We start from the raw sequence: 116,972 nt of genomic DNA on the forward strand, positions 1-116,972 counted from the left end.
TTGATACAGCTTATAAATGTAAATATTATTACAGCAAAACTCTTAATACTGATGGATCAGTTATGAAACTTCTTTTGATCAGGATACAGTACAAATGATTTAGACTGAACAATGTCATTCGCGCACACACACTTCACACATCAAGTTAATTTTTGCACAGTGCTCAGTCTTTTGCACAACCCACTGTCTTGTGTCTTTATCGTTCTGTTCTGACTGGTGTTTCACTGTTTTGTTTTGGGGGGTTTTTTGCAATGTTTGTGCACTTGCACTTTATGTAGTCCTGTGTTGATTGTCTGTTATATATAGCACCATAGTCTTTTACTGTGTACTATACCACTGCACATGGTTGAAATGACAATACAGGCACTTTACTTGACCTAAAAGAAAAAGGTTTTTTTCCTTGCTATTCCCAGACTTACCTGGTCAGGAAATTATGAACCAAAGGAATCTTATTACAATATTATTGTAGTATAACTATCGGGTTGCTGTGGCTTTAACTTTGATATAAAACGTACAAGAACAGCATCTTCAGGAATACTATAGCAAGTGGCAGTACAATTATTTAATAATTACATGATAATAAGGTCAATAGAATTATGCGATAAAAACTAGAACATTACTTTAGATCATTTACGTATCATGCTAGTGAAAATGATGAAAAAATGGAACCAGCCAATCCAAACACCTGCTTTAAAAAAAATAAATAATTTACTGGTAATTAGCTGGGGCAAAAACACCGTGTCCCTTTAACAGGAAGGAAATTAAACGGGGGAAGTGAAGCAATAGGGAACTACTTCCTCGTTACCCCCACAATCACAACATTATTTGTGCGCAATGGGTGAATCTGCATCGTCGGGAGGAGATTTTTAGATCTAACAGTCGGTGCACATCGTTGGGAAGCTCCGGGAAACGCGTACGTTTCATTATGCTTCAGCTCAACGACGCAATGGAGCCGGAGAGTCCGGGCGCTGCGGTTCTCCACCCTGCAGAAACCGAGGAGGGGGTCGAGGTTGCCTTCACGCCGCCCGAGGCCGGACGAAGCTTTGGACACGCTGCTTCCGTGGCCTGCTGTCCCCCGTTACAAACGCTGACGCCTTTTCATGTGCATAACCCCACCATCCAAGCGAAAGTGAAGGACTACTTCGTGTTCAGAGTAAGTTGCTCCATCCATTCCAGCTTGCGGTGATAAGCCCGTTTGTTTTTATATGATCCACTCGCACTTATCGTACGCTGCTTAGGTACCTTTAAGTAAACACGACCACCCCCAGCCGTAGGCGTCAGTGCAGGGCAGCATGTTGTGACAATCACAGTAACAGATCACAGGGAGGATGAGGCTCATTTGATTTACGGTTGTGTGATGCTGATCTCAGCCAGGTACCATTGAGCAGGCGGTGAGCGACATCAGGACTGTGGCACTGCCGTCCGAGGATGGAGAGGTGCTTAGTGTCTGGCTGCTGGCTGAGTAAGTATCCCGTCATCATGTTTATTATCAGGCAGGAGGCATAAAAATAAACACTTGTGTCAACTACTGTTTTCTACAGAATTGATCACTGGAATAACGAAAAGGAGAGACTTGTGCTGATAACTGATAGGTGAGTCAGAATCATACCTCATCTTTAAGTGACTAATATTTAATGAGACATATCAGGTAGCCAGTAACATTGTCTTGACATTCTGTGCAGGTCCCTGTTGGTGTGCAAGTATGACTTCATTAACCTGCTGTGTCAACAAGTAACCAGGATCTCTCTCAATGCTGTGGACACGATCTCAGTGGGCGAGTTTGAGTTTCCACCCAAATCCCTCAACAAGTATGTCAGAATTTCAGCTTGTCAACAGCCAATTAGTATTTACCCAGTTACATTAGTAAATAAATGTGTAAACATTACAACATCAACCTTTAATATTAGCAAAACAGAAAGATGTGTCTTTTAATTGTTTAAATAGTAATAAATACATACAAAAAAAATGTTTCCAAACTCCACACGGAAGTAAAATGTAAAAACTTACAAAATGTCTTTTGTTGTGGTCCATCTCTGTGGTTGTGCTGCATGAATGTCGTCGGCTGTCTGATATTCTAATTTTATTAAAACTGTTGTATTGTCAAACAGAAGAGAAGGCTATGGGATTCGTGTCCAATGGGACAAACGTCCCCGGGCTTCATTCTTTAACCGCTGGAACCCCTGGTCCACAGAGATGCCCTACGCCACGTTCACAGAGCACCCCATGGCCCATGCTGATGAGAAGGTGGCCTCTCTCTGCCAGGTACACTTACTTTAACTAAATGAGGTCAAACATGCATTTTTATTATTTCCGGTAATAGGCTACTTGATGTTACGAAAACTAAGCGAATAAAGCTGAAAACTGTAAGGTCCTTTCTGTGTTGTGAAACAATGGTGACGGCTGGTGAATGGTTGTTTCAAACAACAAACAGTCACAGTTCAACTGGAGACAATAGACTGATTGCTTGCCTTAAAGATATAATTCAGCCCTCGAGATAAAGACAGTTATTCATACTTTTCAACTTGGTATATCAATAGATATTTTTAAAGCCGTTTGTTTATATCTTACTGGCAAGACAACAGCTGTGCCTTGGGCAATTTCTCATCCAGGCATTGCTACATGCAGTGAATGAAGCTCATTCTACTGCAAAATCTCGAATGTATTCTTTATTCCAGAGCAACCTCAGATACTTAACTCCAGACAGCAACTCCTATTTTAATAAATATATAAATTGTGCACTTTTGAAGTGGCTGTTTAATAGGTTCATATTTTTTCCTTCTACTTCCCAAGTTGGACAACTTCAAAACCCAGCTCGTGCAGGCAGTGAAGAGAGCCCATAAGGAGCACCCCATCCCAGGTCGAGCTAACGGTGTGCTGATCCTGGAAAGACCCCTGCTTATTGAAACATATCTAGGCATAATGTCCTTCATCAACAATGAGGCTAAGCTGGGCTACTCCATGACACGTGGCAAGATTGGCTTCTAAATTCAGTCGTTTCTCCAAACTACAACAGTTCAACTCATGTGTCTGTGTTAAACTACACTGTCTGAGGGAAGCTGCAGTGTAATGTGTAACATGTCTGTGCGTGTATGCAGAATCCAAGAGATGCCCACACACCTTCCTGAGTCGGTGTAATGGTCAGCCAACTGTACGTAAATGATGCACAGCACTGTACCAACTGTCTACTCATTCATTTTTTTGTGCCCCTAGTCCCCCCTTTCTGTCAGAGTTCCACACAAGTGTGCCACACACACACACACACACACACGACCTTCAGGAGTGTGTGGCCAGGCTATAAGAGTTGGGAGATAAAAGGCACAGCATGTACTTTATATTGAGCTTCTTGAAGTCTCACGTTTCTGGTTTAGCCACTAAATGACAGACTGTCAAAATGAATGTGATATTTAGAACAGTGAAACCGTATCAGCGGCCAAGATGAGTTCCACGTTTGCTACATGATATGGTTTGTGTTTGCATTATTCGGACCACAGAGCCATAGAGTAGCTTCTTGGAATGGAAAAGCAGCTGATGAACTGAGTTGGCTCGTCGTGTCACATAATTACTCAAATTTATGTAGAGATATGGAAGGAAACTAGATAGGAGAGCATAGCATCTGCAAGGCTGTGCACTGGGCTCAGCTTTGGTACTGATTTGCAGAATGCATGGGCTTGTTCAGTAGTAATGATGAATTACATATCAAAACCCTCTCTCTTGTATTTAACCCGTGTTTTATTTTCAGTGCTTATATTTACCTACATGATGTCTTTGCTTAGAGCAGGGAGCTACCGTTTGCAGAGCTGTATTAGCTACAATAACAAAAATGTTCTTTTTATGTCAGAAATAATATGTGCAATGTGAACATGTAAATCTTTGTTTGTTTTGTGAGTTGCCTTTATGGTGCTGCAATTTGCATTTGTTTTAGACATACATTTGCACTCAGCTGCATTAAACTGTGCAGAGGGCGGGTTGGGTTACAAAGTGGCACACATGCAGATAAAGCTTTGCATAAGTACATTAACTTCCTAGAATGTGTGCGTTGTGGATATTATTGTCCAGCCAAAGGTTACAGACCATACTTCCATGCATCGCCAATACCAACAGAAAACATCCCAAAATGCCTTTTTTTCTGGTCTTATTTGTGCATGTTCCCTGCATGTTCAGTCTGCATGACAGGTGTTTTTTGTTTTTTAAAGAAATATCCCAAGTGAATCTGTAAATACTGATTGTTTTGTTTATATACATTTTTTTCCAATGCATTTGACTTAAATGATCTAAGAATATGGATATACTATTAACAGTTCTCAACTATTTTATTTAGGGATATTAACCCATTACTACAAATACGTGAAGGTTTTGTTTTTGTTTTAGATATCTGTAGCACAGTAGCCACTATGGAAAATTAAATATGCCTCCATTTTTAATGTCAGGGCTGAGGCTTGGGGTGGATATAGAACTGCATTACAATTACGTTTGTACTGTCGAGGACTGAAACTACATGATTGAAGTTACAGTTCAAGTGGCTTTACAGCAAGATGACGCCTTGAAGACAAGAAATACTGTCCTGATATATTTAGTACTGCCTGTTGCTGTTTGAATTTCTTACTGACATTTCAGTCTGGTCATAGCGGGTAAAGCCTTTTACATGCTACAAGTAATGATGCAGTATTTGCAGGTTAAAGATAATGCAACTTGTGTCATGAAGAACTGCTTTAAAATTACCAACTAAAGAAAACTGTCTCATGTCTTTGCTCATGTCAACTGTGCGACTACATTTCATCAAGATACCTAACTGTAACTCAGCTACTGATTTCAGTAACATGACATACACCAAAAACAAATCATCTTGATTAAAGGCTGAACACACTTTTAGAAAACTCCCATAAGCAACTATATTTATGACAAAGTTTATTTAGAACAAATATAAAATTTCAAGGTGAAACAGGAAATTATAACACTAAGTGAAATCTATAGAAAATTGGAAACTTTCACATTCTCACAGTGTTTGCAACTAGTGCTGAGTACATATTTATCAGTAGGAATCACTTTCAATGTTCCAGTAGCCCACACTTTTAAGAGCAGCTACAGTCCAGCATATGCAAGCTAACATGTTCAGGAGTGTTCTCACTGGTCATTGACTCAGCTTGTGTGTACAGCTAAATAAGACTGAACTATGACCCAGTTATTCTTCTTTTGTGTGCTTTACTTGTCTTCTTCATCAGTTTCCATGTAGCACAAACACAGCTGCTCCTTTCCAAGCAGTATCAAGGAGTTGTCACTGCAATGCCAGTTCAGAGAATGAACTTGAAAACCACCTGGCAGGAATAAAAGTGAGATAACTGTGATGTCAATGCCTTTACACATAAACATGCTCATAGTAAGAAATCAGTATCTAAAAATACACTTCAACTTTGTGTAATGAGATTTTCAATTTCAGGGACATTTAAAGCAATAAATGTAAAGAAACAGAGACATTCTACACGTAAATACAGAGACAGTAAATTGATTCTATTTTCAATTAAAAACAACACAATCTTAAACTAAAGGCAATATGTGACTATGTTGCTGTGAAACTACTTGTTCGTTTACTAACAACTTGTCAATCCAAAGTTGTTGAACCTACTATGGATAAGCCTCCTTTTTGAAAGTATGACCAAAATAATGTCCATGTCTGTAACAGATGGTATGCCCTCACAGACTCTGATCTATGCATCACTGAATCAGTAAGGGTAGGCAAATAAACTTTGATGAAAAACTATCGAAGGTTATCCATGATGCCCAGAAAAACCTGAGCACATAGAAAAACTGTCCAAATATATTTCAGAAAAACTGGTGTAGTTACAATACTTTAAGGTTTCTTGTTTTCCTGTAGTTTAGCAAACAAAATGTTTTTTAAAATGGTTTGGTCCACTAAGAGCAGACTGCATTCATTGGTCCTTGTTTTTTTCTTAAACTTCTAGCCAAGATCCACACTGAGTGCTCTTAAGCTCAGTGCAATGAAGTGTAGATAAACTAGAATTCCAGCCAGCTCAAATTTTGTTGTTAAAAATTTTGGCAACAACCTTTGACTAAAACTAAACTTTGATGCTTAAATTATGATTAAAACTAATAATGTTTAAATCAAAAGACTACGATTTAAACTAAATCAATATTTGTTGATTTCCACTCTTTTCAGCCATGCTGTTTTAAACAATTTGAGAATAAAAAAGCAAAAGCATGTTTGGTGTCAATCGTAAGTTCTATTTCATGATATCAGTGTTTAATATTCTATTAGTGTAAAATATAAAATGAATGAATTTAACAGCGACCTTGTGGTTACCATGGAGATTAAATAAAACGACAGGATGGTTACTGGAGTTCTGCTCCTTTCCTATATCTGAGAACAATGTAATTAAGCTTTGGACTCCAACTACTTGAAAGTTCAATTGTTTTAGTACCCAAGGAAATTACCTTCAGTAGGGACCTGAACAGCAACACAGCCTCCTGGAGACCAGAGATAGAGCTTGGTGTTGCCAGTACATAGTGCCAACCGGGGGTGGCGTGGGTCCCACTGAAAACATCGTACAGCTGATGTCTGCTCCAACACAGCCTCCAGGCTCATCTTCTGCATGTTCCACACCCAAACAGCACTCGCCATATTGTCTGCAGTGACAAAAATAGTCATACACATTCAAAACCACGCTCAGCCGAAAGAGCCAATACTAGTATCATAACAAATGTACACAAAAAGGTCAGTTTTGTACTTGTACAAAATTATGCACACAAGGTCAAAAACATACATAAAGCAGCACATATTTAGTTAAATGTCCCTTAGCACACTGCACCTTGCACCATCAGCATAATTCTGGTTGAAACTGAGGTAATTCAAATCAACTTCCTCTCAGCTGAGGGTGAAAGCAGTTTCTTTTTAAAACCTCTGCAAGTGGAGTTACAAAATACAGTTACAGACACAGCTAAGGTTGTTTGAACTGATGATGCAGGAATCTGCAGTTGTTTAGAAATGGCTCCAGGACACATTACAGACTTGTGTAATTCAGTTTCTCAGTTTTGCACTATACTTTTGCCTTTGACAAGTTAAGAGGCTTTTTGGGACTTTCACCACCACATATTTAAGAATCTAAGTGGGTGCAGATTATGTTGTGCAATCATTTAGGCCAAGAAAAAGAGCTGTTCACAGAAATGATTCAAAGGTCAGTATTCATAAAACATTCCTGTCAACAATTAGTGCAACAAGAAAGTTCAATAAAAAAGGTAAAAGAAAAAAAAATCTCACCATTTTTGGTGGCTAGATAGTGATTGTCTGAGCTGAATGCCAAAACAGAGACACCAATCTTGGGGTTGGCTCGGTCTGGGTCTGGTTTGACCACAGGAATTTGGACTGGCAGTGAGCAAATCTCATCTAGATGAGGCAACAACAAAGAGTTTATTAATGAGACAAAATTGGTTACTTGACCTTGGTAATTTTAGACAAATATCACTTTAAAAATGAATACTGCTTACGTACATTTACTCTGGGTGTTGAAGAGTGTGCTGCCAGTAGTGATGTTGTGCAGAGACATTTCGTCAGTGCCAACAGCTGGCCTTCTCTCCACTTCTTTATACACAGTCTAAAACCACAAGAAGGAGTAATTAAATGACAATCAAACAATGTCTTCCAGGCCCATCAAAAACGCTCAATACTCACAGCTTTTGTGCTTTCCACTGTTGCAGGGTGCTCAAACTGTGCGATTTTTTTCCATGTGATATGATTGATGATGCGCACCTGACATAAAGATAAAAGTGTCTTAATTTCACTGATACTAAAAATTGCACACAACACATTCTGCTCAAAATAAAAATGAACCTGAAACTATACTAAAACTTTTATTTAAGAGAGAACTCTAGAAATTTTACACATCAAAGTCTCCTTATAGGTCTTAAAAATCAATGAAAAAAGTTGTGAAGCTTTTTATGACTTCAGGAGGAACTGCATGAAATTTGTGGCACGGAAGACCTCATCTTAAAAAAACAAAACAAAAACAAGCAATCATCAGGAAAGAAGCAAGATTTTTTTGACATCATCCATACTTTTTCATCATAGCTGCCAATTGCAAGGAACTGGCTACTGGGGCTCCAGGACACAGACTTGACACCCAGCGACCATTCATAGGCACTGTAGGTTGACAGCAACCGGCCATCCAAAGAGTAGAGCAACACCTTATACTGTGTAGAGGATACATAGATACATACACATGAAACAGCATTAATAATAATGCTTTTATTCTGTTGCTAGCACTTAAGTACAGTGGTTAAGACAACCTTTAGTAGACAGATGTTGCAGATAGAGGTCAGTGTGCTTCATTATTAAATTTAGAAAGCAGTATTTTTATTTTTTTTTTATATGTGGATTCCCTTCAACTTATGCATAACACATCTCTGTAAATCTGTTATGTTAGGTGTGGGAACTACAGGATGTCTTGTGTTATGACTTTTTTTATGACTTTTTATACAGCGTAATTACATTTTGCAGTATTCCTGTTTCCAATATTATGAGACTCTTGTGAGGTGATCAATACAAATTTGTCCTGTCCTGCATAAGTGTTTACATAAAGAACACTTGTACCTATTTATAGTACACCAACCATGCCTCAAAATTTAAACTGCAGATAATGTTGTTTTATAATTTAAAGCTGACTCTTTGATTACTGTCTTCCTAAACTGGAGTTTTTAAACTATCCACTTGCCATTCTTGCCAGGGTACACTGTGTTAACACTGGGTTAACTGAGATAGGTAATTTGACATTAGGTAATTAACTAACCTCTAGACAACTGTCCCATACTGCCAGCACACAGCCATTTGGAGACCACTCCAATCCTGCCAGGTCCTGTGTCTCAGTCTCAAAATGCTGTAACAAAAAAGTGACATTAAATGAAGTTAATTAAGACATTCATTAAAAAAAATGTTAATATTTTAAACTTAATTTTTCCTCATATCTAGGACAATATAAAAAGATAAAAGGAAACAAAATAAAAAATATTTCAGCTGTTCCCAGAAACACTGTGTTGGGTGCCCAAGGTTCATAAGTGCACACAAATACCAGTCTGTCTGATCTGGTTGAAACAGAGATAAAAGAGAAATCTTGGTAACTGACTCTTAGTGCTCCTGGCTCCTTTCATCAGGGCCCATTATAGGCCCTGTTAAAAATTATGACCCAGTGACTTGGACAGCTCTGCCTTGCTGTAGTCTTGTCGTTTAAGTTGTATTAAACTGGATGATCTCAGACATCTACTTAAAAACAATGCAGCTATTCAAGTAAGAGACATGAATGCTAATGACTTTATTAAAACTAGAATCTATTCGTCTTTTATGGGATGAGCATTTGCTGCATTACAAACATGTGCCACCTGCTGCTAGAAAAAGCATAAAAGCAAGTGTCTCTCAGCAATTTGTCCCTTACAGCACATACTGTTTTTAGAACTTTCGGACTAAAATTAAAGTACATCAGATATAAAGTAGTTCCTCAGCAGAGCCTGCGGAGAATGATTTCAAATCCCATGTTTTGGAGGGAAAAGGGGAAAAATGCAAAAGTGGTATGAACAAATTACACAAATACCATAGAGTCAATTCTACATGTTTTAAATATAATGTAATGGAAAGTGGCTGTGCCGCTTTAGCAGCAAATTTCATGTAACAATAAAGGTAGTCATAATGTATGGTTAATAAGTCTATATCTTTTTGGGAATCTAAATTAAGGTCCCTTTCACTGTAGTTTACATGTCTTACTCAATTGATGAGTACATTTAAATGGCCTTACAAAAAAAATCTTATGCAGCTGTAGTTCCACTTACCCTGAGTAAATGCCAGTCGTCACACACAAATATACTAACAAAGTCTTTGCAGTCACGACGTTCAGCCAAGGCCATATAGGACCCGTCTCTGCTGAAATCTATACCTGTGGGTATACAAATGGTTTCTATGGAAGATCAAGAGGGAATTTGAACAAATTCCAAAGAACAAAAAGTGAGGAAAACAACTCTAAAATGCTACTTTATTTTCAAAAAAAACCCTCACTGGTGAAAGGGACCGTATTAACAATTTGAGCATCAATGACACATACAATAATCACTTTTCCTTCACAATTTTTATAGAGAGTATTTAGTCATAGTAACAGAATAACAGAAAGAATTTCAAAATAATATCATCTTTCTTTAAAACATGTCTATGTAACAGTTAGGAAAAAAGACAACTGTCCATTCTGATCACATAATACATGGCTTAATCTGTTTTTCATTATCTAATTCTTTGGCACCATAAAGTCTGGTATGCAACCATCATGGCGATATTATTTATATGACAGCTCTGAAGATACACAGGTTGCAGAAGGGCATGGTATTACATGTGGAAAATGGGGAGAGTCAGACACAATCATTTTTCCACTAGTTGTTGACAGGCCTGTTATGAAGAGCATGCCCCATTTACTGAAGAGAGCCACAGCTGTCAGCATAGAGGACCATAGTTTGGACCCATATCCTTGGGTAGTCCCACAAGGTAAAGAACGGCATGTGATTCATGGGGAATGCCAAGGCATTTAGACTGCTGGCCATGTCCTCAGGTACACTCGTAGTACACATACATTCATATCATATCAGTTTCATACTCACCTTTCTGACATGCTTTGGGATACTTGATGTAAGATACAGCTTTAGTGCACAGTGACCAGACGGTGATTCTCAGCTGTAACCAAAACAGAGAAAACAAAGAAAACCAAGTTAAATGATGGAAAAGATCATTCTACCAGACAATAAAAAGAGTGTAAACACATCCATCCCTTTAACCGCAATGACAAATTCAAACTATCTGACCACTGGTCTTCAATAAGAAAATTAAATTATAAGTTATTTGGTAAGTGTTACATCCATATGGCAAGTGGTTGTCAATAGACGTAATATGACGTCAGTCAACCAGAACACTTTTCTATACATAAAGATCAGTTATGCAAATCCAGACTGCATTTCCCACCATGCACTTTAACAGCTGTGGAAAGACTGTCTTTTGTCTTTGAAGGGACAAAATCTCTGTGAGAGTCAATCAATCTATCATTAGACGATGGCCTGGAAAGGCCAAGTGTGTGGAGTGTTGTCAATCAGTGTGCTTCCCCAGGGAATGAATACACATGTTTAAGAGCTGTAGCCACTGAAAGGGACCAAAAGAGGTTACCCTGTTTAAATTAAGACTTGAGCACATAAAATTAACAGATACAAAACAACATCTCAACACATAGCAGGAATAGGACCAGTCAATTTAGTAGCCAAGATGTAATGTCAGACATGTTTGCCACAAGTGTGACAAATTGACAGCAAGTTGTGTGCATTGCCACAAATGAGAAGCAGCTATCTGACCACAAGTCGGCATAACAAAGAGAACACATGTGTTAATTCTAAGTTTTGACAGCAGTCACTTAAATACCCAGCGGCCTCACTTCAGCCAGACTCATGCCAACAAAAGCAAGTGGCCAAACATGACAGATAAGCTGATCTAAGGCGTATGACAAGCGGTATCTTGACCTTCAAATAAGGAGCACCAGAAGACTCTTGGGACACTGTTACAGAATACGTGGTTTGTACTGCCTATGTGTTAAGGTGTTCAGAGATTGACTGATGAAGTTAGATTCAGCAGCAAAACTCAACCTTGTTGCCAATTTTCCCCAGTGTTCACTATAATACAATTGCAACATTACCATTCCAACAACAAATTTCTAAAACTTCCAGATGCTAGAAAAACAAGTTTTGTGATATCTCATCAACGCAAATTTTCTGGGCTGAGCAGATGAATCACTTTTTATGTTTTGTCTCCAGTTTTGTGCAAAGGAATATTATTTTTGAATCCTCAATTAAGACTGAAAAAGAATTTTTTCAGTCTTAATTTTTAAGACTGGTCAATGTGAATTTTTTTCAATACTACAACTTTTTTGTAATTGTAGTATTACATCTGTTTAAATAGTAATGGCAAAAAGTATGCTGAACAAAAATGTGAATTACAATTTGAACACAGAACAGCATTTTACTACAGTTAAAAAGGCAAGGGCTTTTTTGTATAATTTAAGGTTATTGAAGAAAAGCATTTTTATCCTTGGAAATAAATGGTTTCATTTGAGTCTGATAATATGAGTAGAAGTAACAGCAATAATAAATTATTCTTCAAATAACACTTTATTTTTGGCAGTAAAAAAAATAATGTAATTTCCATTTAAGAATGGGCAGAGCTAAAACTACTGAAGTGACAAGGCTTCAGTATCATCAGAGCGTCCAGACAGATATTTGAAACGGTCCAAGTTTGTCACCTGACTGGACTGAAGTGTTGACCCGCGTGTTTGGTCCAGACATCCAGCTGTGTAGGCTCTGTAATAACACCACACCGCACGCTTCCTGGACATCCCCTCAGACATGGTGCCATGACAACTAATACCAACAGCGCTCAAACACAAACAGACTTACACTTCTTAAATACCCTGAATCCACCACATAAGGGGCGCTGGGAGATCAAGACCCAAAGGCAGTGTAACTTTAAACCTGGTGGAGGAAGGTTAGCATGAGGAAAATAGGTGAGAAATGCTTTTCCGTGTAGAGTGAGACTCTTATGTGGTAAAACTACCCTTTAGATAAAGTATCCTCACCAAAGGTAAGCAGAAACGTAGGACTACGGTCTGGGGGCAGGAGTGGTGTTAAAGACAAAACTCTCCTAAAAAGGCTGCTGTTTATTTATCAGAGAAAATGGTTACGAAAAGCCCTTGGAGACTATACTAGAAGATGGAGCAAATAATAATCATGACATATTATGACAAGTCAATATGCTTAAAATGATGTCAAATATAATTATTGGGGTTCATTTATACCACTAAATACATGTAATATGTAATAAAAGGTATTCTTAAAAAAAAAAAAAAATTCAAAATTTGGGGACCTTCCCATCAGGAAAACCTGTAGGCAATATGATAACTACAAGAATGTAAATACTACAGTTACTGACAGCAATCTGGAATAAAACGTACCCATCAGCCATTCTTGTTGCATTCTTATTGCGCGCCTAAGCGAGTGTGAGAGAACGGTCGAGTGTATTTGATGCCATATAGGCCTATCTGTCAGCAGAGGATTAGTTTGTAGGCATTCCACGTAGGAAGCCATCTCAAACCAATATAGCCTATTTCTCCTGTTACAGCCTTATGATGCTACCAAGGAACAGGAGCCTTTCACAGCCCACATAGGGTATGGGTGAGCTATTGTCCCCTGCTGCAGTGCTTAGGCTCCCTAAATTTACAGTTCGGTCCGGTAGCATTGTTGGCAACACTGCCACATTGCTGCCAACAATGCTACACGTTAGCAAGGCTCCAGCTGTACTAGTAAAGAATTCTAAGGCTAATCTGATCCCAACAATGTAAAAACCATTAGACAAGTCAAGCTCAGCACTGTCCTTGGCTGGACTTTTTCCACCCTCAGTTAGTAAAGCAGGATTAATGTGGATGTGCGAGTGGCATTTTGTGAGGTCCTAAGATAAATGAATGGAATTCAAACAGGAGACCAGTTGCGTGAAGTCTCACAATACATAGGCTAAGTTTCAGTGACTTTTTATTACATCTATGACAAATGTTTTAAAAATCTGGGCAAAAACAAAGTAGTTGGCTTTAAGGTGCTTCATTTCACAACATTTCAAGTTGTGGTTAGTGGTTCTGACTTCTCCTACAGCTTTTGTTAACACTAGATAGAATATATATAATCATTTTGGTACAGCTACAATGACAGTTGTGACCTAGAAATTTGAAAGATCTTTTGCTTAAAAAAAAAAAACAAAACAAAAGAAAAAACAACTGAGACAGCCAGACAAACACAGACAACAGATTTATTGATACATAGACAGACAAACACATACACAGAGGCATGATCCACACCACAGGCAGCTGTCCCTAAACAAGTTAATATAGCAGGCTGTTTATGAGTGGGTTGAAATTTAAGCCTGACACGAACACCCGCCTGGCACAGCCTTAATGAAATCTTGGGCTGGGGTGAAGGTAAGTTCAGTGGGCTCTCTGGCAATGCCACAACAAGTTCCTAATTTTTCTCTGTTAATTAAATTGGTTTTGAAACCTGCACCACAAAAGGCTGCTCAGTAAGCAGCAAGTAAACCTACTTACATCCAGCCAGTTATGAGAGAGATGAGGAACTACAGGTTTTTGACTGCATAACGGCAAAGATTAAATGCTTATACTAATATAAATATATTTTGACAAAAACCTAGAGTTTTTGACAATGATTAAAGCTCAGTGTTACTTCAGCAGAAGGTTTGCACAATAACCATATTGAGCAGCAGCTTCACCTGTCACAGACAGACACAGCAGCTGCAATTGTTCACACAACAGTGGCACTCCATGCTGTCTGACATTGGCCTTTTAAATTGAGTAATGACCATTAAACGTAGCACATAAAGTATCATATCACCTCTCCTTTCCACAGTACATGCAGAATATTTTCCTCAAGTGCCAGTGTATTATAATCGGTCTGACATCTGTTTGTCTTGGAGCTTGTCTGTTTTTTTGAGGCTCATTTCTCAGATTTGTTTACCAGAACTACTTGGTTTGATTTGGTTTGAACAAAATAGAACATTAATTTATAGATACAACATTCTCAGACTGAACTTACATTTTCACTTGTCTTGATAGAAAGATAAAATAATCTGCACTGGGTAGACCTTTCAGCCTTAGCGGTTCTACAATGAACACTAAAACACCAATGGCACAAAGCTGCCATATGACAAAAAAGGTATGATATTAGGAGCAACTTGGGGTTCCTTGCCCAAGGACGTTTCAACATAAAGAGGGATAGGGACTGACATGGGAAACCTCATCTACTACCTGATCCCAGTGACAATATCAGTACAGCACAACATACTCCAACAAACTCACAAAAAACAGCCTTCAAAATAAAGGAAAATGAGCTCTACAAAAAAATTCCATATAAGACTGATTTCAGGCTAAAACTACAACAATTCTTTCTATTCTAGCATAATTTTTCTTTTATAGTTTTACCTTCTGACTGTGATTTGAACCAAAACTGCACTTTGCTATACCACAAAAGGTGCAAAGCTTAACAACTTAATATTAACTATGTAGTACATGTAATTAATGAAAACAATCATTTTTTTTTGTCCTAATGATGGATACAACTTTTTTCCTCTTTTCTCCTTTAGTTGCTTTTAAGGTTTTTTAGAACCTTTTTGCAGCACTTGGATATTGGACGAAAAGGTGATTAAAATGTAAATAAAAGTAACGACATCAGTTTCATTTTCTAATAGCCACATATAAGTTAATTAAAAAGGCAAATGTGCAGTTGAGAAATGAAAGAAAGAACGCTGACATTTTGTTAGAGAAACTAAAATTAAGTATCAAGAATCAATAATCATCACAGCAAGGCACTGGCAGCAAGCAATTTAAATGAGGTTATGTGGAATGTGTTCACAATTCAACGTAGAAACATTAGAAAAATGAGTACAGTTTATATTAACCATTCAAAACTGCCCACACACATGCTCAAATGCAAGATTACTGCACTAAGATTGTCTATTCACTAAGCTGTAGACAAATGCCATAGCTCTTTAGGGAAGGAAAATGCATTCCTTTCAAATTCTGTTCCTTTTTAAACTTTATTTATCAATAAGATTCTGACTGAAACAAAGCAGACATACCACAGACACTTGCACTCCTTGCACTCTACTCCAGACAAGACACAGTTGTGTATTAGACCACAACACCTGTTAAATGATTCCTGGAATCAGGTTCAGTGTTACAGACATGGCCCACCAGTGCCTCCGTCGTATTCCACAAGCCCCAAGGGTAGCTGCTAACAGCACCCCTTACGACATGTGCTTACTATGGAGAGAATATCAGAGGAATTTGGAGGCACAGACAATTTATTTGGTTTGTACTTAGTTTTATATACTTGCGCAATCTCAAAATCTCCTCAGCTGGAATTTGGTGGGTGCATGTACATACTGCATGTTACTTCAAATTTCAAATATTTTTAGTAATGACATAAAACATAAAAGATGCAGTCTTAAAGACTTTTATCTGTACTTCCCCCTTAGAAAAATAAGCTATTTCTGGTATCAAATATGTACTCCTGTTTTGCAAGGTCATTATTGTGGAGTGAAGGAATGTCCATCAGTCATGACTACTGATGATTTCCACATACTATGTATTCTTGGATCTGATGTTTAGAGCGTACTACTATCAGCTACAAGTGAACCACAACTAATAGTCAAATAGTCATCAAGGATGGAAATTATTATAAAGTGCCTTGAGGCAACTGTTGATGTGATTTGAACTGCTCATGTGATTTGGCACTATACAAATAAAATTGAATTGAATTGAATTTAAATAAAATGAAATGAGCATTTTGGCTCTTGTCTTATAAAACATATTTCTGCTTGGCTTTTTATTTGGGCAGTAAAAGTAACAGCCATATAAAGTATTAATGTTATTCATTTAACCTGCTCCTGGTTAGTGTATGGCATTTCTGATCTGGTTGGTTTTATTCCATCAGTGTTGGTAAGCCTACAGTTACTGTATTTTTATGACCAATAAAACATCATTAAATAGACTTGATGCCAAACAAAATACCAGACCTCCATCGGAAGGGCATATATACATTGCACTCGTGTTCCAGAGGTACTTGAAGCCCATGTATGACAGGACGCTAACAGGAGGGCGGCTATGAAATCAGGCTGAATACATGTAGCAGGTGGGGGGTGTAGGGGGCAGTCAAGAAAGGCTCTGGTGTCTGGCTATTTTCAGGTCCCCCGTTCCTTGCAGGCCAGCAACAGTTGAAACCAGACAAGCATAAAACACATTTCCATGTGCATCAATGCACACACACACATGCACAAACCAACTTCACACTTACATGGAACTCGGTGGTGTTGAGAATGTGACGTCCATCTGGACTCCAGCGTGAGGAGACTAGTCCTATTGAACCCTCATCAATCTTGCAGTGCCAGTCCGGCTGTTCAAGAGACCACACCTGAGAAAAAAAAAGTCAGAAGGAAGACAGAGCGCGACACCAGGACAGCAAACGGCAATTACTCATGACATCCTTTACACACATCCTCTAACTTTCTCAGTTTGATTTCAAACAGTAAGAACGCATCAGACACAATGAAAGACTGGCACTGGATACCCTTTCAAAGGTAAGCAACTTGAGCTACGATGTGCATGAAACTGACATCACTTCAGTAACAATAATTACTGCAATTCTGTCACTTTGAACACTATCTGATCATCCTAAAATAAAGAAGTTAAAGCACAATAAAAATAAACAGCATGGTTCTAGATCATCCAATGACAGAAATAATGAATATTAAAAGTTATTGCACCTTTTTGAATGCTAAATAGTGAGTTTCACTGAAAGCAGTCTCAGACTACTTCATCTAATGTGGACTCTACTGTGTCCTTAAAGTAACAGCAATAAGAATGTATGTATAAAAAAGTTAATTAGTATACATTTTTAAGACTAAAAGAAGGATGTACATGTGATTGAGACTTTAAACGGGACATGTCTGAAGCCTCCAAAAATTTAAAGTACAATATACAATCTCAAAAAACTACAACTGAAGATACGGAACATTTGTTCTGAAGAAGTATTTCTGTATGTCATTAAATCATTTCTAAATTTAGGGAATGTGGCATTACTGGTCTATTAGTAGTTTGATTAAATAGAGCCTGTGCAACTAAAATCCACATACATCACTTTAATAATCAGTTTCTATCGATCCAAAAAAAAAAAACCCAACATTATTTATAAGAATTTGTAATTATTTGTATAATCGTGAACAGTGTTCAACTTGCAGACTGATCACCTTTATTCACAGCACATAAATGGTCAGATATCCACATTACTTTTCTCTCAACCTACCTGTACTAGTCCTCTCTTGTACATAGCACACAGAATAAAGAGAGAATCAGAGGACCACTCCATATGGGATATTTGGTCAAGGCAGGTATACAGGTGCATAATCTGCAAGGTGCTCACATCTCGCACCACTAACCTGTACTGCACACATGTAGCCTGAGGAGTAAAGCCAAAGACAACAATCAGCAAGGAAATTACCTATTTCCAGCTTATCCATAGAAATAGGTAATTTAATGGTAACATAACAATGGTAATGGTAACATAACAATGGGAATGAAAAAGAGTTCTTTCTACCGAAAACAATTAAAATACTACAAAAAATACATATTGCACTACTCAAACACTTACCAAATACTTTCCATCTGGGGAAACTTTACAAAGCTGATTGGACTGCTTGAAGACCTCAGAGAAATTCATCTTACAGTGACAATTGTTTTGTCACCTATGAAGCACACTTCCAACTGAAATGAAATTGATTAAGATATTAAATCTTTTACGGTAAAGGTCAAAGGTTGGTTAAAGGTAAATCAGCTGTAGTAATTTCAGCTAATATTATTTTATTATTATTCACACTTTTGGAAATATGTTTCCAAAAAAACTTTTCTCTATTTTTCTTACACTATATTTTCCATAACTTTATTTATTGTAGTTATAATTTATTATGTTTTTATAATAACCTGTGCATTGTGAACATAAAAGCCCAACAGGGGACACGGGTTAGAAATTAGCAATAAACTATGTGCAGCACATCAGTTTCCTGCTCCGCACTGGGACCATGTTAAACGTCATTGTCCTTTTCAAATACATAAAATTTAACTAAAACAACTGCAAAAGATTTGCAATTTGTACCACTCATGCCAGCTCACGTAGTTTGCAGGTATTAACACGTGATGGCGCTAAAGGTCCAAGAAAATAACTAAGCCTCAAAAAATAGGCATGCAGAAAATACACAAAAACCTGTTTCCTACAGGAAAAGAACTCGACTTATATGGCAACTACTTAGCTGCGTAAAACGGACTTAATCCTTTCCCACATCGAGCATCATCACAAACAAAGAAATTTTCGTAGCTATCTTGGTTTAGCTGACTCTTAAGAAACACCTGGAGGAAACGAATTCGTCGAGCGAAGCATGTCTGAACGATGTGTTTTACTGCGATTTTTGTCGTTGGTATAAAATTATTTAACCAGTGGATAAGAACTGACCACTACATGCTTAAGGTAAAGTTAGATGTTTAACTAGCTGTCACCAATGACTGAGCTCGCTCAAGGCTAGCATATAATGCTACTAGCAACGAAGGACTCTATGGTAGCTTTCGACCAAATATCACCGTTTAATGCAAACACTTACTTCCAGCGTTAATTGAGTTGTTTTTGTCACTTAAAAGATTAACGCAAAAAGTTCAAGAAAGACTTCAGAAAAGTTTTTTCTCCACATGACTGCCTTCGGGTGCATACACTGTTGATTCAATTGTTGATGGTTTGTTTGGACGAATACATGACGACATACTGGTGTTGTCCAATCAGCGTCTGCTGTTAGAGTTTTCTTGCCTTCTGGGAAATGTAGTTTATAATTGTATTTTCACTCGTTTCCTACTGCTTGTGAGCGTGTGTTTCTGTACCAAATCAATACAAACCTATAAGCATCATATTATCGTCACAGGGGTATGGGCTTTTAATCGTGTAGTGTAATTTAGAATATTATACATTTTTTTCATTTCTCTCATTGCCTTAAGTTCTTCCCCATCATGTTTATTTCGTTCTTAATTGTATCCTACAGTTGTATATATACATATGTGTATGTATGTATGTATGTATATATATATATATATATATATACTTGAATGTATAAAGGGCAGTCTAACACATTTTTATTATCCCCCAGCATCATATCCCGGTTGAGCCAAAGCTTTCCCGCTTATATGCGGCTAAACCGCGCTACCGCCTCCCTGCTCTCCCAGCGCAAAAAACGCTTCACCTCCTCCTCGGTCACCCTCAGCAAAGATCACACTTCTCTGGAGAGCATGCAAATCAGTTTTCCTCTTGAATCCGGTTAATATTGCTTCTCAGAAAAGTCAATCAACTCTAGTCATTGTTATCAACCTGAGTCAATCGATTTTTTTCCATTTTTTTCCCCTTGTTGCTATTTTTTATGGAGGGTCACTCTCTCGGCACGTTCGATAATAAACAGACAGCTGCTGGACGCAACATATTTCCTGGGTGTTTGGCTTGGAATAAGAATAACCTTCAGGTAGGCTCACGTCTATTAATGTTTAATGAGCTATATGTTACAAATGGTGCAGGTCTGGATTTTACTTGTGAGCATTTTTTCCTCCCAAAATGTGACACATAGGCTGACTTTTAAAAGAAGCTTATTCACAAGACGTATTGAGAAATGTCAAAGGATGGGTAAGAGTGAAATGTAAAAAATAAAGTAAAATATTACTGTCTACATTAAAATCCTTTTGGTTATTTTGTTGATCAAGGTCGTGGTTTGGATAGCCTAATGGTCTGTTTCACATGGCTGATTCTTAGGGCAATAGCCAATACAAATAATAGGCCCGCTACCAATAATGATAATAATAATGATTTAAATTTAATACTGGGCCTTTTGAAAAAGCATTAGCGTACAGCAAACAGAGCCTATGCAGACTATAAGGCCTTTGTTGCAATTTATTATTTGATTTGAGTAACCCACTTATACTTTTTATCTTTGTATTTCTTTATGAATTTTTTGGGATACATTTCAAGGTAAAACTTTCAATATGGTCAAGGAGTGAAACCCAAATGCTACTTCAACCACGACAACGCTATGAATCCTCAATATTTCACGTGGCCCTAAGGAGGACCGAATCTAAGACCGTATTTTTAAAAATTGATTTATTCTCAATTGAGACTCTTTTCTCCGAATAAAATGGCCCTTGGGACGGCACCGTGTGTGTATGTGTGTTGTCATGGGTGCTGTAACCCTGGAGTGGAGATACAAAATAGAGACAGGTGAATATCACAGAGGCGCAATGTCATATTCAAAAGGAGGGCGAGAGTCAGGAGATACTATTACTAGCAATGTTTTATTGAAATAAAACGGTAATGTTTCTTATATTGGAAAAGTCGACAATTACGATAAAAATGTATATAAAATCATGTTCAAATCAATAATAAGTACATGCCAAATCGTGCCAACGGTACTTTCATTCAATAGGCCTATTTCATTTTGAACCTTTGTTTTTGTTTTTTGTTTTTTTTCAGGTTTGAATGATCGACTTTTAGTATCTATCTATCTATCTATCTTGATCAGTTAAATAACGGGCTAAGTGTAAAAAAGTTTTTCCCTGTGGTGCGGGCTAAGTGAAAAGGAGGTAGGCTATGCGTCCAGGTGGAATGCCAATTAAGCTTCTCAAAGTGGGGAGCGGAGCTGCTGTCTTTTCTGCTGCTCGTCCCGCATTGGTTCTTTGTCAGATCCCCTGTGCGAACATACTGGTTGATTTGGGATTTTCAAGGCGGCACTGAAGGACGAGCTAGTGGGAGCTGGTTTCTGCGGCGGCATACTCCGCGGGAACAGCGGGAACCTGAAGCCACACAGCTGAGCTGCAGCTCCACAGTTCCAAATTACAAGTGTCCACTTACGTGTGCGCGCAGCGGGTCTCTTAAAGATGCGCAGTGCGCCTCAGTATTGTTTTAATGCCAAATGCGCTGGTTTTTGTGCCATGCATAATCCGCAAGCTTAATGGCCACAAGAACAGTTAAAACAAAAAGTAAGGAAACTAAGGAAAGCAGCCTTTGTTCAGGACACATGACATCACTTTAGATGTTTACTGGGTTGGATATCGTCAATCGATTCCGTACAGACCAAAGTGAAAAGACCTCTGTTACTTGGAGATAAGGCTATAGGGTGCAGTAGACTTACAGATTTAACTTAAACTCCTAAATTCGTAGAATTTGAAATCTGTATCTCCAGCCACACTGGCTAAAAACACCGAAGATTTGCGTTTATTTATGTACTGCAATTTACATCTCTCCAGCCTTGCACCTTTGCCACAGTTTTTGCCACAATCCTGCAGAGGGGTTACTAAGGAGATGTGACGCGCCATGGTGGGCAGCAGTGGGTAGGCCCACAAAAAAAACGTTTGTAGGACCAAATATGCCCGACAGGCTTTTCAGTTGGATGTGTTCGTCAGCAAATCGAGCTGGAGACTCAATGGAAAATCAAGACATCCCCTTATCGCCTTTCCTGGTAGGCCTGTAGTCCGGTTATGCTTCTATTCTAGGTTTTTGCAAACGAGGCTAACTTTGACAGCTCGATACTTATTTAACACTGCAAACATGCCGGGATGTGACGAGCACCTTCCTAAATTTCCACAATCATGCCATCATTTTAACTTAACAAGAGACGATACTATGTTTTCTGATTAAAGTTGCGTTAATATTGTGAACCGTGAAGACCTCTTCGTTCAGGAAACCAGATGCGCATCTACTCAGAGCTATCCTGACTTGCGTTTTTGCTTAGGTGACTCCAGTCTGAATACATTTTCGAGTTGTAGTGCAAGCGTTATTTCCAGACAGAGGCGGAGGATGTGAGGTTCAGCCTTTGAGGGACAGCCTCCCCTCGGAGTGAGACGGTGATGAGTGAGGCAGGCCCGGGCAAGCCCAGGCCCCAAGATACCTTGTGCCACCTCAGTGGGACTACATTAGTGCGATCACACCTGGATGAATGTGCGTTTGTGGTTTGAACTTTTGTCTAATATATTTTTTAACATGGAAAAAAAACGACCATATATTTGGACTTGCACTTTTTAATTTTTCAAGTTAAAACTCAGTTTTTCGGTAATTGTCTCAGTCACTGCCGCCCTACATTTTTAATTAAGAAAAGAGATCTTTGTGTGACTGTCCGTGCCTGTGTGTGTTCTTTGTAGAGTGGTCTGCCCCTCGCCAGACTACCCATCCTCTAAGATGTCCCAGTCCACTGTTACTGAAGAGGGAGGCACCTTTGAACACCTGTGGAGCTCCCTGTGAGTGTCAACATTACCTTCTGAAAACTGATATACTTCCCATCATGTTTTCCAAATTATATAATGATCTGATTAAAAATGTAAGTGTATCAAGTTAAATATATCATATATCTCTCCATTATCTAAAATATTATTTTGTTACACGGACAAATCCTAATATGTGAGTAATTTTAATGGCACAATTTTATACATAATATGAAGGAAAGTGACGTCTTTTTCCTGTATAACACAGTGAAATTATTAAACATGTTTACTACAGCTAAAGATAAATACTTGCCTTTTCTAACAGTTGATTTCATTTTTTCCCTCTGTGTGTGCATTATTCAGCAAACGCTAAAAAGTACTGCTGTATTTTAATACGTATTGGTTAAAAAATGACGATTTTTCTTACTGCATAATGCGCACAAAAAGAACAAAATTGTCACTATGGGAATTCAGACTTGATTTCTCGTGTTATGATATTTTATTATTTTGTATGACAGGTTATTTATGCAAGTAGGATGATATCTTTAAATTTCACAAATTTGCTAAGAAAAAAGTATATTAGCATAAAATTATTTTTTATTATCAGATATTTCGTTTTTACTGTGCTGAAAGAATTAAAGATAAGCAAATAGTCCAAAATCTTTAAACTAAGCAGCAATAGAAAAGGGGGAAAAACCCACATTTGCCTGCTGTCTTCCTTCTTAAGACACACAGCAGGAAATCTACAGCTGAAAGGCTCAAAAAGAAAAGAATCAGGTTGTATAATAATAATTGTAAGGAATATAAAGGATCATATTAGGTTAAAATTTAAGGAAGAAAGGATAAAAAAATGATAGTACTTTGTAGAGATAAAGGGTATACTTGTATTCTATGACTTACATGGATAAAAAGTCCTTTTTTTTCAAACTCTTCTTTTTATATCATTCTCTCTATTATATGACACAAAAACACACTTATGCTATAATTACTTTTTGAAATCCCACATTTCATTAATCATCTTATATGCATTGTGTGTTCACAGAGAGCCAGACAGTACCTATTTTGAGCTCCCCCCAGGCAGCCAGCCAGGTGAACAACCAGTGCCGTCTACCAGCAACCCGGGGAACCACCACAGCACTGCAGAGGTCTCCATGGATGTCTATCATATGAGAGACATGAACGAGAATGTTATGGTAGGAAAATGACTTCATCTCACACATTGTGGTCAGGCTTTGCTTTTATGTAGAATCTGTTAAGTTTTTCTTCTCATTATAGGATGTGGTAGTTTATCTTGTGAGAACACACGCACACATCTAGGAATGTTTTTTTTTTTGTCTCCTTGTATTTTCCCTCCAATGCTGAGGAGATTCCCTTCTGTGTTGTTTCCCTCTCCTCTGCAGCTTTTTCCCTCTCTATTTCCCTTCTGAGTGGCCTTTAGGGACTGTGAGATGTGTGTGTGTGTTTGTGTGTGTGCGTGGAGAATGGTCATTAAATACCAAGCAACAGCCCCTTGCTGCTCCACTGCTGAACCATCTGTAGGCTGGGGTGTGTCTGTGTGTACATTACAAGCATGCACACACCGTGCAGGTGTATCCACCTGCTGGGGTTACCATCCACAGAAAAAAATGCATTTTTTTTTTTTTACATTCCCATTTACAAAAAAACAATTGGGAAACCTAAAAAAGTGACCAAAACATAGTATAGTGTACTGCAAATTCTTTAAAACTTATATTTATGACAAGATGAAAGAGAGACATTTTTGTTGTTTCTTGAAGAATGCAGTCATTTTTAACAAGACTCTGTAAAGTCCTGTGAATCTTTTTCTTTTACTATCAGTCTCTCACATCACTGTGGAGGAATTGTGGCCCTCTTTTCTTTACAGCCTTGCTTCAGCTCATTAAGGTTTGTAGGCATTTGTTTATGCACCAAAGCATTTACTTGGTTGAAGTCTGGACTTGTACTGGACCATTACAACAACCTGATTCTTTTCTTTTTGAGCCTATCAGTTGTAGATTTCCTGCTGTGCTTGGGGTCATTGTTAGATGACCAAATTTCAAACAAGGCCTTAGCTATCAGACAGATGGCCTCACATTTGACTCTAGAATACTTTGGTATGGGTGATTCAGTGACTGCAAAATAATCAGGTTCTGTGCCTGAGAAAAAAAAATGCAAATGATCACTTTGCCACCACTGTGCTTGACAGCTGCTATGTTCTTCTTAGATGGGAGAGGCTTTCTCTGGGCAACCATTCCTCACTTGCCATACCTGTTCGGTCCTTTTCTAATTCTACTGTTACCTGAGGTCTGCAGAATTTCAGATGTAGCTCTTTTTGGGGAAGTTTTTTTAGTCTTTTATATTCTAATGTTGAGGTGAATTTACACAAATGTCCACTCTTAGGAAGATTGTGGAATTGTGCTAAATGATTTAGCGCAGAACACAGGCAAAATGTAAGCTTTTATAGAGGTGTCACACCTGCTGGTGATCCATTCATTCTTATTTAAGGATTTCATAGAGTCCTGTGAAAACATTTTCAGTTTGATGTCTGCAGAATTAAAAGGTCAGGACAGGGTCACGTTTCTCACTGTGCGACATACATTTTTATTCCAACAATAATTTACTTCTGGGAGACTTAAACAGCATCAATATTATGGATTATTCATAAGATGATGAAGATTGCAGAGCTTTTCCATTATTTAATTGCTCCCTTTTTTGACAATGTTTTGCTATCACCAAATTCAAAATGAGCTTAAAAATGTACAAATAGATTCAAAATATTGATAAATTAAAATGTATGTTTCACTTATGGTGTCTTTTGAGTAAAATATTAGAAATGAGCTTTAAATTAATTGAATACATTTCCCATTGTAGGCTGTGTGATTGAAGAAAAAAGAAGGTTTTGACTTGATTAGAGATTCAATAGCAGTTTTATCATTTCTCAGTTTTCTTACAGTTTCTTTTACAGTTTTTACAGAATTTATTATAATATACACTTCTCATTTTGCCTAATGGTTCACTCCAACCACTTGATCTTTCAATATGAAATCAAAAGGAACTCCTAGCTACACTCAGGGTTCCTCCCCCCTTCTGATCTGGAGTATTGGTCAGATCTAATCTTTATCTGGGCAAGCCTGGGCCTGCCAGGCTGGTTAATGAATAGTCATGAGAGAAAGAAAAGAGGTGGAGCAAGGATTTGTTGTTAGATGCAAAACAAGGAGAAGGCCCAGTAAAGTAAGGGAAACAAGTGGAGAACAGAGGCAGGACATCTTTTTTCCCTCCATCATGCCCTGCTCTAGAGCAGGTTCACCTAGCAATGGAGAACTCAGCTATTACAGTCACCCTTGAACTGAGTCTTATGAGAGACATCATAGAAACACAGCTTATTTTTTTAGAAGCTCTAAGATGCTGTTGGATGTGGTAAGTGAACGAGTGTAATTTGCTGATGTTGGGTCATATTCCATCCTTTTTGCATTTGGAAACTGCACACTTAGAGGAGAATATCTCATATTACTTTGTTTGAAGCTTGGTTTTCGTTGTAGAGCAACTGTTTTTCAAGTCGATGGCAGTGCTCATTACTCATCATGCTGTTAAGACGCACGGATGTGTAAGATGTGCTTGAATTGGAGCTGTTCTTGAATTAAAACAATTTGATTAGTTTGGTGGAGACATGGAGTTTTATCACTCCTTTGACAAACTGGATTTTTATGGAAATTATATGATAAAGCACAAGCAGACCTCTCAAACACATCCATATCATATCACTATATTCCAATATTAATCACTGGGTTTTAGAAATTGATCAAAACAATAATGTTATTTACTTTTTGCTTGAAAATTCTCTACAGAGAATTACAGCGTCTACAGATCACTGTGAAAATAAAATTTATATCCTATTCCTGCTCTTTGGAGATATTCCCAATAGAGGGCAACCTTCTTACACCACACACCACTCTTTACCTCCACTTCTACTCACCTCTGTTTAACATAGCTGGTGTCGTTTAGACATGCTTCACTTTTGATATAATGCCAGACCATTCATTTATGCAGCACAGTTATTCTTTTTGGTCATGCTGTTTCCTTATATCAATTGGAAAATATAAATAATTGGGATATTGTGTTGTTAAGTGCTGAAAGCTGTTTCATTCAGTAAGTGGCTCTGAAAACAGGTCATTAGGATTGAAACCGTCTCTTTATCCTCAGCCTATTATGTTTCACTCATCTTGACAGGGGAAGGTTGCTGCTGCTGCCTGAACTAAATGTTTTAAGCCTTTAAAACTTTTCTTTGAGTGGCAGCTACCAGGATGACTGCCCATAGGGGACATCAGACGCTGCTGGGCTGGGAAGTGTAAACACTTAGACACATCGTATCGCACAAACACATTTACTCACATAGTTGCAGTGGAGGTTTTAGCTCTGTTTCAACTTGTTATGGATTGAGTTTTGGTATTAAGACCAAGCACCTGTGAGTGTGAGTCTCTCTTGCTCTCTCAGTGTGTGTGTGTGTGTCTATGTGGGGGCATAGGCGTGGGTGTGTGTGGCGTTTTCTGTTGTTGACACATACACCTGGGCTTCTCTTGTGCCTCTAAAGCCCCTTTGATAATACCTATTAGATGGAAAATTTCAAAGGTGGTAAGCGCTAAGATACTAGAGGGATGTCAGAGTGATTTGTATGCACCTTTCATGAGAAGACAAATAAAAGCATTAATGCTGATATTTGTCATGCTTTTTTTTTTTAAAAAGGGCATACACGTTCATCTAAGTTGATGCTATGAATGTGCTTCTTTCTGTTGTAAGATTAGACATTTAAGACATTTGATTGGGAGTTACTGCCTGCATGGCTATTAAGCATCAATTAATTTTCCCTCTTTATCTGTTTATCCCAGTTGTATCCTGTGTGAGGTGCCATCTCACATAAACTCAAGTTAGTGTCAATGTATGGATCCAAGGTCCCATGCATGCATGCATCCTCATTTGCATTAAGTCTTGGACATTGACCTGTGCTTTTGCTTTCAGCTGCTGAACCATGGCATAGAAACACATGAGGTTTACATATCCTTGTGTAACTGTTAAATGTTGTGTCCTTGTAAGTTTCAGCGCTCAAACTTAAAGTAATAAGTAGAAGAGCCCTGGGGAACGATCATGTGGTGAAGTGACCCAATATAGTTTCAGTTTATGGTGAAAGTGAATAGAACAAGACACAATAATGGAAAAAGGAGAAGTGCAGTGGTGGGCCAGGTAAATGATCACTCAGCTTTCCCGTGTGACACATGATTTCAAATAAAAAAAAGAGGCTGCCTTCTTCAGATAAATGTCCCTGTGCATTCAGATTCATCTCAGATTCATCTTACTTCCAGTCATAGTTTATAGATTTTTTAACTAGTCCCAGTCTGAGAATTTATAAGCGGTATAACTGCTTTTGTACTAATTAAATATTACTACCCTAATCCACCTTCCCACACAACCTTAGATGAAACAGTTTGTTTAATAATATTCACTGTAATTACATGCTCATGGATGGATTTTGACTTAAGCGAGTTTCATCCTTCTTTATTAAGGCTACCAAAGTTTTGAAAAGTCTGTGCTAATTTAATGTTGTATTGATTGTGGGGGTACGACTGAGTGGTGGGGGTATCTGACCCTTGAACGCTTGTCCTTTCATATGCTGTTCTTCTTGCCTCTCTCTCTCTCTCTCTCTCTGTCTTTCTCTCCCTCTCTCTTTCTCTCTCTCTCTGTCAAACCAGACAGTGTTTACTTAGTGCAGGCCTTCACAAGGTGTTTTGGAGCATGTGTGTACATGCACCCCGGCATTGCCGTCTATGTCCGGGCATGCCATAATTAGAATGTCGTACAATTTTTTGGGTTCCCATCCCTCTTTCCCTTTCTGCTTCTCTCCTCTCATCTCAGTCTATCGTTTCTCTCTCTCCTCACCAGTCCTCACCTTTCTTGCCTGTCCTGGCAGTACATGCGCCTATGTGTGAGTGAGTGAGCGTGGTATGTCCACTGATGCACACCTTGCTTGAACTCTGTGGTTAGGCTCTGGTCCAGCACTCTCTTTGGTTTGCTGTGTTTGGACGTTTGACTGACTGAAGATTTGACAAATGAGACCAAAGCAGTAGAGGATGTACTACGTGAAGAAGAAGGTAAAGGCTTCTGTTTTTGTTTGGTTTTGGAGGGTTTTTTTTTGTGTATGTGTGTGCAATAGAAACGGTTCAACTGGAAGCTGCCATCAGCTTCAGTTGTTTGACACGTGCACAATGCGGGCAACAAGGATGGATCCAGGAATGTGTTTTCACACTAAAGATTATTTTTGGTTTTCAGAATATTCTTTGCTGCCGACTTTTTCTTGTTCTGTCTCAGACAACTGACGATCTATTGGTTTCATGTTATTCACTGATGTTCAAATTGTTTTATTTTGAAGAGCGGGAGGTAGACTGTGGTGGACTGCAGTTTGTGTTTTCTGACCTTTCTTGAAATCATATGTTTTTAATCCGTTTTCCTTCTACTGCAGCTTTTGAGTTTAAAAACAAAATGCAGGCCTCACACGAGACACTACCACAGTTCAGTACATCAAATCTTTTTTTTTCCTCAGTCATACCGAAGAGAGAAAAACAGAATGGCAGGCAATTAGGCAGATCACTCCTGTGTTTTACAACTTGTCTCTTATAGCCCCAAGGAAGGTACTGTGTGGACCTCACTACAAGTGCAATTCACAGATTCACCTCTACACACCTGTTGATGTCGTTTTTATGTATAAATCATAAAATAGTTACGCATGCCCCCACACACACTGTGCATCACGCGCACTACCCACATCTCCCTTCCAAGTGTAACCCGACCTTCCTTTAAGCCTCTAAGCCCCCGTCTCTGTGACACCTCTACCTGTGTCCTCCCTCTGCCTTTTCCCCTCCCTACCTCTTCACCTCCCTCATTGCCGTTTCTCTTCATTTCTTCACAGTCCCAGTACAACTTGCTGAGCAGCAGCATGGAGAGTCTGGGGAGCCGTGCGACATCCACCAGCCCCTACAGCTCCGAAAACGCCTCTTCGTCGGCCGTGCCCACCCCCTCACCTTACTCCCAGCCCAACTCCACCTTTGAGGGCTTGTCGCCTGCCCCTGCCATCCCTTCTAACACCGATTACCCTGGGCCACATGCCTTCCAGGTGTCCTTCCAGCAGTCCAGCACAGCCAAGTCAGCCACATGGACCGTGAGTATACACACACACACACACACACACTGTTGTGGCTATGATGTGTGCTGGTGTATGTCTGTGCATGCAGGCTTCTCTTACTCTTTCTAGCTCTCTGTCTTACTAAGTAACTCCCTCGAACACACATAAACATGCACACAAAGACACTCGTTCACATGGACACTCACTCAAGTCAGTACATGTGCAGGCGTGCTATGTGTAAGCGAAAGTAGTGCACAACTCAGTGATTCATCTTGTCCTGTACTCACCTTTTATGAGTCTTTTCTGTGGTAGTCTTTTGGAAGACTTTGTTTGGTTTCTTTAAGCAGTTCCAGTAATGAATAAAAATATCATATCATATCATATCATATCATATAAGTTAATGTTTTAGAGGTTACTTTGATATATATATTCTGGTGTACTGTCTTTGAGTATATTAGAAATTGCTGCTTCATGTGTTGTTTCATTTTATCAGTGCAATAATCCATTTTAATGATAATGTAATTACACAAATAGTCTTTTAAGGTTGCTTGATTATGGCAAAAATCATCATCATGGTTTTTTTTTTTTTTTGGTCAATATCAATAAGTCTTTATTTATAGCCAATGTCTGAGCAGATTGTAACACAACTTCAAAAATGTAGACATTGTGTTATTTTCTTAGCTGACTGTAACTGCGTGTAGACTGATTTCTACTTGATCGAACTGGGATAAACATCACATTGGATGTGATGTTTGCCTCTTCTACTCCTCTAGAATGAGATACATTAACAGCTTTCAGCTGGAATTCAAACTTTTGAGGTAGTATTTTAAAAAATAATTAAAAATCAGAGGAATATTAGTATTGGAAATTTACACACGAGTTATCAATTCTAATGAACGCAATGCACACAACCACTTTGTGATGTGATTGTGGTGAGGGGCAGGTGAAATAGAGACTGTGTGTGTTGTCATGACCTGATGAGAAGTCTGTTCTCCTCAAAAAGTGTCACCTCCAACTGTCTCACAGTTGACCTCCCAGAAACAAGTGAAACAAGAGACAAAGTGCACTTCCTTCTGTGCGTGTGTGCGTGTGTGTGTGTGTGTTTGTCTCTGTGTGCATTGAGGCCTATGAATGTGTCTGTGTGATAGATTGAGATCCTCTGCGTATGTGTTTGTTAAAGTTAATCATGCATGGTGAGCTTCTTCATTCAGCCCTCAGTGATGTAAGAAGATCCTCCTCTGGACATTGGAACTGTGGTCTTTGACCTGTTGCTTTTCTTTCTCTGTCTCTTTCTTCCTCCGGTCTTAGCACACACTCATGGCTGTCACCTCTGGCGCCTAAAGTTCCCCCTCTTCTCTCCTCTGCTCTTCTCTCCTGCCCTTGAGTATACCTGTCATCTCCTTTGTCTAACTTCTATTCTCATCCATTTCATTAAATCTTCTGCCAAAACAAATCCACAGAAACCAAAGAAAGCATGCACAAAAATATTAGTTTGACCTGATGACTTACTGCCATGAAATGATCCGAGAACTTGTTGTGACCTGTTTGGTTTAATGTGATGCTTACTACTTTGCTGTTCAAATTACCCTGCCTTTTTCTACCTAACGTGCCATTTTGAAGTTCAGAATACATCTTTTGACTTCATTCAGAAAGTACATAACATCCGAAAAAGAACTCTAACAATACCATTTAGCTTTGAATTCAAAAAAAGCCGACAGACCTCTTGTTTTTACAGCAAGACTCCTCTTAATAGTTTTTGAAAACTGTATTTTGAAAACTTGCTACAATTTTAACAGAACAGAAGAGAAAGAGTTTTTTTTAACTGCCTAACAATTTAAGTTATAGCGTCTTGCGTGTGTGTGTGTGTGTGTGTGTGTGTGAGTGTCTGTGTGCTATAAGAAGAGAAACAAAGGAGTGTTTGACTGGCACACGACTTAAGATACAAATGATGAGGCAGCAGAAAAGGATTGTGAGGAAACCTGTGATTATTCAGATGCCTCTGCTGCCATTAAACAGGAGGGATTAGAACAAAAAGAGAGACTGGGTGATTGCTCATAGCTTTGGTGGAGTTTACTGTAATGCTTTGTTTTATCTTGAATGCCTGATTATAAGACCGGCAAATTATAAGTGTTATTATATAGCTATGGAAAAAAGAAAATGTTTAATCTGTGAAATGACGGAGTATGATAATATATGATTTTCTACTGTATAAAGCATTGATTTCTTTACAGGAAGTGTTACAGATGGTTAAAAAAGAAGTTCACCACCTGTAATACTTCCAGAATATGCAGCCGTTTGAGGTCAAACATCCTGGAATATAGACATACACTCTTTCCCAATAAAATGACAACATATTTACATTTTACTGAAAAACTCCAGTGAAGTAAATAAAACAATAATCAGAAAGAAAAGGCATTGCAGTCAAGTCTCTCAGGATGACTACATTTCTACTAATGGTAGGGGATTACCCAAAAGATTGCATGAGGATTTATGTGTGTCTGAAATGTGGATGCAAATATGGGTGTGCGTATTTATGCGAAATTCAGTAAAAGGCCCAAGTTTGAACTTGTTTGGAAAAAAGGGATGACTATAAGACTGAGTCACCTTGTCTGAATGTAGAAAACAGTCCCCGAGTTTCATGTGTATTCCTTGTGGCCTCAGGCAATGTGGAATACCAAATGGTGTAGGGGCATATTCAATACGAGCAGCTTCCTAGCTGCCCTTCTTCATGCCCCTCTGCCTTTTCCTCTCAGGGGAAGATATCTACTTATTCCATCAAGCATTTTTCATTAAATCCTATCGTCTCACATTCCACGTTATCAGTTTAATCAGAATTGCTGCCATTATTTTTCATAGTAGGGATTATCTGATTACTGGGGGTTTCTCCTTAATACTGTAAGGTCTTTGCCTCGAAGTGACTATTGTTGTGACTTGGCACAGAATAAATAGAGTTGACTTGACATCATTAGTGACTGACAAAGCATTAGGTTGTGGTATATAGAACTTGTCATTAGATTAGTCCAACTCTGGTACCTTTCAAAGGAAAAGAGACGAGAAGTCAGGTGAACACAGAGGAGGAGACACAATTCTGTTTTTCTCATCTATCAAAGTATTTCCACATAGAGTTAGTCCATCCAAACCCATGTTAAGCTGCTCAGGTAATCAACCCCCCACCCCCACCCACGTCTAGTCAAGACAGCATCCATTAGTGATAATAGCTCTGAAACTCTGCCGCTCTCCTGCCTCTTGAAGATGATTCCTCTGCTTGGATGCAGGCAAGCATCACCATAGCTAGAAATGAGATCTAACACCTTAGTATTGTCATATAATAAGACCCCTTTCCATACAATCAGACTTTAGTTTGCGTGTAAGTGTATATGCACACGCACGAGTGTTTGTGTGTGTGTGTCTGTGTGTGTACAGTATGTGGCAGTAGTAGGAAGGGGTGTGATACACTCAGGATGCAGGCTCGAGCATGCACTACACAGCGGCTTGTCAGAAGCTGCTCTTCCCAGCTATTAGCCTCTCTCCGTTAGAACACACGTCCCAACATGTTCTGCACAATGCATCCCTCCCTTCCTTTCCTGATGCATCATCCAAAGCCACATCACCATTGGTTTTCCTGCCAAGCATCAAATGTGGGAAACCAGAGTTGATGAGAAAGAGAATTCACACATTTGGGATGCATGACATTTCACAGGGGAAATACATGTGCTCCTAGTTGGAGGACTGATCGTTTTGTGTTGTAAAACAAGTGCTTTTGTAGTATACAGTGTTTAAAGAAATCAGCCTAATTAGCTAATATCTTAACTAATTTCACTACAGAACTGGGGCTCTTGTTGATGTTCTGGACTCTTAATTGATAACACAGCTAAGCGCCAGGGAGGAAGCTAATATTTTAAGCATTAGGTCATGCTGTGTGTCCCATAATACTCTGTGTAACACAGTGTTTATGTTAATACTCTAAAAGAGTTAACCGTAAGGCTCCATGGACTGTGCATGTAGCTACTTGAAAATCACTAAAGTCGAATGGTTTTATCTTATTTATGTTTTATTTATTTTAATGTTTTTTTCATAAAGCTCTTAAGGTGCCCATATGGTTCCCTCGCAGCCTAAGCGTTACTTTTGGATTAGACAAAAAAGATTACTATATTGTAAGATTGTAATTCATTATGGTTCATTAGATCTTTTAGCATGGGTGACTTTTAGGTTTCCTATACTAATTTCATTCCAATACACGATGATTACAGTGTATGAAAAGTCAGCTTATATGGTACTGTATATCAGCTCACTGTGTCTGTGTGCATATGAATGTGCATAAATAAATCCGATATTTGTTATGCAAATTTACAGCGGGCAAGCTGCTGCCTGTGAGTATGGATGACAGTTTGGCAATTAACACCTTTTCTCAAGGAACCTGTCAGGGCCTGTCTCCGTTGGTCCACCGTGTAGAAGCAAAGATGAATGGATGCATGGATGGATGGATGGATGAAGAGATGGATGGACAGCTGGCAATAAAATTTCTATCCCTACCATTATGGCATAATTTTCTAAACTTGATCACGCAGGAGTCTTTTGGTGTGTATTTATGTATGTTTCTGACCAAGACAAACACGTGAGCTTCTAATGCAGATCTAATACACTTTTACTGCAGTAAATCACAAACTCAAAATGACACACTGACCAAAAAACAGTTTTCACTAAATTGGTGAGTGAAAAGCAAGCTTTTACTTACTTTTCAAGTTTCCTAAAAGTTTCATTTAGGAAAAAAAAAAAAATTAGACCACTATTTATCCGAACAACTTTAAACACAACACTACAGGTCTTTTGATTCCCAGCAGGATACGTGCCAAATTTCTCCTTTTCTTGTCAAGAAAAGCATAAACAGACAGACGTGTATAAAGAGATTGCTTCATTCAGTTTTTAAATTAATAAATTGTATTCTTACTATTTATTCTTTTACCCCTCTGTCCATTTTTAATTTCCTTTTCTCAGTCACCACAAGATTTATTCCAGCTCAGTGACAAAGCAACTAATCCAAGTGTGGCATATTTGTTCTCCTTCTCTTCCTCTTTCTCTCTACTCTCTGTCCCTGTATATTGTATATATTGTACTTACTATTGTTTGTTTTATTGCACCTTTATATTTTACATTTATATTTATTATTGTATTTTTGCACCAAGGGAGTGGCACTCCAATTTCGTTGTACCCTGTACAATGACAATAAAGGCTATTCTATTCTATTCTATTCTATTCTATTCTATTCTATTCTACTCTCTGTCCCTTTTTTGTGTTTTGAAACAAAGCCCAACTTGTCCATCACTCAGCTTCTCCTGTCTGTACAAGGCGATACACATCAGATACTGCAGTTCTTTTAATAGCACTGCACTTCTGACACCAACACAGGGAGCTACATTTACACACAGAGACATATGTCTGTGTCTGTGTGTGTAAAAATGAAATTTTAAAAAAGTAATATAGGGGAAAAAAATAAACAAAAAAGAAGGAAAAAAGAATAGTGTGGTCGTGATAGCCGCTGTCTATCAGTTACGACTGAACCAACTCACAAACACGTTCATGTGGCCTTTCCTTTTTATTGTTGGCCTCTGTAATGTAGAGATACGTGAATCCCGAGAGTCAGATATCCTGAGAATGAAATTCTTCACTTTTGTCTAATAAATTTCTTACTTTACTATCACAAATAATTCTTTGTTTGTTTGTTTGTTTATTTTAAGAATTGCCAACACACTGACCTATACTTGTCATGTAACCTGCCGTGTTCCATGAGTCTCTCTCTATTATTTCTTCTGTCCGTGTTTCTATTTCTTTTTGCTTTCTATAATCTAGAAAATGCAAAGAGACAACCTACCGCGGACTCTTTGTCAACACAAATGTTGACCTGCGAGTGCTGTAGTTCTCCCATATGGTACACATTTGTATTTCAAGCTCACTTTAGCAAGTCTACACAGGAAAGAACAGACTTTTTATTTTTTTTTCCTGGAAGGTCGTAGTTTGATCACGACAGGAGAGATTTTTAAGATTTTGTGATTGTGTTGGGGCATGTTTAAGCCATTTCATTCCTTGTGATGTCTTTGGGTGCATGTGTAATGGCATTTCCACGTGCACATTCATGCGAAAGCGCATGTATGTGCATGTGGAAATACTTGTAAACTGAGGAATTAGTGAAGACTCTGGTTGTGCACAGATCAGCATATTTTTATTTCACTTTAATTAGAAGACTGGTACGCTTCCTGTAAGAAACTTTTTTTTTAACTATTGTCCAGAGAGAAGGTGTACAGTTACGCTTTTTCTCTATCACTTGCAGTATCTCACATTACTACCCACAAACTCAGTCTGCTGGGTAATTATCACACACACACATTTACCTTTACAACACAAATGAAAATTTACTGCTGACTGGCTGATGTGTTTCTCTTTTCCATTCATACTCCTCTGCTCTTTATTTGACAACATTTGCTCTCATTCATGGTTTTATGTGGTAATTATAGTGTGCTGCTTTTACACCAAACTTTTTTATTATCATATTATCACCCAGCTCTTTATCTGTCCACCTTGTCTTCTGTCTCTTAGAGACTTATTTTTTTGTCTGCTGATAGGTGACTTAATTGTAGGTTATTTCATTTTGAGACAACAGTCCCACCTCCTGAAAGATTATTTTTGTAATTATGTCACTGGTAGTGTAATGTGTTCTCTTATTACGTTTATATATAACTATTCTTGAGAGCATGAGACGAAAGTCACTGGAGCAAGACTGCAACGCCTCATTGGCCGTGACCTTTTGATTGATTTGTTTTTGCTTTTTTCACAAGCACATTAAATTCCCATTTAGAAGTTCAGACCACTGATTTGAACCTTGACCGCGTGTGTTCTTTCTCTACCCAGTACTCTCCCTTGCTGAAGAAGCTCTACTGTCAGATTGCCAAGACCTGTCCAATCCAGATCAAGCTATCCTCCTCTCCTCCGCATGGCAGCATCATCAGAGCCATGCCCGTCTATAAGAAGGCGGAGCATGTGACTGAAGTGGTCAAACGATGCCCCAACCACGAACTAGGACGAGACTTCAATGATGGTACAATCTGCTAATCTCTTCTTTTGAACATAAGTAATTATGCTGACATATTTTATATTTTTTTATATGTCTCATTAGTGTTTGGCTAATTCTTGCTTGCATTGGGGACTGCAGAATGAGCATGTAAAATGCAAGTAACAGAGAGCAGCAGAACGTTAAATGCAGTTCACTTAACAACCACAAGCATCATTAAGAACAACAGTTTTCTGGACGTTATACTACACAATAAACTGTACCGTCTGGTGTCTGCCAAGTTTGGGGGGTTTTCCACTTAGATAAACCAACTCTCTCTCACGTTTATCTCCTCAGGTCAAGCAGCTCCGGCCAGTCACCTGATCAGAGTGGAGGGAAATAACCTCTGCCAGTATGTGGATGATCCTGTTACTGGCAGGCAGAGCGTCATCGTCCCCTATGAGGCTCCACAGGTTGGTGGTAGTGTACTTGAGCTGCAGCGGGTCATAACAGCAGAGATATACATATGCATTGTATCAGGTATTTAAAGATACACAGAAAAAGCCTCTGTTAAAATTTAGTTGTTTGTAAAATGGACATTTTGCAGATATCTCTTTTGCTTTTGGACATTAAGCCAAGAGAAAAGACAAGACATATGATGAACAAGTCAAAGAAACAGTCAGCTACAGTTAAGAATTTAATACGAGGCTCATCTATAAATAAAGATGCCAGACATGTCCACACAAACACAAGACTCATCATGTCTGTCATGAAAAAGTTAATGAAAAGTACATTTGGCTCTCATCACATCAACGTGCGCTACAACACCTCCCTCTGGTGGTGAATTGTTGTTTTCGAAAAAAATTACTTGAGCGATGAAAAGAAATTAGGTTTTATAAATACCGAGACCTAAAATGGTGTACAGTTACAGTTACACTTCTCACCATTATATTATGCTGATGTAAGTACTTATGGTGGGAAAATGTGCACTAATAAAAGCAAAGTAAAAAATAAAACCTTGTTGCTCTGTGTTACAGGTAGGGACTGAGTTTACCACCATCCTATATAATTTTATGTGCAACAGCAGCTGTGTGGGCGGCATGAACAGGAGACCTATCCTCATTATCATCACTTTGGAAACCAGGGAGTAAGGCAACAATTCATATTTCATACACAAACGGAGATATTTGGTTTGACATTTCATCACTTTTTTTAAAACATGCTGCAATTAGTACATTTTCTTCTTCTATATAATCTCTGCAGCGGTCAAGTGTTGGGCAGAAGGTCATTTGAAGGTCGGATATGCGCATGTCCGGGCAGAGACCGCAAAGCTGATGAGGACCACTTCAGGGAACAGCAGGCCCTGAATGAGAGTGTGGCCAAAAATGGAAGTGCTAACAAGCGCAGTGAGTTGAAATAAGACTTTGAAAATGATGGGGAAAAAGTTTGTTTTAAATTTTAGCTCATTTTAGCTTTTAAAGTTTCATTCATTTGTGTTTTCCTGATTTAGTTTTCAAATATATAAACAGTCTAGCCCCAGAGGAGCATGGTGAATGTCCAAGATCTAAATTTGGATAATAAGTAGTCTCCATAAAGATCAACACACTAACAGCTGAAATCCCAGATATTAAATCTTTTACACCCAATTGAATTGATACTATACTTTGCATTATAATTTCATAACTATTCTTATTTGTAGAATCATATTCTAACTAGTGTACATTCTTAAGTGTATTATTTTAGTTTCAGGTCGAAAGTGTGGTATAGTTTCATGCAATGGAAGACTGTAAATTTTTATATGTGTATTGTGGTTCTAAAAAACCCAACTAGGAACAAGGACTTGAAATTAGCAATATTCATACCCCTCTGTATGAATGAAACTAGCAATAATTATGTGCAGCACATCAGCTTCATGTGAAACCGCATCATCGCTGTTAAAAAAAATGTAATAATAATAATTTTAATTGTTGTTATACATCATGCTTGGTTGTTTGTTGTCCAAAACAGTAGTATAAATCTGCTTAATTATGCTTCTGTTTCTCTTATCTGCAGATTTTAAACAGAGTCCAACAAACATTCCCAGTCCAAACATTAACATGAGGAAGAGGCGGCATGGAGAAGAGGAGGTTTACTATATTCCTGTAAGAGCTTTCACACACGTATAATAAGAAAATTTAGATTCATCTATTAGCTTTCTAACTGTCAAACTCACAGTTTGTGAGTTTTTTGCTAATTTATTAAATTGCTGGAACAAATGCACTATTTTTACTGGATGGATTGATTCAGCAGTCATTGATGGCTTAGGATAACGGTCGTGTCATGTTTGTGTGTAGGTTCGTGGTCGTGAGAACTTTGAGTTGCTGATGAAGATTAAAGACAGCTTGGAGCTGGTGGAGCTCGTGCCACAGCAGCTGGTGGACTCCTACAGACAACAAGCACAGCAGCAGCTGCTGCAGAGACCGTGAGTCACTTCAATGCACATACACACATTTGGCTCTACATATAAAAGTTGTTTTTTTTATTTATTAGGAATGTGCATTGGATTTGCCCATTTTGCTGTTGTTCCTGCATGACCATAATATTGTCATTCCAGGTTTAATGTCGCAACTGAGCAACACTCAATAAAAGTAATGTATCACACACTACTTGTTACTTTTTCTTTAAAGTAATGCAGTGTGTTACTTAATTACTCGCTGGAGAAAGTAATTCAGCCAAATTTAGGTTACTGATTTTGTTTTGGTTGTGATAGTTTTTAAAAGAAAGCATTCAACTTCTTGGCTAATGCTAACCGAATGCTCAGTCAACGCGATTGGTCAGCTGCAATGATCCTGGTCTGACATTGTTATGATGATGTAGGAACAACATCAACACAGTGCAAAATTGCAAATGCAAATTAAGTCTTGTGTACTTCATCAAACTGTAAAGTGTCTGTCATGCTCAGTAACACTGAGACAAACTCTTTCTCTAATCTCTGCAACATTTGTCTTTTTCCGTTAGGAGCCACGTGGCATCACCCTCCTCCTATTCTCCACTGTCCAACATGAGCAAGCTGCATTCCCACGGAGGCCTCAGCAAGCCACCCTCAGTCAACCAGCTCGCAGGACAGCAGCCCCAGCAACACCACACTGCCCCCTCTTCCATGGCTCATATGGGTGATTATCTATGTGTGTGATTTCGTTTCAAGACATTACTTTCAAAGCTGTTACAGTACTTTATCCAGGGTTGCTGCTGTTAGTTTTATTGATCACCCGTCCCTTTCCTACAGGTCCAAACATGCTCAACAGCAACCACATGCAGGCAAATGGAGAAATGAACGGTGGCCACAACAGTCAGAATATAGTGTCTGCTTCTCACTGCAGCCCGCCCCCTCCGTATAACCCTGACCCCAGCCTTGTCAGGTACCTCACCCTCCAATGACACTCCTCCTTTACTCACCTGTAAAAATAAAAAGGCCGGTTGACAATCAGATGCACTTGTCTGGTTAAATGTAAACTAGTGGCATATGAATGCTTTATTTTACTTGGCCATGTTCACATAGTATTTTGTCAAACAGTGTTTTGGAAACGTTCTATTTTGCCACAAATTGTGACAAGACTGAGCTGTTTTTTTTGTTTTGTTTTGTTGTTTTTTTAAACATAATGTTGTGGCTGCTTTGTAAAGGCTTGCAATAACAATACAGATCTGTAAACACCCTTTGAGAGTGCCATAGTGAAGGCCCACTGGAGACTTGGTAGCATGGAAAAAATGTGTATACATGGCACAGTTAAAGTGGAAAAGAACAATAAGTAGATAAGTCAAGTCAGTAATATTTAAAATAAAAGTGAAAAGAACATTTTTTGTTTTGGCGGTTGTTTTTTTCCAGTTTTGGCCCCTTTAATATTAAAATGTTCCTGCTCCGTGCAGAAAAAAATGAAAAACAGAAAACAGCAAAAAAACAAAAACAAAAAACAGCAATGCTTTCAGCTGGCTGGATTTATTATTTCAGGTTTCTGCTAGATGCATATAAGTGTCTGAATCACATGTTTATCAGCTCTCATTAAATAATACAGCGTAACCACTCGAGACTTGTAAAACCTCTGCTATGGATTTGTTACCTGCACTTGAAAAGCAGAAACTGTGTGTCTTACCTAAATTCCTTCACACTGACACTGTGTAAACAGCCATTCTTTGCAATGCAATGCAATGCAGCAAATTTTTTTCTTCAAAAGAAATGTTTAATTTCTATTTAATTTTAAACTATATTTTTTTCTTTTTTTTTATTAATTTTACTTTTGTAAGCTATTTTGTCCATTTTGCAGTCATATGACTTGCTCTTGCAATTTTAGCATTTTTGATACAGCAGGATTTGTCTTTTTGTTTTTGCAGACTATTATGTTACTTAAACCGTTAAATTGTACAGCTAGCTTCTTTTTCCAGTTACTTTGTATGTTACCAAAACGTTAACATTCATGTATTTATAATAAAGCTTCTTCATCAAAGCAATAATGGCCTTATGAATCATTAATATTGTATTAATGTATGTTTATGGTTTTAAGTTCACTACAGTACAGCAGATGTATAGTTTCTGTATCCTTTAGTTTAGATCTGTGCCCTAAGTCTCCCTCTTATTTTACTTAGAATAAGCTATAGGGACTTGTCCCCCCTATAGAGATTGCTACAGTAAATCCAGAAAATACTTGTTTTTCTATTTCAGTTTTTCTCAGGAGTAATGTTTTTGTTTAAGTCCCAGTTTTAGGTTGTATCTCTGGTCTAAGCAGGCCTTCTTTTCTCCCCATACAGCTTTCTCACCAGTCTGGGCTGTCAGAACTTCATTGAGTACTTCACTTCCCAAGGCCTCCAGTCTATCTACCATCTCCAAACTCTCTCCATGGAGGTAACCAGTTTGTTCCTGTACATACAATCTACAAGCAGTAGAAATAATGGACATAATAAGAAATGTTACATGTAATTGAGGTTTAATAAAACATATAAAAGAAAGAGAAGAAAAGGTAAAAACAGCAACAAAAAAAGAAACTGCAATAAGAGACACAAAACAGAAAAGTAAAGCAACAAGGTACAAACAAATCCCAGATAATTACTGACAACTAGTGATGATGATTACCTTATTAACCAGGCTTAATACTTCCTGACTTCCTTTTCCATTTTCAAGCAAACACATAAAGACATACGCACCCTCTTATTGTTTTGTGTTTGCTTTTTTTGCTACACTCTTAAATTCCTCCAATGTCTGTGTGCCCTCACTAGGATTTGGGTGCACTAAAGATACCAGAACAGTCCCGCCTCATCATCTGGCGAGGTCTGCAGGACATGAAACAAGGGGCTCCCCTGCAGCTGCCTGCTTCTTCTCATCATCATGACTATCATGGGCAGCAGCTGCTTCGCTCTAGCAGCAACATGACTGCCTCCGCGATGGCAGCCATTGGGGCTGCAGGTGGGGAACTGCAACGCCAGCGGGTCATGGAGGCTGTGCACTTTCGCGTCCGCCACACCATCACTATCCCCAACAGGTCCAGCGTTGTTGGGACATCAGGCATGACGGCTCCTGATGAGTGGGCTGACTTTGGTTTTGACATGCCTGACTGCAAGGTGTCACGGAGCAAGCACTCCATCAAGGAGGAATTCATGGAAAGTGACATTCACTGAGACTGAATAAAATCTTGGATCTTCTTTCCCAGAAGTTATTGTCAACATGAGCTTACTGCAGTGTAACTACGTGACTAGGGTTGTTAAATATGTGTTTAGGTGCTTATGTCATATTTTGATGATCAACTTTGATCAATTTTGATTCTGAGACATTTTCAGTGTGCTCATGCACTTTTCATGTGCAGCCAGAAGTTTGTGCTTGAACTGTTGTTCCACCTAATATTTGAAGATAACATAACAAAGTTTACGTCTTCAGTCTTCAAAGCAAAACGCATTGTAACAATATAATTGTCAAAGCAATGCTGAACACACATGATCTGGACTTTGCTTTTTGGGACGCTGATAAGTGCAGAGGCATTTTATTTTGGGTGCACTGTGCAATAAGTAATAACACATTTTTCTTTTACAGCATATATGACATTGTTCACAGTAACATAAATGTCAAAAGAGGTAAATCACCACTGCATTTTGTGTTTAGATGCCAAAAAAAGTTCTCATCTGACTTATTTATATTTTTTCTTTAAGTTGTCCTTCACTTGTACAAATGTATATACTGTATCCTGTAAATGTTTTGGAGTAGATGTTGTTGGAAATAATAGATTCATCATGATGTATCTGCTTTTTGAACCAAATGACTAGAACTGGGTAAATTGAACCCATAACAATGGGAACACAATTGTGTATTTTCAGTGGGTATGATAACGTGATGACTGTAATGTGGTTCGATGTGGTGGTATTGTTTAAGTGTAAAAAAGAAAAAAAATATGGGCTTTGGTGTTAATAGTTGTACGCTGACACTTATTGTTAAAAATTAGGTGTTGCCTAATACTTTTATTACGTTCTAGAAAATATGCCGCTCATTCTTTTATAGTAACACACTGCAAAACAGATAGGAGACAATCAAACAAACAAACAAAAAGCATACTCAGTATTATATCTTAATACCAGGGATTTGATTAGATTTGTGAATGGATATTATGCTATCCCTGTACATCAAGAAAACTAGATAATGAGCAGGATTTTTGTCCTTGTATTTGTATTTTGAAAACCTTGCAGGGCAAGGTACTCATAAATTCATTATAGCTGACTCTGTAGCTTATCTTCATGGCACTTGTTTGTAGGTATTTAATAACATTCCACTTTAATTTCTGGATTGCCATCCATGATGCTGAATGGTTCTCTTATTGTGTTATATTTGCTTGACCTTTATTTGTACCAGGACGGTTTTTGTCTCCCTTTCTAAGGCCCATTCTTGCAAAGAAAAATTTTCGTCGTTTTTCATCTCATTATTACAAATGGTCAGAGAGAGAGAGCACTTTAATGCGATTAAATCATTTAGGTATTTCAGTATTATCACCACAGTGTAAAAAAAAAACATTTCTCCGTTTCTTGTTCAGTTTTTTTTTTTCCAAAAAGAAATGTTTACTGGTGTGTTTCTATTCATGAGCGTTCATTCGTTTCTGCTGTTGTTAAAATCACGAATTAAATTGGTTAAAACGTCTGCCTCTACGGTCTCTTTTTTTCCAAGTGATAAGGTTTGCAACCAAATGGTCGGAAATCGTACTGAATGTTAAGGAAACAGGCCAACGAGAGGAAACATTCTGATGCTGCGCTGACTTTTTATTATTTGAACCGAGAAATCGGTTCGTTTGTCATCGTTGAGGTCTGAAGAGTCATGGCGAATCGAGGTGTTCGGATTTTTACTACTCAGCCTGTGTCCGCGAATCCTCGCGGAAGTACTGACGTGTACACAGCAGTTTACACGAGAAGTGGCTAGTTTAGCTAGCTAGGTAGAGCCGGGTAGTGTCACAGCGGCCGTATCAGGTAAGAAAGAACTGCCATTGACAATTTTTGCTGTAATTGCTAATACAGCTTAGAGACACAAAGAGGTATTGAATCGAAGAATCAACATCGATTGTGATCGCATAAATTACTGAATATGGACGTGTTTAGTATAAAATGGTTATATTTTAACTGTGCTAGCTAGCTAGCTAGCTGTGAAAATGTTGGCAACGTAGCACCGGAAGTGAGTTGTCAATTCTGTGAAGTCCTTGCTGGGTGTTGTAGTTTAAATGTGTCCGGAAACCCATTCATGCGACCTAGAACTAGTCAATAATAAACTACCAATTATTTTTACATACTTTTACATGAGCCCAATTGGAGTTGTGGGAAATGTAGTCGCATACGTTCATTGTAACGGCTGAAGGCGGTCAAATGAAGCTGAACAAAACTACATCACCCATACAAACGTTAACTGGGGCCAAAGGTAGTGTACGTTTCGATGGCTAGGACCGCTTTCGGGGCTAATTTCTAAGCTAACGCGAAGAATTTTAAATAATATCAGATAAAATAATACCTCTAGTACAACTTATTCAATTTGTAGTGTACACCGTAGTTATTTTCCAGTTTGCAAATGAGCCTATTTTGGTATATATTGCTTCCTAGATGTCATCCTGCCTTCCTCAACCTGTTAGCTAGTTATGCAGCTAATGCTAACCAGGCACAACCACAGCTCCTCACGGTCCTGTTCTTTTCCCCATTAAAATAAAAATAACAAATCATTAAATGTCCTGAAGCGTAATGTGCAGTTATCTAAGCAATGAACCTAGGCTACAGTGGATATAAATGTTGTTTTGGTGAGCAACCGACAGCGCACCTAGAGTATTTATGATCAGCTCATCAGTTAAAATTCTAGTAAAGGACCTATGTTAGATTTAATTAACAGAGATACATATTTAAATTGTTTATTTGAAGAAAATTACAAAGATTTTGTCACCTTGACTATTTGCGCCTTGATAGTTATCTGATTACTCTGATTGACCCGTCTTCTGGACTTGTGCACCTCGCGGATACAGGTCTTTCTGGACAGCCTATGTCTATTGTATTTACTTGTATCACAGTTTACAGAGTATATATTACATAAACTGAAACGAAACGTGTGTTCCAAAATGTGTAGTTCTTGGTAAAATCGTTCACAAATTTTCGTTTTACTGGGTATTTATTTCCAAAGCCTTTAAGACAAAATGGGCACAGAAGAGTTTGTCATTTGTCAATTTATCACCTCCATTTTGTATCTTCAACTGGGGTCGTTGGTAGACATGGTCATGCTGAATAAGAGTATTGTGCAGTACTCTTATTAAAGTAGATTAAGTTCATACACCGCTAATCAAAAATCTTTTTGTCGTCCCAATAAGAATGTCAGAAGGGGACAGTGCTGGGGAGTCAATCCATGGGAAACCTTCTGTTGTTGCTGCCTTTTTCACACGAGTTGGACAGGTAACGTGTGAGATCAAGCATATCAGATTCCTTTAAATAGGTTTAAATTTAGGGATGCACTGATTGTGAAAATTCTGTCTTTTTAAAATGCCTTTTTGATCTCTCTCTCTCTCTCTCAACATATATATATATATATATATACATACATACATATATATATATATATATATATATATATATATATATATATATATATATATATATATCTGTTTTTAACCAAGTCATTAAACAAAGACATGCCATTTTAAACATTAGTATTGACTGAGCCAAACCTCAGTAGAGAAATTTTTAAAACTGACTTGCAAATATAAGTATGTCAGAACTGATGTTCACAACAGATAAATATGAACTTCATGTTTTTCAGCACTTCTGCAATGGTTTTCTGGTTTCTTTTTGTCACAGGTCTATCAGTCATGGCTAGACAAGTCAACACCATTCTATGCAATGCGATGGGCAGGAACTCTACTACTTACTCTTGTCTACATGATCAGAGTATATCTACTACAGGTAATTGTGTATTTCTGTGTGTTTTTCAGATTTATTTTTAATTAGTCAGCCAAGTTAGAAAATGTTAATGAGGAATTCTAAATACTTAGGCGTATAATAAATACTATCTTTATCAAGTTTAAAATGCCAACTCTTTGTAAAGAGAGTTTGAAATCCTCATTCACCTCTAGTAGTTTTTAACCAATTGTATCATAATTTCAGATCAAGGTTATTTCATTTTGCTATTAGTCATTAAAAGTAAAATAATGCATTTTATAGTACATCTCTCTGTCTTTATTATTGTCTTGTTTTGACGGGGATCTTGCTCTATTCGTTAGGTGTTTATATAATAAAGTTCTTATGTGTCTTGTCTGACTCTAGCAAAGACGTCCTTTAATAAGGTTATTTTCTGATGCTCCTTTTCAGGGTTGGTATATAGTAACATATGCTTTGGGAATCTACCATCTCAACCTGTTCATTGCTTTTCTGTCGCCAAAAGTGGATCCCTCACTGCTTGAAGAAGGTTAGTCAACTCAGTCTTATTAAAGTAGTGTTTGTGATGTGAACATGGAAGTAGGCTACCTCATGGGGTATTACAAAACTGTTCATTTAGACCTTAGTACTTGCATCTAATCAAAAGTCTAAGCCAGCAATTTCCCAATTTTTTTTTTTCCTGAGAATTTTCTAATCCAACTTTTAGTTTATTATGAAAGATTTTAAAATAGTTACTGGAACAATAGACTATTACTGTACACTTGCATATTTAAAAGTACGTATCTCAATACTGAAATGGATGGGTCCATATATAGAGAAAAGGGCACCGCATCTCAGTAGACAATAAAGTCTCACAGTTTCTTCCCCTGTGCCATCTATTACTACTACTCTTAGGCACTTTGCAAAATGTTCTCTCATCCGTGCCTTTCTATTGTGTGCCTTCCTCCTGTTTTGTATATATTCCTGTGATCTGTTATTTATTCTTGCTCTCCTACTATTTAGATTTTATACCATGCACAGTTGGCGTGGAGCACCCAAATGTGGTTTTATAGTAGCACTCTGTTTATGAGCAAGTGACCTCCTTGAATGGAATGTCTACAGTAGTGACTGTTCCCAAAAAATATATGAATTAGCCATTTTTACTGTATGTAACTGAAATTGTCCTATTCCTAAAGTGTACGTTGTTGTTGTCGACGTTCTTGTTGCTGTTATGGGATAACTCAACTGGTAACCTATATTTCCTACAGATGAGGGCCCATCCCTTCCTACCAAGCAGAACGAGGAGTTCCGCCCTTTCATCAGGAGGTTGCCTGAATTCAAATTCTGGTGAGAGTTCAACATGGTCACCCAGGGAAATTGCAAATTATTTTCTTTAGAACAACCTGTGTGCAGAAAGAGTATATTAAGCAAAGATCATTTAGAAATGGGTGTAGCATTTTAGGGTGAAACTAAAGACACAGAGTTTAATTCATTTTTGTATATTTTGATTTTACCTCATTATCTCAAATTAATTTCTACTTCATTGACATAAAGGTTGTGTCTGTAACCCTGATTTCCAAAAATAGTTTAAATACAAACACTTTGTTCAGATTTTTTAAACCACAACTTAATTTATTTTCACAGCAGCAATAAATTTTACTCACGACCTGCTGGTAGCTTAACTTAGCATCAATTTCTGCTATTTCCCACGTGTGGGACTAATAAAGGTCATCTTATCTTATCTTATTCTGTGCTGTACCAATTTTAAATTGTGTGTTAGGCCTTGAATCTCATTTGCATTTGCAAATACTGTGTTCTCTTATATACTAAAGAAGAAAGAGAGGGAAACACACATTTGCTTGATATCTTTTTCTTTATATCAAATATGTACCTGATACATGAAAACGTCATTTTTGTTCCCTTTACATGTTTATCTGCTCGATTAAAGAAATTTGACTTTCAATGTAACATACTTACCTATGTTAAGTGGATATTGGGATATAACGATTAGAGGATTAAATTATTTGTTCATTTGTTGTTTGGTGGGTTGCTAACTAAACTACAAATTTTAAGTCTTATATTAATATTAAGTCTTGCTAAGAACATTTTTCTGGTTTCTACTCAAATTTGTGTCAGACTACACTTTGTTGCATTTTACACTAACTTCTCTTTGTTAATCTCCAACCGTACCTAGTGATTTAGTACTGTGTAAAAGATTTAGGCAGAAAACAAACAAATCCATCAGTACAAATTATCTTAGATACTGTGGAATACAAAGTACATGTAGCTGGTCAGTTCTTGAGAGAGTATTCAGTCTGTGTTGGACCTATTTATTAGAAAGGTCTCACTCTGTTTTACTCTTAAAAAGAATCTCAAGCCTGTGGTCTAGTTTCAAACTAAACTTATTAAAATGCAAAAGCCTAACCAGATAAAAGTTTTAGTGCTCTGTCTACTCTATATGCAGGCATTCTCTTTCTCTTTATAACTTACATTATCTTGTTTTTCTGTACACGGCTGTACATGGACTCCTTGTTCTTGTTGCTTAAGATAACACTTTGACTCTGACTGTATGTTTGGGGTTGTTGTCATGCTGCTAAATTTAGGACACATTTAAGTGCACAGCACAATCCCCATTTGCTAAGTTACCTAAGTGTTTAGGATGATGATTAATTCTGATTCCTTATTTTAATCAAAACTTTAACAGTGACATTGTTTTTACTGAGTTTCCTACTTTTCTTTTCAGGCATTCAGCGACAAAAGGCATCGTCATCGCCATGATTTGCACATTTTTTGATGCCTTCAACGTGCCAGTATTCTGGCCTATACTTGTAATGTACTTCATCATGCTCTTTTGCATCACCATGAAGAGGCAGATTAAGGTAAGTACAAACAGACATCTCTTTGCTTAGTACATATTGATCATAGCTGCACTAGATTAACAGTAAAAGGGTGCTTTGAGTCTGGAGGAATGTTTTCATCATCCATTGTCCCTATTTGAAACCTTGAGCTAAGTATTCCGACCAGTGACATCACGATGTATTTTGAAACATATTGTGACAAGAAGTATGTCTAACTGAGAAGCCAAAGTAGCTGGAACTTATTAATTAGAAGGTAATGATGACTAAAGCGCAACTCATTTTTGTCTGTTTAGCATTTATCTTAGTGTAATTGTATTTAATTTAAAAAAAACAAACAAAAAACAAATCACCTAGTAATAAAGATACTATATCAAGATATGATATCATGTCATAAATCAATGAAGTAATTTTGTTAGAGCCTACATAGCTGGATTTTGTTTTTTTAATCTCAGAGGAGTGTTCCTCTACTGGCCATTGTAAACAATCATTTCACAGACCCAAGGTTACTTGCATTTTTTTATATACAGCAAGCAAGGACAGGACTATTACAGTTCTTTGAACTCTATTAACAATATTGAACAATAGTCCTACACCAACTGCTTCCCTGCTGTTGCAAAACTAAATCTTACTGTTAGAGTTGTCATTGTTTCTGAAGATATGTTGTTCAAGAGTGAGCTCCCCAGTGTCTCTATGACAGTTTGGTCTGAAAGTGCAATAAAAACATTGCAGTCCACAAATTGCTTTTGGGTTAGACAGAGCCACAGATTTAACCTTGTATTTTATTGAAGGAACTTTATTGTATGAAAAGGGTGTCATTGTTGTTATGTGCAGTGCAGTTTATATTGTAGTTCTGAATGTGTTGTAAACTATGCTAAGTCACTAAAAGTGTATGCACAAGCCTTGAAGTAATTGTTGCTAACTCTCCTTTTTACTTTGTCTTTTCTAGCATATGGTCAAGTACAGATACCTACCCTTCACACATGGGAAGAGGACATACAAAGGCAAGGAAGACACAGGGAAAGCTTTTGCTAGTTAAAAAAACTCCCACTCTCCCTTCCTCTTTGTTGCATTTAAAATTTATTGGCTACAGCCAGTGGGGAATGATGAGGGTTAGAAATGTATTTTCTTTTTGTCAGCTGAACAGTAACATGAAAACGTGAAAAATACAAGTTTTGATCCACAGTGTTCTCAGTGTTGGACGAGGATATGAGCAGCATGGATCAAATTAGTCTAAAAATCTAAAATACTCCCTTTGTCTATTAAGGTTTTTTTTCTGTTTGTTTGTTTTTTGGGGGCTTTTTTTTGTTTTGTTTTTCAGGAATTGATCTGCAGTTACTCAGTAATAGTTAAGACTAAGTGCTACCTTTTGCCTTTCTAACCCTAAGTAAGAGTAACAGTAAAGTCATCAAAACTGAAAGAAATTTGCAGTAAAATGAGTGATTTTTTTTTTTTTTTTTTTTTTTTGGTCGTTTTGTTATGCTTTGTTTCCACTGGTTTATTCCAGTACACCCCCTCTCTAAAATTCACTAACTTTTAATACATGTAATTTCTCATTTACGAAAATATGAGTAAAGTTGTTAATGTGATATCAGATGGAAATGCAAGAGTCTTCAAATTAAAAATTTTCATCTTTGTGATGAGAATATCCTGCTGCTCTGACTTAAATATCTATGGCACTTGTCCTTTGTTCTAAATAAAGATACTTGGAGAAATTGGCCGCTTTTTACGTGAATATGCATTCATGAAGGGCAGTGTATCTCTCCCCCCCCCCCCCAAAAATAACTTCCTGTTAATCTATATCTATGAAATGAATTACATCCAGCCAGCACAATGTTTAAAAACTTTGATTGGACATTTGATTTGTTAGCTACCCTGTATAATTGTGTAATTCAAGGGGAGTGTCACTAATCCCAGATAATTTAGTTGCCTGTTGTCTGCGGTCATTCTTAAATCACTAATTTCTACTTTTCCGCCTTAATAGAGTTTAACTACTGGGAAACTGGGATGAAAATCATTTTGGGTGTAATTACCCCAGGGGGCTATATTAGGTGACTGAGCAATTAACATGAAATGGCAAGTCAATGAATTTGCTTTACCTCAGATTTTTAGACCATTAAGTGGGTATTTATTCAAAACATATTGTGTCCTAAAGTGCATAAACAGTATTCCAGATAAATTCATAATGTGGCTTATTTGATAGCAGTCAATCAAGCAAGTTTATTTCAATGACCCCATCTCTTTGAAATATTTAGCAATTTTTGTTTCAAAGACTGAGGCTCATTTGGAATTTGTAGACTGGCTGTTGTTGTCCTTCACATTCTGTGTAAAATCTTTTAAGAGTTGTGGTAAATGTAGTCATTCCAAGCAAACTGTTGTTCTCTTTCTTTTTCAGAGGAAACATAAGAAAACAAAGATTGAGAGCTTTTATTAAAAGAAATGGATGAAGTGGGTGGCGATCACATACTTTTCTATGAACCAGTTGATTTTTTTTTTCCTTTTTATTTCAAAATGCTGCAAATCTGTGATTATTCAACTTTGATCAGCACTGTAGTAAGGGATCAAAATTTTCCTGTAAAAAGTTTGTGTTTCAAAAGGTTGTCTGGGTTTGTGTGTATATATATATATATATTTTAAAATATAATTTTTTTTTTTTTAGAATTTTTTTTCCATCCACCACCATACTGTTTGAGTGTGAAAAACTATTTCAGTTGAAGTTTATGGAAGTAAAACCGCTAAATTGGGTTCCAGATCTGATAAATTAAATGTTTTTCATGGATTGCATGTTATTTTCTTGTGCTACAGTTACAAACAGAAACTTGATTTTAATAACTTAAGTGTAATTTTTTCACTCCAAATGCTATTAAAGAGGCTGTGTCCCTTTGAACAGTGCATTTGAATCTTGGCTTCATATTTTATAAGTATTCATGGAAAAGGGTAGCCTTGCAACTAAAGACAGTTGGATAGGTCCAGTGCATTTCTGTTTATCCTAATCAAAATTTATTTTCGTACAGCTCTTTCTTTGTAATTGTTTTCTTTTTTAGGTGCATGGCACATATGACTAGAATCTGGATATATTTGGTCACATCTATAAAATAAGGAAATTCATTGTTATCTTTTGAGTTGTGTCCAGCATTATCAGATTAATGAGACAAAGTGGCCATTCAGCTGCTGATCTTTGCATACTGATTTGTGAATCCTTCAACGATAGATATTCCTCAGAGGCTCCAGCATTACCAGCATCTCATAACACCAGACACAGAGTGTTAAGGTTCACCGTAGACTGGTAAATAGTTTTTGAATTGAGAATGAAAAGCATTGTTGTTTATCAGTGTGTACTGGGATGTTTTCTATATGCTTTGGCTCAATACACTCTTTCAACATCTGAGTTTCGGGTGGAAGGAGATTATTTGATAGGTGGACTTTTTGATATTCATCAGCTGAATGACTCTCTTCTTCATCAAAGACCAGAAGCCATTGACTGCTTGAGGTAAGTTAAAGTTTGTTGGGTACTTTCTTGTGATAAAACTAATAAAAACAGAAAAAGTTTACCTGATGCTGATTAAACTGGTAATAGAACTCTTAAACCAGTGAAACGAATTGCTGTGTTATTAATATTTATATTTTTAAAGTCAGCACTGCTGACATAGTCATTTAGCTAGAAATCCTATTTTAAGTGATCTTAATTATTCAGGGATGTCCGAAATTGCAAATATTTACTACAAGCAATATTGAAACAGAATGTATTACTGTCCATCTCCCCACAGTGCACCTTTTATTCTGTCCAGTTATCGAAGGTTTCAAATGATGAGATTCTCTGTAGAAGAAATCAACAATTCTACCAAGCTACTGCCAAATGTGTCACTTGGCTATGAAATATTTGACCTCTGCACAGATACTGTGAGTTTCCCAGGACCTTTAAACCTAATCGCTGTTAATGGTTTAATCAATCCTCTGGAAGAACCACACAAGAACTTATCCAAAGTTATAGCAGTGGTCGGGACTTATACAAGCCCTCAGGCACGAGCTGTAGCCCCACTGTTCATGATGAATCTCATTCCAATGGTAAACCTATGAACTCTTATGTACTTTGACCTTCTTTAAACTATATCAATATTTTTTAATAAGAAATATTCTTTACAACAGTTAAGAAATGATTTTTTCCATGTTTAAAATAATACAAGTTTCAGCAGCATAAATGAAGGTTATTGTTACTGATCACAGTGACATTTTCTCTGTTGCTCTTAACAGGTCAGTTATGGAGCTTCCAGTTCAATCTTTTCAAGAAAACAGACCTTTCCCTCTTTCTTAAGAACAGTGCATCCCAATGAAGAGGTCATAAAAGGCATTGTTAGTATTGTCAAGCAATTCAACTGGAAATGGGTTGCTTTTCTTTATGTTAATAATGATTATGGAACCGATGGCCTGGACTTGTTTTTAAAAGCAATTAATGAGACTGACATCTGCCTTGCATATACCAAAGGCCTTGATCAAGATACAGATTACAGTCTAATGTTTAGACAGATTGATGCAGAAAACATTAATATCATTATTGTTTTTGCACCTGAATGGAGTGTTGAAGAACTCATGAAGTCAGTAAAAAGAGAAAATGTTACAAACAAGGTGTGGATAGCAGGGGATGCATGGTCCCTAAACAAAAAGATAAGAGACCAGATGCAAGAAATCAAAAATATTGGAACTGTACTTGGGGTTGCTCAGCCTAAAATGTCAATACCTGGTTTTAGTGAGTTCATACAGTCTTTCAAAGCCCAGACTCACTGTGAAAATGCAGAGCAACAGAAGTTTTGTAATCAAATTTGCAACTGCAGTAGCCTAACTGCTGAAGAAATCATTGATGCAGATCCATCGTTCTCTTTTCCTGTTTATTCTGCCGTGTATTCCATTGCTCATGCCTTACACAATATCTTACAATGTGGAGCTGACGGATGTAAAGACAATATTACAGTCTACCCCCATATGGTAAGCATGCTAATTATTTGATGATTTCTCACTTTACTTTTTGAAAATTATCTAAGAGTGAATAATTGTTCTTATCCATATTAAAACCAGTGATAGTGTACATGAAGTATGTGATAAGCTAATTGGAATCCCAGAGTTAGTTAAACCTGTAGTTAAATAAATAAAAGAAGACTAAAAATGTGATTTGGGTTACTAGACTTCATCCACCTATTGAAGCATTTGAGCTACCAGTGACAAAAGGTTAATACAGGTATAATTAACTAGATTCTCCCAGAAGATTTCCAAAGCATTATCAAAAAACTGATTTAAACCAATCTAACTTTACTTGTTAGTCCGATGTCTATATACACAGATGAGGCACTCATCCCTCTAAGTTGGGCCCTACCAGTATATCTGCCAATGCACCATAGAAAATATTTGAGCAAAAAAGACACCTAAATCTGTGCTCATTAGACCATAAACATGAAAGTTGACCTACGACAGAATTATTAGGTTAAGCAAATTGTGTTTGTCCAAACCTCAGTCATTGTGAACTCAGTGTTACTGTTGTGTTCCAACATCAGGTTCTTACAGAGTTGAGGAAGACAAATTTTACCCTTTTAAACCAAACCATTCAGTTTGATGAGAATGGTGACCCCATGTTTGGATCCCACTCAGTCGTTTTTTGGGGCCCCAGTGGTGATGTGCAGGAAGTGGGCTCTTATACTTGTCATCCATCATTCCATTTCTTCATCAACGACACCAAAATTCAGTGGCATACAAGGGCACAAGTACGTAGTAGTTATAAGAAGTTTTTTATTTGTATTTTCAACACAAAGATTAATAATAAAATTAAGTTTTAGCAATTTCGTTTTGATACATATGTTTATAAGCACACAGCAGCTACCAGTTGTAGGTGTTCAACTGGTAGCTAGATATAACATGCAAATACTTTTACATGTTACAAAACAATTTTAGATATTCAAAAAAACTGCATGAATGTATTTACTGACTGGTACTTTCCCCGTAATTTACCGTTACAGTAAATGGTAGGGAAGTGCAGTATCTTCTTTCTGACCTTAAATGTAAATTTTTTATAAACAATTTTCTTGTGCAGGTACCAACTGCAGTGTGTTCTGAAGAATGTAAAATGGGCTACAAGAAAACACAACTCAGAATCCACAAGTGTTGCTTCAGTTGCACAATTTGTCCACGTGGGACTTATATCAACAGCACAGGTAAACTGTTTTTGAATGACAGTAGAAAAAGAGTGAAAGTAGTGCTGTCACAAAAGCAGAAGTCATGCTTTTTAAAGACTATTATTGTTTTCATATAGACAAAGCCATAGTTTTCCATTTTTGTTCCAGCCACTGCTCATATCAAAGCAGCCAATTATTAGTCGTGACAGATTTACACTAAGGTGTATAGCTGCAAACTGTAAAGTACAGGGCAGGTTTAACATGAAGGAAAATCTTTAGAGAGTATAGTGTATCACAGGTCAAATGTTTGTAGTTTAAAACAGACATAAACCCCTTTTGAAGCTTTAATTTTTTAATTCTTGTTATTTTTTCAAGCAATTTTGCATGGTTCATAGTCTTTCCTTGAATGTTGGTACAGCTAAGTTCATAAACAATGAGATGTTATCTCTTCCTCTAAGCCCGCTTTCTGATTGGCTGTGATTTTGTGCTGCTGGACACCTTTTCTACCGCTTGCCACCACGGAGGTCATGAGAACTGTAACATGACAATGGATGGGTCAAACATCAGAAGGAACAAACATTTGTTAAACAATAATATTTGCTTATTTAGGGGCACAATAGTAGATCTAGTTTTTCAATCATAAGTTGTGTTACAAGTTGATCAGTCTGAATTTTACAAAATCTTGTGCTTCTGACTACTGACGACTAATGACTAAACGACTAATAATTGTGTGTGTCTAAATGCAAACACAAAGCATACATGTATGAACTCTCAGACAATGGAGAAAGGTATCATGGGTCTACTTTAAAGTTGACCATATGCTTCTTTTCTGCCCATCTCTCTTGTGAAACAGACAATCCCTCCAAGTGCATCACCTGTAACGACACAGAATGGTCTGAAGAAGGAAGTACATCATGCAGTCTGCGGGTAAAGGAGTATACACCATTTACAGACATTTGGGCTCTAGGGATCATGGTCGGTGCTTTTATTTTGGTGTTCATCTCACTGGCCTTGTCTGTTCTCTTTGCCCTGAACTACAACACACCTGTTGTCAAATCTGCTGGAGGACCAATGTGCTTCCTAATTCTAGGTTGTCTCAGTCTGTCTAGTCTTAGTGTATTTTTTTATTTTGGCAAACCAACAGTTGCTTTTTGTATCTTAAGATATTTACCATTTTTTTTATTCTTCACCATTTGCTTAGCATGTTTTGTTGTACGTGCATTTCTAATTGTTTGCATTTTCAAAACAGCTACCAAGTTCCCAGTGCTGTACAGCTGGTGGATAAAATATCACGGGCAGTGGATGTTCATTGCTGTGGTGTTTGTGACACAGGCAATCTTACTTCTTATTAACTTTACATATGCCCCTCCAAGACCTAACATTGACCTGTCTTGGAACTCAAAAAAAATTATACTTTACTGTGAGACTGATTCTAAAGCAGCATCTGCTTCTCTGATTTTACCTTTATCGTTGTGTGCTCTTTGCTTTGTTTTCTCCTACATGGGAAAAGACCTCCCAAAAAATTATAATGAAGCCAAAGCAATAACCTTTTGTCTCCTCCTGCTGATGCTCACCTGGATCATCTTTGCCACTGGGAGAATCCTTTATCATGGGAAGCACATTCAGCCTCTGCAGGGCCTGGCAGTGCTCTCCAGTCTCTACTCCTTTTTGTTGTGGTATTTCTTTCCCAAATGTTACATTGTAATTTTTCAACCTCACAAAAACACACAGCAGTACTTCCAAGGTCTCATTCAGAGTTACACCAAATCAATTAACCAGGAGATGCCTCGAGTAAATATTCGTTGATATAGACAGAGGATTTCAGTCTTTGTATTCTGGTAATAATAGGTCCTCTTTAAAAGAGGATAGGGTGGTGATTGTTTCAAAGAATAACTTCATATCACATACACAATGATCTAAATGTTGGTCTTTAAAATATATATTTAAAAGTTTTGTGTAACAAACATTATTTTGTTTATATTAAATATCATTAAAAACAATGATAGGAATTAAGTTAATCAATCTTTAATAGATAAGTGGCAAAGAAATACCTGAACGTATAGGAAGTGACTTATTTTGATGTTGGAGGATAATGAGATGACATGACAAAAATTTTATAAATTTATCATGTACAGGTTTCCTATGGCTACATGTTTAGTTCATCAGTGGACACTACTGTTCTTTATTTTTGTTCTTGTTTTTCCTTTTTTTAATGTATTTGTCACACTTCAATATTTCAGATCATCAAACAAAAAATAATAATATTAGATAAAAACAACGTGAAGAAATACAAAGTTGCTGTGGAGGAAATTTGGCCCAATTTTTTGCAGAATTGTTTTAATTCAGCAATATTAAGGGGTTTTCAGGCATAAACACTTTCTTTCAAGTCATGTCAAAGCATTTCAATCAGAGTTAAATCTGAACTTTAAACGGGTCACTCCAAAACCTTAATTTTTATTTTCCCTTCTGTTGCAATACCCAAATACGTTTGACATGTTACTTGTTAGTTTTTTTTTTTAAAAAAGGATGTAATGTAATATGTTACTTAATAACTCTCCAGAGAAAGTAATTGTTACACCATTCATTATATTACTTTTTTGTTACTCTGTAAAATGACCTGAAAAAAGAGATTTCAAAGCAACTGCCACAGTAATTTTACTGTAGAAACATGAACAGGTAGAAACGGAAGCTACAAGCCTGACTGCTCATCACTGCCTTTTGATATCTTTTTAAGATCAGGCTCTGGCTCCTGGGCTAGGGCTGCCACCCGCTCAGCTTTAACATCTTTCTGGATTCTTGGCTAGCTTTGTGGCAGAATGCTGTTTGATTCTTGCAAAGAACTGAAGTTTTGTTATCAGTTTAACGCAGTTGTTTCTTTCTTGGATGAAGTTTGCAGTTTATCATTGTACTCTTGTCCTTTTGTGAAATAAAAATAAAAGTATTGTCCTCATCACTGTTCCACAATTTTCCTCCTCCTGCACATGAACTGAAATCAACTGACTGTAGCTTAAGTGCACAGGTTGAAAAAATGTTATTTGATTTTTTTTCTTTCTGTCAGCTTGGAGTGCAGATATTTAGGATCCTTTGTAGTTCTAGTGTCCACATAACTTCTGACTGTAACTGTACTGTAATTACAGAATTTAATACAGTAATACAACACATTACATTTCTATATTATTGAAAAATGTGATTAAGGTAACGCATTACATTCATCACCGCAGAGAAGGAGGACTGGTCCGGGACAAAAAAAAATTGTCTCCGTCCTACCGTGGTCTACCCTTCAAGCTCAGGTCCTATATCAGAGGATTGGGAGCTTGAGGGTCCTACACAGTATCTTCCTAGGACTGCGCTCTTCTGCACAGAGTTGTTGTTGCTGGGATCTGCTGGAGCCACCCACCCAGTTTGTTCCTGATTTGCTATCACTTTGTATAGCTACATCTTTCACTACAGCCATCTTCCTCACTACAACCATCTTCCTATATTAATTGATCATAACTGTTGAGGGATGCCCAAAATTTCAAGTATTTACTGTGTATAAACAGTATTAAAACTGAATTTATCAGTCTTCTTCATCTCTCTGCAGAAGAAATCAACAATTCTACCAAACTACTGCCAAATGTGTCTCTTGGCTATGAAATATTTGACCACTGCACAGATACTGTGAGTTTCGCAGGGGCTTTTAACCTATTTTTTTTAATAATGGTTTAATCCGGCCTCTGGAAGAACCACACAAGAATTTGTTCAAAGTGATAGCAGTGGTTGGGACTTATACAATATAGATTTATGTTACTGTGACTGATTATGTTGACATTTCTCTTTTACTTCTTTAACAGGTCAGTTACGAAGCTACCAGTTCAATTTTTTCAAGAAAACAGAATTTTCCATCTTTCTTGAGAACAGTGCATCCCAATAAAGATATAGTTGACCTGACTTTTAGCATTTTGAGGGAATTCAACTGCATTTGGGTTGCCTTCCTTTATGTTGATGATGATTATGAGAGAGATGGTCTAGAATTATTAATAAAGAAAATGAAAGACACTGACATCTGCCTGGCTTATAAGAAAGCCCTGGATCACAAGTCAGATTACAAAGTTTTATTGAAACAGATCAATGCACAAAACATAAATGTCATTATTGTTTTTGCACCTGAATGGACAGATGAAGAACTCCCCAAAAGCTGATTCTGTTCATCTGGATGTAGCGTTTTCAGTGGGAAAGCGGTATCTACCATCTCTGCTCATTGTTTTCTGTCATCAAAAGTGGATCCTTGGGTGCTTGAAAAAGGTTAGCTGACACGGTTTCATTGAAGTAGCTTTTGTGATGAGGGTACATAGAATGTATTTCAAAATAGGTGGTGCCTCTTGGGGTATTTCCCAACTTGTTGATTTGACCACTGGAACACTTCTATATTTGAGTTTGAGCTGGAATTCATGAAAAAAAGGTTGGTTGACAGTGTGTATTTTAACAATGAGATAGATAAAATAAAATAAATGCACTATATTAACATTAAAGGAAGTGGAACTGTTGATGAGCAAGTGATTGCCTAGAAGTGAAGAGGTCACAGCAGTAACTAGCAGAGTTAGCTGTTTATCAGTAGAGTTAGCTGTTTATCTAAATGTAAGCCACTGGAATAGGCCTTTTTCTTAAATCCAAGTTGTTGTTATTATGGAATCTGCAACTTGAACTTGAACTTACCCAGCAGCCTATATCTAGTGTAAATGAGAGCTTATCCATTCCTACCAAACAAAACAAGTTCGACCCTTTCATCAGGAAGTTGACTGAATTCAAATTCTGGTGTGAATTAAACATTGTTACCACGAGAAATTGCAAATTATTTTGGTTAGATCTGCTGAATGATTATGTAATGCAAAGCTAATTTAGTAAAGGATCTAGCATTTTGGGGGAAAGCAAAGATAGTGAGTTCAATGCATTATTATATATTTGTTTGTATATCATTGTCTGAACTTCATCCATACCTTATTCCTGTCCCACAAGGTTATGTCTTTAATATTGACTTCTAAAAATATATTAAATACAATAACTCATTTTTCCAAGCTTGACTGATAAACTTCCATTGCAACAGTTATTTTCTTTAAAGAGTTGTCTTAAAATTATTTTGAAGCTAGTTTAACCTCAAGTGTTGCAGTTCTGTGTTATGCTGTTTTATGTGTTTCAAGCCCTGCTAACATTTGTTTATGCAAAGGCAGCATCCTCTTATATACTAAAGTAGAAAGAGAAAACAGTATTCCCGACAGAGACATGCAAGAGAATGAATTTGCTTGATATCTTTTCATTTATCAGACACATGACTGACATATGAAAATGTAATGTTTACTTCCCCTTTCCTTGTGTTACTCTATGCTCTGTTAAAATATTTTAGTTTTTCTCAGATTGATAAACAAAATTACCATGGTGGTTTTAAAATGATAAGTTAACTATTAGGAACTGTCATGTTTGTACGGTGATTGTTTTAATGACAAAAAGTTGATTTGAATAAATTAACTGTAATTTTTACTCCCCAAATTGTATTATACAGGATATGTTGCACTGAACAACACATTTGAGTCTTGGCTTCATATTTTGTAGGTATTCATGGTGGACTATATGCTTGCAACAAAGACAACTTTCGATAGTTCATAACTCATATTGTAAACAAACTATGTTTTGGCTATTTATATTCTGTCTCCAAATATCCGAATTTAGTATAAAGTAAGTATAAATTCTTTCTTTCTATGTAAATATTTTTCAGGACTTGATACATTTACCTACACTAAATATGGAAGAAAGTTTAGTTTTGTAAAACATCTAGTGTCATCAGATTAATAAGACAAAAGGGCCATTCAGCTGCTGCAGCTGAGACCATTTTTGCATACTGATTTGTTAATTCTGGAACCATAGGCATTCATCATACATCCTCCATGAAAATGATCACAGAGGCTCAACCATTTCCAGTCTATCCTAACTTCAGGTATAGTCAAATTCTGTTATAGTTCACAGTAGACTGGCAAATAGTTCTTTAAGAATGAAACACATTCTTGCTTATCTGTGTATGCTTGAGTGCTTTCTACATGCCTTTGATCAATGCACTGTCCCAGAATCTGAGTTTCAGCAAGAAGGAGATTATTTAATAGGCAGACTTTTTGATATTCATCATGTCAATAGCTCTGTTCATCATTATAGACCAGAAGCAATTGACTGCTCCAGGTAAGTTAAACTGGATACCTTTTGTGATAAAAAAATAAATAAATACATAAAACACATATATAAAATGGCTATTATTTAAAACTCTAAGGTTTAACTTTAGTCCAGTAGCTGGATTTGGAATATTTCTGTGTCTGATTATCTAAATGAGTCTCACAGACCTGAATGTACACTTGAAGCCATTTATAATTCTTTAACTTGTTTGATCTCACCACGAACAAGCACACGCATAAATTTTTGACCTTTAACTGTATTTTCACAAGTTTTACAGCTTTACCAACCGATTAAAAACCTCCCTTGTGGCCATTCATACTACATAAAATAATTAAGCAATAAAGTATTAAATGATGAAAAAACACAAACGACAACAACAACAAAAAACACAAACAAAACAAAACTGGACAGTCTGGGAAATGAGCTAATGAGCTTGAAGTCCAAAGAGTCATGCTGACAGATTTCTTCGTTTGTCACAACAGCTTTTTCTTTATCACGTAGAAAAAATGTTAAGGATGTAACTTCTTTACACTGACAGGAAAGGGAGTTTCACTGGTCCGGCTCACTTAAGATCAAAGTGGGCTGCATGTGGCCGGCCGTGTAAAATTATTTTGACACATTGGGCTAAAGGAAAAACTATCAGGCATTAAAATTGCTTAATGGTCATGGTTGTTAACATTTTCTTGCTCTTCTGTGTTGACTAGCAATATTTCATCATGATCATGAACTTTTATCATGACATGTCAATGGCCATCTACTGCTCCATGTAAGTTTAACAAAGCTATAACAAATCACAGTTGATATTTCCTTCCTGGATGAAGAATTGTAAAATAATATTACTTCAATAGTTAAATAAATATCTTCTATACTACCCCCCAAAATATTTATTATTAGCTAACAATTACAAATGATAGAAATAAAACACTATGAAAAGACGTCAGAACACATAAAACTGCTCAAAATGCCAAAAGTAAAAATAATTATTTTGCAGAAAAATGTCCCTCATTAGTCTTTAATGGAATAGTATGTGTTCACAGTTGACTTCATTTTAAATACTTTATATTCTATTTAATTGCAATCATTATATTCTATAAATCATATGTTTTTAGTGGCTGTCCTGTGAGAAAAACTATTGTTCATGAGCTCAGAAACACAGAACAAAGTCTATTAAAAATATTAATAATAAAAATAGCTGAATTAAAAGGGTTGAGGAGTGTGTGACATGGTTATGTGTCAATATCTATGTGTGGGGGTGGGAAACAAAATAAGAATCAAAAATAAAGGTGGAGTGTTGTCAAAGCAGCTGATTAAACTTATTATATTCAGTCATCTCATAGATGCTAATATCAAAGTGCTGCTGAGCATGCATCAGGTCAGCTTGCCTGTTGTATCAGACATGGACATTATCAGAGCTGCAATCCCCTATGCATCACGATCAACATACCATGCTAATTTATGAATAACTTACATTTACAACTTTTTCGAATCCCATCTTCTCTACATCACGCATGTTGGCCAAGGTGGTTAGCAAGATGAAAGTCATCTGCTACGGAATAAATCACAAAGACTAGCTGTACTTCAATATAAAGCACACATTGTAACAGATCTTTGAGAAGTGAGAGCAGAGTCTGCAGCAGCTTGTTTCATGCGCAGGGGTCCTATCAGTTTATCGACAATATGCATGTGCAAATCACCAGAAAACCTGCTGGCCTCTTAGCTCCAGTCATAACGGGAGATGGGCACAACCACGTTACAAAGAGAGCTACAGTTTCCTGTAAGCATGAAATGGCTTTCAGTGACAATAGCTGACTGTTGCAAGAATCTTTGTTCATTTTATGTTCATACATAACTGATATATGTAGTCAGCCATGCAACATTTTGACAAAAGTTTAAATAAGATTTTTTGGGTTGTGGTGTTTAATTATGCATATCACATTAAAGAATAGATGTTTGTTTAATTAATTACCTGAACGATTCAAATGAAGTGACAGTTTTATGTATCTTTGCTAGATTTTGTTTTTTGGTGAGTTAGTTTTCAACATTCTGTATTAATTATAATATTTTCATGTACAGCTGTGTTAAAATAATTGATTTAATTAAAAACAACAACAACAAACAACAATTCGTATGTTTTTGTCATGTTTTAGGATTCCTGTAATATTAATCTCACCGCTAGATGGTGTTATATTCTGGTCTCATTCACAACAGACGGCACCACTGCACAATGTCTTTCATTCAAATGTTCAAACTGTCACTTCTGTCATTACATTACATGTAAATATACAGTATCTTTGGCTTAATTTTAAAAATAGGCCTAGTCCATTCAAAACATAGTAAACATCTCTAAGACAAGTTACTCTAGTGTGAATGAAACCAGCCACTCTACAATTATTTATTTGCTTATTTTCCAACATTGTTCAGGTTGGTGGAAAGGCTAGTATAGGCTATTATTGGATCAGAGATCAAATGTTTTGCTTCGTATTCCTTCTTTTAGTTAAATGTGTACTATTGCTATTGGGATATTTTCTTGCCTCACACTTACTCTATAGTCAGACATAGAGGTACATGCAGCTGCTGAAGGCCAGGTGTAACGTGACCAATGGATGGACTTTCACTGATGATGATTCCCTTGTATTTTTCCACAGAGGGAGTTTGCTGGTGGGTAGTGGAGTACCAGGGAGGAGGTCAATTGAACAGTCATATGCTAAATACTACCTGGATCTTCTTGGGGGACTGTTGTTAGTTCTGGTAGGTGATGATGGCTAGAAGATCACTGTTTAGTGCTGAAGCAGTGATAGGTTATTTGAGTGGTTTAATGGAATGCAGACTTGTTCAGTAAGTGTAGAGTCTAAAAGGTTTTGTTCAGCTGCAACTAAGGCTTGCAGAGGTGATGAGTCATAATTGTAACAGAGTGTGGCAGGAAGAGTAAGGCTGTAAAGTGCAGTTTGTAATAAGCCACCCACCAGTATCTCCAGCTTTACTGGCAGTCTGCCCTTTTGGCAAGAAGCAATGAAATGACCTGGTTGACCACAGTAAATGCAAACTCTATGCACCTCTGCCACTCCTCCCATGATAGTTGGGCTCACCCAGTTTGCATCAGCTCTGGGTTGTTAACACCTAATAGGTGAGTCGGTTGACAATATGATAACTTCTATACTTCTATGACAACAAATGTACACAGGGTGCAAGTGTGTTGTTATATATTGAACTTTAGCTACTAATTTAAATGATGTTGACAACAAACCTATGTTTCTCTTTAATTTAGTGAAGACTATTGTTTTAAACATACACTCTGAAATCTCACTAGATTATACTGCATGTAACTTAACACGCTCAGGACATTTAGTGTTTCAGTTCTTTCTCTTGAAAAAATTAAATTGCATTAATTTTACATTCAATCATGCAGCGTTTTACATGAGAAAATGTCATTCAGTAAAATATCAGTGTGGTGTCTGTTCAGCTGTGTCGAATATAAAACGCCTTGAGGCGACTGTTGTTGTGATTTGGCTCTGTATAAATAAAATTGAATTGAAGTCCAAAATGTCCATCAGTTTAATAATGTGTGTAATAATGAAAAAGGACTGAACAAATAAATCTATCACTAATTAGAAAACAATCCTGCCACTTAGTAGAAATTAATATCAGCTGGTACAGTCCAACCTGATGGCCTATAAAAAGGTATCTCATTACCAGGGTGTCACACAAGAAACTTACAGTATCACGGCTGTGGATTTCGGATAAAACCATGTATGCTTTCTATCATATCTACTCATGCCTTTTTCCATTTGGGGTAACAGAAAAGTGCCTCTTGGGGTGTTACATAACTAGTTGATTTGACTTTTTGATACAATTTTTTATTTATTATGACCAATTTCTCACTAGTCACTAGAACATTCATGAATAAAGGTTGATTAACAGTGTATATTTTAACAGTGTGATGAATGGATACCAAAAAATGCATGACATCAACACCAAAGGAAGTTGAACTTTGTCGATGAGCAAGTGATCGCATAAAGTGAAGTGTTCACAGCAGTAACAGGTGTGTTGTGAGTTAGCCATTTATCTTACTGTAAGCAACTGGAATAAGCCTTTTTCCTAAATGCAAGTTGTTGCTGTTGTTGTTGTGTAATGTGAAAACTACTAAGTCACCCAGTAGCCTATATCTCCTGCAGATAAGTGCCCATCCCTTCTTACCAAGCAGAATGAGGAGTTCTGCCCTTTCATCAGGAAGTTGCCTGAATTCAAATTCTGGTGAGACCAATGTGGTCACCCAGAGAAATTGCAAATTATGTTCTTTAGAACAACCTGTGTGCTGAACAATTATGTCATACAAAGCTAATTTATTAAAGTATGTATCATTTTAGTGAAAAGTAAAGAAAAAAAGCTTAATTTTTGTCTATTTGTTTGCAGAGCATCATCTCATGATCATCTTTACTTCATTAATGTCATACGGAGGTCAGGTATGCAATAATATCTTCTAAAAATACATTAAATATAATAACTTCATACATTTTTCCAAGCTTGACCTGACAAACCTCTATAGCAACAGTTTTTAAAGCAATTTTCCAAAGGTTTTTGTATGCTGGTTTAACCCAAGTACTGCAGTTCTGAGTTATTTTATTCTTAAATTGTGTTCTAGGCTTTGGTAGCATGTGTTCATGTAAATACTGTATCTTCTTGTATACTAAATTAGGAAGAAAGGAAATGGTTTTCCGCCCTGCGACAGACTGGCGACCTGTCCAGGGTGTACCCCGCCTCTCGCCCTATGACAGCTGGGATAGGCTCCAGCGCCCCCCGCGACCCTGAAAAGGATAAGCGGAAGCGAATGGATGGATGGATGGATGGAAATGGTTTTCCATGAGACAAGAGCACGCATTTGTTTATATATCAGACATAAGCCTTATGTGTAAAATATGGCATTTGATTCCCTTTCCATGTGTTTCCTCTACACTTAGTTATTCTCAGTTTGATAAAGAAAATTACCGAGCTGGTTTTAAAATTCTGAATTTACTACTGGAGGACTGAAATATTTGTTTGTTGTTTGATTGTTTCATGAGTTGTTGAAAAAAATCAAAGATAAAAAAATAATAATAATCCAGTGGGACAATTAAGCCAATGTTAGCCAAGAACCTCTTGGTTCCTAAATTTGTGTGTCATTATACTTCCCTGCATTGTTCTGCATTGATTTTATGCAGATAACAACAAAATAAATTGGTTGTAAGGCAGTACCAGTTCTTGTGCGAACAGAGCATGCTGTAGGTATTAAAGCTATTGTGCTGCAGTACTTTGAATCATATCTATCTAATAGACTCCAATTTGTTCATGTAAATGGAGAGTCCTCTTCACACACTAAGTTTAATTATGAATTGCCACAGAGTTCCATGCTAGAACCAATTCTGTTTACATTATACATGCTTTCCTTAGGCATTAGAAGTCATAGTATACATTTTCACTGCTATGTAGATGATATCCAACTTTATCTTTCCATGAAGCCAGATAACACACACCAATTTTTAAACTGTGGGAATGATCTGGATGACCTTCAATTTCCTGCTCCTAAATTCAGACAAAAAAAATTTATTGTACTCAGTCTTAAAAATGTTAGAAATATGGTATGTAACCAGATGCTTACTCTGGATGGCATCAACTTGGCCTCCAGTAATACTGTGAGGAACGTTGGAGTCATTTTTTACCAGGATATGTCTTTCAATGCACATATTTAACAAATATGTAGGACTGCTTTCTTGCACATTTGCACAATATCTCTAAAATTAGAAACAGTTCTTATCTCATTAAATGCATTTAATACTGGCTGGACTTCTTCAATTCATTATTATTAGGAAATCCTTAAACTCCCTGAAGAGCCTTTAGCTGATCCAAAATGCTGCATCGAGAATAAAGCCAAGTACTAGAAAGAGAGAGCAGATTTAACACTCGTTTGTGCAGGTGAAGAAAGCTCTCTGTGGGGAACCCCTGCTCCACACGCCTAACTTCTCCCTCCCTTTTATTCTGTAGACTGAGGACTGGGAGCCGTTTTGTCCCAGCAGGCAAGGGGGGTTGACTGCCCCATTGTGTACTTCAGCAGGAAACTGTTGGAGTGGGAAGCCAGGTACAGCACAGTAGAAAAGGAGTGCCTGGCCGTCCCGTGGGCGGTCACTCCCTTAGTTATTACCTCCTTGGCCACCCTTTCACCCTCTGTTTGGATCACGCCCCGTTGCAATGGCTCAACTGCATGAAGGATGCCAACGCCCAGATCACACGGTTGTATCTGGCTCACCAGCCTTTTAAGTTCAAAGTGGTCCATAGGCCAGAGTGCAGATGGTCGTGGCTGATTTCCTCTCCTGCTCGCTGGGGAGGGGAGTAGGCTAGGTTGGTAGGCTCCCCGGCCTAAGTTGGGTGTGGTGAGGTAAGGGTGTGGTGTCAGGGAAGGCTGGTTTTCACAGCCGGCAAGCATCATCTAATCATGCTTTCCCTGATTCAGTCGCGGCTGGGCCAGAGAGGAGGAGAGCTGATGGAGTAGAGTGCCGGTGCAGATCCGGAGCGGGAGCACTGTGTGCTGAAAAGTGATGCACTGAGTGTTTCTTCTTCACTCCACTTTTTTATCCACTCACTGGTGTTTATACACCACTCTGCATTTAATCAGTACTTATTATTAATCCCTGGCTTTGTTCCACAGAATGTTCTTGTCCTGTCTTCCTCCCCTCACCCCTAACTGGTCACAGCAGATGGCCACCCCTCTTTGAGCCAGGTTCTGCTGGAGTTTTTCCTTCCCACTCTTGCCAAAGCGCTTGGTCATATAGAGGTCATCTGATTGTAAGGGTTTACTCTGTTATATTAATTAAATTGAACTGAATTTAACCGAACTGTTGATTTTTTAAAAATATTTGGCAGTTTTGTTATTATAAATCTTTAGGCTGTGTTTGACCAACTCATGGCAATTCTGAGGTACTTCCAAAGTAGTGCATTTAAGATCCTGCATTTTTCCAAATTTCAAGGAGTCATTTATCAAATACACTTTGAAATCAAATTTATCAAATCAACTGTGTTTTGGGGCACGTCCATAGACTATAATATAAAACTCAGTTCGCTTGGAAAGATAAACTGGGTGAATGAACAATTAGCAAAAAAAAAAATAAAAAAATAATAAAGCAATCATTTTGCTTTATGCAGATATTTATTCAAAACATGCTACTGTATGTGCCAAAGTGCATAGGCAGTATTTCAGATCATTTTATGATGTGTTTCAAAGACTTAGATTCATTTGGAATTTGTAGACCAACTTTTGGTGTACTTCATATTCTGTGTATAAACTTTGAAAAGAATTGTTCTAATTGTTTTTATATTTCTTTTGCAGAGGATAAACAAGAAAACAGAGACTGAGAGCTATTAATAAATGGATGAAACAAAATGCTGCAAATCTGTGATTACTAATGGATGGATGGATGTTTAGTTGAAATGTAGTAAAACTCCTAAAAATTGGGTTCTAAATCTGTTAAATGTCTGTTTATATTTTCATGACTTGCAGTTACATACAGAAACTTCATCTTGAACTTAACTAAACATATTGGATGCATTTGATCACCTGGATAAACGAACAAACATTTAGTTTGATGTTCAGGCCCATCTGATTAATGAAACAGTTGGGCCACTCAGCTGTTGTATTAGTTGAGATCATTTTTGCATACTGATTTGTGAATTCTCTAACCCTAGTTATTCATCATTCATCCTCTATGAAAATGACCACAAAGGCTCAACCATTGCCAGTGTCGCATAACTTCAGGTGTAGTCAAATTTTGTTACAGTTCACAGTAGACTGTAAAAACTAGTTATTTAAGAATGACGCACATTGTTGCTTATCTTTGTGTGCTTGGGTCTTTTCTAAATGGCTTTGATCAGTGCACTGTCCCAGAATCTGAGTTTCAACTAGAAGGAGATTATTTGATAGGTGGTCTGTTTGATATTCATCAAGTCAATAGCTCTTTTTATCACCACAGACCAGAAGCCATTGACTGCTCCAGGTAAGTTAAACTTTGCCGGATACCTTCTCGTGATAAAACAAAATTGATCATGAAAAGTATGTGAAAAGGCTATTATTGAGTACTCTTGCCTTAATCTTGAGTTTAAATGATTAAATATTATAACATTTGGCTTAAGCCACTGAAATTAATTGCCGGTTTATACACATTGTTCATAGATTTAAAACTTACTGACCTCAGTCACAGTATTTACTGTGGACAAGCAGTAGTGAAACTGAATGTATTACTGTCCATCTCCCCACAGTGCACCTTTTATTCTGTCCAGTTATCGAAGGTTTCAGTTGATGAGATTCTCTGTAGAAGAAATCAACAATTCAACCAAGCTACTGCCAAATGTGTCACTTGGCTATGAAATATTTGACCACTGCACAGATAGTGTGAATTTCCCAGGACCTTTAAACCTAATCGCTGTTAATGGTTTAATCCAACCTCTGGAAGAACCACACAAGAACTTATCCAAAGTGATAGCAGTGGTCGGGACTTACACAAGCCCTCAGGCACGAGCTGTAGCCCCACTGTTCATGATGAATCTCATTCCAATGGTAAACCTATAAACTCTTATGTACTTTCACATTTTGCAATACAGATACATAATTAAAAAAAAAATTCATATCTATTTCTTTGATCAAAAAAGGTTGCAGTTAAAAATACTAAAATTAATTGTTGAAGTTATTAAAAAGGTTATAATAGCTCTCAGCAACAAGTTATTGTGACTAACTATGGTGACATTTTTTTTTCTATTATTCTTTTAACAGGTCAGTTATGGAGCTGCCAGTTCAATCTTTTCAAGACGACAAATTTATCCATCTTTTATGAGAACAGTGCATGCCAGTAAAGATGTAATTGAAGTGATTTTTAGCATTTTGACGGAATTCAACTGGAAATGGGTTGCTTTCCTTTATGTTGATGATAGTTATGGCATAGATGGTCTACAATTATTTCTAAAGAAAATCAAGGACACTGACATCTGCCTGGCTTATAACAAAGCCCTTGATCATTACTCAGATTACAAAGCAATATTCAAACAGATCAATGCACAAAATGTAAATGTCATTATTGTGTTTGCACCTGAATGGACAGTTGAAGAACTCATGAAGTCAGTGAAACAAATAAATGTTACAAACAAGGTGTGGATAGCAGGGGATGCATGGTCATTAAACAAAAAGATAAGAGACCAGATACAAGGAATCAAAAGTATTGGAACTGTACTTGGTGTTGCTGAGCCAAACATGACAATACCTGGTTTCAGAGAGTTTATTTATTCTTTCAAAGCTCAGACTCACTGTGAAAATGCAAAACAACAGAAGTTTTGTAATCAAATTTGCCACTGCAGTAGCCTGACTGCTGAGGAAATCATTGACGCAGACCCATCGTTCTCTTTTCCTGTTTATTCTGCCGTGTATTCCATTGCTCATGCCTTACACAATATCTTACAATGTGGAGCTTACGGATGTAAAGCAAATATTAAAGTCTACCCCCATATGGTAAGTACATGATCATGTATTAAATGTATTCACACCTTTATGAAAATCATTTGAAAGGGTTGCATAGGTTTCAACCTTAAAACATTGTTTCGCCATTCATATGGTGCATGATTTTAAAGAAGAATGCAAGGGCCTAAACTGACACCAGCCAGAGCTTACTGGATTCAGAAGTTAGAAAAGGAGGGGAAACAAGACTGAAAAGAGTCTGCATTACTTTGAATTTACATCCATGCAAGTAAACCTTTGAGTTATAAGTAAAAGCTTTATACCATTGGTGTTAATATTATCCTCACAGAATGAAAAGGATATCAAAAATTGTCTAAAACTTTGAGTGAAGTTCCATAATACTAGACATGGTTACAAATTATTCTAAATGGTGTAAGTAAATATATAACGTAAACAAGGCCTGTGATGCTTTGAAAGTCAATAATAAGTTGAACAACAATTCTGTAACAGGTTGCTAATGTAGTGTAGTGAAGATGCGAGTTTTTCCTCTAATTATGTTTGTCCAAGATTCAAGAGGAGGAAAATGCATAAATCTAAACGTGATTTGGAAGGCGAGTTTTTAAAAAGTCCACTGAAGTAGAAAATGTTTTACATTTTAGCGTGACATTTTTCAGTTGGAGAAAACATGACCGTGTGGCCTGAGTAATTAGTAGGGGAAAAAAATGAATTAATAATGGTCTATTCTTCCTACTGAATCCTGCTGTAAAGGTTAGACTGTCAAAATAGCTTTGATAAATGAAAGCCAGGGGTTTAGTTACTACCAGGGATAGTCAGTGGTTTTGATAAAGCCAAAAAACATATTTTTCTAGAATGCTGAACATGTGTAACACATAAAATAACACATTCTATTAATCCAATATTTTTGTGTCTGTATCAGGTTCTTACAGAGCTAAGGAAGTCAAATTTTACACTTTTAAACCAAACTGTTCAGTTTGATGAGAATGGTGAACCCATGTTTGGACCCTATGCAATAGTTTTTTGGGACCACGATGGAAGTATACATGAGGTTGGCTATTATAATTTTCATGGATCATTTGATTTTTCCATCAACAGTGACATAATTAAGTGGCACACAGCAGATCAAGTAAGTGAGTTTTTTAAAAAATCGAATGTTTAGTAAATCCTTGATTAAAAATCATTTTTTCCACTGCTCAATTCTTGTGTATATGTTTGCCTCTGTTGTTCATAGTATTGTGTTTGCTGTCCTTAAATTTGACTTTGTTCAAAAATTGTGTGCAGGTGCCTACTTCAGTGTGTTCTACAGAATGTGATGTAGGGTACAAGAAAACACAATATGGAATCCACAAATGTTGTTTCAATTGCACAATCTGTCCAAATGGGACTTATAACAACATCACAGGTGAAATATCTGCTTTTATTTTAAATCTATGCAAATCCATCACTGCACAAATCAGTGCAGCAATTATTAGTCCCTAAGTCATATGACTGCAAATTTGTGAAGTATTTAATGAAGTAAAATCGCAGGAATGCATACAGTATGCTTGATTAAAATCTTGGGACTGCTATGCTCAATACTTGCTTAATAAGAGATGTAACAGTTGGGAAGTAACAGTAAATTTAGTATTTGAAATACAAGCTCCATTAAAGCTCCATTAAAAATAATCCGTCTCTCTGCACTGTCACGTATAACTGCTAAAAACAGCTCGGTGTTAAAAAAAGAAAGGAAGCAGCTGAACTACATTGTCTATATGCAAAATATCTTCAAATAAATTCTAGCACAAGCAAATTAGCCTGATTATGAAGACAGACTGATTTAAATATGATTTCACTATAACTATATAACACTACTTACTTCCTACTGCTTTATAGACTGAACCTTGTCCAGCATCAGCCTGCTTGGTTTAGTAGTCAGATGGTGATTAATGTGTACAATGGAGCAAACCTAATCCAATAGCATTTTTAAGTCAAAATTAATGATCATTTGTCCTTTCGTTATGTAACACAGAGGATCCCTACAGCTGCATCAATTGTAACAACACACAGTGGTCTGAAGAAGGAAGTACATCATGCAGTCTGCGAGTGGTGGAGTATACACCATTTACAGACATTTGGGCTATAGGTATCATGGTCGGTGCTTTTATCTTGGTGTTCATCTCACTGGCCTTGTCTGTTCTCTTTGCCCTGAACTACAACACGCCTGTTGTCAAATCTGCTGGAGGACCAATGTGCTTCCTAATTTTAGGCTGTCTCAGTCTGTCTAGTCTTAGTGTATTTTTTTATTTTGGTGAACCAACAGTTGCTTTCTGTATCTTAAGATATTTACCATTTCTCTTATTCTTCACTGTTTGTTTAGCTTGTTTTGTTGTGCGCTCTTTTCAAATTGTTTGCATTTTCAAAATAGCAGCCCAGATACCCAAACTCCACAGCTGGTGGATGAAATATCACGGACAGTGGCTGTTCATCACTGTGGCATTTGTGACACAGGCAATCTTCCTTCTTATTAACTATATATATGCTCCCCCGAGTTCAAAGATGGACATCTATTGGAACCCCCAAAAAATCATACTTGGTTGTGATATTGATTTTAAAGCAGCATTAATTTCTCTGGTTTTACCTTTATTATTTTGTTTTCTTTGCTTTGTTTTTTCCTACATGGGAAAAGACCTCCCAAAAAATTACAATGAAGCCAAAGCAATAACCTTTTGCCTCCTCCTGCTGATCCTCACTTGGATCATCTTTGCCACTGGAAGCATCCTTTATCAGGGCAAGTACATGCAGCCCCTGCAGAGTCTGGCAGTACTCTCAAGTCTCTACTCCTTTTTGTTGTGGTATTTCTTTCCCAAATGTTATATTATAATTTTTCAACCTCAAAAAAACACTCATCATTACTTTCAAAATCTTATTCAGAGTTATACCAAAACCATAAGCCAGTAGCTGCCTCGAAGACATATGAGCAGATGTAGACAAGAGACTGATGTGCTTTAGATTTATACAGTGATGTGAAAAAATGTTTGCCCCCTTCCTGATTTCCTATTCTTTTGTATGTTTGTTAAATGTTTCAGATCATCAAACAAATTTAAATGTTAGACAAAGATAACACAACTAAGCACAAAATGCAGTTTCTAAATGACGGTATTTATTATAAAGGGGAAAAAATCCAAAACTTTAGGGCCCTGTGTGAAAATGTGATTGCCCCATAAACCTAATAACTGGTTTGGCCACCCTTAGCAGCAACAACTGCTAAGGGTGGCCAGGACTTTGACTGGTCCATTCCAAATTCTCCATTTTCTTTTTCTTCAGCCATTCAGAGGTGGACTTGCTGCTGTGTTTTGGATGATTGTCCTGCTGCAAAACCCAAGTGCGCTTCAGCTTGAGGTCACAAACAGATGGCTGGACATTCTCCTTCAGGATGTTTTGGTAGACAGCAGAATTTATTGTTCCATTTACCACAGCAAGTTTTCCAGGTCTCACGATAATTTACTGCTGGTTTGATGTTCCTTTTCTGAAATGCTGTGTTAGTTTTACACCAGATGTAATGGGACACACATCTTCCAAAAGGTTTTTGTCTCGTCAGTCCACAGAGTATTTTCCCAAAAGTCTTGGGGATCATCAAGATGTTTTCTGCCAAATGTGAGTCAAGTCTTGCATTCTTTTTGTCTACAGCATGTCAGTGGTGGGTTTCTCCCATGGATGCAGTTGTTACCAGTTCACTGGTAATAATTTGCTTTTTAGATTAAATAGTTAATAGCATGCAGTGGTTAAATTTGTGTTAAACCTTTTAACTTTAATCTATACAATTTTTTATGTCATTGTTTTACAGATACACGTGTGTATAGGTGATGTGTGAACGATAAAATGAAACTAAGTTTCAGTCTCTTAACTTTTTTTATGGTATTTTGAACAAATCTTAAAAAACAAATAACAAAAAACTGTTTTGAAACAAAGGTTCAAACGTGTTGAAAAAGTGTAACTATTTCACAGTCACACATGTATATATGTCAAAAAGCAGTTACATCTTGTACTCAAGCTATTAAATAATCATTTCTGATATGAAACTTAGATAGTTCTGTTAATCTGTAAACTAAGAAATCTTACTGGATTATATACTAATTAATAACCTAAGGAAATGTTGTGATGTTTAATTTTATTGTCTTAAGCAATTTCCTAGTTTAATATTATATTATAATGTTAAGATTAAAGTCATTACCCTGGAGTATTAAAGAGATGTTCCTAAGAAATATTATATGCAAATAATATTTTAATTTCTCAACAAACTGATTTACATTTAAGTTGACCCATAAATGTCACCATTTGGCTGTGTGGCAGGCAAGGCATTACCCAATAGCAGGACTTGGAAACAAACGGGTAAATTAACAGAGGAAGCGTTACTGCTGTAACATTCAGAAAACTCACTAAAATACAAAAGTGCAAAAACTAATGCAAGGGAACAAACTAGCAACTTGGGAAGTGCAAAACCTGGAAGCTAAGAAACTCTGGAGAAGACTACGGAAAAACACAGACAACACAGAACTCACAAGGAAGACATCGCTTTAGTGGGCGATGAGACAGCGAACAGATGGAGATGCAGACAATATATGTACATAGAGGATAACAAGGGAGCAGGCCACGGTATTTTACTCTTTATTTTATTTTATTTTGTCCATCTATAGTTCCATCCGTCCTTTCTCTTCCACTTATCCAATTCAGAGTTTCTGGCGGGGGAGCCTGTTCCAACTAGCATAGGGCAAGAAGCAGGGTACACCCAGAGAGCCTGAAACATTGTAACCCAACAACATATTTCCAGGCATTCAGACATTAGTCTTACGCAGTTACACTTAAAAATGTTATTTGCAATTTAGATGACCAAAACTAAGGAAAACTGTCAGATTGTCCAGAATTCATGTTTCACAGTTTTATAACAAAGAACCAGTGTTTCCTACAAAGACTCTTTTGAACTGTCTTATTAGATTATTTAAGAAAGCTTGTACACCCCACCCCACAAAAAGAATCTAAATCTGTGGGAAGCACTGAGAACTGTGTTTGACTCAATATGCAATCAAAGTGCTTCACCTTCTTTTTGCCATCTCTGGACATGAAACGCCGCTTCATCTGTTAGTCCAGGTTTTGGAAAATATCAGTTTTCACATGGTAAATAATCCTCCTCTATCAAAATCAGTTTTGTTTACATGAAGCAGCAGTAGGATCATCTTCTTGGACAGGGACAGTAGCACAGCTTCTTGAACATCCTCTATCTCCTGCAGGTTTAGGATGTCATCAGTGGCAGCCTGGGAAACATGACTCTCACCTCACTAAACATTAGACATGCAGATCGTGTCTATATTGGGTCCACCAGTCCATGGCCAATTCTGGACATCGTCCATAAAGTACTCAACATTTGAACTTTGGACTTGGTAATTTTTTTGAACGTCATCACAAGTGCAGGAAATTTAAATGGTTGATAAAAGTAATATTTTTTTATTTACAAATATTAACATTTTGGTTATCAACATGATGCATATGACTACAGATTATTTATAAACAAACACAATTTATCTTATGCCTATTTATTTATTTATTCAGTACATATGGGTTTTTTTGTTATTTTACAATTTACTGTATTGATTGCTTTATTAATTAACTTATTGTGTGAAATATAAAAATGTTGAAATCCATGTTAAAATGTAAAATAATAAATAATAAAATTCCTTTCAAGAGGAGTACAACGTTCAAAGAGCATTTGCATTATACAGTGGGGCAAAAAAGTACTTAGTCAGCCACCAACTGTGCAAGATGCGAGAGGCCTGTAATTTTCATCATAGGTAAACCTCAACTATGAGAGACAAAATGAGAAAGAAAAAATCCTATTCTAAGAAGCCTGATGCTTGATTGACGGGGGGGATAAGTCTTTATTTACAGAGTGAACGATTTGTGCTTTAGGTCAGGTGGTTCTCAGGTTCTTCATTTACTAGCTGAAAGCTCTCGCTTTGCATGCTCGGGATACCCGCCGCCCAGCCGGCTTGTGAGCAGACTTTAATCCAGTGGCAGGCGTTGTCTGCGGTTCTCCATATTAGCCATGGTGTTAGACTCCAGCTGTTACCTTCTTATCTCCATGCAACGTTGTGCTTGAGCTGCAGCTGCTCCATGCTCTGACCAAAGCCGCTTGTCACCTGTACCTGGGCCCGCTCCCTCTGCGCTGAGCCACCACGCACTTCGCTGACAGTGTGTATAACTGAGTCAACCATGCTCAGCAGGGCCAATCTCCCCCCGGCTACATCCATCAGAGCGAACCCCTGGCCAGGAAAGGCACGCTACACTTCCTCGAGGGCATGTGTGTGGTGTGTAGACAGTGCCCAACATGAGGGGAGCAGCGCTCAGTTCCAAAGTGCTGTAATACATCTCTATGTTTTGTCAAGATCCATGAGTGCTTTACGCATCAAGGTCGACGCGCCACCCATGTACAGATAATCTTTTTCCTGTGGCTGATTGGTACATAAGGGGCCTTCTTCTAACTGCTGACGGGTTAGAAGTACAGCACAGTGTTGACTGGTTTGCAGGGAGGGCAGGAGATTGAACTCTGACTTCTGGTTTTCATTCACTGCATTTTGTTACATTTGTTTCACCTTTATGGAAATGTTAAGAAAAAAAATGTCTCAAACAAAACCTGAGATCTTTGCTTGCTATGGTGTTTAGAGCTTTATTGCAACATTCTTTTACACACAACCAAGTGTTTTATGCCAAATCTTACTGGCAACCAAGTTTAATTAAAGTGCTCTCTTATTAATTTTCTCATTTAGTCATACATCTATGGAAGTAAACAATACATCTATGGCAATATATTTAAAAACAAACAAACAAAAAAAACACAGGATCAGCAATGGAAAGTACAGTTATCTTAACTTAAATGTTAGTATTCACCTACTGATTCTGGTTAAAGTGAAACAAAATCAGTAATAGGCCACCTTTATATTACCAGCATTTATCCTGCAGGGCGTTTAGCTTCATCTCAGCCCTCTCAGGTCTATAAAGGACACAGAGGTAGCCACCATTCAGTAGATTAAGTCTGGCCAGCATCTGGGATCAAGTATTTTGCCTGTGAGCGCAGACTGCATTTGTACCGATTTGACTGTGTAAAGATAAAGAGACCACAGGGATGACAATGAGGTAGAAGTAACAAATAGACGGGTAAGTTCATTGGGGAGGGGGCTGTGAGCTGATACTGAGGATGAATTTATTCCACTTGACACTGAAGTCTTGCGTCAGGTGTAGTGTGGAGGCTCTCAAGAGGGACTTTCCCAGCTACAGTGAGAGAACAGGAAAAAAGGATCCCTTAGTCTACTGTACTAAACAGAATAGCAAACTCAACCACAGTAAAGACATTTCATAATCAGTATATTTAAAGACAGCAAGGTAAAATAAATAATAATTCTCAAGACGCACAAAAAAACCCTTTATCGTTACTGGAATATCACAAATAAACTTACAGAGTATGTCACCAGTTCTGCTGACAGCTGCTTTGTTCACTTTGTATTCCTTCTGCTGGGACCTGAGATGAGAGGAGTGCATGTGTAACTTTGGCATCAGCATTATGGACAGCTCCTCAACCAGCAAAGAAAATGAGTTTAAAAGCAAACAGGGATGTAGGTTTAATCTCATTACTCACGCCCTCAACTTCGTCACCGCCTCCAGTCTCCGCAGTGCAGAAAGAACATTTTTCTGCATGTCAGAAGACAGGACTTCAAAGGTGTGAAGGTCACCTGCAAAAAAACCAAACAAACAAGCACCCCACAAACTGTAAGTTATCTGCAAGTTACCAGTAGGGATGGGAATTTATAAGAATTTTGCGATTCCATTATTGATTCTCACTGGCTCCACTTCGAGACCATCTCTAAGCAGCATATCAATGACATTACATTCATGTAAATTAATTACAAATTTCCCATCTTAGTTGTGATCAGTGTTGGGATCATTACTCAAAAAAGTAAAATAAAAAAGTACATTACTTAACTACACCGAGGAGAAAGACATTTGTTATTCTACTCATTACAAAAGTGATCTTTCTCTAAGTATTTAGCTATGAACACAAAGCTGACAACACAAATCAAAGATAAAAACCAGCACAAAGAGATTTTAAAGTGATCGTCACAGTGACTCTACTCTAGAAAGATGAACAGGTAGAAACAGAGGTAGCAGCCTGACTGCTCATCAGTTTGTTACCTGTTGAAGTTCAGCAGCGGCTTCACCGCAAATGAAGGCTCACTTTATCAGGGTGCTGGGCTGGGGTCAGCATTTACTCAGCTTTAACGTAACTCTTGGTTCTTGGGTAGCTTAACATTAGCATGCTGTCTGTGCAGGTGCTTGCAAAGAGCCTAAGTTGTATTAACAGTATAATGCAGATTGGAAAAGTAATGTCCATATCCACGCTGGAGACTGTCTCCAGCGTGGATATGGACATTACTTTTCCAATTCGACACACAAACTAAAATCAGCTGATTGTAGCGAGAGTGCAAGAGTCAATAAACGGGACTGATAAGCAGACTGACTAACGATTCCAAGCATCTGGGCTAATGGGAACCAGTTCTCTACAAGAACCAGTACTTGATCCCTAGTTACCAGGTGGGAGAGGACTCTATTGGTCAGAGGTCATTCCACAGACTCAATTTTACCTGAGAGGATGAGTTTTGTAGCCAGGTTTCGCACATCAGGTAGGAACTGTTCCTCAGTAAACACGTGATCTTCCTTTTCACACAGGTACCTGAACATCAGCTGGACAATTAGAAAAAAAAAAACATTCCAGTGAATTAAAGAAGAAACTAATTAGCTAATACTTTAATAAAATGTAGTCAATAGTAAATTAACAATATTAACAACTGCTAACAATAAAATGATTGGTAATGTTTTCTAAATGGTTAATGGTTTAGTTGTAAACCATCCGACCATGGTGACTGTAAAGTTGTGATTAATTATTTTACTATGCATCTGTAAGTCTATAAACATTACACACAAGACTAAAATAAAGTTGTAATTGACGTTTGGAATACCAATTTTAAAGCACATAAGTAGGACATGTTTAGTATCTCTTCAGACTCTGTGATGTGAACTGCACCCCCTCTCTAAAGATGATCTTAATATATTTGTGCTGTATGCAGGCAAACCATGAAGTTGACAAAGCTGTATTTGTCTTACTAAAGACAAAAAGTTTTCAAATTCTATAAATCAAGTTTTTAATAAAGTTTTGGTTTATGGTCATAAAATGGCTTAGTGAAAATATTTAAATTTTATAAGTTTAAAAGATGAGAGTACAGCATGTCCTTTCATGTTGTTAGAAACTATGCCATGATTGTTAGTCATAAATATTATCTGATAACATTTTTAAAGTGATTCATGTTTAATGACATTTCTTAGATCACACTAAAAGGTCCATAATTTGTTGGACATTGACACTTTTTGTGGTTTTCTCCTCAAGTGAGGGAGCCATCATTAGGCTGAAAAACCCACTTAAACCCATCAGAGAGATAGCAAAAAAAACTTTAGGAATGGCCAAACCACTAGTGAACGGAAGGATTGCACCAGCTATAAAATCCACTACCAAAACATCTGAAAGATCACAAAAGACAACTTAAACTAGATGGTGATGGAATTATTTTGATTGTTAAGAATAACAACTTTGCAACATCTAACCAAGTCAAGAACACTCTCAGGAAGGTAGGTTTTATCATGGTCAGTGTTGAATCCAGAAAGCCTTCAAGAATGTTTAGGTGCAGACCACTGATTACACATGAAAGAGGAAGGCCAGATTAGACTTTGGCAGAAAACATCTAAGAGACGGCACTAGCAATCTAAGAGTTTTATCAACAAAGAAATGGTCGGTAAAAATCAGTCATCTGACCTCAACTCAGTAGAGCATGTTCCTTAGTTAATGAAGACAGAACTCATAGGGTGAAAGCCTCATAAACAAGCAGCAGCTGAAGGAGGCTGTAGTAAAGGCCTGGCAGAACAACTCAAGGGAGAAAGTACAACATTTGGTGTCCATGGCTTCTAGACTTTAGACAGTCATGGACGAAAATACTGTACATTCAAAGTATTAAAAAAATCAGTTCATATATTTAAAAATAAAATCAGTAAATCCGTCTGCTTTCACTCATTCTTGTGAGGATCACCTATAGGGCAAGAGGCAGGGTACACCCTGGACAGGTCGCCAGTCTGTTGCAGGGCTAACACATAGAGGCAGACAAACATTTGCACCTACGTGCAATTTAGAATTAAAAAATAACCTAACCCCACATCTTTGGACTACGGGAGGAAGCCACCAAACATGGGTAGAAACCCCACACAGAAAGGCCCTGGTCAGGTGGTGGAAGCGAACTCAGGACCTTCTTGCTGTGAGGCAACAGTGCTAATCACCACACCACCATGCTGCCCCTGTATTTAAACGGGGCAGGAATGATGGCTAGAGTGGAGCTAACACTGCTCCGACCGTGGACCTACTTCTTTCCTGGCTCGGATTTTGCGAAATGGAACAACAGAGTTGTCAGCAACCTGCTTTACTATCAAACTAATTAAATGGCTTTGGTCACCGCTGTTTTCCTCGTCGTTGGGATCCTGAACCCTCCAGGGACGTTCGTAGCCATAGCTGTGGTGTCGGCCATGTCCATGGTTTCTGTGTGGGTCGAGGAGAATGGAGCTGCAATCAACTTTAAGAAGCAGAAACCTTCAGCGTTTATCATTTTGATCATGACTGCCAGCTGCATATTGATTTCCATGCTGGGGAGCATCATGGTATTCATGTGGGCCACTTTACCCCTGATTTTACCCCTGATTTACCCTGATGCTTCATGTCGCCTCTGCAATATGAAGAATAAACTGGAGAGCAAGATAGACAGATTTGGACCAAAGTAGTCGTTTATGCTGGATGCTCTGGGTCAGCAGGAGGAAACCATTCAAAAGATCCACAACTTTCTGGATTAAAAGTGAAAGAGTGACTGGATTTGAGAAGAAGCAAATGCACGTGTGCTCTTTTTTCGCCAAAGATTATGACTTTTCTTTCTTTTGCTTAGATTTCATACATTTCTGTTTCTCTCAATCTAAACCCCTTGAAGTTTCATGCACAGCTTGTGACTAGGAAAGCAAGATTGTTATCTGAAGGGCTTTATCTTCACCTCAGGGCTTCTGTCACCCTACCTAGAACTTGTCATTTCTATTCTTTGAAATCTCTAATGATGAAAAAGGATTATGTGATTGTTGCTTAAAGTAGAATTAAACTAATCTATACAACAAGTTCATTCTTTAAACAAATTAATGTGGGGTTGAAAACAGTTGCAATTAGTGTACGTCGCAGCATGTCAAGCTAATAAAACTATCTGACAAAAGTGGTGTGTGTAATCAAATAAAGTTCCAAATTAAAATTGTAGGAGGAGAATTCTGGATTCAGTTCTGCTCAGAACAACCGGTGTGCATAATATGTTGTTCACAACTGTCACTCCTCACTAAATACACTTAATCACAGAGAGAGATACTCAAGTTAAAAGGACCTGATATGAGTCTAAGAAGGGTTGCAGTAGCTTCTGCAGAAAGGATAACACTTCCAGCCCCGTTTCCAACACGGTCACTTCCTGCTGACTGGTGTGGACTGCTCCACATTTCTGCAGGAGTGAACATGCCTCCTCAAAGTCCTAAATAATGGAGAGACAGATATATGCAATATGAGTAACAATAAATATATACCCACGATAATAATAATCTGTCTCATGGTTAAGCATACAAGTGTGTATGATTATGACAGTAGCAAAAAACTTAAGGACCATAAGCCCAAAATTTCTTTGGTCAGCTTTTCCCAAGAATGGGATAAATGAGAGGCTACAGTGACCTTGCCCTTTGACTCAATTCATGCACAAAATAATGCTGATCCTGACAAACATGTTACCTGCGCTGCCCTGCCAGGGATAAAGATAAATTCATCTGAGAAGACGTCCCGCAGGAAGCAGAAGAAGTTGAAGAGCTCATCTGTGAACAGAAAAATGGGTCACAGCTAAACAAGATATGTCCATTCATGAGACTGAGAATCTGTAACTGCACCTAACTCTTACCCTTCCGTGTGCTTTTTGTGATGTGGATGGCTATAGCAAGTATTCCTGGACGCACAAAGACATGCAACGCCTGATTCCTGTAGGAAACCAGCATCAGCACCACTACTGCCATCCTCATCACACCTTCCTCTGGGCTGAGTGGATCTTGCCTCGCAGGGTCTTCATCCTGAACCAGGTAGATGCGGTTCTCTTTATGATGGACAATGGAGTGATGAAGAGCCACGGTGGATGACATCACTTCTGAGTCTGGGATGTGTGCTGGAAAATGCAACCTTCACATTATCTCTGGGTTTCAAGTTTGAGGGTCACATGACCTTCAGAAAGTCATGTGTGTGTGTGTGTGTGTGTGTGTGTGTGTGTGTGTGTGTGTGTGTGTGTGTGTTTAAGTGTGTGTTTAAGTGTGCACATGTGCCTGCATGTGTCAATGTTCACACACAGGACACCTGTGAAGTGAGACCATTATAAGGCCCATTAAAAGCAAAGCCTATATTGATCTTAGCCCTAAGCTTGATGCTGTTGCTTTTCTACACAGTATAATTAAAATAAATTGATATCTTTGAAATCTATCTGGCCCACCCACCAGGCCAGTTCAGACGGGCCCCGAAATCCAGCACCAGCTTCCTGAGCCAGAGGGTTTTTTCTGTGAGCTGATGCCACTGCAGACCCTCTTCCGTTAAAGTTGTGAATGGAGTCTGGAGCAACAGGCAGGCCACCAGAGACCAAGGGCTGATCAAAGAGCCCTCCTCCTGGGTTCGCACAATCAAATGGGCCAGCCAGTTCACACAGTCCTGGGTCTCTGCAGTTGGCCTCTGGGGAAGATTTCTGAATAGAAAACGAGACAGATTCTAAAGTTATATACAGGCTGTGTCTTGAAGTTTTGAAGGTTTACAATGACACAAATATTAATTTAAGTTATATCATTATTAAACTTGTTAATGTTTTTGTTAATTTGGTGCATTTTACCAAGTCATTTTAGTTTAGTTTTTTTAGAATAGAATAGAATAGAATAGAATAGAATAGAATAGAATAGAATAGAATGCCTTTATTGTCACTATACGGTTGTACAATGAGATACAGAGCATCTCCTACTCAGTGCAAACATGCTGGGGGGGGGGGCACAGTTCTGCAGCACTATATACATATGGACAGTATTAACAGAGGGAAAAATATAAATATATATAAAATGTACAAATATACAAGCCGGTTTTAAAAGAGTAATATGTAATAAATAGTGTTGTGTATATACAGTTGGGTTATTGCACATAGAATTTGGTATTGCACAGTGGTGGTTCATTACTCACTGTAAGTAAAAACTTTATAAATTACAATTTTAAAATGTAAAGGTTTTTATATTCTTCAGTTGAATTACCTGTATACAACTAATGGAGATTACATTCAAAGAATATATAGATGATAAATTACAGTAATTTAAGTTATTTAGTACTTAGACTTTATAGACTCTATAGACTTTTTGTATTTAGACTTTGGTTGGTAGATACTCAATATTCATATTTGTACCTACAGCCATGTGTGATATTGGCAAAAAAAGAAAAAAAAAAGGGTAAATCTGTACCTTGGTATGAGGTTGTACTCGCTCCAATTTATCTTTCCTTCACACAGCTGTCGGGCAGACAAGGGGCGGCCAAAGTTCACATGCATGCAGCCATAATCATCCTGCAGGACTCCGCTAGCTTTAAAGAGTCCCTGCAGGGAAATAGTGAGGGCAAGAAGCATGTAGTTTCATATCTTTCAGAACCAAAGATTATTTTTTTATCAAGTCATAAATGAAGCTGAAACTTACAGTGATGCTTTCTTGTGGTCTGGGGACACCCAACAACTCAAGTGCAAGCAATGACTCCTCCAGCACTCTGTCATAGCTGATACTGATGGGCACCAGGGTAATGTCAAACACCTCACCTTTAAAGTATGGCTCCAGCACCATGTCCATCATACCTGCAGAAAAAAAGGTGAACAATAAATATTAAAATTATACATGAAATGACCAGTAAACTTGTTTGACTTTTAACACTTAAAATATCCTAAACTTTCAGAGTACAACCCTTCAGTTTAAGAGGACTAAAATAATAGAAAAACATGCCTATACAGGACAATATGACCTAAACATAAATCATTAACCAGATAAAGAGCTCTGTAATTAGGGTCGTGGAGAAGAGCTTTCAGAAAAGCAAAACAGAGAAAGTCCATCACATGTATATTTAATTGTAACAGTGTTTATGTTGTATGTGATTCCACTTGCCATGTTAACCACGATGTATTTGTGTATTGTGATGTTTACTGACTCATTGGCGCCCTTTTCTCATAGGCAGTGGATTAATACCACTGGCAGCATTACAACATTGCCAGATTACGAGGGACAAGCCTGAGGTGGGTTGTATATCACAGCACTGTGCATGATCATTAGATTTTGGTATTTGTGCAACCACTATATGGAGGATATTCAATTCAATTCAATTCAGTTTTATTTATACAGCGCCAAATCACAACATCAGTCGCCTCAAAGCACTTTATATTGTAAGGTAGACGCTATAATAATACATACAGAGAAAAACGCAACAATCATATGACCCCCTGTGAGCAAGCACTTTGGCAACAGTGGGAAGGAAAAACTCCCTTTTAACAGGAAGAAACCTCCGGCAAAACCAGACTCAGGGAGGGGCGGCCATCTGCCACGACTGGTTGGGGTCAGAAAAGAAAGACAAGATAAAATACATGCTGTGGAAGAGAGCCAGGGATAATAACGAGTGTGATTCAAGAAAGGGTCTATTAACATATGTTGAGTGAGAAAGCTGACTGGAGAAGAAATACTCAATGCATCATGGGAATCCCCCAGCAGCCTATGCCTATTGCAGCATAACTAAGGGAGGATTCAGGGTCACCTGATCCAGTCCTAACTATACGCTTTAGAAATAAGGAAAGTTTTAAGCCTAATCTTAAAAGTAGAGACAGTGTCTGCCTCCCAAATCCAAACTGGAAGCTGGTTCCACAGAAGAGGGGCCTGAAAACTGAAGGCTCTGCCTCCCATTCTAAATACTCTAGGAACAACAAGTAAGCCTGCAGTGTGAGAGCGAAGTGCTCTAATAGGGTGATATGGTACTATAAGGTCATTAAGATAAGATGGGGACTGATTATTCAAGACCTTGTATCTGAGGAGCAGGATTTTAAATTCAGTTCTGGATTTAACAGGGAGTCAGTGAAGGGAAGCCAATATAGAAGAAATATTCTCTCTCTTTCTAGTCCCTGTCAGTACTCTTGCTGCAGCATTTTGGATTAACTGAAGACTTTTCAGAGAGTTTTTGGGACATCCTGATTATAGTGAATTACAGTAGCTCAGCCTAGAAGTCATAAATGCACAAACTAGTTTTTCAGCGTCACTCTGAGACAGGATATTTCTCATTTTAGAGATACTGCGCAAATGAAAGAAAGCAGTCTTACATATTTGTTTAATATGTGCATTGAAGAACATATCCTGGTCAAAAATGACTCCAAGGTTCCTCACAGTGTTACTGGAGGCCAAGGTAATGCCATCCAGAGTAAGAATCTGGTTAGATACCATATTTCTAAGATTTTCAGGCCCGAGTACAATAACCTCAGTTTTATCTGAATTTAGAAGCAGAAAATTAGAGGCCATCCAGGGTTTTATGTCTTTAACCCTCTCAGGCTCAAAGTAAGTTTTTTGTTGCTAATGCACAACCAAGTCCTGCAGTGGTACTTCTGAGTAAAAAAAAACTCATAAAATATGTATGTGGGGTAATCAGGTTGTTAGTTTTTCACTGTTGCAAATCTGCAACGCCTGCCTTGAGAGGGTTAAGGCATTTCTGCAGTTTAACTACTTGGTGTGTGTTATCTGGCTTCATGGATAGATAAAGTTGGGTGTCATCTATATAGCAGTGAAAATGTAAGCTATGCCTTCTGATGATAAGCATATGGCCACTGCAAATTGTCTGACTGTTAATAAGAAGAGTTCAGGTGAATTGTTGCCAATGTGTGGTGCTAAAACAGTCACATAATAGTATTGTACACTGGCTAGCTTAGCTAGCAAGCTACTATGCTGCCATAATATGCTATTACCTTTGCATGCGGCTCAAACACAGCACACTACAATTATATAACCTACCTGACCAGTACATATTCTGTTCTTATCCAGGTACACAATATTTATATTAACGTACTTGTTATATTAGTTTTCAGCATTAAAACATTGCCAGATTATGAGGGATGAGCCTGAGTGTACTGTGTTTAAGTCACCTGCAATGAGTCAGCCTGCCTGGCCAGTACATATTTAGTTCTTATCCAATTAATAAATGACAGCACTAAAAGATAAGCAAGTTTCATCCATCAATTACTACACAAGGCAGAGTCAAGTGATATTTTTGAACCAGTCAGTTAAAGTATAATTTAGCCTAGTTACACAATGAAATTAAAGCAGGACAGAAAGCAAAACAAAAAAACCCTCCAAAAAACAAGGTGTTAAATTTGGACACTTACCAAGCTTTGGCACCAGAGACTTCAGTGTGCGACTCCTGAAACCTTCTACATAAAACTCCAAAGGAGCATATCCTGTCTACAGAAAACACATTATGCTGTTGGAACCCTTGTTTTGATTGAAGTTGATTACCAAAGATGCATTAGGGAATATGCTGAAAAGTCATTGTCTTACCCTGACAATTGTTTGTACGTATTCTAAAAGCACCGCCCAGTACAGCTTGTCAGAGCCAATTGCTCGTCGGATATAAAAAGCTCCAGAGCGACGCAGAATCCCTCCAATAATCGTCACGTCTGCAAGACCTTTAAAATGGAGCAGAAGAGACAAAAATTAAAAAAAATTTTTTTTTTGTTGCTACACTATAGTTAACTGGATATAATGTAGTATGATTAAAAAAAAACATTTTGTTGTCTTAATATAAATAGATACTTGCGAATTCCTGCAGCAATGACAGGTACTGGGATGTCGTAGGTGAACAGGATGTAGGAGATAATCAAGAAGTCCACATAACTCCTGTGATTGGGTATCAAGATCACAGGACTCTCCTGGATGGCCTGCTTCAGCTGCAGTGACACAAAAATTCAAATTTTCCAGAAATCAGTGAAATTACACACTGCACTAGTAGGTTCTATTCGTAGTACTAGTAAGATGCAACAAAAAAAATCCTAAGTGCTAAAAAGTAAAATATAATTACTAAAATACTGTGTAGCTGAAGTATGTTAAATGGCAAACCTCCCAATCCTACAGCAAATATATGAAAATACTGGTGGTGGCCAGTTTCACCCCTCAGCCTCCTTGTAGATGCACCAACTGTATCAATTTCAAAATTCTACGTCGTCATTCTCAAGTTATCAGATTCACAAGATGTACAGAAAATTACACCACTGACCTCCAGCCTTGAGGTCAAGGTCAATGAGATTCAAACTCATCTGAGATTTTTAGTAGATACCCCTACAGTATTAATTTGAAACTCCTACATGCTTCGTTTTCAAGTTATCAAACCCACAAACTTAGGTGTCCACGTTACCTGCCTGCTTGCCTGCCCGTAGGGTGACTACAATACTCTATCAGCCTTTTACGGCTGAGGGGTAAAAATAGTTTACTACATACATACATATATATATGTATATATTCTACTATATATGTCGAAACAAACTGTTAAACAATTGATTAAAGTGTGTTGACTCTGATGAGTCCTGACCATGTTGAGTCCTTCCATGTTGACATAGATGCTCCTGTAGAGTCTCTTAAACACCTTGTTTAGAGTGTAGCCCATTAGCCTGATAAACCCCAGCTGCAGATTGTGAGACATTTCCTTCAAAATCACAGAAGCATCTTCTTTCACCTTCTCCACGGATGACCCCGTCTCTATGGCAATCTAAGAGGGAATATGAGCCAAAAAGACTCACTCTATATTGACAACGCTATAGTGTAAAGCTTCATTGCCTTTAAAAACAAAAAAAGACTCACCTCTTTGATAATAAAGCACAGATACTGGGACTCCAGTACAGCTTTGTTGAGGTCGGAGGTGGAAAGGGTTGGGGCTCCTTTGTACGGTTGAGGGTTAAAGGTTCTCAGGGCATAACCAAGATCAGTGGTACGCCTCCTCTCCTCCAATATATCCGTGAACTCTTCATCATCCTTCAGGCTTGCAGTGCCTGAATCTTTATACTGGAGGAAGGAGTAAGGTTTATGTTAAAAGTCATAAAGTTAAGATGTTGGACACCTGTAACAGGATAGAAAACAACAGACCAGAGGTGTGGGCAGCAGCTCAGGACACCATTGTTTTGGATTCATTAGCATCACGTTTTATAGCGCAGACTTTCAGCTTTACTTCAAGGGATTCAACAAAAGTATTTCATTAACTATTCGGGAATTACACCCATTTATATTGTTTTCAGAGGTTCAAATTAATTTGACAATTGACAAGAAATTTCAGGAAAATGTAAAGTGGAAAGATCCTAATAAACCTATCAGAGATATAGCAAAAATTTTAGGGGTGGCCAAACCAACAATCACCTACATTCCTAAAAAGGAATGCACTGGCTATTGCTGCAACACCAAAAGGCTGAAAGGCAACAGAAGACAGCTCAAGTGCATTATCACAGCATTATTTCTAAACTCAACTAAGTCAAGCATACCAAATCATCTGTCAAACATATTGGAGGCCTTGGTGTGGCATCAGCATGTATGGCTGCCAGTGGTACCAGTTTATCAGTATTTATTAATGATGTGACTACTGATTAGAAGTACCAATATGAATTGTGAAGTGTACAGGGCTGCTCTTTCTGTTCAGATGCAGCCAAACACTGCAAAATTCATTGGACACCACTTCACAGTGCATGCGGATAACAATCCAATCCATATCCATTTTTTTTTTTTAATGAGGACAAAGCTGAATGGAAAATATCCCAAAACAAGCAGCAACTGAAGGTGGCTTCAGTGATTTTAAATGATTTTAGTTTGTTCCATTACTTCATTGCTTTTTACCCTGTTAAACCTCTTGAATTTAAACAACCTGGGGGTCTGTACTTTAGTCACTGTGAGGCCGTCTGATTTATAACCCAGTGTGATGGTGTACACAGGGAAAACTACAAAAAAGGGTCATTGTAATTATGGATCCAACTGTAATTTTGTGCTGAATAACTGTTATGATAGTACTATCATAAGAGTTATCCAGCACCAAATGGTGAGGATATAAAATAAAATTTCTTTGCTACAAAACCGGAAGCAATACAAGCAAAAATGAAAGAACAAAGAAAGAAAGAAGACGGATGATTGCTATTCACAAGCGGGTTCTTTTGAACAATTATTTTGTAATTGTACATCGCTATAGTTATCCAGTTAATCTGCTATTATGCTGTACTGTGCTCGCCTCACATTATAAGCAGGGTTTTTTTTGGGGGGGGGTGTTTTTAATTTTTGACACCCGAAATACTTTCGAAACCACTTTTAGCCTAAGCAAAAGTGATGAGAATCGGAATCACATACAGTGGATATTTATAGTTTCTGTTTCTCTTTACAATAAGGGAAAATTGCGTTTTTGGTTTTGTTTTTATTTCGAAAAGTGGGTTAAGAGAAAATAAATATCCTATAAAGAATACAAAGTTTATCGAGGAAACCCCCGTAAAAAGTCATTATCTCCTCACTGCTATATTCTGCAGGCTGCTGTGACCTGCCAACACTGGCTGGTGAAAAACTATTAAGCAACACCGGCTTACATACACTTACATACACCCCTGCCTGCGTCATTAACAGCAAAAACCATCCCTGCTTGAAGAACATTTCATGGTAACTTTGAAAGGTTTAAAGAAAAGCGTCGACAGGCCCGAAAGAAGACGATAAAAACAGACGCTTTTAAAAACTTGCTTCTTACCGTACTCGTCATTCTTTATGGACACTAACACGAGTGATTGGCTTCATTGACTTTCGGTTTTTGTACTTGGACGCTGTCTTCGCTCAACACTTGTGATGTATGCAGTACTTCGGGGCCCAGGGCCAATGGTGTGGCTGGGTTTTGGAAACTCCTCCTCCATATTGTAATGCTCATCCCTCTGCTCTCAAGTAACCCCTCCGCTATTTTGTAGGATAGATGTTTCAAGTGAACTGGAGTTTGGCTATTGTAGAAAAAATGTCTGAATATTTTGGGATGGCACATAACCAGGAATTAAACGTTAACTGAAAGGCACGTGTAGAGCGGGGCTTGAGCCCCTGCCTCTTTCCCGATGGGTGCCCCAAGTACCCTTTTCTTGAGGCATTTTTTTTTATGTGTGTGTGCGTGTGGAGTCCTGCCTGTGCCCCTCGACAACAACATTTAACTATTAATCAAAATTTTGAAACGGATCTGGCTTGCATCAGTCACATGACTACCATTAAACAATGCTCGCCCTTGACTGCAGAGCGCGCTGGTTCCAAGCCGGGAACGAGCTCGCCAAGAGCACGCGCATTTTTTGCCGCCTGAGCGATGTGGAGCTGTAGGAGAAACACAAATTAATTGGCTGATGCAAAGAAAACCAATAGCACAGGAGTATTAGGTTATTATGTACACGTTAGTAAGTTGTCTTGTGGCAACTTGAATTGAAACAAATGAGCGTGCTGTGTGTGCAACAGCGCGATCAAACATTACCTGTCCTTTTATTAACTGTAAAAGCATGCACTGATTTTACAGCAGCAAAATTATTGTATCTGTACAGCAGGAGTCGGCAACCTTTCTGATGAAGAGTGACATCTAAAATTTCCTCAGAAGTCAGTGTGCCATATCAACTATTGCATTAGCAATAAATTTGATAATGCTCTAAATCAACAGTTACACACTATATAGAACAACTTTATAGAACTATATTTGTTCGCAGGTGTTGGCAAAGCAAATCAGCTATTTTGAAAAAAACAAAACAAACAAACAAACACTTTTTATACATAACAAGAACACCAAGAGCAAAGGAACTATACAACAGAAAATGCAAATGCTATTTATGTTCTCCTCAAAACAATGATAAGAAAAAATAAACGGGGCCAATATAGCATGTTTTTTAACACAGGGATACACATGTTAATGTGATCTCTGGTCTCGTCTCTGAGTGTCCAGCAGTCAGACGGCTACGGGAGGCGCTGACGACGCTGTTCGTGTGAGAGAAAATCTGCTCACACACACATTTAATACTGTCAATAAGGCCTGTGCAATGTTCTTAAGACGGTTAAAGTTGTCAGGTAGTGATGTCCGACAGGTGAAAATGCAAGCTCCATGAACACGCACAGCTACAGATTCTACCTGCGTTCGTAGTTCTGCAAACTTTGACCCCCACAGAGTCGAGCTTTTCAGTTCAGTCATCTGCATTTGGATTTACACAGTGAGTATAAACACAAAAAAATATTTTATTTTTATGCTGGAATATGCATGCCGTTTAAATGTTAAACAAATTTCTTCAAGTCAAAGACTATTGCATATAATTTAATTTTTGCTTGATGCAATGTGCATAAAATTAAAAGATTAAAACTAATAAAACAAATTTTTAAAAAAAGACTTTTCCATTTGATTCAATTTTATATGATGGATTATGCAGAAAACATAGAATTTGTTACGGTCCTGAGTCTGGGGACTCAGTGTTTTTCTGTTTGTATTAGTTTTCCTTGATTTCATGATGTGTTTTGATTTCTGTCGCTAGTATCCCTAGTTCCTTGGCATTTCTTGTGTTCTAGTTCTTAGGTTGTGGTTCTGTTACTTCTGTTCAGTTTCCTGTTTTACTTTGAAAGTCTGTGTACTATGTCAGTGTGTTGAGTTTTGCCTCCCCTTGTCTTGTCATGTCCGATGAGTCCCAGCTGTGCTCTCCTTCACATTAATTACCTCAGTATGTATTTAAGCCCTGTGTTTTCCCCTGCCGGTTGTTGCGTCCTCCACGTTTGTTGTGTGCGTATTCATTGTTGTTTACCTTCAGGTTAGAGTCATTAGCATCTCCAGTCTTGTGAGTTTAAGTTATTGTTTATGTATCGCCAAGTGTGCCTCACCAGCAAATAAAGCTGCCGTTTAAGTTAATGTTTTGTCTCCGAGTCCTGCACGTGGGTCCAGCCACTGACAGCCACACAGCTCACCGTGACAGAATTGGGCTGAAAGGTCTATTGCTTTATTACGTATTCAGGTTGTGTATCATGTTTTTAAAAAGTAACAAAGTAACTAATATAAGTAATCAGTAAAGTAACAGGATTACTTTTTTGAAGAAGTAATCAGTAATTAGTAACTAATTACTTTTTTCAAGTAACTTGACCAACACTGGTATTTGAGAACTTTTTTTCTTCCATCCAGTGTTGCATTCTCCCTCACAGAGAGGCCAGTCTGCCTCTCTGTTTAGTTTAATTTGGATTTCCTGTTTGGTTAGTGTCTGTTCCAGGTGTTCAGCAATAAAGCTGTTTTTTGAGTTTACCTTTTGCCTTCTGGAGTTTGCATTTTGGGTCCTCTAGTCCTGCCTGCTGCACAGGGCCCGTGACGCTAAGAAGGTGGGGACATTGCTCAAAATCCACCGTGTAGCTGTTCACTTTTGTTTTAGTACCAAGAGCCTGTGCCATCTCCATCAGCTGATCACTCTGCTTTCCTTTACACATAACTGTTATGATCTAGTCCCATTTCACAAGGTGGTGTACTGTTCCAGATCATTTTCCAATAACTTCATTTGATTGTTTCAGCCACAGATGAAAACTGGAGACGCATCCAAAGGTGTAAGTGAGAGAAAAATTAAATGGTAGCCTATAGAAAACATATCCTCCAATCTCTAAAACGAGTGTAAGTTTGACATTGAAAAGACATCCACAACAACCACATTTGAACTATAAATAGCCGGTACACGAAGGTCTGATGGACAACCACACTAGGCGCTCAGTAGACATTGAAAAAAGACGTCATCTGGCTTTACAAAACAACTCCTTCAGTGGAGGAATATTGGACGTTCATACTTTATCCCAGACAGTTCACACAACATTTGAAATACACAGCTGGCTGAAGCAAAGTTAAAACTGTATTTACCTTATTTTAACAAGGCAGTGTGCAAAGGTGAGACAGGCCCTTATATTACCCAATATGCCAGTAGCTAATTTGTTATCAACCAACTTTACTTGCCACAATCTCACATTTCTGAATAAAAACTCAGACAAAGCAGTTACCTTCATTATTACTTTCAATGAAATGGTAACTCCATAAAGGAAGCATATTTGACACGACAGTTTACAGTACAGAAGTACCTCCCCAGTTCTGTGTGAAAGCAGCCAGTAAATTTTAAAATGAAAATTTAAAAAAGCCTCCTTCGCTGACAAGACCTGCTGTGGGTTCACAAGGGATCACTGTTTAATGGTGCCCTGTCCATAGGCAGGCGGATCCTGGGGGCCAGTGGGGTGTGCTGCCCGGAGTCTGTTGCTATCTGGGAAAAAGAGTGATCACTACTGATCAAGTTTTACCTTAACGTAGTATATCAATCATATTCTATTACTAATTCACCTTGTCATGGTGTGTGCATTTTACTTCCTGTTTTATTTTGATAGTGTCCTATCTCATGTGTGATGTTCAGTTGTGTTCCCTGGTGTTTCCTGTCTTCCTATTTACCTAGTGTGTATATATTGTCTGAGTTTCCCTTTGTTCGTGTCATCCCTCATAGTTGTGTCCTCCCTCGCAATATGTTTTCTCCAATGCATCCAAGATTAGATTTTCCTGGTTTGCTATTTATTTTATTTTGAACTTTTTTTTAGTTCAATAAATCCATCTTTAATCTACCCCTCATGTTTCTGAATCCTGCATTTAGGTCCTACTCTTGCCTTCACATTACTAATATGAAAACAACAGCTAACTGATGAGATGGATGACAAGTAGTATGTTTTCCTCTCTTGCCTCTGCCAGATGTTTTCTACAGTCATTGTGCCAGATATGAAGAGGAGAGGTGAGCCATCTCACCACCTTGTGGCAGAACTTAGGATTGCATTACACTTAAGACCCCTAATGAAATAAAACATGAAAATTTGTACAATTTAGAAGATTAAGGAGTGTGTTTATTGGAATTTTTTAACAATTGAATACTTTTGGTAATATAGTGTATTACAAACAGTTGTACTGTAATTACTAAACTATGTGCATGTAAGGCTGTTGGTGTACCATTAAAATTTAAAGATGTGAAAATTCTAATGTGAATAATTTCTCACATCTCTCTACATTAAATGCCAACTAGTGAAAAAAAATTACATTAAATCTGTTTGATTTCTCTCTTGACATCATGTTAACATTAAACTCATCACATAGTTTTGTAACACTGTAAAATTACATGGCTTTGGTTTACATAATTGAAATGATGCAGCTCAAAAACAATTGTACACATAACACTGGATCTGGATTTTGTTTAACAACGACACAGTTTGCTTGAGTGGTTTTAATGATAATATTGATGAGATGAGAATGGTCTAGAGGCCAATTCTCTTACTTTGAATGAAAACAAAACTGAGATTGTGGTGTTTGATAGGCATATCCCTCAGGACCAGTTAGCCATTCTATTTGGCCCCCTTGCCAGCTTCCTCTCTGACACTGTAAGCAATCTAGGTGTTTTCCTGGACAGTTCATTTAAGCTTGATAAACAAGTGTCCTCAGTAGTCAAATCTGGCTTTTACCAATTGCGCCAAATCTCTAAAGCCAAACATTTTATACAGGGCAATGACCTTGAAAAACTTATCCATGCTTTTAAGATTTCCAGATTAGACTATTGCAATTCCCTTTACTTTGGCCTTCATCCATCTCCATAGACTTCAGCTTGTTCAGAATGCTGCAGCTCGTCTCCTAACCGGAACTGGAAAATTTGCTTCCATTACTCCAGTTCTTGTTGACTTACATTGGCTACCCATCAAATATCGTATTGATTTTAAAATCTTGTTGCTTACTTTTAAAATTATAAATAACATTGCGCCTAGCTATCTTGCTGACCTTCTTAGCTTGTATACAACCTAGTCGAGCCTTGAGATCATCTGGTCAGTTACTCTTGGTCCAACCTAGGTCCCGCCTGAAGACCAGGGGCGATCGTGCTTTTGTCTCAGCTGCACCAAACCTCTGGAATAGTCTTCCTGTTACTATTCGTGCCTGTTAAGAGATTTCCCACTTCTATTCATATGTTATTGAAAGTTTATCTTTAATTTTAGTGTTAATAGTTGTTTACCCATTTATTCTTTCCATTTAATCGTATTTTACTGCTTCACTAGAAGTGAAGCTGAAGTAAAGACAAAAGCATAGTGTTCTCAGATATGATTTACCCAGGACATCTCCTCTGTACCTGGCTCTCTACGAGCCGTTTCACTCCCAGGAAGGGGAGAGCAGGACGTTCTTATCTATACACTCCCAAATACCAAGAGGGGCCCATTCTTCAGAATCACACACACACACTCTGAGATCATACACACACACACACACATACTCTGAAACGCTATAAATAAAGAACTGCCGCATACGCTGGTTGTGAGCCTGAGACAGCAGCGCTCACCCAGCGTGCGCACGTTGTTACCATCTAAACTGTCTTGAGTGTCTTTATTTCACCTGAAGAATATCTTGTTTAAATATTTACTCCTTACAGTGCCTCAGACTCTATTCAATCTTTCAAAACACGGTTGAAAACATACTTATTTAATTTGGCGTTCCCCACTAGCTAGTGCCCTTATTTCATTTATTTTAACCTTTTTACATTTTAACCTTCTTACTACATTTTAACTTTTTAACTTTTTAACTTTTTACTGCATTATTGCTGATTCTTCTAGATATTATTTTATACTTATGAATTGACTCTATCTCTTAACCATGGCCCGACATCTATTTTATTTAGCCCATACTTCTGGTTTAATTAATTCTTCCCATCTGTTAGTATTAGTACGAGTGTTTGTTTTTTGCACTTTGTTAATGTTTTATAACAACGTCTTATTTCATTATTTTGAAGCACTTGGGTATACCTTTGGTTTTAAATGTGCTATATAAATAAAATTGTATTGTATTGTATTGTGTTGTAAAGGTGATCTGGTCAGTGCCCAGTAGTAGTAGTAGCAGTAGTAGTCAATTCAGTTTTATATAGTGTCAAATCACAACAACAGTTGCCTCAAGGTGCTTTTTATTGTAAGATATAAATATTACATTAATCCATGTCAATGGAAAATTGTACTTAGTAGTCAGTATAATCTTTTAATGATATAAGTTTCCATATATGCTTAGAGGTGTATAATCGATTGTGTAGTGATAGGATGTGTGATCTTTAGTAGGCTTTGTGTGCATTCCAGGGTGTTCTGGCATTTAAACTCACATCCTGGGAGCATGGGAAAAGGGCATACCTTCTTTTATTGTTTTATGATAGGATAAACGTATCTATGTCTGTTTTTAGCTAAGTGCCTTTTGTTTAGATGAACTGTTGGACTTCCAGACCAGCAGGTTTAGCGAAGTCTTTATGGGGTCACACACACACACACACACACTCACCCAATGATGTATAAATAAAGACCAGGGCAGTGGCACGGCGCGAGTCTCAGAGCCCTCACTTCTGTGCGAGTGCTGTGACTGCCCTTGCTTGCAAGTAACTAACTGCAGTGTGTGTTTCTCCTCGCTGACTCTCAGCTGAAGAAGTGTTATTTAGAATAAATCTCTTGACAATCCATCATCCAGGAAAGGCTATGTGTGCATTTTTTCCTTTGGATTCATTGTCAAACATTCATTTTTTGACAAAAATAGTGGTTACTGATCAATGGAAAATACATTTATTTTCATCTATTGTCTCTGGCCAGATATTAATTTACCAATCTAAAATAAAAATAAAAATACCTATCAAAAATATCACATACAGATGATATAATATAATATAATATAATCATGTCTTAATAAGCTGATGACTGATGCTCACATTGCTCTCCTCCATGTTAGCTGCTAGGACACATGCACTGCGGACATTTCTTGACTACCTTTCTTAGCATGCTGCCAATGGCATTGAATTGGATAAGTAACAAAAAATAAAGAATGTAAATAGACAGGAAACACTGCTATATTTAAAAAACATAATTTAACAATAGCATCTAAGAAAATAGGTTAGTGACATAATAGTTATAAACTATTAGTATGTATCTGATTCTAAAGCTTTTGTTAGTTTTAAAGTAAGTTTGTCTGTAACTCAGTAGCCTATATCCCCTGCAGATGAGGGCCCATCCCTTCCTACCAAGCAGAACAAGGAGTTTCGCCCTTTCATCAGGAAGTTGCCTGAATTCAAATTCTGGTGAGAGACCAGAATGGTCGCCCAGAGGAATTGCAAATTATTATCTGGTGAACAACCTGTGTGCTGAACAATTATTTCATGCCAGTTTAGTAAAGTATGTTGCATTTAAGGGGAAGGCAAAGATACTGAGATGAAGTTTTGTGTATTTGTTTGAAGATCACTATCTCACCTTCTTTCCAGACAAACAAAGTTCATGTCTGTAATAATGGCATCTAAATACATTAAAAAGAGTGACTTCATATGTTTTTCCATGCTTGACATAACACACTTCAATAGCAACAGTTCATTTTATTTAAGCAGTTTTCCAAAAGTTCTTTTTGAATACTGGTTTAATATAAGGCTACGTTCACACTGCAGGTCTTAATGCTCAATTCCGATTTTTTGATCAAATCCGATTTTTTTTGTCTGCTTGTTCACACTACACATAAAATGCGACATCAAACGCTCTCCAGTGTGAACGCTCAAAGCGGCCCGCATGCGCAAAAGAAGATGTCACACACAACGCGCTCTGTTTAGACCCAGAGCAAACAATATTGTTTGACTGATTGCCCTTAATATAAAGACTTCGGACTTTATGTTTCCAGATTTTTGCTTTAAGTTATTTTGTTATTTACATAATAATGTAGATGACCTAATAATGATCCTTTTTGCTGTTTTAGAGGAGCGGTGCTTCAAAGGATAATTGCAGATTTCTGTCAGAATCTGCAGAAAATACAGTAAAAATAAAATGTTCACATTTCTCCAACGTTGTCTTCCCAACAGTTTCACCGGATGGTAGGAAATCGTTCGCGATGTCCTATCGGACGCTTCTCCGGCGCTGATAATTGGCATCTGTCTTGTGTCAGTGACGTAAAAGACGGATTTAATGCGACGTGACCGTTCACACAGCAGTCGCTTTCTAAAACATCGGATACGTATCGGATTCAGTACCACATACGAAAGCGACCCAGATCGGATTTGAAAATATTGGATTTGTGCCGTTCACACTGTCATACTAAGATCGGATACGGGTCGCATAGGGGCGAAAAAATCGGATTTGATGCGCTTTAGCCTGCAGTGTGAACGTAGTGGCGCAGTTCTATGTTATGTTATTTTTAAGTTGTGTTCTAAGTCTTGATAGCATTTGTTTATGCAAATACTGCAGCCACTTGTATAATAAAGTAGAAAAAGAGGAAATGGTTTTTCATCGGATAAGAGCATGCATTTGCTTATATATCGGGCATAAGCCTGACAGTCAAATTCTGTTATAGTTCACAGTAAATTGGCAAAGACTTCTTTAAGAATGAAGCATATTCTTGCTTATCTGTGTGCACTGGGGTCTTTTCTACATGGCTTTGATCAATGCACTGTGCCAGATTCTGAGTTTCAGCGAGAAGGAGATTATTTGATAGGTGGACTTTTTAATATTCATCAGGCCAATAGCTCTTTTCATCACTACAGACCTGAAGTCATTGACTGTTCCAGGTAAGTTAAACTTCACCGGATATCTTCTCATGATAAAAGACATAAAACACAGATATAAAATGGCTATTTTTAACTGTTCCTACTTTGCACTTGAGTTTTAATATTGTGATATTTCCCTTAAGTGACTAAAATTAATCGCAGGATTACCAACATTGTTAATGGATTTGAAGTCTACATACTTGGTCTTTTTATCTTGATTCCTATTTCAATTTATCGTGTCATTTCAAATTAAAAGTATTCATTGTGTGCAGGCTGTAGTGAAACTGAATTTTTTCACTCTCCTTCATCTCCCCACAGTGCACCTTTTATTCTGTCCAGTTATCGGAGGTTTCAGTTGATGAGATTCTCTGTAGAAGAAATCAGCAATTCTACCAAGCTACTGCCAAATGTGTCTCTTGGCTATGAAATATTTGACCACTGCACAGATACTGTGAGTTTCCCAGGGCCTTTAAACCTAATCTCTGTTAATGGTTTAATCCGGCCTCTGGAAGAACCACACAGGAACTTGTCCAAAGTGATAGCAGTGGTCGGGACTTACACAAGCCCTCAGGCACAAGCTGTTGCCCCATTGTTCATGATGGATCTCATTCCAATGGTAAATCTATAAAAATGTCTGTAATTCAGATACATAGTTTTAAAAAAAAGATAAAAAATTATTCTTTGATCAAAAAGTTGCAGTTAAAATTACTAAAATAAATTGTTGAAGTTTTTAAAAAAAATTACAGTAGCTATCAGCAATATGGACTTATGCTATTGCAACTAACTATGGTGGCAATTTTTCTGTTATTCTTTTAACAGGTCAGTTATGGAGCTGCCAGTTCAATCTTTTCAAGAAAACAGAATTATCCCTCTTTCATGAGAACAGTGCATCCCAATAAAGATGTAATTGAAGTCATTTTTAGCATTTTGACGGAATTCAACTGGAAATGGGTTGCTTTCCTTTATGTTGATGATAGTTATGGCATAGATGGTCTACAATTATTTCTAAAGAAAATCAAGGACACTGACATCTGCCTGGCTTATAACAAAGCCCTTGATCATTACTCAGATTACAAAGCAATATTCAAACAGATCAATGCACAAAATGTAAATGTCATTATTGTGTTTGCACCTGAATGGACAGTTGAAGAACTCATGAATTCAGTGAAACAAATAAATGTTACAAACAAGGTGTGGATAGCAGGGGATGCATGGTCATTAAGCCAAAAGATAAAAGACCAGATACAAGGAATCAAAAATGTTGGAACTGTACTTGGGGTTGCTGAGCCAAACATGACAATACCTGGTTTCAGTGAGTTTATTTATTCTTTCAAAGCTCAGACTCACTGTGAAAATGCAAAACAACAGAAGTTTTGTAATCAGATTTGCAACTGCGGTAGCCTAACTGCTGAGGAAATCATTGACGCAGACCCATCGTTCTCTTTTCCTGTTTATTCTGCCGTGTATTCCATTGCTCATGCCTTACACAATATCTTACAATGTGGAGCTGACAGATGTAAAGACAACATTACAGTCTACCCCTACATGGTAAGTATGTAAATTTGGTATTTACACCTCTGTAAGTATTATTTAAAATGATTGCACAAGTTTTTTTTTACATTAAAATATCATTAAGACATTATTTTAAAAAAGAATGTGAGGCCCCAACATCAACTGAAGTTAACTTCTGGATTCAGAAGTTAGTAGACGTTACAGTTTAATCAAGGAAACGAGACTGAAAGTGAGTCTGCATTACTTTGAGTCATAAGTAAAAAGTTTATACTAATGTTGTAAGGAATATCCTGACAGAATGAAGAGGATATCAAAGGACTCATCGTGAAGTTGCATAAATTTAGACATAGTTGTAATTTATTCTAAATGGTGTAAGTAATTATATAACATAAGCAAGGCCCGTGATACTTTGAAAGTCAATAATAAAAGTTTAACAACAATTTTGTAACAGGTGGTCAATGTAGTGTAGTAACAATGCAAGTGATATAATTCTGCCTTCAATGTTAAAAATCTGACAGCTGAGATTTCAACAAGACGGACTTTTGAATAAGTCTGGAGAAGAGAAAAATACATAAATCAAATGTGATGAGATGAAGGCAAGTTTTTTAAAGATTCACCTGAGGTACAAATTGTTTAACTTTAGCAACATTTCTTAATTGGAAAAAAAATTTCATTTAAAGGGCCAAAAATTTAATAAATTAATATTGTTCCCATTGAATCCCATTTTAAAGGTTAGACTATTAAAGTAACTTTAAAAATCTAATCTAATCTAATCTAATCTAATCTAATCTCTGTGCTCTGTATTAGGTTCTGACAGAGCTGAGGAAGTCAAATTTTACACTTTTAAATCAAACTATTCAGTTTGATCAGAATGGTGACCCCATGTTTGGATCCTATGCAATAGTTTTTTGGGACCAAGATGGAAGTGTACATGAAGTTGGCTTTTATAATTTTCATGGATCATTTGATTTCTCCATCAACAGAAGCAAAATTAGGTGGCAAACAGGGCAAGTGAGTGTTTTTTCCTTTTAATCAAAAGTTTTCCAGGTACTTTTTTTTTTAATTAAAAATACCTGTTTTTGTTTCCCCACTTCTCAATGCCTGTGTATGTGTTTATATCTAGTTGTGAATATTAATCAGGTTATTTGAGGGGATGTCCTGCTATAATTTGCAAATGTAATGAGATTTCACAAAACATTCTAAAATTCTAAACACTGAATGCATTTATTACCGTGGTTCTCTATTTGTTTACCTCTGTCCTTCACGGTATTCTCTCTGCTGTACTTACATTTGATTTTATGCAGGTGCCTACTTCAGTGTGTTCTAAAGAATGTGAAGTAGGGTACAAGAAAACACAAGATGGAAATTACAAATGTTGCTTCAATTGCACAATCTGTCCAAGTGGGACCTATATCAACACCACAGGTAAATTATTTTCATGTGATGGAAAAAAGGATAAAACCAGCATTGTCAGTCTTGACTCAAAATGTTCAGGCAGTAAGGTATTTTAAAGGCTAAAATGGTTTGATATTTATAATGATTGGATGCTATAGACTTCCATTTTAATTTTGTTTAAGTCCACCACTGCTCAAATCAGAACAGCAAGTCTTAGTCTTGCAACAATTACTATTAGTATTAATAGTTATAGTTTGATGCTCATACCCAACCCTTATCTTAATTCTTGGAGTATTCTATCCTTCATACACTTCATGTATTATTCCATATAAAGAATCAGTATGTTCTGTTTGCCAGTGAGTAGATCATGAAAACAAACTTTATACTGTTTAATGAGCATCATTTCTTTTTCATAAAACACCAATTTTACTGTTGAATCATACATGTTCAAGAACAAATTTGACAATATCTCCATGTAAATGAAAGGTGAACAGCAGAAATTTCACCGGCAACAAAGATTCAGTTATGCTGTGATCAATACTTGCTTATTATGGGATGTAGCAGTTGGGAAGTAAGAGTGAATTTAGTACTTGCAGTACTCTATTTAAAAATAATCCATCTATGTTCCTGTTCATATGTCTATATAAGGGAAATGCACTAAAACGATGACTGAAAGGGAAAACCTAAGTAATTATTCTGTCACTAAACTACTCGAGAGTCTCTCTGCACTGTCACTTATAACTGCTTGTGTATGTATAAAAACAGCTCGCTATTAAAAAAGAAGCAGCTGAACTACATTGTCTATATCTTAATATCTTCAAATAAATTCTAGCCAAAAGCAAATTAGCCTGATTATGAAGACAGACTGATTTAAATATGATTTCACTATAACTATATAACACTACTTACTTCCTACTGCTTTATAGACTGAACCTTGTCCAGCATCAGCCTGCTTGGTTTAGTAGTCAGATGGTGATTAATGTGTACAATGGAGCAAACCTAATCCAATAGCATTTTTAAGTCAAAATTAATGATCATTTGTCCTTTCGTTATGTAACACAGAGGATCCCTACAGCTGCATCAATTGTAACAACACACAGTGGTCTGAAGAAGGAAGTACATCATGCAGTCTGCGAGTGGTGGAGTATACACCATTTACAGACATTTGGGCTCTAGGGATCATGGTCGGTGCTTTTATCTTGGTGTTCATCTCACTGGCCTTGTCTGTTCTCTTTGCCCTGAACTACAACACGCCTGTTGTCAAATCTGCTGGAGGACCAATGTGCTTCCTAATTTTAGGCTGTCTCAGTCTGTCTAGTCTTAGTGTATTTTTTTATTTTGGTGAACCAACAGTTGCTTTCTGTATCTTAAGATATTTACCATTTCTCTTATTCTTCACTGTTTGTTTAGCTTGTTTTGTTGTGCGCTCTTTTCAAATTGTTTGCATTTTCAAAATAGCAGCCCAGATACCCAAACTCCACAGCTGGTGGATGAAATATCACGGACAGTGGCTGTTCATCACTGTGGCATTTGTGACACAGGCAATCTTCCTTCTTATTAACTATATATATGCTCCCCCGAGTTCAAAAATGGACATCTATTGGAACCCCAAAAAAATCATACTTGGTTGTGATATTGACTTTAAAGCAGCATTAATTTCTCTGGTTTTACCTTTATTATTTTGTTTTCTTTGCTTTGTTTTTTCCTACATGGGAAAAGACCTCCCAAAAAATTACAATGAAGCCAAAGCAATAACCTTTTGCCTCCTCCTGCTGATCCTCACTTGGATCATCTTTGCCACTGGAAGCATCCTTTATCAGGGCAAGTACATCCAGCCCCTGCAGAGTCTGGCAGTACTCTCAAGTCTCTACTCCTTTTTGTTGTGGTATTTCTTTCCTAAATGTTATATTATAATTTTTCAACCTCACAAAAACACTCATCGTTACTTTCAAAATCTTATTCAGAGTTATACCAAAACCATAAGCCAGTAGCTGTCTCGAAGACATATGAACAGATGTAGACAAGAGACTTCTTCTTCAAACTTCAGACTCTATCTATCTATCTATCTATCTATCTATCTATCTATCTATCTATCTATCTATCTATCTATCTATCTATCTATCTATCTATCTATCTATCTATCTATCTATCTATCTATCTATCTATCTATCTAGATATATATAACCTTGTAAATGAAATGTATTTATATGTAATGTACTCATACAGTTTAACAGAAATACTGGAAATCTTTTCTGACATATGGCTCTGATTGTTTCATGGAACAATAAAATGAAACAGAATTCCTTGTATGTAATAATATGTAATATATGTTTTTATGGTTGTTGTGAAATAAATCTCTATAAAACAATTTTAGGTTCAAAAACATTGGACATATCATTTTGATTTCACAGTCACACATGTATATATATGTTAAGAAGCAATTGTATTGTATTTTGTACTCAAGCTACTAAATAACAATATTTCCGTCATGGAACTTGTACTTTTGTTTATTTCACTGTAGAACATGTTTTTAAATATACAAACACTTTGAAATCTTACAAGATTATATATTAATTAAAAGGCTAATGACATTCAGTGATATGTATAATTTTATTGTCTTAAACATTTTAACATCAAAATGTACTGCAGTTTAATAACAGTAAATTTCATTCAATTAAACTCAGTTGTGTAGTGGGCTTCATTTTCTGCTCAGCTGTTTGGTTAATGTTGTCATATAACACAAATCTGACCACATGAGTGCAGGACTCCATATAAAATTATTTTCTTTATGCATATTTTAAAGAACTACTTGATACAGATAAATTTTTCATCGAATTGAATTGAATTACAGTTGAGATGAGATGAGATAGCCTTTATTTGTCAGTTGCAAGTCTTTTGCCCACAGCCGAGATGACAGACCTTGCCGACCGTACATACAATACAAACATCACATTGGGGAGACAGGTCAGGCCAGGTAGCGAGGAAAAAAACATTGAAATATGTAACACAAAAGGATAATACAGGAATGCACAGATATCAACACACCATAACACAATAAACACAGAGAAGCAACATGGGAAAGTGTTCCATGTTGCTTGTCTGTGTTTATTTACAGTTGACCCATAGGGGCATAAAAATACCTGAACACAAAACACAAGACGAATACACATGATATTAGGAGAAATATTTTTAAAAGATGATCAGTTTTATGATGAATACTATGTTGACACTTCAGCTTATGTCTGGTCACTTGTCATTGTCATTCACAGTGTTGTGTGTGCAAATGATCTCTCCAATGTCCTGTTTGGTCAAAGGTTAGGTCATGCAAAACAGGATGTTTATGCAACAGGATGTATCATTTAGGCATAACCCAAAGACACATCCTTGAATTATTAATACAGTTTGCATGTGTGCATATGCCTGTAACCCCATGTTATTTTCCAGCCAAATCAGTACTTGTATACCGTCATACATGGATGTTCCCTGTAGCAAAACCTACATTAAAGAAAACTCAACATCATATTAGACTGCTGAAAGGTTGTAATAATTTAATCAGTTAATTAGTTCTCTGATTTACATGGTCTTACTAACTGTCACTTTTCCTTTGTTGCTCTCTTTTAGAGATCTGCCAGTGAATCTACGGTGCCTTCATGGTTTAGCTGAAAAAAGTGTAACAATAAATAACTGTATATAATATTGAATAATAATTTATCATAAGAGAAAGCAATACTATATATCATGCTTTATCAGTCTCTAACAAAAAGTATATTTTGCCACTTTCTTGCAAACCCTTAATCAAAAACCTTTTACAACTTTGAGCATATTTATACGTAGTATAAGCCATTAGGGATTGTTAAAGACAGTGGTATTTATTCTAACCAGTGTGCTGCCAGTATTCATCAAGCTTCTCCAGTGATTCTTGGCTTAAGTTTTGTCATGCAGTTTTCAGGCATTATGACAATGGGTTTCTGCTTGGATACATTTTTTTTTAAATAAATCATTTTTGGTAACATATAATCAAGTGCAAGTTAAAAGAATGCCTCATTTATCCACAGCTGGGGGCATTTCAGTTACTATCCAGTCATCAAAGGCACTTAGCAACTTGGATGTGTTTTGCATACTAATTTGTGAATTGTCTTCCAACCATTAACAAGTACGTATGTAAGATATCAACAGCCATGCATCACTAAGCTCATGGAAATAAATAGTGGTAACTCATACAAGTAGTGCATTGCTTCTTATAAGCACAGTGTAATCTCATTAGATGCCACATCAGACTGGCAAATGGTAACTATGAGGCATTTTCTTACTTCTCTGTATCTGCTGGGAACTTTTTTACATACTTTGACTAAATGCACAATGTCAGCCACAGACTTCCATCTGGATGGAGATTATTTGATTGGTGGACTTTTTAATATTCATTATGCCAGTGGCGGTCTTTATCAAACGAAACCACAGGCCATTGACTGTTCCAGGTAAGCTTTCTAACCAAATCTTGATATGTGGAACTCTAAATGTACCAAATGAGACACCTTACATTATATAGCTTCACCTAAACTAAGTCACTGAGTGTAACTTAGTAGCACATTTACATTTACTTCTAACAAAGATAACTACATTAAGTCAGTTTTGAACAATTTTTATGTTTCGTTTAAAAACTTTTACTCTCTTTCTCTGTCAACAGTCAACTATTCAGTCTCTCAGACCATCGGAGATTTCAGATGATGAGATTTGCTGTGGAACAAATTAATAACTCTACCTACATACTGCCAAATGTGTCCCTTGGGTATGACATATTTGACCACTGCTCAGTTACAAAGAACTTCCCAGGAATTTTAAATCTTATCTCAGTAAATGGCCTGATTCAATCTTGGTTTGAACCACTCAAGAATTTTTCCAGAGTGATGGCAGTGGTTGGCCCTTTTACAAGCACAGATGCCCTGACTATAGCTCCACTCTTCATGACAGATCTCATTCCTTTGGTAAGTTAGCATTATAAACTAAAATGAAGTTAACCTAAAGTCGTGAATATATGACCAGAAATAGTAAAAATGTCTCCATTACTCTTTCAACAGGTCAGTTATGGAGTTGGCAGCTCTCACCTATCAAATAAAATAAAATTTCCTTCCTTCCTACGGACAGTGCATTCCAATGACGGAATGATTGAAGTCATTGTTAAGATTATAGTCCACTTCAATTGGCGCTGGGTTGCTTTCCTTAACAGTGATGACGATTATGGTCGTGATGGCCTAGATCTTTTTATAAAGAAGATCGACGGTACTGACATCTGCCTAGCTTATACGAAAGCTCTCAATGACAATACAAACTACTCCCAAATATTCCAACAGATAGAAGCACAAAAAATACATGTTGTCATTGTTTTTGCTCCAGAAGCGACTTCAGAAGCTCTTGTTGAGACAGCAGTACAAGTGAATTTCAGAAATAAAGTGTGGATAGCATGTGACACCTGGTCCATAAACAAAAGGCTTTCCAAGATGAAAGAAATCAGAAACATTGGAACTGTACTAGGTGTGTCTCAGCCAGTAGAGACAGTACCCGGCTTCAATAATTTTATCTACTCTACCAAAAGACAAACGTTTTTTAAAAATGAAGCACAAAATGTGTTTTGTAATCAGGCTTGCAACTGCAGCTACGTGACTCCAGAGGATATCATTTCAGCAGATTCATCTTATTCCTTTACTGTTTATTCAGCTGTGTATGCCATTGCTCACGGTTTACACAATGCCTTGCAATGTGGAGATGGTAAATGCAGTGATAATATTACCATGTTCCCATATATGGTAAGTGTGCCAACTCAAGAGGTTGTGTGTTTTATCTTACTGACAACTGTAACCTCTATGTATGTCTAAACATTTTAAAATACTGATTCTTCCTGGTTTTTTTGTGTTCACACACTGCATAGAGCATGACATATAAGGTAGGGTAAACTAGAATAAGATGCCACCTTCTCTATCTCTAATTTTATTGAGCTTAAAAGTCAGTATCAGAAGTAACATCAGAAATAGTTCTCCAGGCTTCTTGAAGGACATTGCAGCTGCATTTTGTTCTATTATCTGTCAAGATCATCCCATACTGCACCAATCATGTTAAAGTCTGGACTCCTTTCTACTGCTTATTATCCCAGCAGGGTACCTGTTTAAGGGGAGGGTGTAGGTGATAAATTGTGTGTGTTTTCTAATAGGCTTTGCTAAGTTGTGTGTCACCTATGGACACAAAGCTGGTTCACCCTTTGAGTTAGGGGGTGTTCGTATTTTTGAATGATTCATAGGCCAGCGTTAGGTGGCTTAATGAACAAAAAGCATTCTGCTGAAAATGGTCAGGACTGACAATAAGTGAAAAAGCAGTACGAAGACCTTCAGAAAGACCACATAAAAATACAAATCAAACAATATCACAGTTTTCTATTTAATTCTAGCAAGGTCACCACCATCTATGAGTAAAGCTATAATAAAATGGACTCAATGTAATTGTCAGAAGGGGGATATTCTACCTTGGGCAGCTATATGTGGTTCTTACTACTATATAGTATCAAACTTTACGTCTCTCAGAATGCATCCATCCAGCAATTACCTCCTACTTCTTGTGTCCTCAAAATCCTTAAAATGTACACTTCCTGTAAAAGGGTTCACCATACTGTAGTTTCTCCCTTCTCTAGGATATTTTAACAACCTATGTAATCAGTGTGAAAATGCTGTTAAAGTTACCTCTTTATGCCTACAACAGGTTTTAGAAGAGCTGAAGAAGTCAAACTTTACACTTTTAAACCAGAATATTCAATTTGATGAGAACGGAGATTTCAAGTCTGGATCATACTCAATAGTTTTCTGGAATCAGACTGGAGATGCACAGGAAATTGGCTTTTACAGCTTTTATCCATCTGTTCAATTCTTCATCAACAACACCATGATTAAATGGTACACAGATGGAGATGTAAGTTGTGTTTTTTAATCTTCTCATACAGTATATCAACACTTTAGATAGTATAAAGTGATCAAAATCCTTTGTTGTATTGTTTTTCCTTTCAAATGATACATTTGTAGATAAAGACACACTAGTGTAGTTATTCCAGGGGCCAAACATACTATCAGGTAAATAAACAGATGGAGGTTGTCAGTATCTAGTGAACTGCCCCAAATTTTAAAAACTGTGGCTGCAGGTCTTTTCCTGTTGTCTGTATATTTTACAAAGTAATATCCTTGAACAGGTACCGACTTCATTTTGTTCAGCAGAATGTCCTATTGGATATGTACAAAAGCAAACTGGAATCCACAAATGCTGTTTCAACTGTGAAATATGTCCAAATGGAACCTATATCAACGTCACAGGTAAATTATAATACATTAAACTCTTAAAATAAGAAAAGGTTGTGTTGGTTCATTTGTTACTAGAGAGTGATCATTATGTACAACAGAGTAATGAAGCACTCAGTAGCATTTTCTTTTTCAAACATTAGTTTAATGATAGTCTGTCCTTTTGTTGTCTAAACAGAGGATCCCTACAACTGCATCAACTGCAAAGACACGCAATGGTCTGAAAAAGGAAGTACATCATGTGATCTGCGTGTAGTGGAGTACATGCCATTTACAGACAGCTGGGCTATACTGATCATGGTCGGTGCCTGGGCCTTAGTGGGCATGACATTATCCATGTCTGTTCTCTTTGTTGTTAACTACAACACACCTGTTGTCAAATCTGCTGGAGGACCAATGTGTTTCCTTATTTTAGGCTGCCTCAGTCTGTCTAGTCTTAGTGTATTTTTTTACTTTGGCAAGCCAACAGTAGCTTTCTGTATTTTAAGATACTTACCATTTCTGTTATTCTACACTATTTGTTTAGCATGTTTTGTTGTGCGATCTTTTCAGATTGTTTGCATTTTCAAAATAGCAGCAAAGGTCCCAAAGCTTTACAGTTGGTGGATGAAATATCACGGACAGCAGCTAGTCATCACTGTGGCATTTATCACTGAGGCTTTCTTGCTTCTTATTAGCTATTCATATGCCGCGCCCAAACCCTACCAAGACAAAGTTTGGTACCCAGACAAAATCATACTTGATTGTGAAATTAATCCTAAAGCAATATCTTGCTCTGTGATTTTACCTTTATTGTTGTGCTCTCTTTGCTTTGTTTTCTCCTACATGGGAAAGGACCTACCAAAAAACTACAATGAGGCCAAAGCAATAACTTTTTGTCTCCTCCTGCTGATCTTCACCTGGATCATTTTTGTCACACAATATATGCTTTACCGTGGGAAATTCATCCTAATGTTTAATGCTCTGGCTGTACTCTCCAGTCTCTACTCCTTTCTGTTGTGGTACTTCCTCCCAAAATGTTACATCATAATTTTTCAACCACACCGAAACACACCTAAGTACTTCCAAGGTCTCATTCAAAATTATACCAAAACAATTAGCCAATAGCTGCCTCTAATAATGTTGTGTCTCTATAGGGAGAAAAACGAATGTACTCAGGGCCTTCTGCTAAAAATGTTGCTTTTAAGTAATTTTCTTATTTAGATCAGGGGTTTTCTTTTGATAAATATGCTTATGGATTTTTGTGACAAGAGTTAAATGAAAATGAATAAGAAGATGATGCTCTCTCAAAAGTTACCAGTCTTACTTACACTTATGTTGCTAAATGAGATAAGACAATTAATTAATTAATACCTGTGCTTACAATGTAATTACATAAATATATATTTTCCTTTTGACCAAGATAATCTTGCTTTTTACCTTGTTCCTAGGCTTTACGATCAATTGGTTCGGACACTTACTAATAGAACCTCGTTCTTCACAAAGCCGTAGGAGAGTGGTATCAATTCTCTCATCTAATTCACAAGAAAGCAATTATGTGTACTGTATAAAATGTAAACTTTTCTTGAATGGATGGGTTTCCTTTGTTTGTGTTTCTGTAGTAGCAGCAGTAGTAGTACTTTTCACTCATATTGTGCTTAATTAATAAGAAAAACTCAATAAAGTTTAATCATTACTAGACATGTGAATTCTCCAGACCTAATTTATTTATCAGCACATCAAGTTTGGAAGCCAATCCTGTCCAACTGCAAAATGTTGTTCTGTAATTTTCCCTCTGTTATTGTGCTCTCTTTGTTTTCCCAACAGGCAACTTGTTTAAGCAAGGTACAGATAAATCAGTGATCAATGATAAGACATGAGATATTTATTTAAATTTTTCAGTGATATTCCATACCCCCTAGAGTATAGTATAGTAATACGACATCTCACTAAAAACATCCTTGTATACTATCATTCATTGTTCTGTATTTAGTCCTTAGTTTAGTGGATTGGAGTTGGTAAATGCATTAAAAAGGATGAATCTAAATTACTCTTGTTAATAATTTACAAAATGTTGGTTTATTACCAAATACTGCAAAAAATAATATCTTATTACTAATAATAGCTTTGGTGCTAATTTAAAATTAATAACCAAAATGAATGTGCTTTACAAAACATCTTATTATGATTATAATCACATTAGCAAATTTACCTAGCATTTATACAAAAGCACAGCTGTGCTCTTTGATGAGTTTAAACACTTTTTAGGGGTACTCAAGCATCCCTAAATTTCAATTCTATTATTAGAATTAATAATAATGTAATTTTCTGTTATCTCACATCTAATATCATATTCCGGAAAACTGTCTATTGACGATGCTGCATGTCAGAAGGAAACAGGTTTAAATGTCCAGTGTTCTTGGTGTCATGATGTCACAGTGCACTGATAGAAGCACTGGATGCTTCAACACAAGGCTTTACATTAAAGGCACTGACAGTCATTTTTTTTGGCATTATTTGTTAGAAAAAAGGGATAATGTATTCATAGATATCCATAGTGTATAATTACGTCTTCCAGCAAACTGATGCATTCTCATAAATGTATGTTCTGATGTTCCTCCACCATATTTGAATACAGTGGCTGTGAAGGATATCTTCCTTCCAGCTAGTGGCATTTTACATATGTGTGTGTATTACATTCGCGAGCAAAATTGAAAATTATTGTGATAATGCAGGATTATTGCCGTGGCTCAAAAAAGTTTCTTTTTCTGTATATTTGTTTTCTAAATAATGACAAAACATTTTCTGATGTAGACAAGATTGCCATAGATTATTAGCTTATTTAAGCTTTCTGAGCCAATAATCTACTGACATATCACTAGCTATCGGGCCAAGGAACTGATGTCCTTTATTATTTCAGTTTAGTTTAGTTTTATTTGTTTATTTTTCTATTTAGTTTAGTTTGACAGAAAAGAAGGTGACACATTAGTATAATAATAATAATAATAATAATAATAATTATTATTATTATTATTATTATTATTATTATTATACCATATAAGAAAACCTAATGTAACTGCAATAGATGCACTTTTAATTATCAAGTAAAGAAAATGTTTTGGAAAAAAAGTACAAACAAACAGATGATTGTTATTATGCCTAATGACTTTAACTATTAGCATATAATTGATTCTATATGAAAGCATTTCAAACTACTGACTATTGTTAGTTTTATAGCGCTTTGGGGTCCATAAGGATTAAGTAAAGCGCTATACAAATACAGGCCATTTACCATTTACCATTTAAGTTTATCTGTAATATTTTGTTGCATTTGGTCTTAATGCAGAGTTATAGTTGAAACACCATTTTTTGTTTATCAGCCCACAGCCTCACCAGATGAGACCTGTCTCTTCCCATTAACCAGAAAGAGGTGTTCTGCACTTCAACCTGGGAGTTACCTGAATTCAAATTTGGGTTAGGGTTCTTGTCATTCATCACTTTTATCTGCTGAGTGATTGCAAATTTTGAATGGCCTGTGTGGATGTATGTTAAATTACGTAGGGATCATTTGTAAGAGGACGTGGTCACTTACTATTTGCTAATGATCATGAGGTGAGTTGTTGTTTTTGTGTCTTTTGTTGCTCTAACCTACTGCGATCAAAGTTGAAGTACACATTTCTTCCAAAGGACAAATGCATTTTGACACATTTTCTGCAGTGGAAAGAGCAGCTTGTAATTAGCATTAGTGTGCTTCAGTCATTTTAATAAATATCTACAAATACGAATAAATAGTTTGACAGTGGACGTAATGGTTTTGTGATAGTGTAACATGATTTAAAAACATAAAACATTTGGGCATTGATTTAAAAACCAAAGGGCTTTTAAATCAATGCCCTCCAGCATTTCAGAATTCTAGGTTTGGTTGCCTCCAAAGAAGACAAAGATATTTTAAAGACCTCATATTTGTCATGTAGTGATTTAAAATCTAAAGTAAATGTGTTATAATGGCTAAAGAAAGGAAATGATTCATTGAGTTATTCCAGATAGAAGCATTACACTAATTTGCTTGTGATGGTTGTGCACTTCGTGCACAAACAGCAGCTTGGATGCTTTTGCATACTGATTTGTGAAAGTTCATTCAACCATTTATAGGTATGTACTAATCACACTCGTGCTTTGCCACGTGAATGGAAATGATGACGGGAGGGGATAGTCACCACCATATCATAACTCACTAAAGGCAGACGCACATTTTGATAGAGTGCACAACAGAACGCTAAGAAAGAGCTTCAGCAATGAAACATTTTCTAGCATCTTTCTGGCTGCTAGGAACATTTCTGCATGTCTGCACTCAACGTGCTATCCCAGCCTCAGAGTTTCAGCTGGAAGGAGATTATTTGATAGGTGGACTTTTTGACATTCATGATGACACTGGCTCTGTGTATCATGAAAGACCAGAAGCCATCGACTGTGCCACGTAAGTTTTATGATAAATCTAGTTGGATGCCTTTACAAAGTCAAACTACGTAGTATAGAATTTAATCTGATCTATGTCCTTGTTCAATTGAATTTATGTAATAATAGCAAAACTACAGAAATATTCAGCTTTTAAGCAATAGTTCATATTTTTATGGTTAATCCTGCTGTCTTGTCTTCTTGTCCTCAGAAAACCATTCACACTGTCAAATTATCGGAGATTTCAGATGATAAGATTTTCTGTAGAGCAAGTTAATAACTCTACCGACTTACTGCCAAATATATCTGTTGGCTATGACATATTTGACCACTGCTCAGATACGCAGAATTTTCCAGGTGTTTTAAAATTCATCTCAGCTAATGGTTCAATACAACCTTGGAGTGACAGACAAAGTGTTCCGTCTAAAGTAATAGCTGTGGTCGGTCCTTTCACAAGCACTCAATCCCTGACCGTAGCCCCGCTATTCATGGTAAATCTTGTTCCTATGGTAAGTTATTAACAAATAATATGACAAAAACAGTGTTATAGATAGATTATGATTTAATTTTGTCATTATTTATTGTATCTGAAAATGATCAAATTCTCTATTATTTTCTATTTAACAGGTTAATTATGCAACTTCTAGTTCTGTGTTCTCAAATAAGGCAAAATATCCATCGTTCCTGCGTACATTGCCTTCCAATTCAGACATGATAGATGTGATTATAAGAATTTTGCAAAAATTCAACTGGCGCTGGGTTGCTTTCCTTAACAGTGATGATGATTATGGCAATGATGGTCTGGATTTGTTCGCTCAGAAGATAAAGGATACTGAGATCTGCCTACCATACTCCAAAGGCCTGAGTGACAGCACCAATTACTCTCAAACGTTCAAACAGATAGAGGCACAACAGATAAATGTCATTATTGTTTTTGCTCCAGAAAACAGTGTTGAACCTCTCATTGAGTCAGCAATGCTACTGAATGTCACAAATAAGGTGTGGATAGCAGGGGATGCATGGGCCTTGAACAAAAAACTTCCCAAAATGAAAGGAATCAAAAACATTGGAACCGTACTTGGAGTAGCTGAGCCAGTAGTGACAATACCTGGTTTCAGTGATTTTTTGCACTCTTCCAAAGCCCAGCTTCATTGTAAATATGCAGAGCAAGACAAATTTTGCAATCAGAAATGTAACTGTAGTTGCATGAATCCTGAGGATATCCTTGCTGCAGACCCATCATACTCTTTTGCAATTTACTCTGCCATATATGCCATTGCTCATGCCTTACACAATACCTTACAATGTGGAGCTGACAAATGTAATAGCAATATCACAGTGTACCCCTACATTGTAAGTATACAAGCCTTTTTTTAAATCATCTTGAGAACTGTATAATAATGTTATGTAAAGGTGGTAATAATGTGTAAAGTACAAGTTATTACCACTTAATTACCAATAATATCCAAATAATAGCCAAGTAATTATCTTGTATCAACAGTGGTTATAGTTGAGTAATATTACAGTGAAATTTATATAAATGGTAATAGCAAGCCAGAAATTGGAAGTAATATTGTGGGACCAAATATATATCTACGAGGCAAAGCTGATTAAAAACTGTGTTGTCATATTTTGGAAACAACATGATAACCTGCAAGAAATAAAACTGTAATATATTTGCATTAGGATTTTTAGATGCTGAGTTGTGGTTTTACTGTAATAATAGAATATTGTTATCATATTATAAAGCTGGAATGTTGTTTAATTTTGTGGCTTATTACCTGTAAATATCTTTGGTTGTTTTTTATATAATAACCAGTAATCAGGGCTGCAAAGTGCACAACTGCAGAATGATGGCATATCTTCATAAAAGATTCACTGATGCAAATGCAAGAAGCTGGGGCTCTGTAAATATGCTTTGATCACGCCGTAAGACCTGTGTAGGGAAACAAAAAAGAGCAGTAGATTACCATACTTTAACATCCTGACCATTGCAGGCAATTGAGCTTAATTGCCTTATATTAATTAAAAAAAAATTCCTCTGAAAATGAAATAGAGTGTACATTAATAATAATTTAAAATTGTTCAAAACTATATTCAACTTAACATGAAATAGTACGAGTAATAACTGTATACCCTGACAGCAAAATATACAAGACATAATAACATGTGAAATGTGGCTTCAACTCACTGGATTTAAGAATGTTTTAACTTATATATGCTTCATTTTCCGGCTAAACACACTTTAACAACCAGTCTTGGGGTTTTTTTGCACTCCTGAATCCAGGTTATAATATGAAAAATACTGTACATATTTCCAGGTAATCATGACACT

At 37.2% G+C, this 116,972-nt stretch overlaps 10 protein-coding genes across 20 annotated transcripts in view; 8 read left to right on the forward strand and 2 right to left on the reverse strand.

The window, feature by feature from the left end:
* Positions 1-719: 719 nt before the first annotated feature.
* Positions 720-4,732, forward strand: tprg1l (tumor protein p63 regulated 1-like). The gene is made up of 6 exons (XM_003444789.5): positions 720-1,153; positions 1,371-1,462; positions 1,542-1,592; positions 1,683-1,808; positions 2,109-2,262; positions 2,791-4,732. The coding sequence occupies exons 1-6, from the start codon at positions 926-928 to the stop codon at positions 2,983-2,985; spliced, it is 846 nt and encodes a 281-aa protein (XP_003444837.2). The 5' UTR covers positions 720-925; the 3' UTR covers positions 2,986-4,732.
* On the reverse strand, positions 3,448-19,432 carry wrap73 (WD repeat containing, antisense to TP73). The gene is made up of 13 exons (XM_003444788.5): positions 19,280-19,432; positions 18,280-18,392; positions 17,935-18,087; positions 16,927-17,043; positions 10,639-10,711; positions 9,826-9,929; positions 8,796-8,882; positions 8,065-8,199; positions 7,682-7,759; positions 7,502-7,604; positions 7,271-7,396; positions 6,448-6,639; positions 3,448-5,312 (listed from the first exon to the last, which is right to left on the reverse strand). Exons 2-13 carry the CDS (start codon positions 18,346-18,348, stop codon positions 5,200-5,202), a joined length of 1,350 nt encoding a protein of 449 aa, XP_003444836.1. The 5' UTR covers positions 18,349-18,392; positions 19,280-19,432; the 3' UTR covers positions 3,448-5,199.
* On the forward strand, positions 18,825-44,252 carry tp73 (tumor protein p73). Of its 8 annotated transcripts, none has more exons than XM_005478279.4 (15): positions 22,021-22,162; positions 22,436-22,641; positions 22,842-22,937; positions 23,944-24,094; positions 29,854-30,102; positions 36,970-37,156; positions 37,466-37,581; positions 38,146-38,255; positions 38,372-38,514; positions 39,161-39,249; positions 39,442-39,569; positions 40,106-40,272; positions 40,374-40,506; positions 41,888-41,981; positions 42,353-44,252. In XM_005478279.4, exons 3-15 carry the CDS (start codon positions 22,879-22,881, stop codon positions 42,749-42,751), a joined length of 2,025 nt encoding a protein of 674 aa, XP_005478336.1. In that variant the 5' UTR covers positions 22,021-22,162; positions 22,436-22,641; positions 22,842-22,878; the 3' UTR covers positions 42,752-44,252. The 8 variants fall into 8 exon arrangements, with proteins under 8 accessions (XP_019205207.1, XP_005478338.1, XP_019205206.1 ...); XM_019349660.2 differs by having other exon boundaries at positions 22,488-22,641; XM_019349662.2 differs by lacking the exons at positions 22,021-22,162; positions 22,436-22,641 and adding an exon at positions 18,825-19,149.
* Positions 44,253-44,311: 59 nt separating this feature from the next.
* rer1 (retention in endoplasmic reticulum sorting receptor 1) lies at positions 44,312-51,908 on the forward strand. 2 transcript variants are annotated; one of them, XM_005478286.3, is made up of 8 exons: positions 44,312-44,575; positions 45,946-46,027; positions 46,430-46,534; positions 46,940-47,036; positions 47,755-47,833; positions 49,230-49,365; positions 50,291-50,345; positions 51,737-51,908. In XM_005478286.3, exons 2-8 carry the CDS (start codon positions 45,947-45,949, stop codon positions 51,745-51,747), a joined length of 564 nt encoding a protein of 187 aa, XP_005478343.1. In that variant the 5' UTR covers positions 44,312-44,575; position 45,946; the 3' UTR covers positions 51,748-51,908. The 2 variants fall into 2 exon arrangements, with proteins under 2 accessions (XP_005478343.1, XP_003444833.1); XM_003444785.4 differs by lacking the exon at positions 51,737-51,908 and having other exon boundaries at positions 44,317-44,575; positions 50,291-51,059.
* Positions 51,909-52,380: 472 nt separating this feature from the next.
* Positions 52,381-56,970, forward strand: LOC100696711 (taste receptor type 1 member 1). The gene is given in 7 exon segments (XM_013271081.3): positions 52,381-52,831; positions 53,109-53,406; positions 53,593-54,321; positions 54,885-55,091; positions 55,418-55,538; positions 56,353-56,730; positions 56,733-56,970. Coding segments are annotated over 7 exon segments (2,034 nt in total). The 5' UTR covers positions 52,381-52,649; the 3' UTR covers positions 56,852-56,970.
* Positions 56,971-69,999: 13,029 nt separating this feature from the next.
* On the forward strand, positions 70,000-74,153 carry LOC100696444 (taste receptor type 1 member 1-like). The gene is made up of 5 exons (XM_025901977.1): positions 70,000-70,272; positions 70,486-71,214; positions 72,098-72,304; positions 72,460-72,580; positions 73,187-74,153. Exons 1-5 carry the CDS (start codon positions 70,015-70,017, stop codon positions 74,113-74,115), a joined length of 2,244 nt encoding a protein of 747 aa, XP_025757762.1. The 5' UTR covers positions 70,000-70,014; the 3' UTR covers positions 74,116-74,153.
* Positions 74,154-77,850: 3,697 nt separating this feature from the next.
* LOC100696176 (dihydroxyacetone phosphate acyltransferase) lies at positions 77,851-91,275 on the reverse strand. 3 transcript variants are annotated; one of them, XM_005478287.4, is made up of 16 exons: positions 91,145-91,275; positions 89,239-89,439; positions 88,970-89,146; positions 88,202-88,331; positions 87,943-88,070; positions 87,771-87,846; positions 85,066-85,217; positions 84,838-84,968; positions 83,845-84,086; positions 83,265-83,522; positions 83,102-83,181; positions 82,710-82,850; positions 79,845-79,944; positions 78,842-78,935; positions 78,663-78,724; positions 77,851-78,477 (listed from the first exon to the last, which is right to left on the reverse strand). In XM_005478287.4, the coding sequence occupies exons 1-16, from the start codon at positions 91,154-91,156 to the stop codon at positions 78,410-78,412; spliced, it is 2,052 nt and encodes a 683-aa protein (XP_005478344.1). In that variant the 5' UTR covers positions 91,157-91,275; the 3' UTR covers positions 77,851-78,409. The 3 variants fall into 3 exon arrangements, 2 of the variants coding, with proteins under 2 accessions (XP_005478344.1, XP_019205776.1); XM_019350231.2 differs by lacking the exon at positions 88,970-89,146; XR_003215638.1 differs by lacking the exons at positions 77,851-78,477; positions 78,663-78,724 and adding an exon at positions 81,756-81,838 and having other exon boundaries at positions 78,893-78,935.
* An 8,529-nt stretch (positions 91,276-99,804) lies between these two features.
* LOC100695917 (taste receptor type 1 member 1-like) lies at positions 99,805-104,863 on the forward strand. The gene is made up of 6 exons (XM_003444871.2): positions 99,805-99,986; positions 100,284-100,581; positions 100,785-101,513; positions 102,285-102,488; positions 102,782-102,902; positions 103,935-104,863. Exons 1-6 carry the CDS (start codon positions 99,805-99,807, stop codon positions 104,861-104,863), a joined length of 2,463 nt encoding a protein of 820 aa, XP_003444919.2.
* Positions 104,864-107,165: 2,302 nt separating this feature from the next.
* On the forward strand, positions 107,166-111,310 carry LOC100694143 (taste receptor type 1 member 1-like). Its single transcript, XM_003444784.1, has 6 exons — positions 107,166-107,347; positions 107,557-107,854; positions 107,948-108,673; positions 109,617-109,823; positions 110,098-110,218; positions 110,382-111,310. The coding sequence occupies exons 1-6, from the start codon at positions 107,166-107,168 to the stop codon at positions 111,308-111,310; spliced, it is 2,463 nt and encodes an 820-aa protein (XP_003444832.1).
* Positions 111,311-114,477: 3,167 nt separating this feature from the next.
* tas1r2.2 (taste receptor, type 1, member 2, tandem duplicate 2) overlaps positions 114,478-116,972 on the forward strand; it is a 6,071-nt gene continuing 3,576 nt past the window's right edge. The window contains exons 1-3 of the mRNA XM_003444870.1: positions 114,478-114,659; positions 114,849-115,146; positions 115,265-115,990. Of these exons, the coding sequence (XP_003444918.1) occupies positions 114,478-114,659; positions 114,849-115,146; positions 115,265-115,990 (1,206 nt within the window). The remainder of the gene's footprint in view (positions 114,660-114,848; positions 115,147-115,264; positions 115,991-116,972) is intronic.

Source organism: Oreochromis niloticus, linkage group LG20 (assembly GCF_001858045.2).
Source record: "Oreochromis niloticus isolate F11D_XX linkage group LG20, O_niloticus_UMD_NMBU, whole genome shotgun sequence".
Lineage (NCBI taxonomy): Eukaryota > Metazoa > Chordata > Actinopteri > Cichliformes > Cichlidae > Oreochromis > Oreochromis niloticus.

Bases quoted from the DNA above. Each gene is read 5' to 3' on its own strand.
- tprg1l (XM_003444789.5), top strand. From the start codon at position 926: ATGCTTCAGCTCAACGACGCAATGGAGCCGGAGAGTCCGGGCGCTGCG. The intron at 1,463-1,541 runs GTAAGTATCCCG...TGTTTTCTACAG, and splicing joins AGTGTCTGGCTGCTGGCTGA to AATTGATCACTGGAATAACG. The intron at 2,263-2,790 runs GTACACTTACTT...CTACTTCCCAAG, and splicing joins AGGTGGCCTCTCTCTGCCAG to TTGGACAACTTCAAAACCCA.
- wrap73 (XM_003444788.5), bottom strand. From the start codon at position 18,348: ATGAATTTCTCTGAGGTCTTCAAGCAGTCCAATCAGCTTTGTAAAGTT. The intron at 18,088-18,279 runs GTAAGTGTTTGA...TTTACTCCTCAG, and splicing joins CCCCAGATGGAAAGTATTTG to GCTACATGTGTGCAGTACAG. The intron at 17,044-17,934 runs GTAGGTTGAGAG...TTTTTTTCTCAG, and splicing joins ACAAGAGAGGACTAGTACAG to GTGTGGTCTCTTGAACAGCC.
- tp73 (XM_019349662.2), top strand. From the start codon at position 22,879: ATGTCCCAGTCCACTGTTACTGAAGAGGGAGGCACCTTTGAACACCTG. The intron at 37,157-37,465 runs GTACAATCTGCT...TTATCTCCTCAG, and splicing joins AGGACGAGACTTCAATGATG to GTCAAGCAGCTCCGGCCAGT. The intron at 39,570-40,105 runs GTGAGTCACTTC...TTTTTCCGTTAG, and splicing joins CAGCAGCTGCTGCAGAGACC to GAGCCACGTGGCATCACCCT.
- rer1 (XM_003444785.4), top strand. From the start codon at position 45,947: ATGTCAGAAGGGGACAGTGCTGGGGAGTCAATCCATGGGAAACCTTCT. The intron at 47,834-49,229 runs GTGAGAGTTCAA...TTTTCTTTTCAG, and splicing joins TTGCCTGAATTCAAATTCTG to GCATTCAGCGACAAAAGGCA. The intron at 49,366-50,290 runs GTAAGTACAAAC...TGTCTTTTCTAG, and splicing joins CCATGAAGAGGCAGATTAAG to CATATGGTCAAGTACAGATA.
- LOC100696444 (XM_025901977.1), top strand. From the start codon at position 70,015: ATGAGATTCTCTGTAGAAGAAATCAACAATTCAACCAAGCTACTGCCA. The intron at 71,215-72,097 runs GTAAGTACATGA...TGTCTGTATCAG, and splicing joins TTAAAGTCTACCCCCATATG to GTTCTTACAGAGCTAAGGAA. The intron at 72,581-73,186 runs GTGAAATATCTG...TATGTAACACAG, and splicing joins GACTTATAACAACATCACAG to AGGATCCCTACAGCTGCATC.
- LOC100696176 (XM_005478287.4), bottom strand. The intron at 87,847-87,942 runs GTAAGACAATGA...TGTTTTCTGTAG, and splicing joins ACGTACAAACAATTGTCAGG to ACAGGATATGCTCCTTTGGA. The intron at 78,725-78,841 runs GTGAGTAATGAG...CTCTCATCTCAG, and splicing joins GCGGTGACGAAGTTGAGGGC to GTCCCAGCAGAAGGAATACA.
- LOC100695917 (XM_003444871.2), top strand. From the start codon at position 99,805: ATGAAGCATATTCTTGCTTATCTGTGTGCACTGGGGTCTTTTCTACAT. The intron at 99,987-100,283 runs GTAAGTTAAACT...ATCTCCCCACAG, and splicing joins GAAGTCATTGACTGTTCCAG to TGCACCTTTTATTCTGTCCA. The intron at 102,903-103,934 runs GTAAATTATTTT...TATGTAACACAG, and splicing joins GACCTATATCAACACCACAG to AGGATCCCTACAGCTGCATC.
- LOC100694143 (XM_003444784.1), top strand. From the start codon at position 107,166: ATGAGGCATTTTCTTACTTCTCTGTATCTGCTGGGAACTTTTTTACAT. The intron at 107,348-107,556 runs GTAAGCTTTCTA...CTCTGTCAACAG, and splicing joins CAGGCCATTGACTGTTCCAG to TCAACTATTCAGTCTCTCAG. The intron at 110,219-110,381 runs GTAAATTATAAT...TTGTCTAAACAG, and splicing joins AACCTATATCAACGTCACAG to AGGATCCCTACAACTGCATC.